Source organism: Dermacentor andersoni, chromosome 2 (assembly GCF_023375885.2).
Source record: "Dermacentor andersoni chromosome 2, qqDerAnde1_hic_scaffold, whole genome shotgun sequence".
Lineage (NCBI taxonomy): Eukaryota > Metazoa > Arthropoda > Arachnida > Ixodida > Ixodidae > Dermacentor > Dermacentor andersoni.
This window is the reverse complement of record NC_092815.1, coordinates 184,472,890-184,617,068: the sequence shown is the minus strand read 5'-3', so window position 1 is coordinate 184,617,068 and position 144,179 is coordinate 184,472,890. Positions and strand designations below refer to the sequence as shown.

Here is a 144,179-nt window from a genome sequence, read left to right as displayed (position 1 = left end):
CTGCGTGCAGCACGTGCGTGACGCGTGGGCGCGATTCACAGCAGCCGCCACAGTCAAATATGGTATCGGTGGACGCGCTCGCCGCATGCCTTATCGATGACGTGATCGGTCAACAAACGACGGCGCGCTACTCTGGGGCTATCTCGTGGTGGTCGTCACCGCAGAACCCGTCATGCGTGGCGGTACGCCTTTCTTCTCATGTTTTCGCCATACCCTCCTCCTCCGCTTTCCTCCTGGTGCTCTCTTCGCTATAGTCTTCTTTCATTCCCCGTTGCGGTCCGCATTCGTTCTTTCTTCCTTCGCTGTGCTCGTTCGCTCGGCTACGCCGATGGATGCCGACGCTCAGCGCAGGGACGGGCTTCAAATTGCTGCGCTCTAAAAATACACCACAAGAGAGACGCTAGAGGCAAACCAATTGCCCGACCCGACCTCCAGACTAACCCAACTTGTTCCAACATCATTATCACCGTCACCACCACGATTGGAGCGGAGTACTGCTATGATTACTGATGACAAGGGTTACGTACCACGAATCATGTTGATCTTCTGAGCTCGCTGCATATCGCTTTCTATAGGTAAGTGGCTCAGACTTTCCAAGCAGAGCCTAGACTTCCATCAGGCAAGGTGGCCGCCCTCTAGCGCCGAACGTTACATTCCACTGTGAGGCGACTGCTGGACAAGCAGTCTAATGAAAAACTACCGATCTTAGAGACAGGAAGAAATCCTTTCCGCACGCACAAAATATGAAACAAGCTTACTCTCACTGCTTGAAATCAGGCTCGGTGACGCCCGTTTTGCGCGCTAACAGGCGGGTATTGCTTTCTGCCCCATCTTGTTCCACACAGTTGCAAACAAAACACGACACTATGAGAGCCGGTCGCCTTCTTGCACTGCTGGCTGCTACCGCCCCAGTTGCTATAGGAGCCCGACAACGAGAAATCAGCTTGCTTTAGTTTGCGTAAGCATCAAAGTTGCACGAAAGTATGGCGCTGTCGCCAGCTCTCTAATCAGTGAAAAAAGAAAGAGCGAGCAATGTAGGGAATAAACGTTAGGACGGGAGGCGAAAGGGATTCAGCTTTAGCTTTGTTATCCGTCTTCTTTTGCTTTTGTTGCCGGCATTTTCTTTTTCTTTCAAACAAACACGCGCATAAGTTACGCGAGTGTCATTTCTCGCATCGCGCATCGACGGCACTACGTTTGCTCAATTCCTCTGTCCCTTCTCGGCAGTTGCGGGCGGCGGGGGGTCCGGTTCACGACCATGCAAAATAATGAACTTACAGTCGGCAGTGCTTTAGGTCAACAAGCCGCCGTCTATTATGAACAGGATGCTTCTCTTTTGTTATTTTTGCCGCTTCGACAGTGGAATTGAAGTTATTTTTTGCTGCTACGTTCAGCTCCAGATTCACTGTACCTCAGTGTAGCTTTTTGCGTATCTATTTGCATCATGTACTCACATCTACTCCGACATGGTCGACATGTTCCTTGTCGCATAGAACGAAATAAGTAAAAGTAAAAACAAAGCAACTAAGGGCTCGAAGCGAATGTAACTTGACACGTATTGCCACCGTCTGTCTATTTCCACGGTCAGTGTAATTAAGTCTACGTAACGGGGAATGCCAGAGAAATATCTTTGCGAGCATTTATCCAAACTAGAGCGGTTGTCTAATGGACTCATGTATTTGGACGTAGTTGGAAATGCCAATGCTTCTATAGTCCGCTGATTTGTAAAGTGCTAGATTTGAGAAATCTAATCTTATTGGAGGCTACTGCTGCGACAATGGGTGCAGTACGTGCCTGCGGGCGCTTGTGTTCCAGGGCCCCAGATGCGGCATTATTTTAATTCAGTAAGAATTACAAACGCCGCCAATTTTAGTTATTTAAATTGTCGTAATTCGCAGACTTCTTGTGACGGCAACATGCCTCATTACAGTTATGACCATAAAGTCAAGAGACATATATTTTAGGCATATTTATAGACTACATGTTTAGGACCTTTTAGAGCCCAATTACATACAAAAATTATCCCACTAACAATTCATCATCATGACCATGGCGTTCCCAGGCCAAATGAAGCCCTACCGGAACTGGAATCTAATAATCATGACCACAGAAACATTATAACGATTATTTATCGCTACTCGAACGATGGCCTAATCGACAGATACATGTTAGTTAAATTAACTTTATTGGTGCAAAAGTGACTTGGGCTTTGCTGCGCCAGGCACAGGGAGCTTAAATTAAAATTAAATTATGGGGTTTTACGCGCCAAAACCACTTTCTGATTATGAGGCACGCCGTAGTGGAGGCCTCCGGAAATTTTGACCACCTGGGGTGCTTTAACGTGCAACTAAATCTAAGTACACGAGTGTTTTCGCAGTTCGCCTTCATCGAAATGCCGCCGCCGTGGCCGGGATTCGATCCCGCGACCTCGTGCTCAGCAGTCCAACACCATAGCCACTGAGCAACCACGACGGGTTCACAGGTTGCTAGCAAGTCAATTGTAGAAACAGTAAAATCGGCATTATTTGAAGTCTGTTCAGAAAGCCTAATTCGTCTAAAACTCACTTCATTACGGAGGAAATAGGCAGAGTTGTCCCTTCCCACAGCGAAAGCTCAACAGGTCGCAAGCTAGCACGCTCCGCATGCTCCATACGGGGTACTACCCCTGTAGGGGCTTCCTGAACATGCTCCACCCCGACACTGATTCACTCTGCCCAGATTGTGGCTGCTGCTCGTAAATACTATCAAGCAGCTATATATACACAGCTTCTCGTAAATATTTTCCTGTGTGTATAATTTTTAGTAGCTAAGTACATTTTCTCAGTGGTCCTGGACAAGTGGCAACTGTTGGTGCTAGGGGCGCCCAGTTACAGAGTCCCTGTGGACACCCAGCGGGTCGGCTGTTTGCCCAGATAGGCAAGTGCTAAGGGAACCCGTTTCTCAATTTCTTTTCAGCAGCATATAATGAGTGCTGGCTTTGCTAGTGTGTGACATGACACTGCTCGGGATGTTTTGTCTCACTACGAAGTTGCTAAATCCTTTTGCAAACGTTACGGTTGTATCATAATTGTAGCATCATTATTGGTCATAATTGGTCATAAATATAATGTTATAATTCAGCAGGACAGCAAAAGGCACTGTTCGTGCGGCACCGGTCGCCAACTAGTGTGCGAAAGACTGAAGTCAGCACTTTTGTCAATATAGTCAATAAGTAGAAATGGATAAACGTCGATAAATGTATTTTCCCGGCTGAAGCGCAGAGTAAATATCAGTGTGGTCGTCATAGGACCAGACTTCCCACTACAGTGGATTAAAGTATAGCGGAAATGTTGAACTTGTGTTTCATCCTCTCTGAACAGTGGACATTGACAATGGGCAGAAAGTCAATTACAGTCAGTCAGGATTTTGCATTTCATGGCAAGACATGAACTGATCTAACTTCATGTGTTGTCTCAACATGAACTTCCATTTTCTATGGATCAGTGCATCTACAATCGTCTCTCCACAATCTGCCCTTTGGTCAGTACTCAACCATAGTTCTCAGACATGTTCTGTATCTGCTCGCGAACCCTCCCAATGGGCTCCAACGAAAAATGATCAAGTTAACACCTGGCAGAAGGCATGCATACGGTGTTCGAGCACCGATTGAGTTAGCCTTATTAATTAGCGCAAAACAATGCGACGTGAAATCATTCGAGCTGTACTGTAATCGAAGATAATTCGTTTGCGCCACGCTGTCTAGTACAAGGCGTGTGAATGGGCTTGTAGCAACGAGGGGCGGTGGGATAGGCGAAAACGTATTCTGTTGCGCTGTTCCCTTCAGGATCGAGTGACTCCGCGTGGCTCCGAAACCGCTGACGCGTTGTGCGGCAGACGTTCGCCCGATAGGAAAACACAGAGGAGGCTATCGCGCAATAATAATAAAGAGTTTCAAGGGTGTACATGCGATTCTATGCGATACGTGAGATACAATAGGGGTGGTGCCACAGAGTGCTACGAAATCATCGAGTTATACGCCTTGCCAACCGCGTGTGTTATGTTTTCCACCAGTTCGCACGCATTCAACTTTCTTTTTTCATCTTCTCCGTTTGAAGCCATTGAGTGCTTCGCGTAGGCGCTCTTTGCATTCACGGAAAGGCAGATTTCATGGCACTCCAGGTCGTAATTTACTGGGATAAAACATTCAAAATAATTTATTTCTTGAAATTGCAGCTTTTCGCACTTCAGTAACTGATTGATTTAACAAAGTTTTAAAATAAGTAAGGGAACGAGATACCTGGCATATCTGGCTTGTCGTCCCACTGTGTTTCGAGGCGGCATGTATACGTTATCGGCAACATAAACATCAATAATTAGCAAAGTTTCTTGTGACCATAGAAGTAGCTAGTTATGTCGAAAAGCTATTTTTGCTTTGAATCTGAGCGCTATAGAGAGAACAGATTGAAAGGGGAGCGCATCGTTGTGAACTAAATGACGACGCTTTGCCACAAGCTTGGAATGACGCTGTCGATAGAGCAGTTCTGTGAAATACTTTCTCTGAGAGTAAGCAAAACTTCAGTAGCATCAGGTAGACGGGGAGTAAAAGAATGTAACACTGTGGTTTTATATCAAGGAGCTGCCTTTAATATGTGGCCATAACAGTTTAGTAGATGCGTGGAAATAATTTTTAAAATAAGTAGAGGAATGTGAAATAAATTATTTGACAAGCTCACACTGCCATTGGCAAGAGCGGTCACACTTTAGTGTATTCAATGACTAGTCATTTGTATCCGTCCATTTATGTCAGCCTAATGGTCCAAGTAGTTCTTTTGATTGTTGTTTTTTCTGCATCGTGGCTTCACGTTTCAATACTGACATCTTTTTTCAGATTCAAAATGCGCTGGGAGACGCCCCAGCTGGAACGCTAAAAGTGAATTCTTTGGCCATGCATTCTGTAGCGTCACCATGATCAAATACAGTGATACCGTGAAAATGTATTACAGGAAGCAGGAAAAAAAGCAACATCGCTGATGCAACTGCAAGACATTACCTCCAGTGATCAATTGGTGCAGAGTGCCTTCATTAGCAGACATGGCACCTTTAAGCACTCAGCTGAAAGGCATTGCAACTCCACCGGGGCTGGGAGTGAATTTCAGTGTCACTTGTGAAAATATTAAACGCAGAGTGTGCCTTTTTAGTGTATATGCCTGATATAAGAGGGGCGTTCAGAAACTTAGTGTGGACATTAGTGGTCTACATGAGTGCACATCTTTCTAGTTTTACCAGAATGAAGGTATTATGACCTATGTGATACAGCAGTCCACTGCTAGGGGTATGAAACCAGAACAGCAGCACCCATTGAGAAAGTTGGCTGAAGAACGAGCAGTGATCGGGTCTTTCTGCATTTAAAGGGTCAAACTCCAAAAAGATTGATGCCGAGCTGGACGGTGTTAAGTGCCAGTCACCACATAATGTAGAAAGCATGGCATGAATCTCCTTGGCATTAAGTCTCTTTAAGATAAAGAAATTACATCACTGCTCATAAAGCAATTGGAAATTCGGAGGTTGAGGGGAGGTGGCAGGGCTCCCCTCTGGAGCAGCCAGTGCATGCCCTTTGCTATACTGATAATCCTACTTTAATGAGAACCAGTGATGCACGTTAACCTATTACGTAGCCAAGTGCACTCCTTGTTTTGTATTAAGGGGACACTAACGACACCCTAAATCAACTTAAAGCAAAGCATCGTTTTAAATATCTACTTCTGTAAATTTCTTGGTAGTTGCTTGATTATTAGAGAAAATAAAGATCAAAGATCAATTTTCTGAGTATCGCCCCAAAATCTTCGTGCTGACACCTCATTGTCACAACGTGGATTCCAAGTATTTTTTTCAAGCTAGGTGTGTATTGGTTCTGTAAACGTTCCTGACGCTTTTTATTTTCGGTTTTTGGAATTCGATGGAGAACATCTTCATTTGTAAGAAAAATTGCTACACCTGAAAACACATCATCAAAATCCGAGGTCACAGCAAGCTGGTGTGGTAACTTCAAGGCAGCACTGCCACCAATCTTTCCTCTCGCTGCTTTTACAGTTTACTCAGCCTCTTGTCACAGTACGAGTGAATCTCTTGAATTGTAGGCAGGTCATTTACAGATACAGCTAAAATAATTTTTCTCTTTAGTGCTTTCATGCCGTAGTTGCTTAGGGGTGTTGGCACAGCGCCGCTAAGCACGAGGTCACAGGATCAAACAACCACATTTTGATGGAGGTGAAATGCAAAAATACTCATGTACCGTGCAGCCTGAGGTGGTCAAAATTAATCCGGACTTACCCACTATGGCGTGCCTCAAGATCAGATTCTCGTTCTGGCACGTAAATCGCCAGAATTTAATTTTTAATGTTTCTTTGGTGCTCCTTTAAGCTGTAGCATTCATTATCTCTGCAAAAACTCATACTCAAAGTATTCTCCATAAATATTTAATAAACAGTAGATGTAAGTGTCTCCTTATATTTTAATTAGTGGTGATACGTGATGACTATTAAAACGGTGGCACGAGACAGACAGAATTGTAATACAATGTGTGAGGGCACGATGATGGACATCGAGGAAATGACAGTCTTCTTAGAGGTCCCTGACGTGGACATCAACTGACTGTCCACGAAATTCTGAGTTCACTCCGTGATGTTGTGCAGCCTATGCTTTGCGAGTCGATTAATTTAATGGACAAGGTGGTGGTTGGCACATACTGTCTTTGCGGCTTATGTAAATTTCATACAGTGGAGTGAAATCTCGCATATTAGAGAGTTTTAGCAAAGCGTTGCTTACGCTCCACTCCGCGCACATTTTGCTGTATAGAATGCATTGACTTCGCTTAACTAACAAGCGCGTCTCCCAGGAACGCCAGCTGGGTGCTCTCTGCTGGACTAAAACGACAAGGAGAGCAATTAGGCGCACCCCGACGCTCCGCAAGATCGGGTTCTTCCCGGAAAGTGGGCAGCGCTCTACGTTCCGCTGCTCCTATGAGCATTGTGCGCAGGCGTGTCAGTGTTCCCGGTAGCATTCTGCTGAGTGGCTATGTGCAAATTGTTCTCAGCGGAGCGGACCGTAAACGCGCTGCTAAAGATCTGTTCTGGAGCACACCAAGCGAACCTGATCTGTAGTGGTAATCTTAGTAACAATCGACAGTCATGTCCCTCTTCGAGCTCCTAATGCTGTTTGCCAACACAAGCAGCATTAGATAGCGTAAAAGAGATTTATTGAAAACTGTCATATGCCCAGGGTCGCATACCCAGTCACCCAAGCTGTTGTGACGGTTGATTATGAACCCACTTCCCTCAACATAGCAGCCCAATCTCTTCCCATTAGACCATGGGCTACCCATTGACACATATGGGTGGGAAAATAGAGACGAAAACCCGTAAATATGAAGTTTCCTAAGAATGGTAATCACAATAAATAATACTAGATATTTGGGATGCTTTGGTTTACTTATTATTTTTCTTGTTTGTGCTGGATTGTTTTTCTGAAACATGTGGCATTCAGACAGCATAAGATGCTAGTAAGCAGTCAAGTTTAGCATTGTAGATTTGCAACAGGTACTTTTGTAATTTATTTGCAGTAGGGCTGTTGTGTAAATGTGCTTGAAAGGCTTAAAACTGCTTTGCTAACATTTACTTGAACATGCAGGTTCACATAGGTTGGAGGAGTGCACATTGAGAAGGTTATCCTGGCACAGCTTACCATGGCCTGCCATGGTGGACCAGGAAAGTTTGCAAGGGCGTTGCTTCACCATATGTTCACAGAGAAGGAGCTCATGGGCCATTTGGGCTTTGGAAATAACGCCAAGGGGCAAAAGAGGCTCTTGACTCCACCAGGGTCAGCGCTCTTATAGGCAAGTACCATCTATCTTTTCCGGTTCCATTTTTACATTCACTTTTTTTTCTAAAATTAGCAACTTGTTATTGGCATAACAAAAGACTTTCAAGTAGCCCATGTGTACAGCTGTGTGCTATAATAACCTACCATTTGGAATGACTGTTCATATGATCTTAAGTGCCTAATGCCACCACACTCAAATGCGTCTAAAATTTAAAAGTTGCCTTCATTGCCAGAAGTCCTTGGCGGCTACACCAGATGAGCTGCATTTGCACATTAGCAGTGCTACTTGGCTGTCATTGCAATGAATAGTTGTCTGTGAAGCACCCTCCAAATCTAGTGGCATGGAGGACATGTTTAAGTAGCCTGAAAGTATTATTCTAATACACGAATTGCGGAGAAGCTATGCTCCAGTGTGGTTACAGCTCAGCTGGAGGAGCAGCACGTTCACCAAATTTCAGCAATTAAAACAGCTCTCCAGGTTCTGAGATGTGAAACAGTAGTTTCATCAATTTTCACAGACCACATTGAATTAAAGTTGCTCCTATCATGAAGGAGGTCCATGTGATGCCAGACAGCAGCCTTTCAGCAAAGGGAACCTGAGTTGCTTGGCAATTTTCTTTTGGTTGTTTCAATCAAAGAAACAACAGGGACAGAGTTGCCAGCATCACTGTCAACAGTACTATGTTTAGTGGACGCTTACTCATTCTAATCACCTAACCTATGACTCGTATTTATTAACATGCACTTTATCACTTTGTATTCTAAGATATGTAAAAAATATATTTATGTGGCTTTTCCCCTTGTACTTCAATAAATTGAGAATAGACGCTTGGGGCCTAATGTATAAAGCTTCTTACAGACCATCGGACATGTCCACTACTCCCATTCTGAAATTGTTGAAATTGTTTCCTGCTTCCTTACTTCACCTGCCTGTTTACAGGGTTATTATGAACCATTGCCAAGTAGGTTATCGGTTTAAATTTATCAAAAATATGGATGGGCTTTCCCATCGCTCTTGTTTAGCCCGTTGAGGATAACATATTGGGGAGAAATATGCCTCTCCAAATTAGCAGTTATATATTTTTGTGGTGTTTAAATACTCAATACTTTTGAATCGAATAGTGTCCTATTCGATTCGGTCTTTGAATGGCCACTATCAGTAAATGCGAGTATTCTAATATTGTGAAACACCAATAAAACATGAAATTTTAGCCAGAGTATGCTAAATTTTCACCTCCAATAACATAGTGTAGACATAAAACGTGAGAACTTGTAAGAATAGCGGACTAGGCTACGTTACTTAAGTAGCTGTACTTTAGAGGCCGTACAGCGATCATTTATGCTTACTGAAGAGTCCTGTGCATGTGAAGAAACTTTTTGCTGTTCCATTTGTGCTTTGATTAAAGAGCTCTTCATAACATAGCATGTAATGACAGAAACTTGCTAACTTTAGGAATACTAGGATGCGAACATCGTTTTACATTAATTCTGATATCAACTGTTCATTATTCAGAAGCTATCCAATATTCGATTTCCTTCTGGCATTATTAGGTTTGGTCTCAAAAATCACTATTCGCGCATCCCTAATATTTTTATTGCAGATTTAGGTTCTTCAGAGTGACTTTCCGAGAAAACAAACTGGTAAATAATTTTTTTTAAATGACAATAAAGTGGCAAAACCCTTTCAGTATTTGCAGTTTTACATGTCTTATTTCTCTATGTAGGATAAAGCAGCATAATCTTTTGTGGAATGAAACTTACAAAAACTTGTTTTATAGTAAACTAGTTGAAGTGGCGACACTCCCAAATTACTGCAATGACAGACACCCAGGAGCTAAGTGAAAAATCAGTTTTCGAGAAACCCAAGGAGTGACAGCACTATAAGAATATTTTCTAGAAGTCTCAGAGGGTTGCAGTTGGATACTAGGCAACACTTTGTTTGAAAAGGCAAATTTTTTCTAAATGTTCCATCGTAGCCACAGATGTACGGCAGTGAACCTCAAAGGGTTAAAGAAGTCAGTCCCCTGTCGTATAGCTCTTAGAAGACTGAGAATTTCTTCGTATCTGTCATATTTTGCATGTGTCATGTCAACCAGCTTCGTGCACAACTACAGGGAGTCCTCATTATAACAGTCATTCAGTCGTTCAGACAGAAAGCACACTTCGATGTAAGAAATATTTTCTTTAATGTAGAAAGTCCTAAGTCATTGAACGCGAGAAGTGCATTCCAATTGCATGTGAACTCATGAAACCGAACTTTAAATAAAGCCACACTCAATTCTAGTGACATGGCAGTATTGTATTTGGAGCATGGAAAAGCACAATGAAGTGCTACAAGTTTTATTTCAATCAATCAATCAAGTTTTATTTTCGCCGCACACAATACATTGTTACTGCGAAAATAGGGGGCCAGAGAAAAAAGCTGCATCTGTGCAGCTTGACTAAGCTCTAGCCACCCGTACAGCAGCAGTGACACGACGATTTGTTATCTGGATTCAGTTATATAAACATATCAGCAAATAAAGAAACGATCAGACAATCCCATCACAAATGACAATTACAAGAACAATTAGAAGCATAAGCAGTTTCAATACAGTCAAACAAGCAGGTCAAATAAGATTTTGTTAGTAAGGGCCAGAACGTCCACATTTTTCCGGTCTAGCTCATTTAGTGTAGTTGCTGGGGCGTAATCAAGTTTTTCTTTCCCATAATGGGTGCGCGAGGAGGGAACGTAGTATGGTGGTTGATATCGGAAAGGGTAGAAAATTCTACTTTTCCTGAGATTTGATAATTCTTGGAATAGTTCCGCCCTACCTAATGTGGCGTTTTTATAGGTTCTTAAGAATTTGTATTTGTATATATTGTGGATTTTTAGAATTTTATGTTTGTGAAAGAGTGGTTCTGTGTGTTCTAAGAACGAGGAATTTTCTATTGATCTAAATGCTTCTTTCTGAGTAAGGAAGAGTATCTGCAAGTTCAAAGCTGACGTGTTTCCCCATATTAGCATGCAGTAATGTAAGTGAGAGTTAGAGTGCAAAATATGATATCTTTTTAATGCTGAGTGGAAAAGTGTGACGGTTCTAACTTAATACACCGGCGGCTCTACTTAATTTTGGTAATAAAGTTTTTACATGTTCATTCCAAGACATGTTTTCTGAGAAAATGACACCTAGAATTTTAACGAACTTTACTATTTTAATTTTGAATGGCCCGAGAGCAATATGGTCGTCTATATTTTCTAAGGTGCCTGGGGTGCGAAACAACACACACTTAGTTTTTGAATCATTAAGAATGAGCCTATTGTTCTGGCACCAAATCTGCAAGTTGTGACAGAACGCACTTCCCTTTTGTCTTACAATATCAACGTTTTTTCCCTTAACGAGCACCGAGCAATCATCGGCATAAATAACATATCTACAATCCTCATATATTTTGACAATATCATTAATATAAAAAAGAAAGAATTGGTCCCAGTATGCTACCCTGTGGAACTCCAAATTCAATAGACCGTAGGTGAGATTTATGCTTATTTAGTTCGACGTATTGATGGCGCGCACTCAAGTAAGATTTAATAAGTTGTAGTGTTGTGCCACGAAACCCATAATGCTCTAATTTATCTAACAATATTGGATAGTTGACTCGATCGAAGGCTTTGCTAAAGTCTAAGAGTATACCCAATGTCATTAACTTATTTTCAAAATTGTTTAATATTTCTTCCTTCTGAGCTAGAAGTGCTGTCTCGGTGCAGCGTCCCTTTCTGAAACCAAATTGGTAGTCCCTTAAGAGGTTATATTTTCTAGCAAATTTCTCAATGAGAGAATTAATCACTTTCTCGAGTCCCTTAGAGAATACAGGCAAGATTGACACAGGGTGATAATTACCTAAACAATTTTTGTCACCATTCTTATAGATTACTGAAACTCTTGCTACCTGCATGTTGTTTGGAAAAATACCCGTCGAAAGAGAGACGTTATATATGTGTGTAAGCGCTGGCGCAATTAAATCTATGACGTATTAGATTGGTTTTTATTTCTAGATCATCTACTACACGGCTACGGCTATTTTTAAGCTTCCGATACAATGTTGTTGCTTCAGCGATGGATGTTGGCATTAAGTACATTGTGCGGAATAATCTCGGAATATGATTAGCAGCTTCATGACAGTATGTACTAGTGCCAATTTCAACAAAGAAATTGTTAAAAAGGTTAGCTAGTTCCTTTCCACCACCCTTTTTGTTACTTATAACAAGGTTGTCAATCGCGGCATCCTTAGTGCTCTTGTTTAATACCTCTTTTATTTTCCTCCACACTTTGCCGCTATCACGCAAGCAATTGTTGTGAAATACACGCTTGTAATATTCGCTTTTTGATCTTTTCATATCTTTATTCAACCTATTTCGAAACATTCTAAATTCTTTTAATTTTTCCATGCTACGTGACTTAAGAAAGTTGTCAAAAAGCTTGTTCTTATGCTTAATAAGCTTGATATGTTCATGTGTGATCCATGGTTTACGCAACCTTTTTTGTTTACGGTATGTGCGTAATGGTAAGGACTCGAAATAATGTTTCTTGAAGATTCTTAAAAATGAGTCATAGCACTTGTTGCTGTTTTCAAAAGTAAATTTTTCCTTCCAGTCTGTTTGAGCGATCTTATCCCTAAAATTTTCTAACGTGATAGATGATATTTCCCGGTACGTGAGTTTAGGCCACTCCCTTTGTTTCAATGCGCTGTTAAGCTGAAGCATACAAAATGTAGGTAAGTGATCACTGATGCCACTGTTTATGACACAAAAGAAAACGTTATTAGGGTTTAAGTTAGTAATGAATAAATCTAGCACAGATGCAGTTAAAAGAGTAACGCGTGTTGGCGTTGCTATAAGATTCTGAAAACCATTACCCTGCATCACAAACAAAAAGTCATTCACCCGGCTGGAGACCTTTTGAACATCGATATTCATATAACCGGCTATTGTTAGTAACCATCCATTTTCATTGGCACAAGAAAGTAAAGAATCAAGGAAGCTTAAGAACGTGACGAGATTGCCGCTTGGCGGTCTGTACAGCACAGCGAACACATTCTTATTTTTCTTAATACAAATTATTTCAATATCACTGGTAACGGTGCTAAATTCGTGTAGCACTTCAAAACCTAGTACAGCAACCTGAATGGAGACTCCGCCGCCTCTGCAATTTTTCCGATTTAAAAAGAAATGATTGTAACACGGTAAAATAAAGTGATCCGAGTTTTCCCCATACAAAGTCTCAGTGAACATGAGTGCATCAAATGTAATACTGCATGATTCTAAAAGGGTGATAATTTCGTCAAAATCATACTGAATGGATCTTACGCTTAAATGAAGAAGCTTAAGAAGCCTGTCTGGATTCTGAGTTGTGATATCGCGTATGTCCTGAGGTAGCACACAATCGGTAGCCATGTTTGCACATGCTGGAAAATCTTAGTGCTCACGCCAAGCATGCGCACTCTTATCCTGTCGCAGTAATCTTGTCCAGATCGCTCTCGCGTCTTATTGCCACAACGGCTGACGCTTCATCGCGACGGCAAAAATGCCACCTTTTTTGACCCAGACAAACTTCCAGCCATGTTCGCGCTTGCGCGCGACTGCCATACCAAGCAATCTCTTCAAAAGTTGGCACAGGTGTTCATTTACAAAGACAGGCAAATTTGCCTCTGTTTCGAAAGCTTCCAGTGACAAACCCAGGTTTCCGTTCGTAAGTTTTGTTTTCTTTGCCTTCTCTAAGACTGTCTCGCTTTTCGCGCTTTATGAACTGTACAACAATGTTCTTCTTTGTTTTGTCTTTGGTTTCCACCCTGTGAATTTCGTCTATATCGCTGGCGGAGACGGGTTCACTGATGGCCGCACCTATTTTAGCGAGGATATCGGTTAAACACTCATTCAGAGTTTCCGCAACGCCCTTAATCTCAAGGTTTCTGTTGCGCGAGTACTGCTCCGATTTCACAAGACTGGTTTGACATTCAGCGAGATCCATCTCCATTGATCGAACTTGCTGCCGGAGCACTTCATTTTCTTTCTTAAGAGAATTATTCTCGGTCAAGGTAGCATCAAGTCGCTGGTTAGCATCGTCAAGGCTTTTACTTATGAAATTCATGCTTTGCTTCATGTCATCAATATCGGCCCGGAGCTCTCTTTCTTCCGCACGCATGTTTCTTTCAAGAGATTCCTTTAAGCTTTTGAATTCATTCCTTAGCTCATCTTTGAATTCTTGTAGCTGTTTTGAAAGATCCCTAGCCATTTCTAATGACTGCAGCAACGAACAAAAGTGTCACACTTTGTGGCAGCGGTGACAGCAAAACTATACTTATTAGACTTCTAGAATATCTGAAAAGTTCGCTAAACTGCAATGTGCAACAGTCAGGAATTATGCCTTCTGCTCCGCCGCTGTCACCGCTGCCAAATGATGCGTCCGCGAAACAGCGGTAGCTTTATAGCCAAGGGGTAGCCATGTGTTCCGTCGTCCAGCCTGCGCTGTCAGGACTCGATGAACGAAGCCTGTGCGCTGCCGCTCTTTGTTGTAGACTTGCGTTGTCTTCTTGCGCAGTCCCACCTGCCCGTCGGATAAAGCTGTTGCAGTGACGCCTTGAAGTAGGTGCAAATCTGCAATGTGCAACAGTCAGGGATTATGCCTTCTGCTCCGCCGCTGTCACCGCTGCCAAATGATGCGTCCGCGAAACAGCGGTAGCTTTATAGCCAGGGGGTAGCCATGTGTTCTGTCGTCCAGCCTGCGCTGTCAGGACTCGATGAACGAAGCCTGTGCGCTGCCGCTCTTTGTTGTAGACTTGCGTTGTCTTCTTGCGCAGTCCCACCTGCCCGTCGGATAAAGCTGTTGCAGTGACGCCTTGAAGTAGGTGCAAATCTGCAATGTGCAACAGTCAGGGATTATGCCTTCTGCTCCGCCGCTGTCACCGCTGCCAAATGATGCGTCCGCGAAACAGCGGTAGCTTTATAGCCAGGGGGTAGCCATGTGTTCCGTCGTCCAGCCTGCGCTGTCAGGACTCGATGAACGAAGCCTGTGCGCTGCCGCTCTTTGTTGTAGACTTGCGTTGTCTTCTTGCGCAGTCCCACCTGCCCGTCGGATAAAGCTGTTGCAGTGACGCCTTGAAGTAGGTGCAAATCTGCAATGTGCAACAGTCAGGGATTATGCCTTCTGCTCCGCCGCTGTCACCGCTGCCAAATGATGCGTCCGCGAAACAGCGGTAGCTTTATAGCCAGGGGGTGGCCACGTGTTCCGTCGTCCAGCCTGCGCAGTCAGGACTCGATGAACGAAGCCTGTGCGCTGCCGCTCTTTGTTGTAGACTTGCGCTGTCTTCCTGCGCAGTCCCACCTGCCCGTCGGATAAAGCTATCGCAGTGATGCCTTGAAGTAGGTGCAAATCTGCAATGTGCAACAGTCAGGGATTATGCCTTCTGCTGCGCCGCTGTCACCGCTGCCAAATGAAATAATTATGAAAGTTACAAGAAATAATTTTAGTTGTCAGTAGTTTAGGTTTTTTTATGAACGACATGAAGTTTTTTTTTTCACCATCTTGTTTCTAAGCAAGCAAACTTCACATCTTCGACATTGAGGATATTCATAAAGTTATTTTGGTACAGTGTTTTGTTTCTCTGACCTTTACTGCATTTGACACTTAGTGGAGTCCTGTGCGACATTGAATAAATTTAAATGGTCATGCTGTGAATCTGTACCCGTGGAAAGTTGGAATAAAGTAAGATAAACACATAAATCAACTTCATTAAAATGAGGGCATATTGCATGCCACGCGTTTGCATGTGGAAGTTGCTTTTTAAAACTTGTTCTGGCTTTTTGTTCTTTTTGCAGGCTTGACGAGTCGCAAATTTCCTGGTACCAACATGCCCTATGTAAAGAACTCGGGCCTCGCTTCTCGCATGGGACCAATAGCCTCTGAAGAGCCCAAGTTGGACAGCTAAAACCAAGAGACGTGTTGTGCTTTTGTAACTCTCGGCATTTTTGTGTTCGTTTATGTTTATGTTATTCTCCGAAGAGCCCTATTCGTATTTCTCAAACGAGCATACAAATGTTGTGCCTTTCTATGCCTTGATATTTTATGTTAATTTTATTTATGTTAATTATGCTACTCTCCTGAGAAGCCCATGTTGGATTGCTCAATCCAGAATAGAAGTGATGTGATTTCTTATATTTCACTACATTTTCATGTTAGTTTTTGATATAGTTCCAGCAGGCATAGTGTTTCCTTATTATATTTTTTAGGTATCTTCAGTCAATTCATCCAAACCACCCAGTTTTGTCAAGAACTGTACCATTATGGCAAACCATTTCAAGTTTGCTTGATTTTGAGTAGGTACAACGAGAAAATTTTTGAGAAAGGTTGCTTTCGTATTACACTTTAGTCATTCCAGGTCAACCGACCAGCGTTTTTTTGATCATCACAGATATAGCTGAAAAAAAAAACGCTTTAGATATGTTTGTTGAAGCTCCCAACACTTCCTCCCCATTTATTTTCCTTCGCAAAAATTTTCTAGAATTTTGGCAAAAGTTTATTGTTCTTGCCCAGCTAAGCTAGAAGGCACTGATACACATTTCTTTTGAAAGGGAAATTGTATGATCCAGATATTCAGATGGTGTTCATGTCAAGAGACTGAAGTGGTGTGACTGCCAAAATGTGCAAAGTTTGAATTTTCTTCGAACGTAACGAGATACAGAAGGCACAAAATATATATAGAACCAGCCTGGTTGACTTGGGATAGCGGCAAAATATTTCAAGCCTTGGAAGTTTAGTTGATCACCTAAAAAACTGTACAGTTCAAATTTTTTGCAAGAAGCAACCTGTTGAAGGTGAATAAATTAGCTTTGGTGGCAGGCGCAAAAGTATATGTCACCCATCTGTACATAGCCGTACATGTCTGCTATGCATGTGACAAGTATCGAAAAGGTGTTATTCTTTAAGTGTGATCAATTATATTTTATTATGTTCAATTGTGAATAACAGATACAGCATAAATATATGAAGCCATGTCATCTAGCAAGGAAAGATTGTTCATATTGTTACGTGTGGAAAGACACAGACAAAAGATGCTATTTACATGCTATCAGAGTCCTTCCATTTTTTTTTTTTTCTGGTCACGAAACTGCCGCCTCAGTTTCATATAGAGCCAGCACCCGCCGCTAGAGGCGCAACCGTGCATAAGAGAGCATACGAACGCCGCTACAGCTGTGGTTGTGTGTGGGGCAGCCTCGGTATTCTAGCTTTCTCAACTTCCTCAACCGTCGCTTTAGTTTCACGTAACTATTTTGAACATTGAATATGCTTAAATTACTGCCTGAGCGCGTCTTCTGCCATAATATGAGCGCAAGGTACGAAAAAAAAAGCCGCTCATAACATGGAGCTTGCGGCGGTCTCAGACCAAAAATTAAAAAAAAATCTGAGATTTTAAGAGCCAGAACCGCGATACGATTATGAGGCACGCCGTAGTGGGGGACTCAGGATTAATTTTGACCGCCTGGGATCCTTTAAAATGCACCTAAATTTAAATAAACGTAAATAAATGTCTGAATGAGATTTAGGTAGGATTAATGCAACACAAACTTCGCTACTAAATATCTTCGGTGCGCCTTTAGCAACGGATTAAGGCGAACGTGAAGTGTTAGGACCTGCACAGTTGAAACTAGCTGTATTGTAATTAGGCAATTGCCTTAGGAAGCAGTCGTTTAGAAGCGTCAGTAAGCCCAGTACTTATTGACGCTGCTCGCGGTTTCGACGCAGAAACGACGAGACTAGGTATTTTGGTTCTTAGTGCGCAACTATTTACAACATGTTAAAAACTTTATAATTCGATTAAGAAAAGAAATAGAACGTGTTGGTGCAAGAACAACATACAAGCACGATAATTTATTCATCATGTAAAATAAGCGGAGCGAAATACAGACAGCACACAGGCGTCCGGGCACGAATGATCCACCATTCACAATGCAAGAAGTTTGTTAAAAGCATGACACTGATATAGTAAGCATAAAGAAATAACATCAAACGTGAGAGATGGGCAGGAAACAAACACCAGCAAACGAATGGCAATAAATACAGAATGCATAATCGATTGTTTCTATAAACAAGAAAGTGTAAAGCATAAGCATTTCATAACACATGGCAAAACAACTCTCAAACGAACACAAGTAGCCACATCACAAATACAGCAATTTCTTTTAAATGGATTGTTAGACACCACCATTCTACTTCTTCAGCTGTTACTTGCAACAGGTGTTCGGCATCGTTGTCCCACCCCGCCACTTCAACTGAACAGCCCAGCACTCGAAAAATAGCGCAGCACATGCACAGAACGCACCCGATCACTCAGCTTGCCTCGCACTGCGCACGCGTTTCGGTACGCGAACGATGCCCTCTGTGGCACAGTGGCGCCGCGTCGCGGCACCTTTGGGCAGCATATGAACCTCTCCCATAGCGTGACGGCGGAGTTTCGTGAGCGGAAAAACATGGAAGGACTCTGACGCTATTAACACTGGAGCCAGCCAGCCAGGCTGATACTCGCTCTTGCCAAGGGCACCGACCAACTTCTTCGTCGTTCACGCGGCGGCTCGTCTCTTGAGCATCGCTCAATTATATCGTAATATTACCCCCCGGCGGCAAAAGCACCGTCACGGTGCTGTTAAATATCCAAGGGATTGTAGGGATTGCGTCGGGCAACGTGGACAATGTCACTGGTTGTCACAGCGGAGGACGTAGTTGGCGTGGCTCGAACGATTTCATGGGTGACATCGGTCACTTAGCGTATCACGCGATATGGGCCTGTGTAACAGGAAAGCAGTTTTTCACAAAGGCCGACATTCCGCGATGGTGACCAAAGCAACACGAGGGCGCCGGGCACAAAATGGACATCACGGTGACGGAGGTCGTAGCGTTGTTTCTGTTTGTCTTGAGGCACTTGTAGACGAGCGCGCGCAAGTTGGCGAGCATGGTCAGCATGGGCGATTGCATCACGGGCATAATCGCTAGTTGAAGCTGTGGCGGACGGAAGCACAGTGTCCAGTGGTAGCGTCGGTTCGCGGCCATACAAGAGGTAAAACGGGCAAAAGCCAGCAGTTTGGAGACGGGAAGAGTTGTATGCAAAGGTAATGTAAGGTAGAACGAGGTCCCAGTCACGGTGGTCGTCTGAAACGTATTTGGATAGCATGTCTGTAAGGGTGCGGTTCAAACGCTCAGTGAGGCCGTTCGTTTGGGGGTGGTAGGAAATGGTAAATTTATGCTGTATTGAGCAGGCACGCATGATGCCGTCAATGACTTTGGCCAAAAAGGCGCGTCCGCGGTCTGTAAGCAATTGACGCGGAGCACCATGCATCAAAATGACATCATGTAGGAGGAAGCCCGCAACACCAGTTGCACAACTGGTCGGAAGAGCACGGGTTACGGCCTAGCGGGTCGCGTAGTCCGCCGCGACTGCAACCCACTTGTTTCCTGATGTAGACTCCGGAAATGGGCCGAGAAGGTCCAAGCCTACACGATGGAAGGGCTCGGCAGGGATGTCGAGCGGCTGCAGGTAACCAGCGAGGAGCTGGGAAGGCTTCTTGCGTCGTTGGCAAAGTTCACAAGCGGCGACGTAGCGTCGTACGGAACGGGCGGGCTCGGCCAGAAAAAACGGCGACGTACACGGTCATAGGTTCGAGATACGCCGAGGTGTCCTGCCGTTGGTGCGTCGTGAAGCTCTTCTAGAACGGTGGAGCGGAGGTGTTTTGGAACTACAAGCAGGAACTCAGAGCCGTCCGGATGAAGGTTACGACGGTACAGAGTACCGTCGCGGAGGACGAGGAGGCGTAGAGCAGCATCGGCCGGAGAGTGTTCAAAACGGTCGATGAGTGCTCTGATGTAGGCGTCACGGCGTTGCTTGTCGGCGAAATGAAGCAGCTGGGATACAGAGAATACGCAAGAAGCACTGGAAATATTGCAGGAGTCAGAGTCGTCAGCAGGGTGACGCGACAAACTGTCAGCGTCTTGGTGCAGGCGGCCAGACTTGTACACCACGGAATATGAAAATTTGAAAACACCCCCTGTAGATTAAACAGGCAAACGCAATAATAAGAAAAGCCTTCAAAGCCGCCCTTGGTCTTCCCGAATGCGCTAGCACAGAGAGATTCGAGGGACTGGGCCTGCACAATACTTTTGACGAGTACGCAGTCGCGACGTTATATGCCCAAAAAGAACGACTTTGTTCTTCAACTCAGGGCAGGGAAGTATTGGCGAGGTTAGGCTTTCCCCTGAGGCCCCAGTATTGCGGAGAGGAAACGGCACAGATAGACCGCAATGTTCGATCGCACATCGCGGTGGCCCCAATTCCCAAAAACATGCACCCCAAGTACCATCCCGGACGACGCATAGCAAGGGCAAAGACCCTTCACAAACGTTTCGGCATGGGACCGGGGGTGTATTATACGGATGCCAGTCGAGCCAGCTCAGACACTTTCACCATAGTCTCTACATGCAACAACAACATAACAACGGCATCCTTCAAAACCGTCTCGGCATGCGTGGCCGAGGCTGCAGCCATCCCCTTGCCCATTCAGGACGCCGAGCGCCAAACCAATTCGGCTGTCATATTATCCGACTCACAAGCGACTTGCCGCCTGTTTTTACGAGGAACGGCACCCAAATCAAAAATCAAAATTTTAGGCACTCAACTAGAGGGGCACCACACTACCGTCTGGTGTCCGGCACACGAGCGACTGGCAGGAAACGCTAGGGCAGACCGTATTGCTCGAGGTTTGAACGTCCGAGCAACGGCATGGCCTAGCGACGCCCTTCCGCCGAATTCTCGTGACATCCTCCTACAGCAAAGACAGGAGCGGAGACATTTTGGACATCCTCACTCCGATTTAAACAGCCAACAGGAGAGGGACTGGCGTCGTATTCAGACGAATACATACCCCAACCTGCACCACCTACACAGAATACACCCCACGAGGTTCACTGACGAGTGCCCGTGGTGCACAGACACACCCACACTAAAACACATCACATGGGAGTGCCCCAGGAGGCCTCAGCACATAGACAGTCCCATATTGCACCAACAACCACTAATGAGGAATAGGCAGTGGGAGGCATGGCTTGCGGACGAGGGTCGGGAGAGCCAGCTGGCTCTTCTGGACCAAGCCCAGCGAGCCGCTCGTGCCAGTGGGGCCCTGGAATAGGGGCTCCAACCGTCGTGCCCTATTTTATTTACATTGAATAAAGTTTTACTCTCTCTCCCCTGGATGCCACCGTACTGGAGCTCATTCCCTGCTCCTCGCCCATACGCCGACGCTCGCTGTTATTCGCCTCGCCGTCTATACCCAACTTCTGATGGCCCTAACAGACTTTCCTCCGTGCGATCGCCGTCGCCTCAACGCCGTCACTCCCCGTCCCCCCAGCCTCGTCAGTTTTTCTCGCCAAACCGACGGACGGAAAACTAGGCCATGCAGCTCTTGGAGGTAGTGCTGCATCACGTTCGTCCTGTTCAAATCCTCCGTTGACACTCCTCACTAACACGAACTTGAAGCAGACGTAGATGGTGTTCCGTTGACGGCAATTATTGATACTGGAGCCCAAAGTCCCTATAACGTAAAACTATTCCAATATGTTTTTACTCCAATCTACTGACGTCAAATTTGCGTAACCGCCGACGCAAGCATCGGGCGGTGACCCGAAGGGTTGTCTGAAACGACCAATCAAACGCTCTCCTCGTTCATAGCAGGTAACTTTTGTTTGCTTGAAAAACGAATGCCATTGCCTCCACTAAGCGGCTTGTCTTATCTAATTAGCTGACAGCAAGCAAGGAGCACGCTCAAGTGGAGAGGGATTCGATGGGATCGAGCCAATGCACTAAAAATCGATAACCGGATGAAGAGGGTCGTGCCGGCGTCTGCGAATGGTCCGCTTTCCCTTAGTTAGCTTGCGGTGGCTGGTCGAAAATCGAGGCGGCATGCACCGGAAGCTTAAGAATGACGCTAAAACGGATCCTTAGCAAACAAGAATTTGTAGAACGAGGTCGTAAACGTGCCCAAAGTGCTCGAAAACGTTAAACGGCCAGGCAGAAAGCTTTATTATACGCAAATAAACCCATGCTCTCCGGCAGGAGCGAGTAGCCAGTGCCCGAGTGCTCGGTAGCAGCCACCTTTTATTCCTTTCGGAACGGGGCAGCCTTCGGCTATTCAGAACAAAATTCAGTTTCGTTTAACGCGTACACGTCGCTTTCTTGCGGTGAGTTTCCGCGGTTTTGTGACGTCACGTGACAGGCAGGCGAAGTGGGTGCAGCCCTAAAACGTTTTACTAGTAGCCGAGGGCGAACGGCGAAAAGGCGTCAAATCAGAATCAACTATTTTTCTTTTGTTCGGTCAAATCATGCATAATCAGTGTGTAAACGTCATATCAGATGGGCAGCTATCGCGGTTTTTGGGACATCGCGTGACAGACAGGCGAAGTGGGGATGGTCAAAAAAGTTTTTTACCAATGGCGGATGGCTGATTGTATAATTGGAATAGAAAAGTTTGGAATAGCTCCTACCGCTGACGCATGCGTCGATGTCAGTCGTCCTGCTCGCTCGCCGTCACCTCAGCGCCGTCGGTCCCCATCGCCCCAGCCATGCCGCTATGGGTCGCCGACCAATTATGGACCATCCCGAACGGAAAACTAGGCCATGCAGCTCCTGCAGGGAGTGCTGCATCACGTTCGTCCTGTCCAAATCCTCCATTGATGCTCTTCACCAACACGAACTTAATTGATGAAGACGTAGATGGCGATCCGTTGACGGCATTAATTGATACTGGAGCCCAAGTGTGCATAATGAGCGCTAACCTATGTCGTCGCCTCGAAAAAGTTCTTACGCCTGCCATCACTCGAGCCGTACGCGTCAATGGCGCCACTGTTGCCGTCAGGGGTATGTGCACTAGTCTCATAGGAATTGCTGGCCGCCAAGTTCCGGTCCTGTTCACCGTGCTGACCAGTTGCCCTCATGAACTAATCTTCGGGGGGCTCGACTTTCTGACGACGCATTCTGCCCTCATCGACTGTGCCACCGGTACGCTTTGCCTCGAGCTGCCTTTTTTTCAGACGTTCGCCCGAACAACCGCACACCTTCTGTACTACAGCGTTTGTTCGCTTGCCTCCAAAAGCCCTAACGTCCGACGAATTGGCCTGAATGGCAACCGATCCTGATGGCGACTATATCGTCGCACCTGTTCGTGATGTTCTCCTCGCGCACGACATCTCTGTGCCACACTCCGTCGTAACCCTTGCAGCTAATCGGATGTGTCTCCCCGTTATCAATTTTGGCTTGACGAAGCAAGTGTTACCTGAAGGCATAGCGGTGGCCACGCTCCGGTCAGTAACTGACTACCACGTCACTGCTTTTGCAGCTGACGCGTCTCCAGATCCTACTGCTTACCCACAGGATACCTTGAACCTCGACGGGCCATTACATCCCATGGCCGCTCCGGACCTCGCATCTGACCAAGCAGTCGCGCTATATCGCCTTTTGCTTTCCTACCCCGACATGTTTGCCACTGACAATCGACCACTTGGTCAGACGCCCCTTGTTAAGCATCGGATAAACGCTGGTGATGCTGTTCGCATTCACCGCCGACCGTATCGCGTGTCAACGGCAGAGCGACAAGTTATTCAGCAGAAAGGAAACAAGACGCTCGCCAGAGGCATTGCTGAGCCCTCGTCGAGTCCTTGGGCGTCGCCGGTCGTGCTCGTCAAAAAGAAAGATGGCACGTGGCGTTTCTTCGTTGATTACCGCCATCTACCGCCAATACCATGAGCGAAACTGTCAGCGACGACAGTATGCCACTAGACACCATATTGAATCACTCTCTTTTCCTGAAACCTACTGATCCTAGTGAAAGTTTAAGTAGAATTGGCAAGCTAAAAAATAATACATCTCCAGGGGTGGATGAACTTCGTTCAAACGAAATAAAATTAATATCGCCTTTAATATGTGAAGTTCTTAGCTACATAATTAACCTCACTCTAACAACAGGCGTATTTCCTAAGCTATTAAAAATCGCCAAAGTCACCGCAATTTTCAAAGGAGGTGATACAAACAACTTATCTAACTACCGACCTATTTCAGTACTTCCTACAATATCTAAAATATTTGAATGCGTCATTCATGAGAGGCTAGTTTCATTTTTAGAAAAGCATCAGGTCATAACTCAATGTCAATATGGCTTTCGCAAGCATCGATCGACAGAACACGCTCTTGTACACATCAAAGACAGGATAATTGAAAACATGGAATGTAGAAAATATACACTAGGTTTGTTTTTAGACATTCAGAAAGCTTTTGATTCCATACAGTTTAATTTATTACTTAACAAATTATCAAGATACGGTGTCCGAGGTATTGTACTAGATCTTCTAGGTGGCTATCTGAATGATCGTTATCAGTTGGTGAAAATTAATGATGCGGTATCAACACTCGCGAAGCTAAAACAAGGAGTACCACAAGGATCAATATTGGGCTCATTACTATTTCTTGTCTATATCAATGACATTGTTAAAATTGATAGTTCTGCTGAAACCATAATGTATGCTGATGATACCAATGTCTTTTTCTCTTCGCATAACCTAATGACACTTGAATCCTCTGTAAATGACTACCTTGTGCATCTTTCGAACTGGTTAAGCAGAAACAAGTTAAGATTAAATGCCTCAAAAACAACATATGTCATATTTCGTCCTCCCAACAAACCTCTACACCACAAACTTAACGTGAAATTTGAAAACACCCTTATAAAACAAGTTCAGACACAAAAATTTCTCGGGGTTTGGTTTCAGGAAGACTTGAGCTGGTCAGTGCAAGTTAGAAACCTAAGTGTAGATCTTGCCCGCACAGTTGGATGTCTATATAGGATATCTGCGCTCATACCGCTCTGGCTAAAAAAGAATATTTATTATTCACTTTTTTATTCCAAATTAACCTATGGCTTAATGGTTTGGGGCACTACTACGCAATACAATTATACTAAACTAATTACTTTGCAGAAGAAAATTCTGCGCTGTTTTGAATCTTATTGTGGTAATCCACAGGACTTAAGAACCGCTCCACTGTTTAAGAAACACGGCATCCTAAAGGCAGACCAGTTATATTATTTAAGAGCGCTGCAAGTAATCCATCAGAAGAAACTATACGGAATTATGGACTCTGAAAATGCTGAATACCTCTTGAGGCACCGAAAACACCGAACACCAAAAATCCGAACAAGAGAGAGAGAGAGAAAGGCAAAGGAAAGACAGGGAGGTTAACCAGAGATTATCTCCGGTTGGCTACCCTGTACTGGGGGAGGGGCAAGGGGATGCAATAGGTGAGAGAGAGAAGGATTAAAAAATAAAAATAAAAAACTACACACACACGCACGTACACACAAACTGTTTCTGTGGGCACTGACACGTAGCCCGCAAAGGCATTCTAGTGCTATGCAGTGCACCGTACAATCCTGCGTCACAAAGTGAAGTCACAATCTGTCAGAAAGTTCAGTGTCCTTTAAATACCGCAGCAGCGCCTTCATAGCCGATCGCGCTGATGTTCGCGTAGGCCAGCATCCAAGGATCTTGTTTTCTGTCAGTGGGCGCTTGTCCAGTTTGTCCAGGGTGGTTGAGAGGACTGCTCTTTGCGGGTTGAAACGAGAGCACTCACAAAGAAGGTGCGCGATTGTTTCATTGCACCCGCAGAAGTCACAAAGTGGGTTGTTGGACATTCCGATAAGAAAGGAGTACGCATTTGAAAATGCTACTCCAAGCCATAGACGAACTAGAAGGGTACAGTCGCGTCGTGGAAGTTCGGGCGGAATACGGAGTTGTAAATTAGGGTCCAGGGTATGAAGTCGTGCACTTGTGAAATCGGATGAATTCCACTGAGCTAATGTCAGGTCGTTTGCCAGTACGGCAAGTTTTTTCGCTGCGTCGGCTCTCGAAAGAGGAATGGCAACACAGCTGACGCCGTCATGGGCAGATCGGGCAGCTGCGTCTGCTCGATCATTGCCGTGTATGCCACAGTGACTAGGCAACCACTGATATATAATATCGTGTCCTTCGTTAACTATGCGATGGTGTACTTCTCTGGTCTCTGCGACGAGCTGTTCATGTGATCCATGGCGCAGTGCTGAGAGTACACTCTGTAGGGCTGCCTTGGAACCGCAGAAGACTGACCATGCATGGGGTGGTTCCTCCTGAATGAAATGAAGAGCCCCACGCAAGGCTACCAGTTCAGCAGCTGTCGTTGATGATACATGCGACGTTTTTAGCTGTATTTCGACGGATCTTGTTGGTATCACCACAGCAGCAGCTGAACTTGCGGATGTAACTGAGCCATCGATGTATACGTGTACGCGGCCACTGTGCACCTCATGTAAAAGTTCTAATGTGGCCTGCTTCAGGGCAAACGACGACATGTTAGCCTTTTTAGTGATTCCTGGGATGGTGAGGCGTACTTCAGGTCTGTGTAGGCACCATAAAGGTGAGGATGGTCTTGCTGCAGGCATGTAGTTCAATGGCAATGAGGTGCGATTGGCAACAATCATACGACTAATAGTTGCGTGTGGCCTTTCTGCGGGTAGAGCGGCAAGGTGGTGAGATGGTAGTCGGGTGACGTGGCGAATATGCGCTCTGAGAGCGTCGGTTGCCAAGTACGTTGATATTGGGTGATCTCAAGCTATGACAATCGTTGCCGCTGTAGACGCACACCTCGGAAGACCGAGACACGTCCTTAGGGCTTGAGCTTGTAGTCCCTGGAGTACACGCAGGTTTGTTTTGCAGGTGTTACCAAGGACAGGGAGGCTGTATCTTGCGAAACCGAGGAACAATGCGTTATAAAGCTGCAGCATTGATCGCACCGATGTGCCCCATGACTTCCCGCCGAGAAATTTGAGGACATGTATTATTGTCAGCAACCTCTTCTTTAGGTACGAAACGTGCGGGCTCCATGATAAGTCGCGGTCGATAATTACCCCTAAAAAGCGGTGTTTACGTGCATTTGCAACTGCTTGTCCATTAACACTTACAGAATAACGCTGCATTGCCTTCCGAGTGAAAGTAACAAGGCAGCATTTCTCTGAAGACACCTCTAAGTTCTGTTTTCGCAAGTACAGTGATGTTACGGTAGCTGCCTTTTGTAGCCGTGCTCGTACCTGCAGTCGTGTAACAGCAGACGCCCAAATGCAGATGTCGTCGGCATAGATTGATACTTGAACTGTGTTGGGCAAGCATCTGACTAGGCCAACGAGCACTAGGTTGAATAGCGTCGGGCTCAACACTACGCCTTGCGGTACTCCACGGAACGTTTGGTGTTGAGTCGTGGCGCCTTCCTCGGTCATGACGAAGAAATGCCTGTCGGTCAAATAACTGCACAGCCACTGAAAAGTGCGGCCACCGATTCCTGCTTTAATCAGAGCCTCTATAATGGCATAATGTGCTATATTATCATAGGCGCCTTTTATGTCAAGGAATAATGCCGCAGTGAGTCGTTTCATCCGTTTTTGATGTTGAACATACGTGACCAAATCAATGACATTATCTATGGATGAGCGCCCACGCCGGAAGCCAGTCATAGCATCTGGGTACACGTTGTAATTTTCCAGGTACCATTCCAGGCGAGTCAAAATCATTCTTTCCATTATTTTTCCTATGCAACTGGCCAGAGCGATGGGGCGGTACGATGACAAATCTAACGGTGATTTGCCAGGTTTGAGAAGCGGAACCAAGCGGCTGCATTTCCATTCACGTGGAGCCATACCATTGCGCCAAGACTCGTTGTAAAGGTTTAGCAGCATGAGTCGTGCTTTCTGCCCAAGATTGGCGAGCGCCGCATAGGTAACGCCGTCCGGCCCAGGTGACAAAGAGCGCCTGCAAGTCGCTAGTGCCGCTTCAAGCTCCTCCACCGAAAACATTACATCCATGCGGGGATCCCGTGGCACAGGAGTGGCACATGGTGTAAGGGCGCGTTGAGGCTGCGAGCTGGCAAGTCTTGAGCAAAATTCTTCGGCAACGTCTATTTCGCTGCGACCTTGTTGCAAAGCGGGGGACTTAAAAGGAACACGCTGTTGCGGTGATACGCGAAGTCCACGCACAGTTCGCCATATCTGAGATAGTCGCTGACGTGGATCCAACGACTCACAGAAACGTTTCCATCTTTGAGATTGAAGTGCATCAATGCGGCGTTGAATCTTCTTTTGCATCCGCCTTGCCTCTCTGAGATCATGGATGGATTTGGTTCTCCTGTATCTTCTTTCAGCCCGCCGGCGAACTGCTCGTAGTCGCTGCAGTATGGCTTCAAATTCTTCGTATTTCGGGAAAGGCTGAAAAGCACGCGTAGTGTCTTGCATGGCTTTTTGAATTTCATTCTCCAGACTTGAATGGTTCCCTTGCTGACATACTTCCTCCATGTGCGACCGAAACGCCGACCAGTCAATTCTCCGGAGTGTCGTGGAGGGGCATTTAGATAGTCGCTTGATCTTCAGGTACGTCGGAATGTGGTCGCTTCCACGGCATTCGATGTCTGGAAACCATTGCACGTTTCTTTCAAGACGCCGAGAAACCAGGGTCAAGTCTAGGCAGCTGCTGTATGTAAGCCCGCGTAAATATGTTGGACTACCATCGTTGAGGCAGTAAAGGTCGTGCTGTGTGGCAAAGGATGCTAGTCTCCTTCCCCTGGAGTCCATCTTCAAACTCCCCCAAAGCGGATGGTGAGCATTGAAATCTCCGGTGAGAATCGTAGGGTCGGGTGTCGCTGATAGCACGTCGTGCAGTCGCTTAGAGTCGAAGCCGCGTGAAGGAGCAAGGTAAACAGCGACGAGTGTGAACGTAAGCTTGTTCGTTTTCACAATTAAACAAACGTACTGGTTGTCGTCGTGAGGTGGGACTGGGTGGAACACGTATGTCAGATCACATCTAATATATACAATTACCTTGCTCACATCACCACAGGTAGAGGACATGAATGCCTCATAGCCAGAAATGCTTATAACATTCTGCACGTTCGGTTCGCAAATCACAAGTATGGGAAATCGGTTTTCCAAAACGTAGTGTCTAAAATCAGAAATTCTCGATTTGAGACCACGGGCATTCCACTGCAATAGAGATGCTTTCTTGACTTCCTTGTGGAAGGGCAGCGAGGGGCGGGCCATGGTGCTATGCGATGCTTTCAAGTACTGGAGTCAGCGCGTCCAGCACTTGCAGTGCACTACGAGCAGCCGGAGTGTCCATGTTTGTCCGTAGTAGACGCATGACATTCGTGAGGGATTTGAGCACAGCAATCACTTGTGAATCCTTGTCTCGCATTTGGTCAACTGAAGTGACATTTGACGTTAAGTGGCGAGTCATGTGCTGTGGCTCTGGCGCGTGGCATGTCTTCGGCAGTGCCGGCCACACCTCACTTGATGAAGCAGGAATAGCAGGGCCGCTTTTATCGTTGACATTCGTGCTCTTACTGGAGACAGATGGAACAGGAGGTGGCGTTGTCGGACGAGACTTTTCCCTTGAACCGAAAGAGGATTTCGTAGACTTTCGTTTCCGGGAGCGGTGTCGCCTTATCGCTGCAGAAGCATCTCTGTGTGATGATCCGCCTCTGGCCATTTTTCGCAAGATTTTCTGCTCTTTCTTTAGGCGTGGACAGTCTTTTGAGGATGCGGCGTGTGGGCCTTGGCAATTAGGGCACTTGAGCTCTGCTGCACGGCAAGCGTCCGTGTCGTGTTGTTCGGAACATCGTGGGCATGTCGCTGTATTTCGGCAGACAGCGCTCACATGTCCAATTCTTTGGCACCTTCTGCACTGAAGTGGTTTGGGTACGAAAGGTCGTACCACATGCCGAAAGTGTCCGACCTTTACATGTGACGGTAGGCAGTCACCTTTAAACACGAGCCTTACACAGGTCGACTTGCCGAGGCGCCGAGCTTGTAGTAAGGCAACACCATCTGTGGCAGGTTTGATTAAAATTGGCAGGTCGCTGTCGCGAATCGATGTGTCAATATCATAAACGACCCCAGCCGTGGTTTCGTTGTCCTGCGGAATGAGGTAGTGGACGTTGATGTTGCCCAGGAGCTTTACTGCCATCAAAGCATTGATTGCGCTTTGGTTGTGGACATCAATAGCCAGGACGTTCTTTCGAGTATTAATTCTAATATCTTTGATTTCTCCTGGGACAAGAGCCTCCAGAGAAACGGAAATCGCTTGTCTATTAAGGCGGTTGAGGTTGTCGGCAGGTGTGTCCGGTACAAAAAGAATTGTATGCGCAGATGGCCTTCGCTGTGGCATGACGGTATACTTACTTGACGAAGACCGTCCGCTGATGTTTCTTCTCTTGGCCTTGCGATGTACCACTCTTTCGAAGCCTTCGTCATCTGAGGCGTCATCGCTTGAGCAGGAGTACAGCGCAGTGTCCTCGCTGTCAGCTTGACTAGGAGGGCAGTTTCTCTTCCTCGGGCCGGTACCTGCCGAAGCAGTCACGTCGCGTCGGCATTCTGCCGACTCCACTTCCATTGCCGTGGCAATGGGAGCGGCGTCACCCAGTAAAACACGGGGAAAAACCGAAAATACTGCAGCGGGAAGGAACAGTGGTCTCTACGAGAATCACTTCGTCTTCGTCTCCCCAATCCGAACAAATTATGGAAGGCAAACAATGGCGTATCAAATACCTGCGATCTTAAACAAATTTGAAGGTAAGCTAAACTTTGAATGCAAATTAAAAGCATTTAAAAGCCAACTTAGGGAGCTATTGTTATCTTGCCAATTTAACTATAGCCAAAATTGAAGTGTTTTTTATATTTTACTGTCTTCTCACAAAGGATACATAAAACTCTATATAACACAAAATGACTTTAGAAATTGCTCTTATCTTATTTTTGTGTCGTTTCAAGCAACATTATTCAGTTTCACTGACAATTATATTTTATTTGTATGTTTTTGTACAACAGCTGTTTGTGCTGATTCATTCAAGTAAATTGCTTAGCGTCCTATTATGTATCATTGTATTGTATCATTGTATCATTATGTATCATTGTATTATCCTATTATGTATCATTGTATGATTTGTTATGTGTCATTTGTGTGCAACAGTATATGCACTACGTTTGTGTACAGGTGTCAAATGCTGCGTTTCTTTTACTTTATTTCCTTTGTTTCTAAGATTTGTGTTGTATCTGTAACCGCTGTAGACTGTTTAGGGTCAGAGGCCTCGTCAGGCTCCATCAGCCTTTAGCTTCTGTCCCTGCATCAGGCTCTGCTTTCGTCCCCAAAGCTGTGCGAAGGGCACCCCTCTCATCTTTGTACATAAATGTTTGGTCGTTTCTTCCACTGCACATCTGCTCCAATTGGAAGAAAACTGAGTGCTACATGCTCATGGTGAAGAGGCTGAAAAAGACATAGAACGTCTTCTTCTACACTGTTAAAATCATGATGCTCCCCGCAAGAACCATTCCGAAAAACTACATGGCTTGGATGGACGGCCACTTTCCTTAGGAAACATTTTAGGTCCATGGCCAACATAAAAGCTTCAAAACATCGCTGCGTGCCCCTTGGTACAATTTTCGGAGGAATCAAAAATATCCCAAAAATACTAAGTCATGCAACAGTTATTGCTCACATTGTTATTATTAACAGGCACCCTTAATTACATGTTCATTGTGTCTTCGTATTCAGTTAGCATTTGTATTTGTTGTGTTTGGAGTAAGGCATTCAAGAAGGACCTATTTCGCATGTGCCTAACAGTTTCTATGTGAACGTCTTGGCTTTTTGAAAACATTTATGCTATGTGGAGTCTTCTATTGCCCGAACATTTATTTATATTGCAGTACTAAGACTTATTACGCGAATGTTCGTCAATGTGTTTATTAGTCCAGTTTTGTGATTGTTGACAACTTTTCGACGATAACTATCGTGTAAGAGGAGTAGCCGGCGCCACACATGGGCACCAGCCTCTTAAATTAAATTAAATTATGGGGTTTTACGTGCCAAAACCACTTTCTGATTATGAGGCACGCCGTAGTGGAGGACTCCGGAAATTTCGACCACCTGGGGTTCTTTAACATGCACCTAAATCTAAGTACCACGGGTGTTTTCGCATTTCGCCCCCATCGAAATGTGGCCGCCGGGGCCGGGATTGGATCTCGCGACCTCGCGCTCAGCAGCCCAACACCATAGCCACTGAGCAAACATGGCGGGTAGGCACCAGCCTCTACTTAAGAGGAAGCTTTAGCTCGGGCCCAACTCCGACGCGGCCTATTCAAATACATGTAAAAACGCAAAAACGTTTTTCTGAGATAACCCTTGGACCGATTTTAATGAAATTTGTTGCTTTTGAGAGAAAGAGTTAAATTCTAGTGACTGTTGGAAGCGGAATTTTGATTTAGGGCTTGTATTTTGTTAAAGAGATTTACAAAATTTCAGAAGTTTGAAAAAAATAGAAGCACGAAGTTTACAAACTAATAGCTCGGCATCAAGAACAGATATCGCGGTTCTGTAAACGGCATCCATTAGATCATTCAAAGCGGACAAATTTCATATGTCATTTTACATCTTACGTGAGTTTGTTACGTTGTTTACGAGGGTTCTGCAAAAGTTGTAATTACATATTAATAAATTTTTGAGATTCATGTATAAGATGTCAAATTTGTCCGCTTTAGATGTGCTATTAAGTACAATTCACAGAATTGCGATATCACCTATTCTTGCTGAGTTACAGAGTTGTAAACTTGATAGTTTCGTTCTCTGAAAATTTGAAATTTTTGCCAATTTTTAATAAAAAATTGACGACTTAAATCGAAAATTCGAAACCAACAGTCACTAGATTTTAAGTTTTTCTTGTAAACGCAACAAACCCCATCAAATTTGGTGCTGTGGTTGCCGAGAAACACGAATTCTCCTTTTACATGTATTTAGATAGGTGCACCCGAGCTAAAGCTTCCTCTTAAATACATTTAATAAAAAAATACTTATTTACAACAATTGCTGCACCACCGGACGAGGCAGTAGTGTTATTAGGGTCTTTTCGAAAGGTGGAATATTCTCTGATTGTGTAGGTTTTAGATTGATTCCCGAACGCACCGCACCGTTGGGTTAAACTTACGTAGGAGTCCGCTGATCTCATCGAGGTTGTGGAGATGTCCCCTGACGTTCGGTTGTAAAATTCGTCCCTCCATATCAGTAATGATGGGGGAGCTCTGTTCTTAAAAGCCGAAATTAGTTCAGGGACCCCTTTCCGGGTGCCATGACGCGAGCTTTCCCCCCTGCCCTTTTCTTTAGAACGCTCCATAGAACAGCAAACTAAATTTTTTCTTCTCGTTAACGTTCCCGCCTTTCAGATGTATTTTGCGTCTCTCTCTTTCTCTTAGGAGAGTGCGAGTTAGTCTTAGAGAAACAAATCAATCATCACATCAGTGCTTTTACATATACCGTATGTACTAGTGTAAGATGCGCAGTTCTTTTCGCAATCTCGGCAAGGTTTGGCTCTTATACGGGGGTGGGCTCAAATTCGGGCTAGTTTGTTTTCGTGATCGTCAAATACTAATGCGTACAAAACAAGGGGCTAACATAGAAGAGACATACATAGCGCTACCATTGCGTTCAAAATTTTCTGGCCGTGTATAATACTCATTTCATTGCGCAAGAAGTGCAAACGCTCTTGCTTTCATAACGCATATTTGTTTTTTTCACGCGAGCTGACAAACAGCTGAGGCTCGTCTCTAGTTATTACTATTGTCGCTTTCACCGCTGCTCATATTCGGTTCAGTAGCGCACACTTGGATACAGTCGTTCCTCAGTGCCATCGATGGAGTTAGATGCGATTATGACGTCAAAGGTTTTCACAACGGTGTCCAAAAAATCCCGCATGCCACGCGTTCTCAATCCCATCTAAACGATTGAGAAAGCTCGGTGCTTGGATTTTCTGCCTTTTTTTTAAAAAATAAGGTAGGCAAGTCATTGTGCAAATAAGAAAAACCGTGGTGGCGCAACCCACTGCCCCGTATTGAAGGGGACGCCCACAGTGTCCATTCACCCATCGATCCGGGCACACGAGCTTCGATGCTTTTCTTCAGTTTTCGAATTCTTTGCTTCAACAACCTTTCGCAATTTTTTGTATGCCAAGTTGGGGGTGTGGCCCTTACATGAGCGTGTCCCTTAGTCAATATATACGGTACATCGAACAGGATGCCCGCAGTAACATTACGCCAGTTACATGCATAGATTCTACATCTAAATTTTGCTTTGTTATTGATGCTGCATAACTCAGCAATATTTTATATATTTCAGCGTGAAACATATCCACCCCTATTGAGCGCCTAATCAATAACGGACGCCCCAACTCTTCTACAGTGGTAGTTACATACCTCAGAGGATTACAGAAGTGCATGGCCGAAACTTGGTGCATGGCTCAGATGTCGCACGGAACAAGATTCTAGAGGGATGCAGCTGACACCTCTTTGCCGGTGCCCGTCGAAAATGGCCGATGTGTCCAGCGTCTTTCTGTCCACTTGCTTCCTTTCCTTGTGTTTCCTTTTTTCGCTGGAAATTATTATAGTGCACTTAACGCGGTCTGTCTCTTTGTGTGCCCTATCGCAGCCCCCCCCCCCCTCCTACATAACTATATTGCTACTACAGCCACGCCAACGATCAAACCCACCGAATATCAATTCGATCGCAGGTGAGACACCGATACCACACGTAAGTCTGGTGCTTACAAGAAATTCTTTCCAGTTCATGGCTGGATACTGCCTTGGATAAAAATACCGAGGAACAGCATGGAAAGTGCCCAGAATACAATAGTGAGGCTAGTGTACATGAGGGAGGTTGTGACAGAACATGGACGGCTTCTCCCTAGAAGGTCGCAGTCTACAAATAAGAGAAGGTTAGAGACGCGAAACTGGCGTCATCTGCCGAACTGTAGGTGGCGGCGAATGATCGAAAGAAGGGTTACGCATATCACGCCTACCACCAAAGAGAGCAGGGAGTAGGCAAGCTGAGGCCACGAATGGACGAAGGCAAATTGAACAGCGCATGCTCGGCTGCTGAGGCGTGCGCCCACACCGGCGAATAGTGGGCGCACGCGCACGTACTCCATATATAATATGCTGCCTCCTACAGGAAGAATGACCTTGTCCACACGCCTGTAATGTAAGTCGCTCCATAAGCGGCCTTTCTTAGCCTTCAGTGTGTCGTTGAGCGTGCTGTATTCATCTATTAAGCTCATCTCTTCGTGCACTTTTTTTGTGTGGCGTTGTTTTTCTCGAGTACCTTGGGTAGGCTGAAACTCCACGTAACTTCTTTGTAGCTATTCTCTTTCGGAAGCCTTCCGTCCAGTCTCGACTCGTTACAGAAAGGCGAGATGTGGAAACTATCAAACGAATCACATTTGCGAAACCGATTTGTCGGGGCGTCGATATGTACGGCTCTGACACTCACGAACTGTCAGAGGACAGCTTTAAAGTCGGCCAACAGCGCGCCATGGAACTGGATTGAAATAACCTACCGATAAATAGACACCATATGCATTAAGTGCTTAATATACAATTAGACATGATTCTGTATATTCGAGAAAAATGGCGGATGGAGGAGTCGTTGTTGGAACCTAAACAGCGGCTTGTTTTCTGAACACATGATTGAATCAGCAGAAAGACCGAAATATTCACCGAGCTCACAGAAAAACTCTGTGGACGAGCTGTTTAGATATTCCCCGGCAATTGGAAGCTTCTTAGCAATTTTGCATAGCTGTTTTATGTAGGACGGAGAGTACATGAGAATCGGACGAATTATTAAAGCTTTCTAAGTCTTCGTGATACTCATCATCCCAAGGCGTAGTTTAGCTGAAGTTGACACAGCAGAAAAGGTAGAATAGAACGTTTCAATTAGCGCAAACTGTTGCCTATCCTGATACGGGAATATACCACGCTGATCAAGCGATAAGGAACAACCTTGAAGATTACAGCCTGCGATAGGATGACAATGTTCCTCGTCGCGTAGTTTTAAGTGTTGCGCTTAAGCAGCCCTCAGTATATCGTCAAATTTGTATTATCTCATTTCAACGCTGCATCAAGTGACAGGACATATCTCTACCATAAAAATAGTAGCGCTGCGTTGTTTTCTGCAGTACATATTTTTTGCAACGTCATAAGCTGCTCACACACAAAAAGAAAGATCGCGAAGGCCGAGAAATTGTGAAACGAATTGTGATGTAAGCAAGTGTGCAAGGGCTTTAAAACGACAAAGACAAGTTATCTCGCCCCATTGTGCACACCCCGAGTGCAGACACAGCGGGCAAACATACTGTGGAATAGGTGAACATTTTTGTAGCACTGCCAAATACCAAGACTAAAAATTTTTCACGACATATTTTTTTCTTAAACGTGCATCAACAGAGGCCGACATTTACTACTACCAAATGATATGTCCCTTTGTACAGGTCATGAGAGAAGTGTTGGAGAAATTAGATACATGTTGGAGAAGTTCTACAACGTTAACAAACAAATAACGAACTCAACGACTTGCGCTTGGCAGGGACAGAAAGGGAGGAGTCAATAAATAAGCTGATGTCCTTGCACCGCCTTTCCCTCCTTCCTCTCCTTTGCGACGCATGCATGACACAACCTACAAAGAGGCATAACTTGCTACCCGTCCTGCTCAACGTACCTGCACTGTACTGTACAACGCACGTAGTCTCTAAGGAGCATTCGTTGTCTTGTGAAATGACTGACTTCGTAAGCGAGCGAGAGAGAGAGATAACATTTATTAAAATACAGGGAAACCGCAGGGTCCTTCGACGAGCCCTGGGCGTGGGTGCAGTCCTCAACCAATGGTAGTAGTTGGCATTTCGTTCCATAAAATATTTATTGTACTGCGTACTTGTGAAATCCGCATAATTTCGTAGCCGCCTTTATTGAATTTGCGTTGCTTAGAAGCGTACATTTACAGCACAACGGGCGTGATCCTGTAAAACAACTCATAAGCACTGCACCTACATCGCACGCAAGCCGTGTTGATTGGTCGCACCCGTGCTTTTGTACGATACGATACGATCTTGTGTAAATAAGCGCACAAGACAGACCACACTTGCAACCGCGTATGCTGCTTGTGATGAGGTGCAAAGCGCTCGCCGAGCAGCACATGATTTAAACAGCCGTAGCGGCTCGTTTCACAGCTTCTCCATTTAGCCTCATTTCATGCCCGCCGGCCATCGTCACCCTCGCTCACTGATTTTCCGACAACGATCCGCACCTCCGCTACCCCAGTGTATGAGGGCGAGGGCATCCTTGCAACCCCTTACCCTCACCAAGGTACTAGTGTCTGGTACATTCCAAGCACTAAAGTGCTGAAGTAAATAGAACGAGCACACAGGTTCCCTAAAATAACACACTTGGTGGCGTATAACACAGAATATTGTTTGCGATTCCCAACGATCGCTGAAGATAAATGCGTAGATGTAGATGCATCGGATCTCGACACTCTTCTTGCGCAGTTCAGAGTAATGAAAAGCACAAATCGCGGCAAGATACGCGCTTGCGGCCTCGATGTGGGAGCGACGTGGCCGGAAAGCGTAACGACATTGAACAATAGACATGCCTGACGTTGTCGCAGACTGATAGAACAGAGGGCGTTGCGAGAAAGCCGACAATAAATTCATAAACAGATTCAGAAGCTATTTCAACGATACGTAAGGAATATGCGCTACACTTGCTCTATGGTAATGAACAATGCTTAATCGTGGATGTTTGTTAAGCAAATTTAACCTGCTGATACAAGGCATTACTGCTGATGCAGCAGTCTTTTCTTCAACGTTACCGACACGTTATATAATTCGTTCTAATGTTACCTTTTACCCTTGCAGCTGCGCAATGAAGCTCACCTTATGTTAGTCTCGTTGATATCTTCGCCTTTTTGCTCGTTTCAGTTGCTTCGCAACATAACTCTGTTTAGTTTCCTACAGAGCCTTTTTCCGCGATGAGACTGCGAAAAGATCTCTCCAGCTAAAATAACTACTGACACCATACAGCCGAAGAAGTAGACTTGGAAGTAAAAAGAAAATTGTTCAGTTCCCTCGGCTGCGTCGGTATTCAGCGGCAGCGACCTCACCCGGTGAGGCACAGCCAGTCCACCTTCCGCGATGGCCATCAGCAAACGGCGATGACGGAACCTGCGTTAAAAGATGTATCATCACTGAACGCTCGCGTAGAAGGATGTCACATGGCTATTTATAACATAGTACAAGGGAAATTCTAAACTCCATTAGCATGGATCGATGTAAGCACTAGACCAAAGCATTCTTTTGCTTCCTACGTGATGTGCAAGGACTGCCAGGCTGACGTACTGAATTTCCATTATAGAACAAGTATTCACGAGAGACAGTAATCACTACAGAAATTACAATCTGCTGGGAGCTTCCTAGGAATGCGTTTACCAAGTGTTCATCTCCATTTACGTTTAGCGAAACAGATAACAGGGCTTCCACACCTTTGCACGGTTAAAGAAGTGCTACAGTTACTCGAAGTCCGGAGTACGCCATTGTAGACTCGTCGGTGGGCTACGAATGTTGCATACAGTTACTATGAAGGTGAGAGGCCCTTCCTTCAATCGTAGTTGGAGAATGAGCTGGAAATACTGCCTGCACTTTTGTAGCCTCACCTTGTTCACATACCATGCCATCGTACTCAGCTCTAGCAGTGACCACGCTTTTACTGGTACACGCCACAGTCAGTTTGTGTTTATAGTTGGTTTGTAATTATTACCCATGCTTTACATCAGTGAAGACGCGTACGTCTATTTAGGCTTGCGACCACGTGGCTCTTAGGACGTTACCGGTGATTCCACAGGAAAATCTCGTTTAAGCCGCTAAATAAATAGTGTGCAACATCGATAGAAAATACACGGCAATCGCAACAGCCCGAAATAGCTAGTATCAACCGGTGACGCCAGGTGGACATTGTGGTCGTCTCATCCCTTTCACACAATCGTGGAACACGTTCCGACGTACGCAATATCGGAAAACGTACGTCCAATCGGAAAATACGAGGTCTGTTAGAAAAGTATCGGAGCTTTGGCCAAAGAAAAAAAACTGGCATAACTGGAGCGTTGGAAATCTAATCACCCTGAAAGTAGTCCCCTTGAGACTCCACACACTTCTGCCAGCGGTGCTGCCATTGTTGGAAGTATTCCTAGAAGGCCACTTTCGGAATGGAGTTTAGCTCAGCTGTCGTTGCAGGCATAATGTCCTCTCTTGTCTGAAATCGCGCTCCTTTCAATGGCCTCTTGATTTTGGGAAACAGCCAGAAGTCGCAGGGGCCATATCAGGAATGTAAAAAGCCTGTTGAACTGCAGGAGTCTGGATTTTCGCTCTAAAAGTCTGAATCAAGTGCAAGGAATGTGCAGGAGCATTGTCGTGATGGATGCGCCAATTTCCTGTTGACCCCAACTACGGTCTCTTGCGCCGCACAGCAACACGTAGGCGACAGAGGACATTCCTGTACTACTCTTTGGAGATTGTTTGACCCTGTGGTGCGTACTTGTGGTGTACCACACCGCGGGAGTCAAAGAAAGCAGTCAGCATCACTTCACGTTGCTGTGCACTTGGTGGGCCTTCTTTGGTCTTGGTGACGTGGAATGCTTCCACTGTGACGACTGGGATTTAGTGTCCGGGTCGTAACCGTACACCCAAGACCCGTCACCAGAAATTATGGTGTTCATGAAGTCGGGGACACTGTTTGTGGAACCCAGCATGTCCCGTACGCCATGAATACACTGGTTATGCGCCGCTCTTTAATGAACCTCTCGCCAACTCGCGTCACTACCTATGCGCCACTGAGTGGGCTTCAAGCATGAGATCAATTCTCAGCGTTCGCAGTCACGGTCACGCCACGCTTCTCATCTCGGAGGCAACGTGCGTACATCTCGGCAGTGCTACTAGATGGCGCAGTGTGTCCAGAAAGAAGTGCTAGAGAGGAGACCGGTTGCTTCAGGACACGTTTTTCAGTGTTCGCACTTACCGGCACGCGATGCGTTTCGGAGACCACGCGCATGTTTCGCAGCGGCGGCGCTATATGACACCGAGTGTTCTGATGGAAGCGCGAAGGGGGACCAAAGGTGGCTTTGGCCCGACTGGGCTGGCTAAGGAGTGGCCGAATATCATCGGTAGAGTTGTGCGCGCCACAGGTATCTGCTTCCACGGCGCAAGCGCCGGCGTTGCCATCTCTCGTTCACTTCGATGCTTACTCCCACCGCGTGAGGAAACTTCAAGGCGCCGTCATGCGTACATTTCTTTCTATAGGGTAAAAAGCCCCCGTTGTCATAACCTGATGAAGGGAGAAGTCATTAATCTTGATTACAATACGAACGCAGCCGAGAAATGTGCAAGAAGTAGCAGAATATTTGTATTGATTAACCAATATCATCTAAACAAGTTTTTTTTTAAATGATGGCCCAAAATACAAATGCCAGCACCACCCGAGAGCCGCGCAAATGCTGTGAGCACATGTTATGAACAAAAGATTTTCATGGCCCCAAACGACATGCAAAATGCGACGATGGACATGCAACTCGGCCGCCATTGCATATGGCCGCTCATTAGCATAATCCGCGCCTCTCGTCAAATCACAAATTATGGCGCAATATATGTGCTATGACAGCCGAGCCCAATGTCATGCAACGTCAAATTAACGTTGAAGAAACGACCATTCCTTTGACGCTTCTCACGGGATATTTGTTCAGCCAATCAGCAAGTTGACATGGTGGTTATCTTGGAGTGCGAAACCATATTCCCGAAATAGCGCACACATTGCATGTGATTCTACACACTACCGTTCACTTTTTCTTGTTTCTTTATTTTTAAGGTCTAACTACAGTACAGCCGCAATAACAAGAAAAAAGTATTAATAAAAAAAATTTGCATCATCAGGGGCCCTATAACGTAAAACTATTCCAATATGTTTTTATTCCAATCTCCTGACGTCAAATTTGCGTAACCACCGACGCAAGCACCAGGCGGTCACCCGCACGGTTGTCTCAACCGACCAATCAAGCGCTCTGCTCGTTCATAGGAGGTCACTTTTGTTTGCTTGAAAAACGAATAACATCGCCTACACTGGGCGGCTTGTCTTATCTAATTGGCTGACAAGAGGCGAAGAGAAGGCTCAAGTGGAGAGGGATTCGATGGGGCAGAGCTAGTGCACTGAAAATCGATAACCGGATGAAGAGGGTTGTGCCGGCGTCTACGATTCGTCCGCTTTCCCTTACTTAGCTTGCGGTGGCTGGTCGAAAATCGCGGCGGCATGCAACGGAAGCTTAAGAATGACGCTAAAACGGATCCTCAGAAAAGAAGAGTATGAGGTCGTAAACTTCTCGAAAGTGCATGAAAACGTTACACGGCCACGCAAGAAGTTTTATTATACGCAAATAAAGCCATGCTCTCCGGCAGGTGCGAGTAGCCAGTGCATGAGCGATCGGCGGCAGCCAGCTTTTATTCCTTTCGGAACGGGGCAGCCTGTGGCTATTCAGAAGAAAATTCAGTTTTCGGCATATTAATGCATCTTTATCGCGTACACGTCACTTTGACGCGGTGAGTTTTTGCGGTTTTGTGACGTCGCGTGACAGGCAGGTGAAGTGGGTGCAGCCCGAAAACTTTTTACCAATAGCCGAGGGCTAATGGCGAAAAGGGGTCGAATCAGAAATAACTGTTTTTCTTTTTTCTGTCAAATCATGCATAATCAGTGTGTACACATCATATCAGATGGAGAGGTATCGCGGTTTTCGTGACGTCGCGTGACAGACAGGTGAAGTGGGGGTGGTCGAAAAATGTTTTTGACCAATCGTGAAGGGCTGATAGCAGAATTGGAATAGAAAAGTTTGTAATAGTTTTACGTTTCAGCGCCCTAGGTTACGTTTCGTCGCCTAAATGAAAACGCAAAATTGCATTTTGCAAACCTTCTTCTTCCAACCCCAAATTTTAAACACGCGACCTCTCAACAACGAAGCCGAGAGTAAGCGTGGAGGATAATGGCGGCCGTGCAGCCACCATTCGTGTAGAGAATAGAGCCCCCGCCAAGTTATCGCAGAAAGTTTTAAATTCTAAATAAGGTCTTGAATACGTTGGCTTTCGAAATTAACTTGCATGAATTGCGCTGGAGTGCATCAGAGAGGTGCAGACGAAGGCGAATTCGAAGTTTTTTTCTCAACGAACGCCCTGAGCCTGGGGGTACACAATACCCTCGAGGAAATTGCGGAAGCGCAACGGACCGCCCAGCTGGAGCGGCTCTCTATGACCGAAGCCGGCAGGCGCATACTTCAATACTTGGCCTTCACGCCCGGAGCGAAAACGGCGAGTAGCGACGTTTCTGTCCCGGACGGTACCCGGCGCCGGATTCGGGTGGACCTCATCCCGAGAAACCTGAACCCGGAGTATAACAAGGAGAGAAGAGCGGCGAGGGCCAAGGCCCTCATCGACTTTCACGCCAAGGACGAGCACGCAAGGTTCGTGGATGCGGCAGAATAGCAGGGAGACTGCGCGGCGTTCGTAGGTACCGTCATCGAGAGGCGCGAGCGCTAACCAACCGCGCCGCTGCAACCGACCGTCCAACGTGGTGTAGTGCCAAGGACCGCATGACGACGTTCAACGAACTTACACAGTTCCACCGCCTGGCTCGAAAGACTTTCCCACCCCCGCACCCGGGGCTGAGCCGAGCGGAGGCGGTACTGTTCAGGCAATTGCAAACTGGTTCTTTACCCACCCCAGTGTTAATGATTCATCTATACCCGAAATTATATGTGTGCCGCGTGTGCCAGCGGGAGAGGGCCACCCTGACGCACATCCTATGGGATTGCACCAAGTTTCCCGATGAAGCTTCGACAAGTACAACGATTCCGCCGCGACTCGCAGCTGCGGCGGAATGCTACGACCACGAAAGCCAAACCTGGGCCGTCCAGCAGGTCTCGGCGGCTCTTGAAAGACAAAGGCCGAGCGAAACCGACGAAACGTTGCCCCTCAGGGCGACCGACCGCGGGAGTAACACGCGCTGGAGTTGAGTAGAGACCACCCGCTGAGAAGACGTCAGGGCCGGCGTCACGGTGCGATTTAGTCATGGTGCCGTTCTGCAAGCGACTACATGAACTTGTTTCTCTCTCTCTCTCTCTCTCAACGAACTAGGCAAATAACAGCGTCTTCAGTTAAAACCAATATTTCAGGCTCTAAAAGGCCATACTTGTGCAAAATTTCAACAAAAATGGAGCTGCTGTAAGTCCAAAAACCTTTTTTCTACGTTTGAATGCGTTCCATTATGGTTGACCAAAGCTTTACCGCAATAAGACATGTATCGCTTCCATATCATTCAGCCCGCACGAAGAGAAAGAATACCGGCAGACGGAGGCCTCGGGAGAGCACTTGAGTTTTTTATAAAGCGGATGACGCAGCATCGCAGGTGCAGTCTGCGTACAAGATCAGCTGTCCGCAATTCTCATTTGTCACAGCACTACACCGTGTACGCTTCCCCGCATTGCACAACGGCGATGCGACAGGCACCTTGCCCCGGCGTCTTCCGTGTTAAGTTCTTGTTTTATTGCAACAGCAATTATATAGACACTCCAGGTGCATTTCCGTCGTCATCGTCGGCGATGTTCCACATAAATCCCAAGTGGTGTAACATCGTGGCCGTGCGACGAATCAGCCCCTCCTAGATAGCACGCCTGTGTACTCTGCTTTATGTCGTCATGCTTCTCGGACCAAAAGTTCGACTGTCAAGCCCGGCTTGACGAAAGCGGTGACGTCAAAATCACCGCGGCTTGCTCGGGAGCGTCCCGATTAGATTCTAAAGCAGTCGGGCAAGGCAGCATAACGTCACGGACATAGGCGTATTTACCGGAGTGGCAAGTGCCCTCCCACCCGCCACTGTAAAAGGCGGGGGGGGGGAGCAAAGTACGCCATTTGCCCCCACCCCTATTGAAAGCCGGCCCTTTCGGCTACACGCGGGTAAATCCAACAAAACTACAGCTGAAGCTACATTTATCTTTCTTAATACAGTGGCCGCGTAAGCAATCCTTTCCTTTACTACCTATCCCATGCTTGCGCAACGACTGGCTTTTGTGCCTCAACGGAACGCCCTGTAGCGGACAACGCACGGGATTAGCCATACACACTCGCGTTGCAAAGTAGGCTTGGCGCTGGGCACTTCTCGCCCTAACAAATAATAGCTTGCGCTACTTGCATCATGACCAGTTTTTTTGGGGGACCAGCTCACTGTACTTGTAAACATAATCAGCTTGCTATATTTAACCTACAGGCGAGGGGAAAGGTCCGGATAAAGTATTATGATCAGCCGCGCCCAACGATTGGTTTGCCTTATGGCATGAAAATCACTGGATTATCAAATGCGGGAACTATTGAATCTCCGTCCAGAGATATCCTACATACCGTTGCAATCACATTATCTTATCACCATCAAAATTCTAACCAAATCTCTTACAAGTCTAACTGTCGAATTTCATTGTGTAATCACGATTTATCGAAGATAAGTTCGTGAAAATGGCCTTGTTCGAACGTGCAGAACCATTTCAATACCAATAAATACTGACCTGCCAGGGGTGCTATAACGTAAAGCTATTACAAACTTTTCTATTCCAATTTTACAATCAGCCCTCCGCGATTGGTCAAAAGCTTTTTAGAAACACCCCCACTTCGCCTGTCTGCCGCGTGACGTCACGAAAACAGCGATAGCTCCATATCTGATATGACGTGTACTCACAAATTATTCATCACTGGACCGAACAAAAGAAAAATACTTATGTCTGATTCGACACCTTTTCGCCATTAGCCCTCGGCTATTGGTCAAAAGATTTTGGGCTGCACCCACTTCACCTGCCTATCACGCGACGTCACAAAATCATGAAAACTCACCGCGTCAAAATGACGCGTCTGCATTAAATATGCATTATTATGCCGAACAAGACAATTTTCTGAGTAGCCACAGGCTGCCCTGTTCCGATAGGAATAAAAGATGACTGCCGCCGATCGCTCAGGCACTGGGTACTCGCACATACCGTAGATCATGGGTTTACTTGCGCACGATAAAACGTCTTGCGTGGCCGTGTAACGTTTTCGAGCACTTTCGGCACGTTTGCGACCCCGCTCTGCCAACTCTCCTTTGCTGAGGTTCCGTTTTAGCAGCATTCTTAACCTTCCGTTGCATGCCGCCGCGATTTTCGACCAGCCACCTCAAGCTAAGTAAGGAAAAGCGGACCAGTCGCAGACGCCCGCACCACCCTCTTCATCTAGTTATCGATTTTCAGTGCACTGGCTGAGCCTTATCGAATCCCTCTTCCCTTGAACGTGCTCCTCTCCTGTTGTCAACTAGTTAGATAAGACAAGCCGCTCAGTGCAGGCAATGTTATTCGTTTTTCAAGCAAACAAAAGCGACCTCCTATGAACAAGGAGAACGTTTGATTGGTCTGTTCAGACAACCCTGCGGGTGAACGCCCGACGCTTGCGTCGGCGGTTACGCAAATGTGATGTCAGGAGATTGGAATAAAAACACATTGCAAGAATAGTTTTACGTTATAGGGCCCATGGCCCCTGAATTTTTTCTAGTGGAATGTGTCACTTGTGATTTTGCCGATTTAATTTTCTGATTATTTTTAAATAAGAGCTACACTAGTACTTCTTTCCTGGCAGAAGCAAAAACAGCAGATGTTTCATATTTTGAAGAAATCAGGGCCACTTTTTAATGACGTGTACAGAAACTTTTAACTCTGTAGGTTGCGTATGTGCTCTGAAAACTGTTACTGAATACTTGATTTCTTCTAATTTTTATACATTATACACGTCATTTACTTGTTTTCCCCCGGTATCCCCGATGAACTATGCAGGCCACGGTGTATACATTTATTCGAGTTACGAAGCAATGTTCTAAGCGACGAGCGATATATGCTTATTCTGTCTAATTTCATTAGAGATATTGTAGAAAGTTGCTCATTGAAGCGTTCCAGGGTGTGATACTGCCGCTGGTCGAACTGTTTGCCATACTCCTAAAACGAATGCACGAGATACGGACTTGAAATTACTTGAAATACGGGAAAGTTCAAACGGAATCCGTTGCGAAACTTTTACTTGCATGCTTTAAGTGCAAGTGTTACAGATAATCACTACAGCCTCCTATTTCGATGTGTTTTCGTACATCATACGAGATCCGTAGTTCCTTCTCCAGTGGCCTCAGTGAGTTAAATAGGGAAGTTGGAATAGAAAAGTTTGGAACACCTTTACGATATAGCACCCTTCTTTATATCTGGGGAAAATGAGGGCATTGTACGGGGAATATGCAGGCAATGTTCCGAACGAGTGGGTGAAATGTGCTTTTTCCAACAGAGTGTGTGTGCAAGTAGTCCATTGCGTTATTAGTCTCTTCTGCGAGGGGTGTAAAACTTCGACGGTTGCGCTGGAACAATTACAAATCAAGTCAAATTTGCCGAACATAGGGGGAACAGTGGGTGTACAGCAGTTGTGTTTTCCTCGAGCCTCTAGATTCGGCGAAGCCGAAGCCTCACTAACTTCATGGGAGTTATCTGTACCTTCCTGAATTTATTTATTTATTTATTCAAAATACCCCCAAAGGCCCTCATTACGAGGGCCTTTGGGGGGGGGGGGGGGCAATCACAAGCACTGGTCATAGTTAGTACATCATAAAAACAAGAGAGTGTAGCAAAAGTAATAATACAGTGAAACATAGGTAATATACAAGATAATTGGGTCACAATTATTACAGAGAAAACATTAGTACATATTAGGAGAACATAAGGCAACTGCAATGAAAAACACCAAAAAACATCGAAAACACTGTAAAAGTCCCAAAAAAGAATAATAATACGATTAGTCGACAAGTCGTGAGCGAATTAAATGTTGAAACTTAGTCAAGTCTGGTTCCGTGGCAATGACTGATGGTAAGGCGTTCCATTCAGTTATTGTGCGTGGTAAGAACGAATATGCATAATGGGATGACTGGCAGTTAATGCGTTTGGCTTTGTATGGATGGTCACGGCGTGGAAAAATAACTGTTGGTGACTGAAAGAAATCATCGTGAAGTGATGGATGATGATAAAGTTTATGGAAAAGTGTTAGGCGAGAAATTTTACGGCGAAGTGCTAAGTTGTCCATGTCAGCTTTATTCTTTAACGAGGTGACGCGGGTGTAACGTGAATAATCTGAAAATATAAATCGCGCAGCACGGTTCTGCAAGGCTTCGATGTTACTGATGTTACTGAATACTCTTAAGTGCGCATATTCAGTGTATTGCTAAATAAATAGCAATTTAGAAATAGACAAATATTATAGGTCTCTCAAAAGGGGGGTGGGAGCGGGTGGCATGCATACGTGCCACACTATTAGGTGGTACACTACAGGACGTAATTCTTTTTACACCGAAGGCACGTTAACCATTTGGAGCAATGAAAGGTTGCCATCATGAAAAATATTTTTAATTGGATTGCAAGCCGCTTTTTATGACACCCTGCTGCGCTATTACGCGAGGCTTCATGGCAGCACGAAACTTTGTAGTCTAGTAGGATCGAGAGGTATACATCAATCTGACAGTTTTTGTTCGCACAAATGTTGTTCTCCGCAGAGAAGGGTATATGTGCGCTTTTCATTAACAAGATTCGCTACAAAATTACATATGCGACGATTATTCTCTCCATTCATGATGATGTATATTACTTCCAAGCATCATGCTTGTTTGGGCAACACACATGATTTTCGCATCAATTGTGGTACGTAACTTTATTTGCCATTTCTGTTTTTTTTTATGTCATCGTATTGACGTCCCGCTTCATTTCACAGACAGGATTGCCGACCGTCGTGCGCATAGGTTAGCTCACGCCGTATGCTACGGGATGAGTAGTACCGTGGGCACAGACATTAAGTCGCTTCGACAAAGTGCTGAATTGAAACTACGAGCAAAGAGAGAGAGAGAGAGGAATATGAGGAAAGCTAGTGTGTTAACTAGTAAAGAGTCCGTTTGGCTACCCTACGTTGGGGAAAGAGAGAAGCATAATAGAGAGAAGCATAATAGAAGGCTGAGACTAACAGCAGGGAAGACGACAGCGATTAGCCCAACAGCAACAAGTTTTTATAATTAGAAACCTTAAGGCATTTTTTTAAAGCGAAGCTTTCTTTGCCTATTTTTTGAACTTTCCCAATGCTACTGCTGCTGTGGCTGCTGTCGCTGCTGCCGTCCAGCACACTGCGTCGGAGGGTAGTTCAGAGCGTCTATATACACGGAAGAAGTGGCAGAGAAGAAAAGAGACGGGCGGGACTCGTTCGGACCGCACCGCGTCGAATGTGCACAATGCCCTCTAGAGCTCCCGGGTCGTCGCCACTTTAGCCTCTCGACAGCTGTAATTATCCGTGAGCCCCTGCAAGCGCTACCTTTCTTCCAACGTGCGATTCCAGAGTAGATAGATAGAATGGGAAACAGGAGGGCGAGAGGGGGCAGGCAATGGATAGAGCCAAGAGGGTGTTGGTAGTACCGACGCAGTCGCGAAATGAGTGAACAACAAGCGTTTGTACATTGGATAACCAACGTGAAAAACAACAGCCTTACCAGTATTAGCTCGCAGTTGCCATGCAAATAAAAGGGGGGGGGGGGATATGGGAAAGGTGACATCAGAACGCAAGAAAATGCTGGATAAACTTAAGTTCAAGGTACGGTATGCTGCGTTTCTGCTACTTCTGAAAAATAAATCCATGCAAATGTGTCTAGCGGACAACTTACGCAGGGCGTGCAGAAGCAGATCCGCATTAATTAATGTGCACCAGAGGGTCGAGGCGACACAACGGAAGCGGTCACACGTCAAATCAAAACTTCGGTGCCCGCTGCGATAGGTTGGCGGCTATATCATTGCGCGAGGTCGTGGATTTGACTGGGCCAGCGGCATTTCGACGGTGGCGAAATAATAAACGCTCCTGTACTTTGATTTAGGAACACGTTACAGAACACCACGGTGCTAAAATTAATCCGGAGTGCGCCACTACGGCCTGCCTCATGATTTGATTGTGGTTTGGCACCTACAGCCCCATAATTCAATTCAAATTTATTGCTTCTCCAACGGTGCGATATGCCATGTCGGGCCATGACAATGCTCAACCCTCTCAGACATCAAGCAAACACCTCTCCCGCTATGTTTTGTGTACTACGCACACAAACAGCAGTGGTGCACGCAAAGTAACGTTTAACGTGAACTCACCGCCATTGTGTTGCACAAAACGCTGAAGAAATTAAATATTCGCCGTGAACATCACCGCTTATTATCGTCAATCAAACCAAAGAGCACAGAAAGCTTCGCCTACATCGATTCCCACAGTACGTGGGGTCTGCATAATTTCTTTCGTTTTTTAATCTCGCGTAAAAAATTATATCCTCAAAAGCGTCTGGAAAAACAATACGCCGCCCCATGAGTGGGGAACGCCCTAATTAGAAAAAGTAAGACCAAGTGCTCAAAACACACCAATGACAAACTTTGCGGTTGACAAGAACGGACACTACGCTTCCACTTGCTACCACCCAATGGGCTCCCTGCAATGGTCAGGCGGCGCTGCGATCGGCTCAGCCGTCAGCGCCACCGGGTCAGTTGCGCGAAACACCGAGGCGGCCACTGCTACGGAGGCATGCTTTTGCAGCGCTCGTTTGAAACCTGTCTGACGTTCTAAATTGCGGTTTTGAGGCAATCGGAAACATCGAGGCCCATTTTTGACCACCGACGCTTGAGAAAGGACGTCACATTTACGACTACAACCATGTATATCGTGTCAAATAAGTAAAGAGCACGGACATCACAACGAGGTGCTTAAGTTAAATTATGGTGTTTTAGGTGCGAAAACCACGATCTGATTAGGAGGCACACCGTGGGGGGGGGGGGGGGGGACGCCGGAATAATTTGGACCACCTGGGGTTCTTTAACCTGGACCTAATTCTACTTACACAGGTGTTTTGGTATTTCGACCCCATCAAAATTCGGCCGCCGTGGCCGGGATTTAATCCCGCCACCTCGTGCTTAGCAGCCCAACACATAGCCACTAAGCAACCACCGCACGTCGCCAAGTAATTGTCACAACAAAGCAAGCATGCTTACGACGTCGAACTCAAAGTGAGTGAACAAAGCATTATTTTATGCCACCTAAGTGAGCAAATGCGGCCGTGGACGTCTTTGAACTGCCATTTGTCGCTTCATAATTGGAGCGTGCCTTGCACCTCACAATTGTAGATGTTTTGGCGAATTGGCAGGTAAGTGCTTTTTTCTCCGTTGACAAAGCGCCTCGAGCATATTCTGGTCTTGTCGTTCGGGCTCGAATTCGAGAGGGCATTATCGCTGAAGCATCATAGAGAGCAATCAGCTGAGACTAAACAACGTGAAAACAACGCGCTAGAGAAATTCCAATTTTCCCATACTCGACGTGTGCTACAGTGTACTCCGACCTTAGTTCTGTTGTTCTAAGGGCGAGAAAACATCGTCACGAATGAGCTCGGTTCCAGCATTCGCGTCTTGATCGTGGCGCAGGAAGAAGCACAGAGCGTACAAAGCTTCAGCACGGAGCGCTTACGAAGCTAGATTTGACACGTAACAACCAGTGCGCGTTTGTTTTGGAGCAGGACGAGCTAAACAACTACCTAAACTGAATTACAAGAGCGAGAATCAGTTCACGTGTTTTTATGCAGTTGACGCTTTATTGTGTGTTTTTACGGATGCCGCTGCTGGTTCTTTTTTATTTATTTTTTCTAGTTTTTGCATTTACGTCTTAGTTTGTTTAACAGAAATCGCAAGATCGGCGCGAACCGCGACGATCAACTTCACCCAGGTTGTTCCCCCGGTATCGAAGGGACGCCGTACAATTTGATACCGACATCTCTTCGCGGTTGTGACAATCCTTAACGCAGGAGTGTCTGCGCAGTATCTGCGTATCTGCGCTTAACGCAGCAGTATTTGCAGGTCGCCATTGGAATCTGAACCTGGCAACGTTTAACGTTAGAACGTTATCTAGTGAGGCGAATCTAGCAGTGTTATTGGAGGAATTAGGGGGTAGTAAATGGGATATAATAGGGCTCAGTGAGGTTAGGAGGACAAAAGAAGCATATACAGTGCTAAAAAGCGGGCACGTACTGTGCTACCGGGGCTTAGCGGAGAGACGAGAACTAGGAGTCGGATTCCTGATTAATAAGGATATAGCTGGTAACATACAGGAATTCTATAGCATTAACGAGAGGGTGGCAGGTCTTGTTGTGAAACTTAATAAGAGGTATAAATTGAAGGTAGTACAGGTCTACGCCCCTACATCCAGTCATGATGACCAGGAAGTCGAAAGCTTTTATGAAGACGAGGTATTGGCGATGGGTAAAGTCAAAACAAAATACACTATACTGATGGGTGACTTCAATGCCAAGGTAGGCAAGAATCAGGCTGGAGACAAGTCAGTGGGGGAATATGGCATAGGCTCTAGGAATAGCAGAGCAGAGTTATTAGCAGAATTTGCAGAACAGAATAATATGCGGATAATGAATACCTTCTTCCGCAAGCGGGTCAGTCGAAAGTGGACGTGAAGGAGACCAAATGGCGAGACTAGAAATGAAATAGACTTCATACTCTGCGCTAACCCTGGCATAATACAAGATGTGGACGTGCTCGGCAAGGTGCACTGCAGTGACCATAGGATGGTAAGAACTCGAATTAGCCTAGACTTGAGGAGGGAACGGAATAAACTGGTACATAAAGAGCCAATCAATGAGTTAGGGGTAAGAGGGAAATTAGAGGAATTGCGGATCAAGCTTCCGAACAGGTATTCGGCTTTAACTCAGGAAGAGGACCTTAGTGTTGAAGCAATGAACGACAATCTCATGGGCAGCATTAAGGAGTGTGCAAGAAGTCGGTGGTAACTCCGTTAGAAAGGATACCAGTAAGCTATCGCAGGAGACGAAAGATATGATCAAGAAACGCCAATGTATTCTAGAAAACAACTGGCAGAACTTTCGAAGTTAATCAACAAGCGTAAGACAGCTCACAAAAGGAAGTATAATATGGAAGTCTAATACGGAGCAAGCCTAAAAGCAGTGGAGAATAAACTAGGAATAGGCAAGAATCAGATGTATGCGTTAAGAGACAAAGCCGGCAATATCGTTACTAATTTGGATGAGATAGTTCAACTGGCTGAGGAGTTCTATAGAGATTTATACAGTACCAGTAGCAGCCACGACGATAATATGAGAGAGAATAGTCTAGAGAAATTTAAAATCCCACAAGTAACGCCGGAAGAAGCAAAGAACGCCTTGGGAGCTATGCAAAGGGGGAAGGCAGCTGGGAGGATCAGGTAACAGCAGATTTGTTAAAAGATGGTGGGAACATTGTTCTAGAAAGACTGGCCACCCTACATACACAATGCCTCATGACCTCGAGCGTACCGGAATCTTGGAAGAACGCTACATAATCCTAATCCATAAGAAAGGGGACGCCAAAGACTTGAAAAATTATAGACCGATCAGCTTATTGTCTGTTGCCTACAAAGTACTTACGAAAGTAATCGCAAATAGAATCAGGAACATCTTAGACTTCTGTCAACCAAAGGACCAGGCAGGATTCCGTAAGGGCTACTCAACAATAGACCATATACACACTATCAATCAGGTGATAGAGAAATGTGCGGAATATAACCAACCCTTATGTATAGCTTTCATTGATTATGAGAAAGCGTTTGATTCAGTCGAAACATCAGCAGTCATGGAGGCATTACGGAATCAGGGTGTAGATGAGCCATTTGTAAATATACTGAAAAATATCTATAGCGGCTCCACAGCCACCGTAGTCCTCCATAAAGAAAGCAACAAAATTCCAATAAAGAAAGGTGTCAGACAGGGAGATACGACCTCTCCAATGCTATTCACAGCGTGTTTACAGGAGGTATTCAGAGACCTGGAGTGGGAAGAATTGGGGATAAAAGTTGGTGCAGAATACCTTAGCAACTTTCGATTCGCTGATGATATTGCCTTGCTTAGTTACTCAGGAGACCAATTGCAATGCATGCTCGCTGACCTGGAGAGGCAAAGCAGAGGGGTGGGTCTGAAAATTAATCTGCAGAAAACTAAAATAGTGTTTAACAGTCTCGGAAGAGAATAGCAGTTTACGATAGGTAGCGAGGCACTGGAAGTGGTAAGGGAATACATCTACTTAGGGCAGGTAGTGACCACGGATCCGGATCATGAGACTGAAATAACCAGAAGAATAAGAATGGGCTGGGGGGCGTTTGTCAGGCATTCTCAAATCATGAACAGCAGGTTGCCACTATCCCTCAAGAGAAAAGTGTATAACAGCTGTGTCTTACCAGTACTCACGTATGGGGCAGAAACCTGGAGGCTTACGAAAAGGGTTCTGCTTAAATTGAGGACGACGCAACGAGCTATGGAAAGAAGAATGATCGGTGTAACGTTAAGGGATATGAAAAGAACAGATTGGGTGAGGGAAGAAACGCGGGTTAATTACATCTTAGTTGAAATCAAGAAGAAGAAATGGTGATGGGCAGGACATGTAATGAGGAGGGAAGATAACCGATGGTCATTAAGGGTTACGGACTGGATTCCTAGGGAAGGGAAGTGTAGCAGGGGGTGGCAGAAAGTTAGGTGGGAGGATGACATTAAGAAGTTTGCAGGGACAACATGGCCTCAATTAGTACATGACCGGGGTTGCTGGAAAAGTAGGGGAGAGGCCTTTGCCCTGCAGTGGGCGTAACCAGGCTGATGATCATGATGATCTGCGCTTGTTTTTTTGTTCACGCTTTTCACAAAGGAGCTGCCAAGAGGCCGCGGTGAATCCACTGGAAAATTTGAGAAAGCAGGCTTTCAGGCGGGCCTGAGCGCATCACGGGCAATGGTGAAAAGATGGTGAGGGCCTACCCGCGGGTGCTCGCCGCCGCTGCTAGGTGGCGCGACATGTACAACAAAGTTCATTGCAGTTTGCCCATAGAGCGTTATGAGAGCAATGGCAAGTCAGGCTATTGCGCTCATACAGAAACACAGCTTCCCAGACTTATCAGTTTATTGCAGCACAGCATTAATGCTACGGTCTTCCATAGCAGCGCTCCCACAATGCACTTATGCTCTATATCTGCTCCATGCACTTTGAGGTGATAAATCAGAGCGCGCCACAAAGGCATAAGCACGCGCCATCCTCGGCTATCAGTTGTGGCCTCTGGCCAATCCACCGCAGCAGGGGGCCTTCCAACGCTTACCCGCGCCAGCTAGAGCGGCGAATATAAGCATAATTATGTTCGTAAGACTGCTAACCCCCACCCCCATCTTAGAAATTCTCTCCTATGTCGGCCGCTGCGATGGCTGTTTCAGTGTTGTGAATCGACTTAGGCTCACTATCGGCTCACGTACTCAAGTTCACAACTGTGCTGCCATTACATACACCCGTTTTTCCGACTACAGCGCTCGTCTTTGCAGAGGCGGCTTGAGCTTTGAGAATTCTGCCCCCGAATGATTAAAACGAAGCGGTTGTATTCAATCACACATTGTGTCTATAGGATCACCAAAAGCTATGACATCGGGGTTTCGAATAGCGTAGAAGGCTTTAGGCCCGTTACAAGCAAACGAATTGTATGTAACATTGCCATTTTGGTTACGCTGCATAAATAAATGCTATTATTTCTAATCAATGTGAGGGAGGCACTCCGTTTTATGTCCGGCGACTAATCAGTCTTCGACAGAAGAAATTGCTTACCTCAAAGGATTCCACACGTGCATGGCAGGTACTTGGGGCAATGTCCAAAGGCGGTCCATCGGAACGAGACTCCAGCGCGAGGCAGCAGATAGCTCTTCGTCAGCGCATGTCGCAAACGCAACGTGGGTCTCCTTCTGTGCCTTCACGTAGCACTCAGTCATCTCAGTCCTATAAATGCAGCTCGTGCATAACATGAGCACCTTCCGCATCAACTCGAGCGCAGGCGATAAATCGTGGCTTAACTGCGTGGTTGCATAAAATTCCTTCCACTCCATACTGATGCAAGGCAACATAAGTCCTTTCCCAATAAGGGACATGAGTTCTGCGAACGATTTCATGCTCCCTGATGCAATCGGCACACTGCGAACAGAGGTGATGCTGCTTTGGATGAAATTGCCGAGGAACATCATCGCCAGAGCCCAGAATGCGGTCGAGAGGCTGCTATATTCGAGGGAGTTTGCTACAGAACTGGGAGGGCTCCTTCCGAGGAATGCGCAGGCTACAACTAAGAGAACCTTAGACGTGCGAACCTGGCGGCGTCTGCCGAAGAGTAGGCGGCAGCGAACGCACAGGAAGATGTTCACACATGCCGCGGCTGCTACGAAAAGCAGCAAGAAATATACAAGGTGAAGCCACGAGTCGATGAATGTGACTTTAACAGCAATTTTTCTGTGGGTGAAGGCACACAGCGTCACCGGTGAATAGTGGGCGTGTGAAAACACGTATTCCCTCCGCAAGACGCTAATACCTACGGGATGAACGACCATGTCCACATCTTTGTTTCTGAGAAAACGCCATATCCCTTCTTCCTTAATCTTCAGAGTGTTATTCAACGTCATATATGCATCGATTAAGGCCAATGCTTCAGGCGTCTTTTTTGTAGGAAGAATTTGTTTATTTCTCTTAAGTACGCTGAAAGCATTCATAACGACTTTATAGCTATTTCCCTTTGGGAACTTGCCTTCTTCCCTTGCCTCGACAGAAAAAAGACGGTGTGCAGAAACTGTCAACCGAAGCTGACATTTCCTAAAGCGATCTACCGGCACATTGATATCTTCGGCATTGACACTCACGACCTGACAAAGCACGCCTTCAAAATAGTCCAGCAATGTATCATGACATTCGGTTGCAATTACCCATCGATAAAGTGGAACCATATTCATTAGATTCTCGATACGAAGTTGGATATCGTGTGGCATTTTTGAGAAAAAAGGAACAAAGACTAATCGTTGTTTCAGTTGAAAGAGTAGCTTGTTTTCTGGTGCCACATCGAAATTACCCTCAGGATGTCTGAAGTAATCGGGAAATTCGTAGTACAGTTCTCGTGGTGAACTAAGGAATTTCACGGCAATCGGTAGCTCCTTAGCAATTTTAGCGAGCCGTTCCGTTTCGGAAAGAGAATAAACGAGAACCGGACGAATGTACGAAGCTCTCGAAGCGGCCATGATGCTCAACATTCCAGGGTACATTTGAGCAGAAGTCAGAACGAACATCAAGGAGACGCACACGATTTCAATCAGTCGTAACATGTTGCTTTTCATGATGCGAGAAAACATCGCTCACAATCGGCGCACACCACAAACCCTGAAAGGAAAACTAGTGTTACAAGTGATATTTGACCGCAGTACTTTCAACTGTATGGCTCCAACAACGTATTTTGCGCTGTAAAACTGAATTATATCGTGTGTGTTCGATTATGAAGTAGCTGATATAAATACACAAGTTCCCTTCCTCCTTTACTATCATCGTTCTTTCAGAAACAGCGGTGGTCTGTCTTTTTCTGAGTAGCTGTCAATCGTACCATCCTTTTGGTGCCCTAAACTACTCCAGACGCGAATAGAAAGCTGGTTCCTCTCGATCAGAAGGACACGAAATGTGAAGCAGTTCGGATTAATTCCCAAATACACACACAAACACTACAACGACAGCCACCATTCCCAAGGCGACATGTCTCCTCCGAAGATTTACCTACGGGCAGGGCACTAAATAAACTGAATAGGGCTAAGACACGCTTCCGAGATTTACGCAAATGGTACAATGGAAATGCAAATCACAAAGTGCAGTACGTAGGACCTATTACTGGGAGGTGTCTTCCGAATTCAGTTGCCACATAGGCGCTGGCTGAAAGCAAACACGCCAATTCTGATAGAATTTTGTGCACTTAGCGTTGCGCCACTCCAGTGACTTTTGCGAAATACTTTAAAAAAAAACACAGAAGGCGAAACTTAGGTGCGCGACAATGGCTCGCAGCTGTCACATACGTGCAACGTGCGTATATTCAGGCTATACTCTATACATACGCTGTTCAGAAGGCACTGTCGAGACGTTCCACTCTGATAACGCTGCTGCCACATCTCAATCGCACACGTGCGGAACAATCGTGTGACTGCTGGACTCCGTATACCTATGTCAAATGCAATCACAAGCACTGTCACTTGTATGAGTTTTGCAAAACGGTACGCGTCACCTTGAGCAATCTGCTATTTCAATCTCCGACTGTGCTTTCCTTTTCGTCGAGCGAGGACACACCCAACTCGGAACAGAACAAGAGCTTTCACTTATTTCGTAAATATCGACTGGCTTTTTCATAGCGTCAAGTGGAAAGAAGACGTCATTCATATTTTTGTATATATGTGTCAGCCATTTTCAACACCGAAGCATCACTTTATTTTTTACTGCATCTTTTACGCTAGAATACATCCTCCAACTTCTCAAGTAGGCATGAACCCGCGAATTTCCCAATGAAGTTGCTTTATTTCATCCTTTGTTCAAACATGATATTATTGAAAGGGTTGTTCTGTATATAGAAGGCTTCCTGTAGAGGATCAGAACAATATGCAATAAGGAAGCATCTACGCGAAGTGCCAACTCACACAACGAAAGCACGAGAAGTTGCTGATTGATGGATGGCTCGTGCATGAATATTTTGACGCTGAAGTAGTTCAGATTTTGACCATTTCACTGCTGCGCCTCGTCAGTCATTTGTTTTGGCCTCACAATGGAAGATTGTTTGCGGTGTGCTAATGTTTGCTTGAGAAGTAAATATAGATCGAACTTTGGAGTGTTCAACCGAGAAGTTGTTTATCATTCTCGAAACAAAATTGTGCTTTTTCAATCTCGCCGCCCTAATATAAAAGATGAACAGACGACAACAACATCAATACTGTAATACATACGACGGAAATAAAGCATTTGTTGACCCGGAGTATCAGGATCCCTGAAAAGGCCACTTGGCCGAAATAACTGCGTAATCCCAGGATTTTCAAGCCAGAGATGGCCAAATGACACAGTTTTCTTCACCCCATGGAAAAGTAAACCGCTAGCATTTGCCACTCCTCACTACCCTACTACAACGTATGTATAATATTAGTGGCTTAGATAGTATCACTTCGACCTGCCCGATGTAAAATGGCTCTCAGTGAGTCCGGGTTATCTGCACAGCGATATTGTAATATACTTCTTTACACTTAATCTCGCCCAATTTGTTGTTCAAACTACTCGGGCGCAAGGAGCTTCCTCTGCTGTGTTAGACGTAGTATTGGCGAGTGATTTTTTTTTCAGCTGACAGCGCATGTGTTCAAACAGTAGATGGAATATCTGATCACAACATTGTTTTGTGCACCTTGCCTTTATCAGCTCCTCTTCGCCAACAAGGCTCGGTAAATCTCGTACTCTCTTTCAGTAAAGCAGATGATGCCGCAACAATCAACTAACTTTCAGATCCTTATTCTGACTTCCCAGATCTTTGTTCAGACAGTTGCGCAAGCATACATGAAGGGTGGACACAGTTTAAAAACCATGTCATGTATTTTATAGCAAACTTAATTCCCACACGGAAAAAGACTACAAGAAAGCACTATCTGTGGTTTAGTCGCGAAACAATCCACTTAAAGCGCCAAATCAAACCACTAAGAAACTTCAGGAAAATACAAGGAAGCACAAGCTCTCAGATAGCATCCCTTATGCCAGTCTTGCGCCACTCCTTCGGACACACATTACAATTCTTTATAAAAAAACTCGACCGAAAAATTTTGCGTTACATACGCAGCTCAACCAGCCGCGGAAGGGAAGGTAAATACTTTCAATTCTTACTTCCATTCGGTTTTAAGCACTGACAATAGCGTGATGATGCAAGCGCGCCCTGATTACCGAGACCAAGCAAGAACACTACGGGCTTTCAATATCACAGAATTTGGCATTCTTTCTCTGCTCTTGAGCCTTGATGAAAATAAAAGTAGTGGCCTGGACGAAATACCAAACAGCTTCTTAAAACGTTATTCTGATCCGGTTAGCAGATACCTCCATTTCATATTCATGTAATCAATGCACGATTGCCGCCTTCCCGAGTACTGGAAAATTGCCACGGTAATACCGGTACACAAGTTGTCAGACATGTCAGCACCGTGAAAGTACAGATCAATTTCTCTCACCTGTACTGGCAAAATTCATGAGCACACAACCCTAAAATTACTACCAAAATATGTTGAAGAACCTGATTTCCCTTTGTCAGCATAATTTCAGAGGTGGGTTATCTACTGTTACCCAACTTGTCGAGGTGGCGCATCACATTGCGCTGGCCACTCACAAATTGAAATAATTGTTTTAGACTTCCCGAAAGGCCTTTGATGTGTCTCATTTGCTAAACTCATCTCTAAACTTATAAACTTGAAGATGGCTCAACAGTGGCTTGGATTAGAAATTACCTTTCAGATCGCTGCCAGTTCGTACAATACAATAAAGATTGCTCTGACACCGTTAAGGTCATTTCGGGTGTCCGGGGGGATCTGTTTTGACTCCACTCTTGTTTCTGTTATTTATAGACGATATCGTAGAAACAGTTGACGGTAAAATTAGCTTATTCACACAGGATTGCGTGCTTCGCAGTAAAATTAAAGACCGGAAAAATCTAGTGGCCAGTAATAATTACCTGACCAAAGTAGCCCACTGGTGTCGTAGCTGGCAGATAATATCTAATACTAAAAAAAAAAAGGTCACAATGGCTATAACAAAGCCGAAATATAAAATTTCATTCACATACTCCTTTAACGGCGTAACCCTTGAAGCGGTAACTCAGTACGAATACTTAGGGGTTTCAATAACATCTCACCTTGGCTGGACTGCGCAAGTGCAACACGTGTAGAAAAAATTAATGAATCAGTTATTTTTTTCCCTCAAACAAACCCTCCGCTATGCAACTCGAGAAATGAAGCACTAGTCTTAGGTCACGTTTATCAGATCATTGGTGGAGTATGCTAACATAGTGTGGTTTCCGTTCACAAATAATAGCACTTCTGCACTTGAGAGTGTACAGCGCAAGGCGATAAGACTCATGTAAAAGCGCTACAAACGAACCGGTTGACTTACCCAAGAGCTAGGTTCACAGCGTGACAAAGCAGAGATACAATGTCTGAAGCTTTTTATATCAATTACTGATTGTCCCTTCAAGGTCACTTGAAAACTAGCAGCGTAGATTTTGTTAACGCAAAGAGGGAAGCTACCCTAGACAAACGACTCAATGAACAAAAAATATTTTTGTAATAACAATACGTTTCGATTTTCCTTTTTCCCTCAAGCAATCGGAGAATTGAACGTGCTTGACCAATATCATGTAGGGGAGCCAATACGAGAAAAGTTTGTAGAGGCACTTGAGAAATGTACACCGCTTGTGCTCCCGCAAAGTAAAAAAACTTTTTGTGTGCCGTTAATTTTAGAGCGTTTTTCGTTTTTTTTCTTTTTGTATTGAGGACGTTGATTGTGCCTGTATTTGGTCTGTATTGCACACCCACGCTTGTAGAGATACCGTCTGTGGGATTGACAACATTGCGAAATAAATATTGATGCCTCCGAGTCACGTTACCACGTTGCACGAGTAGTGAGGCCAGTTCAAGGCAAGAGTCGAGCACGCTCAGAATACGTGACACCCTCGCCACGATTACGTCAACACGATTATGTAGATACTTGCCATGATTTCCAAGTGAGAAAACTAAAATATTGGCCTAAATAAAAAGAGATTACCATACCCGTGTGCCCCAATGTGCCATGTGAAGTTGTGCACCTAGACTTTGCCCAGCTTAAAGAGAAAGGGGAAAGAGTGCGTAAGACGCAAGCACGTGTTCTCCTGAAAAACTCACTTTCTGTAAAATTGATCTTCAGCTTTGCTTTTGCCAAATCATCCAAACTTGCAATAAATGCAGCTCATGTTCTTCGGGTCGGCACAAGTTGTTTTATTTGTAGCGCACGTGCCTTTCATTTCTCGACTAACACCACAGCTGCAAGTACGTACGGTTGTTTGCAGGAATTAAACATTAAAGAGAAGCAGGTACACTATCCAACGTTACCAAGTTTTGTTTTTTCAAGAATTCCGCCCTGCCAAAATAAGATAATCCTGGTAAGCAAACCTATTACGGGAAATACTGACGTCTACGCCCTTCTATGCACCGCTCCTGCCAGTATGTGCGATAATACTCTCGGAGCTCTCGTCACTGGCGCTGCCTGGCATCCTTCCACCCACCGTGCGGCCATTGTAATCCAACATCCCTATCACAATGCGACCCACGGCCAGCTACTTCAGTGCGAGAACAAGGAGCACCAATGCGCATGTGAGCTCCACTTGCGAGCAATCAACCCGCCAGAAATGCTATACACGGACTCTCTTGAAAGAGTGCGCAAGTTGCACCAGACTTCTCGACTAATGCCTCTAATCGACAATGGTAAAACAAAACGGCCAAAACAGCGCACCGGTGCCTCTCTACTTTCGTTTCGCTCGGCACACGACGCGAGTGTAAAATTTCTACAGGCTCAGCGCCCAACAACCACAACGGCTTGAGGCATCTTTAAACAACCAGAGTGGTAAGTGACGTTGTCCAGCTGCCAGTCGTAAAGGTGCCGACGGAAATTCGTCAAAGCCCGGTATTTATGCATTCGTTCTGGGTGACGAAATATATATATCAGACTTTCCAAAGGTTTCGACTGGCTTAAGAAGCAGCATATTCCACGCAGTCCGGTTTTCGTTGCGCAAGTGCTGCAGCCAGCCCGATGCCGTTGGCGCTCGTAGGGATCCTCAGAGATGACTAATACAGTGGAGTGAGGTGTTGCACAACTCTGCGTCCCAATTTGGTATGATTGACCAACAAACCCACATCGCGGCCCTCATATGTGCATTGGAGAAAAATTGATGTAGTATTGACGAAAGAGCTATAAGTGACCAAAAAGGTCACGAAACGTGGACATGTTACGTGCTCTCAAATTGATCAGAGGCGGGACGATAGAAGCAAGTCGCTCACAAAGCGAAGGTAATAAGAGCAGCCTAATAAAACTTTGCAAGGTCTTCATATAGGATTAAACTTGAGAGATTTGGCAACGGCAAAATGTTTCCTGGGTATCTGGAGAACGCCATTCTTGCATTCGACGTTACCGAGTATTGTCAGCTGCAGCGCATTCTACGTGAGTGGCAGCGAATGTGAGTGGATCTGAACGTGAGCAAAGGTCGAAAAGTCCGAGTGGAAGTAATTAGGGACGCGAACGAGAACCGATAGATGTGAGGCCACATGAGTGCGAGTGAGCGCTGAACCTCAAAAAATATTTATGACAATGTAAATTGGTGAGCCCTTATTCTGTCGATCTGCCGAAAACCAAGTGAAAACGATCATTCACATTTCACAGTGGCGTTCAATCGAAAGCTTATCTTCAGCATTTCCTCTCTTAACATTAGTCAGGCCGTGTAACTTTCCTTAGTACTCGATTTAGGGGCACGTTAAAGAACCCCAGGAGGTCAAAATTTCCGGAGTCCTCCACTACGGCGTGCCTCATAATCAGAAAGTAGTTTTGGCACTTAAAACGCTATTATCTTTTTTTAATGTTTTCCGGCCATCCCTAGTCCGTCTGTCTGTCACGCGACGCCACAAAAACAGCGGAATTTCACCACTTCAGAGTGACGTGTAAACACTAAAGATGCCTTAGTACGCCAAACATATCTGAACTTTTTTTACAGCGAAACTGTATATGGCTAAGGTTTCGTGCATTTTCGTTCTTCGTGAACAAAAACTATCATCATCAATGGCTCATACGTCCGTAAGCATTCATGCTCCCGTAAGCAAGAAAAAAATGTAATGACTCATGGCGCCGTAAGGCAGCTCATCATCATCATTTATTTTTCCTTATCATTTATTTTCCTGATATATTTTTCCTGCTACAAGCACTCAGCAAAGTGAAGCTAACAGTGCTTAAATCATTTCTAGTTACGCATACAACATACAGAACGGCCTGTCGAAAACTGTCATCGTCAATGGCTCATACCCCCGTGAGCGATTGCCCATACCCCCGTGAGCAATGGCTCATACCCCGGTAAGAGAGAGATCAAGGACAGGAAAGGCTGGGAGGTCAACAAGCCGAGCACCCGGTTTGGTACTCTACACTGGGGGTGGGAGAAAGCGGAATATAAAGAGGAAGAGAGGGAGGGAGGGAGCACCAAGTACGTGTGGGAGGACTATAAACAGCCTCTTGAGACCCCGTACGCAAGCCAAAAATGCAATGACCTATAGTCCCGTAATGTTTATGGCTACTCGCTCTGCGTGAATTAGCTGTGATGACAGTACCCCTGTTGTCGTTGTCGGTGAGTTCAGCACCGTCACGGTGCTGTTAAATATCCAAGGTGCATGGAGAGTTGTAGGGCTTGAGTCAGGCAACGTGGACAATGTCACTGGTTGTCACAGCGGAGGACGTAGTGGGCGTGTCTAGAACGATTTCATAGGTGACATCGGTCACTTTGCGTATCACGCGATATGGGCCTGTGTAACAGGAAAGCAGTTTTTCACAAAGGCCGACTTTACGCGATGGTGACCAAAGCAACACGAGGGCGCCGGGCACAAAATGGACATCACGGTGACGTAGGTCGTAGCATTGTTTCTGCTTTAAACATCTGTTTCTGCTTTAAAACATCTGAATGTTGAGTTTAGAAAGATTAAAAAATTTTTAAGGAGCCACAAGCTGGCTAAACATGAAGTACTTTGAAATGCCTGACATCACACTCTCGTATCGGCTCTGCGGTTAAGGCGGTAAATGTAAAAAGTGAAACATTGATCTATCACTTTGTGCAGTGATATTCAATCTATTACCTCGAATTGAGCGAAATTCAGTTTTGAAGTGATGCCTTTTGATGCTAAACGGATTTCGTGTTTGTCTTTGGGTTCCCGTTAACGAAAAAATTGTCCGTATCAGTTGTTGCTGAGCGGAAGGTGCCAGAAGTGATGCCACGTTTAGGTTGTACATCGCTAGTGGATAACGAAGTTATAGATACCAGTATGACCTTCAAATGTAAGGACAATGCGCTGAATCGCCAGGTCACCTCTCGCCTCCCTAAAAGAAGAGAAGCGACAATTATCTCAAACAAAAATTGCAGCAGAACCCATCGCGCGATGACTGTCGACGCTGATGTGTTAGCATTTAATCAATACAGCGACTCAAGGTACTGCTACCGTCGAAAAGAGTTATTCATGAGGCGTGTACTGCAGCGGGGTTCCTCTACCGCGCTTCGCTAAGAATACTAGGTGTCACCTAGCACCGCCGCGGCGAACACTGCGCGTGACCTCCGAAATGCCTGGCGTGCCGGCGCGTGCGAAAGCTGGGAAACGCGTCACGTGACAACCGCGATGCTCTCTCGTGCTCCTGTGCGGAATGCTGCGCCACCTAGTGGCGCTGTCCAGAAGTCCGAGAGTGGCCTCAGAGACGAGAAGCGTGGTGCGCCGATGCCCGCGAAAGGAGAGAGTTGTTGCCTCGCTTGCCGCACACTCAGTTGCGCATACTCAGCGACCTGAGTGGCAAAACGTTCATTGAAGAACGGCGCACACATAGTACACTCATTGTGCAGCTTGCTCAAGCCTTAGTGTGAAGGGCATTCGTTGGAAAGCGGCACACAGGCAGTGAAACTGTGGCGCTGCCTGCAAATGCGTCGGGCTGGTGACCCTGATGAGCCCGTGTGACGTGCGTTCGATTCCGCTCAGCATCGAAGAACTTTAAGGGATCTTTTTATTCATTGTACGGTTGCACAGTCCTAGTGGTACGTACCTAGTTACCAAGTTTGGCGTCAAAGTCGCTCAATAAACTGAGGGCCACAACTACTGGCACGTACCGAGTGCTCCAAGTTGGCGTCAACGAGTTTCTTCGAATAGCGGCACCTACCCACTTATGCGTATACAGTGGCCTATGTCGGTGTGCAAGAGGTTGGTTGAGTTGAATAGCGATACGTCACTCAGCACAGCAGCCCGATGTGCTACCCATCCTACCATGAACTACCGGCAGGCGAGAAAACGATTAGACCGATAAGATAGCCCCGAACGCATTAACAATACAATGTCGATCGCATTGTTAAATCAAGAAGCTTGGTCCACAGTGAATATCTCCCTCACAAACAGTAAAGCGCTACATTTGCATAAAGCGTTTGCGCCAAGGAATTGGGAGGGGCCCTCCTCACTACCTCCATATTTGCGAGCTCCATCTGCTAACAGCACTCATTCAAAAAGTTATTCAAAGGCCTCCCTATCCGCTCTTTAGCAATTCAGCCTTTCATCCAACATCATGCATCAACACACCTGAAGAACATTTCATTATTGCAAGGTCACGTACGATACTAATTATGGTCTGCAGATGTGGCCGTATCGTCTTGTATGCGTACAAAATAAGTTTAAAATAAAAGAAATCCTGCACGTCTCCACTAATAATATTGTGTTGGAAATTCCTTGCCAATGGTTCTGTGTAAGCGATCATTTAAGGCGAAGCTTTCGATACCTCTACCCCGGAATTCGGCATGTGTCGTAACTTCTTAGTCGGATGTATTTTTGGATGTACCATGGAACAACTTAGGACACTGGGCATGTGCTGGCTGCGCTCCTGCCGATGAGAAAACTTTGCTCACTGCGGATGTGCCTAAACGGACAATTTGCTGCAGGGTGCTGTCTGGTCTAGTTAATAAGCCGGATCCCTCGATTTGAACCGCTGGGTATGTGAATGAATGGAGCTCTTCGGCTCTGTGTATGTGCAGTTTGGGATTTGCCACTTAATCAATCAATCAATCAATTCTTTATTCAACATCAACATGAGGATGTCATGAATGGTCTGAATCGAACTCGCTAATCATAAACACGAAAAAAAGTAAAGCTGTATTTTTTAGGTCTCGTAAAAAGATTGCTTCTACTCCACGGATCTGCTTAAAGATGGGTTCGTCGTCCATTCAAATAGTTCCCGCGGTCAAAAGTCTGGGTGTTTTCTTTAACGAAAATTTATCGTGGGACGATCACGTTGAAATGGTCAGGGGCAAGTTGTCAAAGGTTGTTGGTTTCGTGTCCCGACTGCGATATTTCCTACCGAAGCGTGTTAAGCAAATGCTGTACAATGCACTGTTTTCTTCAGTCGTTAATTACTGTATCTTGGTCTGGGGCACGACGTCATTTACCAATATGAGACGGCTGCACATGCTTCAGAAGAGAATTGTTCGAAATATTGTTAATGCCTCGAGATGTGAACATACCGCACCGATCTTTGCGTCACTTGGCATCACCCCCCTTCCCAACTGCATGAAAATTTAATGTTAAGGCGGTATAAAACAACTATAAGACAGAATAATACATTTATGTTAGACCTGGCGATTTTGAAATCCAAGGAACTTAAGTATGCTACCCGCACTGGCTTCACGTGGTTTGTGCCTAAAACGCGAACGAATTATGGTCGTCAAATGCTTAGCTACATTCTTCCACAGACGTGAAATAACGCGCTGTGAATTGATGTAAATTTATGTACTGCTGAAACTCTTGTCATAGTGCTTTGTGCTTGCTTTGTGCTTGCTTTTGGTTTTGCCTGTAATGTTCAAATACCGTTTGATTTGTGTCAATGTTACTATTGCGAATGCTTTACACATGCTGTATGATACACTGCGATACTGTTGCCAAGTCATTGTGGGGTGCGTCGACCTCTGTCAAGCCTTTCTTCTAGCTTTTTGTCGACGCTCCCAACATCCTCATGTTGATGTTGAATAAAGAATTGATTGATTGAAAACGTCTGCGCTCTGCCGTGTCCCCCCCCACCACCACCTCCATTCAATTGCACTCTCGTGGGCCAATATCCCCCAGCACCGGTCATCCCAGCCGATCAGCGCCACGGCAGCCATCTCACACCCTTTCGCTTCACCCCCCCTTTCCCATCTGTGATGTGTCTCCCCACCTTCCGTGCTCTCCCCTCCTTTTTTACAAAAGTCCCTTTAAAAGCTGCACACCACAACCCCCAAAGAATATCCCTTGAAGAAGGAGCCGAATAGGCTCCGAAGCGTCGGGCTGATTCACTTATTTGGTTGGAGTCAGTCTGAAAGTCTGTACAGTACGTTGCTGCTATTTGATTTTTCTTTCAGCAATTACTTCTCTCCACTTTGCGGGTTTCCGCAGAACTATTACGTCAAACTCTTGCCTTTGCTTCGTTTTGTTGACAAATTCGACTTCATCCTACCATCTGCTAGTCGCCTGGTCAGCTGAGAAAGTAGAGCGGCTGCTCCGGAAAGGCGGTGTTCCCAGGTTTAAGTCCCGGACCAGTACGAATTTTTCTTTAACTGCGAGGCTTTTCTTTCGATGAACCCGTATGGGTTTCCTTTGCAGCAATTGCTACGAATGGGTGGATGCCTGACTTTCCTTTCAAAAATAAACGCCATGCACATATGTTAAGCGGGCAAACCCCTATGGGCGTGCAAAAGCAGAGCCTCATTATCAAAGCACACACCAGGGTCCCGGCGACACTACGGAAGCGGTCGACCGTGAAATCAACACGTCTGTGCCCGCCCTAGTAGCTATGTGACTATGGCATTGCTAGAAGTCACGGACTTGATCGCGACCGCAGCAGCCGCATTTCGATGGGGGCGAAATAGAAATCACACATGCACTTCCATATTGGGACACATTAACGAACATCACGGTGTCAAAATGAATCCGGAGACTGCCACTATGGCGTGCCTCCCAATCCGATTGTGGTTTTGGCACGTACAGTCCTATAATCCAACTCAAGTTTAATACTTCTGCCACAATGCGATGTGCCATGTGAGGAATTGACTATGCTCAAACCTCTGTGAGGTTATGAAATATGGCGCACAACAACGCCTCAAGCGAACGCCTCTCGCTGTGAGTTCTGTGTACTGCACAGACAAACCGCCGTGCATCACGCAAGGTCGCGTTTAACATCAACTCGCCGCCCTCGTGTTAGGCTAAACATCAAGAAATTAGGCTTTACCCGTCAACATCACCGCTAATTACCGTCACTCAAAGCTTCCAGCTCGGAAAGCTATCCTTACATCGATTCCCACAGTCCCTGGGATCTGCATAACTTTTTTCTACAAATCCCGTTCTGCTAACATATGCGTAGCGACATAATCACTCCCCAATCACAAGAACTTGTTGACCGCGTTCTTACTCGCTTGAATCTGCTTCTTACTATATCAAGTTTAGGGTAGCAAACAAAACAACTTCGTTAACCACCTCGCTGCCCATTGTAGTATAGCCGTTTCTCTCTTCCACATAGCAGAGGATTATATAGTGGCAAGTAAATGCGACTCAACGCAGGCGTCTTCCATCTGAAACAAAGTTTTTATTATCGAAAGGACTTATCAATACGGTAGGACAAGTGAGACCCAAGCAATTGTGGATTACAGTGTTCACAAAAATTAACAGCAAAATATTCTGCAGAGTGAAAGATACTTGTACGCAATAATGTATTCGATATATCAAACACTGGAGCAGTAAAACCGAACAACAGGCATGAACAATGGTGTTAGTGCCTCGTGAAAATTTGGTTATTAATGGCTGATGCAATGTCAGCAGGAAGGCGGTTCCACTCGTTTGAAGGTTTGAAGGAATTAGTACGCGCCAAACAGATTACCCGTAAAATAGTGGTCTTTTATAGGCCTCGTTGCCTATGTCTGCAAGTAGTTAATTCGGTTACATTTAAAAGCTCTATTTAGCAAGTTTAATTCGAAGGATTGAATTTATCATAATTCTTGTTTCAGGTTATTCCCAGCGAGATTCTCACGATGGTATGTCATTTCCTTTCATAAACTCAATTAGAGAATTTGAAAGGAATATCAGTGATGTAGATATCAACTACATGTTGCTAAAGTATTTGTAGGTTCCCAATGCCACTTTTTGTTTATGTTTTGGTTAAAAGTACGTTATAGTAAAACCGATATCATAAAGCAGAGTGCAAAGGCCAGCTAGCTCGGAGCCACTGGTTTAGCCCGGTGGCTAACACTGAGCTTCTGAGTGTGGGGCGGTAGGTTCGAAACTCACCACCACGAAGAATGTTTCTTTCGCCTGTAGTTTCTTTACAGCCATTAGTGAGGCGAAGGTGGAAGGCAATGAAGGATCGCTCGGATAAAACATCCTTTCGAGCGCAATATCGAAGGTGACGTGGCGTCGCGGCCATGCCCTCTCCTCTCACGCAACACCTTGCGCGCCAGCCCAGCAGGAGGCGTTCCATTTTCCCCACTCTGCCCCGCCAAGGCCCACACGGGACGTGGCACCGCAGGCACTGGAACTTCGGCGCCATTTTGCTGCTGCAGAAGCCAGCCTTTTTCGCTAGGTTGGCCATTTGATGCTTTCGCGTCAATGAAAACAGTGCCGCTGTCAATTGCGGTTGGTAAGCCGGTTCCAGCGGCTTGCTGGCGTGGCCTGGAAGTATTAGCTTCTCCGCAGCGCAGAGGAACCGGTTTTGACCATGCTATAGCGCTCGGCGGATAGCGGCACTGGAATCGCTGAAGGCGTTATGCGGGAAACACTTGTGAAACTCTGGCGACCTAAAGACAGACTATACAACGCCACCTAGATAGCACAAGGCCTGTTCACTACGTCCTGCTACTGGGCCAGATTTTTCATTACCAAGGCTGGCGTGACGAAGGCGATGACGTCAAAATCACTGTTGCCTACTCGGGAGCAGCCCCGTTAGATTCTATGGCAGCCGGCCACTAGCATGGCGTCAAGGATCGGAGTGAAACGGCCTCGTGCTATCTAGGTGGTGTTTGCCTATACAGTAAATCTGAGAAGATTATGTATTGACAGAATTTCGCATATTTAAGGCTAGATGGCCCTGCGGGCGGTTCGGTACGGAAAAGGGAAGGACGAACGAAACGGAGGAGAAAATGATCCGGGCACCGAGCGAAAGAATGCTACGCATTAAAAAGATAGAGCCCATCGCGACTGGGCAGCTAATTGCCTAAAAGTTAGTTTATGAAACATTAGCTCCGTCTAATTTAGTGAATTATGGGTAACAGCATCAGCATTTCTCACGGAGCCGTGTACAGAAGTAATTCCATGTATTGGTCTTTCTTTTCAGATGGAACAGTGGTACAACTTTCTTCAAAGACGTTTTTGAAACGATGAAGGTAGGTCATTTGTCTCTGATATGAAAAAATAAGACTAAGCTCTACTTTAAACAGCGAACATCATGTAGTACTTCAAGCGAAATGGAGCAGTGTTTATTTTTTATGACAATTTTTGTAAGCGTTTCTGATAATTTTTGTATTTGGCACTGCATTTGCAGGTTGTTTCTGAAGAACTGCAGAGTGTTTTGAAAACTATAGGAGACAGCGCAGCTCTATTTCTTTCTCCAAGACTTCGCAAAATACTCACAGGAGCATAGCAATATCGCTCCGCGAAGCAGTTATGGGCTGTAAATGAATACCACATTCTTACAAAGATAAAAAATAAGAAGCAGGGAAAATGTTCTAGTTACAATGCGCTCCATAGAATATGTATCATAAGGGTGATTAAATGTACTATACCTGAACAAGGTATGTCCCTTTCTTTTTCTATGTCATTCCCGAATGGAATGGAATGTTTATCTTCGTGCATCTCACCAATTACAAGCTAGAAGGAAATGCAAACTCCGTTACATTTCAACTAACAGCACAGCAAAGAGTTGACGTTTTTGGCTATTTGAAGGCTTACCTTGTAACTTACCCAGTTATTCCTTATGGGGCATGGGTCTTTCCGACCTCTTTAGTTGGCCGGTCTCTGCTATAGATAGCTTAAATTAGACTTGTACCTAACAAACTACACGTAACGGATTACTTGTAATCAATTACGTTATTTTTGTTAAATTTGTAATTTAACAGTAATTTTTTTTACAAGGTAACTTCCGCTGTTTTTTCCGTTACTTTCTTTTTCAGCCATCAATTACATGTACCAAGTTATATTTTGTGACAATGCAAGCTTAACAGGCGACGCAGCTTTTAGCTTTTGCATATGGCGGGAGCTCCTGTGTCCAAATGGATGAAATCATGAGTATTCCTAAAATCAGCACTTGGTAGCTTTTTTACCTTCGATTTTATTTCTCTTTCCCTGCAGATACGCCTGAAGCATCTGATCGTGGCAGGGCTGCGGATGTACTAACCTCTTTCGTAAGTCCGACCTCAGCTTTTCTAACTCAGTAAATTTCTCTGTCTCCTGGAAACGCTTTCAAACGGCCTTCATAAGCCTTAATTCCTTACCGCTTAAAGTATTCTATGATTACTCTGATATAGAGGGAATCCTTTAGCCTTTAAACGCATATGTTACATTCTGTCTGATACATGCATGACAGATATACACGTATTTCTGCGATCTTATCATACCACCAGTATTTTAGGGCTGAATATTATCCTTTTCTTTTAAATAACTTACATCACAGATTTGCCCATCTTTTATAGTAACGTGAACTTTTGCTGGTGTGTGTTACAAGTTGTCGTTCAATTCTAAGTAACTGGACGACAAATTCAAACGACGCTCCTACATAGCGATGGCCACTTCGGATGCTGATCCCAGGAAATTACCTACGGGCGATTTTGCCTTTTCTAACTGCGATGTCGGGAACGCCTTGTCCTAACCCGGGAAACAATGAAACACTGCGTTTCATACATGATCCATATTTGAGAATCGTGCACATTGAGTAACCGCAATCTTGTAAGCAAGGTGTTCGTGCTTTCCAACGGAGCCCTTCACTCCTTCGCTCTTATGGAGTGAGATTTTAGTGTCGCTGCAAAAAGAAAGAGACGGCAGATTATCTAGAACAATTTGAAAGCAATTTATATTCAAAATAAACGAGCTGTCAAGAGTTCCAGAAGGCGCATTGTAAAAGCCAGGACAGGTCCTTTTATTATTCTAATTGAGCAATGAGGGAGGAGAACAGATGGTACAAAATAACATTAAAATAACATTAAAATAATTGATTACTTTTCCGCAATTGATTAGTTATTTTTGCGGGGCAAGTATTGGTAACAGTAATCGATAACAACTTTAAGAAGTAATTCTGATGGTGTACATTATTTGCACATTATTTCTGTAACGCCTCAAGGCTGGTGACCAGATCCATTCGAAAAATGCGAGCCAGAGACATGCATTATATACCTATAATAATCTTCTTCGCACACTTTTAGGAAGCACAGTTCACTTGTTCTATAGAGCAGGCGTAGATTGGGACTTTAACATGTGATCACTCATTTAGGATAAGTATAGTTTCCCCGCAGGGAATTGCACCGATACCAATACTAAAGCTGTGGGCAGGTGAACGATGCGGTTGTTGCACGCTGCTTTATTAAAGGGGTCACAGCCTGTGGCCCGTTTCGGATGAGAGGCAAACAGTGCATCTCGGGAGTTTTTAATGAATCATCCTAACAATACACTCTAAAAAAAATCCATGCTTATTTAAGCGCGCATTTGCAGTGTTTCTTGCACGCTTAACATCCGCGTGACATTTCTCCGCGCTTACCGGTCACGCCTACTAGCAGGGATCAGCAACGCCTCTTCATACTTAGCACGCGTGATAGGGACCCCTGCTGCCACGCTGATTATGGCATGACCGTTATTCGCGCTTCGAGACGGCACCTGAGGTGGAAGGGGGATGGAGTGAGAATTCCCTCCTCCCCCCCTTCCCCCCCCTACATCGTCTATTCTCATTATACGTGGGAGGCAACGAAGAAGCACCAGCTCTTGTCGGCTTGGGTCGCTTCTCAGAATAAAGCGAGCTTTGCTCACCAAGCTCTTCGCGGTCCTCATCTTTAAGTTCTTCGCCGCCGCAGGCTGTGACGGACCAGGACGCTGCAGCAGTGGCAGCCGACCGACTAAGTAGAAGCTGAATATGTTGGAGTAGAACTGCGCAAGACACTCCCGCCGGTGACACTGAAACTAATCCACTAACGGGATTTAAGCCCTCGTACATTTCATCAATGCTAAGGAATGTAAAACTTAAAGCGCATCGGTATCCTTGCAAAAAAGGACGAACACCCTCTCAACCGCGCTCTGCGGCGCCACGCGTCCGAAGATAGTGAGCCGTGTGCAGGATAGGGACGACAGGACAGAATTTCTCAATAAAATCTTCATGTCATCGCACGTTTTCTCTAATCGCTGTCCCAAAATACCTGATCAAATTCTTTTTTCACTGGCCTCTTTCTCTAAGAAAGGCGAATATTCTAAGCAGCGAAACATATATTACACGTATTTCTTCCTGAAGTAAGCCGTTTTATTCAAAGTATTCATTCCCAGAAAATGGGATACGATGAAACGTTGATGTATAAAAACAAAACTTACATAGGTAAAGCATTTTCACATCGCCTTTGTCTTTATATGAGCTTCATTTAAATGCGAAACCCAGTGAATAAACCTTTTATTCTTATTTTCACCCATGCATAAGAATTTGCCCTATGCTGCCGGATATGTTTTACATTTCATATAATAAAGGCATAGCCACTTCACTAGCGCATTATCTAGAGGTGTGTCATCACTGATTTTAATGCATTCCTGCTCACAACCGCAGACGAGGAGCCTTGTTTCCCCCTAAACAATGCAAAGCCCTATAAGGTCATTTGGCGCTGTCTCAAAAAAATAAAACGTCTTTATAAACAGAGTGTAATGCTGTAGACGTCAAAACATGTTTCTTTTAGACTAAGAATGGTAACTAATGACCGCCTGCTTTTTCACTGCTTTAACACTGACTGCAGGCTTTTCTGACGTTGAAATGCTGCAGTTTGGGAGTATATACAAGTAGGTGATACGTGAAAGAGGGTCAACCCACGGCAGTAATGGGAGCATGCTTTGCGAGCCTGGGTGGCAAGCCCGTTTCTCAAGCGAAGTGTGACGGCTCAGAAAATTTCCGTATATTCGATTTTATCAAAAGAAACTTAATTGACCTCCTCACTTTTTCTTCGTTTTCATCAATCCTACCTCCAAACCTTATTTTGCTTACAAATGTGAACTGAAAAAACAAAGGAACATTGTGCCAAACGTATTTAAATGAGGCACATAGCTGAAACTGATTTCAGTTCGTATGCTGTCTATAAATCTTTTCTTTTTTAATTAGAACACAAATGGCCTCGCATTCGATGGAACCTTTGAATGCCTAAGCAAAAATTAGCCGAAAAGACGTATTTATGTATAATTTCTAACACCATGGATATGGGCATTTCGGCAGTAATGACATTCTACGTGCACTTTTCACTCGTGAACTTTCACTGCAGGCGTATATCGGTTTGCAGCTAGAAATCAAGAGCTGTATATGTACGCTTACAACAGACAGAGTACATTCATGTTCATTGACCACAGTCACATTCCTGGCTCTAATGCACAAAATGCAAAATATGCGAAAATACACATGGATATATATCGTAATTCAGAGTGCAATTCTGGTTGGAAATTAAGGAGCACGTGCGCGTGCAACCTCGAAATTCAACGCTTCGGTTACCGTCAGTCGACAAATGGCTGACAAAATTATGAATTTTCAGTTCATCGGCAGCGGCATACCATGAGGGGCATACCTGACAACCAGACCGATCAGCCGAGAGACGTCAGCGACGTTGAGTGGAGAACTACCTCGCTCGTGCAATTTACAGAAATTCCACCGCCAGCAGGCGTGCGGCTTGTCGGGAAGCTTGCATTGTGTTTGTATCTTAATTTCCGTTAACGCGTTATAATGCAGCCATTGGTACGGGTTATAATGCATTGGTTATAATGCAGCCATTGGTACTTTTTGTAACGCTTCATGACTATGTCAATTCATATTATTTCATGTTGACCCTTCGTGGTGAACAACACACGAGATTAGTTGTGTCAGATGTCGCTTCTCGCACCAACCCTGCCCGAAGCCCAAGCTCGCCAGAGCCAATATCATACAGGATAGGCTGGCAGCATGAAGTTATTTACTTCGATAAATAACTTTTTTAACCGCCAATATGTCTGCAGTGCATATAGGTACACAATGCGCAGCGTACGCAACGACATCACCATTAGGCTCTAAATGCCACCACAGTCACATCGGTACAATATGCCAGACTTGGATTCTCTCACTGACGAAAGCAAATAGTAATTATCAGTGTGCGGAGAGAAGGTAAGCTGTATGAATGTTTGTGACTGAGGTGTGAAAAAATAGTTATCAACATCATGTGCTTGAAAACCACGCGAAAGTTATTTTTCTTTCTGAGTTTGTCTACCGTACTTGCACGTAAATAACGCTGCCACAAATATAATGGGAAGAGGGACTTTTGGACTATGAGGAAAAGAAAAGAAATTATATTGCGCTTATAACCCGAACTCGTTCCGCGGAGGACGGGCAACGCCGCCTAAAAGCGGATGCCTGCAGCGCTTCATTCGTCGTTGCTACGAACTACCATAGCAAAATAAAGTGAAAGGACGAGAGCTGAGGCCTTTGTCACTGTCAGCGAGAACAGCGTCCTTCTCCGTGACCCCCAACAAGGTTATTGCACAAACGTCATTCGGAAGGGCACGCGATACAATCGAACACGGCAAAACCTTTCAGGGATCGCGTTGCGGTGCGCCACGCGGCCTCGAAGACAGCTCACTTTCCGCCCCTGCACAACAGGGCCGATAATTTTGCTCAATATTGCGATTAATACGCCGTAACCACATTGATGCGCCAATAAGAGCGTTCGAAATCTTGACTAGAGAGACGGTACAAACTGCACAATGGAAGCTCCCAGCGCACCACTCTTGCCTGAGGTGAATTGCCAACAGGCAGGGTGCACGGGGAGCTGTCGAGTATAAAATTAATACATACACACGTTATGTTCGCGTTCAGACTTCACAAATTTCTAAAATGACCTCGCTATACAATCGAGGGGATTTTGTATTTGTGGACGATAAACATTACAATTCATAGTAATTCACCAGTCCGACCTTAACGCAGTTAAAAATCCTCCGGCTGACCACTTTTTATTTCGATCAATACTGTTGTTCTCGCAGACAGTTCTGGCTTTTCACTAAAATGCACTATTAAGGCAATTTTTGCACCACACATGGTGCAAGCAGACACAGGAAATCATGACAAATAACCAGTGTTACGTTTCGCCTACGACGCGCGGTATGGCCGGCGCGGATGCAACGGACGCCGCGGCTTCGTTCAAAGCGGCGGACATTTTGGCCCGTTCAGCGCCGCCGATACGCCTCCCCGCCAAGCGCGTCCAGGCATGTTTCAATGCCGCGTGTCTTCAAGTGTGCGTGTGTGTGTGTGTGTGCATGTTGGTGCCCACGCTTGTCAAAGCGCGGCAGCCGGGGAGAGGAGCTCCCCAAGTGTGAAGCGAGGAGGTCTGACCGGCGCCGGCTCGGCGGATGCGTCACTACACTCGTCTCAACATGTCTCTCAGCCTGTCCGTGCCCAGTCACGTGCGCCTCTATCGAGGCGTTCCCTCTTGCCCTCAACTCGGAGAGTATAAGAGCAGCTGCCCCCGGACGCCAAGGGAGAGGCTCCGATTTCTTCCGTTGAGTTACGTGCTCTCCCGTCTCTCCACTTCGGTCGACCTGACCGGCCGCTCTTTTGCGATGCTAGAATAAACAAGTTGTTCTGTTACCAGTCGACTCATGCTTTGCCGGGACCTTCGGATGCTTCCAGTTGTGCCCCAGGCCGCCAGGCCAACGCTACCCTTGGGGCTTGCGACCCATTTGCAACAACGGGCGTCAGCGCTGAGATTCCAACACCAGTCAGCCACTGTTTTACAAGAACGAACCATGACTTACGTTCTTACTTATATATTCCAATCTTCTCTTAGCGGCAGGTGAGGGGCTGCAATATGTGCGCCATGTATATGAAAATGCTGTCCCTGACCCGTCATGCCTCGGTGGATTTTCTCTCGTATAGTCGGCAAAGTCGCACTCTGTATGCATGCACCATCCGCATTGTACGCCAAGGTTCTCTGCAGATGTGAACACGGCGACGCTCATCAACTCTGACAATTAGACGAAAAGCTCTGTGCTGCTGTGAAGGAACCTCGGGACAGTCTACCGGAGAATCCATGCCATAAATGGCCAAGAGCAGTTACCAAAACACCACAGTCTTGATCAGCGTCCCCCAGAAAATTTCGTATTCTCCGCAGGGCGGTGAGAAGGTGCTGAGCGCTCTCCCTCGCCCACGCTCCGTGCAGATTGCGTGATATATACTGGTTCCCGTACTTCGATTTATAGATGCGTGATTGATTGTTCCTTGCCAAACGTTCCAGCGTGAACGCTTCTAGAGACGTTGGGCGTGTAGTTTCGGTTTGTCACGCTCGCGCAAGACCGAACCATGGCATGCAGTCTTGTCCTCACGCTTTCATGAAGGAGTGTCACGCTTATTTTCGGTCACGTGGTGCTTCAAACGTCATCCACGCCTCATTTAAATGCGCATCACGCCTAAACTTCGTTTAGAGCGAGATTAAGCGTGAATTTTTTTAGAGTGCACGTATAAATGCACCCATGTACGCAGATTTGCCAAGGGAAGCGCCGGTGCGTACGACTGACAGCCTTCTAGAACAACAATGCACCGATGTTTATAGTGGTACGTGCCGCTGTTTCTCGATTTTTGGGTGTGCGCTCTACGAAATGAAGAATGGTTCATTTCAAATCCGTATACTCAAAACTAAGCTATATAAAACTCATCTTTTTTCAGAAATCCTCGTGGTTTATGCTACGAGTCAGGTCTGCCAGTAGCAGGCGCACACTCTAAGGAACTATAATAGGCCTAACCTCATCAGATCAGTGCCATGGACATTGGATCAAACTGTGTTTGCGGCTCCTGAAGGCTAAAGCTTCTGCACCCAACAGTGCATCGCCAATTTCGAACCATGTCTCGCCCGTTCACAGGGAACGCAACTTCTCGCGTACGAAACATATGACGCATAAGTAACCCTGCATCACGGTTGTCCACTTGTGAAAGCTGTCGTCTGCCATTAATTCCCAGCATGCTCTACTTAGACCGCTATTTACCTCATAACTGAATGTTCCAATAGCCCAGGTAGCACTACAGAGACACATAACGTTTTTATATCGTTTGTCGGAGACGAAAGAAACGGTTTAAAGATGACACGCGTAAGACAACTTCGTTGGTCAAACGTCGTATATACCTGCCAATGTCCGGCTTAATTACTTTTTTCAGACGATCTAGAACAGCTCTTGAAAACGCATTCGAAAAGCTGGCCTTGCAATAGAATCGGGAAAGACAAATAATCCCTTTGCCAGGGCTCTTCATATATGATTTCGAAACGCTTTTAAGAAATTATCTAAAATCTGGTCTAGAAGTAGCCTTGCAAGGTTTACGATAATCTGAAGCTGGTTTTCTCGGTTTCCAAATGAGTCGAAGCGTCGGTGTCTAGTGCTACTGAGCTCCTGGTGCAGTGCCAAGCATTGTTACCTATAGAGGGCGACACATCCTAGACGAAGTTACCTGGAAAGGCACATGTCCATTAAAATGAATTTGCAATGCCGCCTTTGGTATGCAGCAACGGTTTGAATAACAAAAATGGAAATGACATCCCGCTAAGAAATGGGCGCGTCTTGACAATCGGCCAGGCCAGGGCTTATGTGCCAAGAGCGCATGAAATGCGCATATCACAAAACAACACTTCATAGCAAAAATAATGCTTATGAAAAGTTTGAGCAAAATATATGAGACATTCAAAGTATATCGAATGAAAAGCACATCAATAATGAATAAAGCTACAAGAAAGAATTCTTTATGAATTAGAAATTGATCATCAATGAGTAGAACATCTATAAGCGAAATTCGTAAGTACGCATACAGTGGCGAACAGCAAGAACGCGAAATGTGCTAAAGTTTCTCATTTTTGCACAGTAAAGAGCACATGCTATCAGATGGACAGACTAGAGTTATTTAGAAATTGATATCACAGAAACTGCAAGAAGAACTAAAATACGACATTTACACACATGGTATGTGCCTCAATCTATGATACCAATAATATAGAAGCTTGAAAAGAACACAAAGAGGAATAACACACCATCAAAAATCAATCCTTTGATAAAAACCAAACAATAACATGTTAAGCTCGAAAATATTGCGTGTATGGTGCATCAAATATAGTAATGGTGAAAGAAATAAAAGAACCATAAAACTAAAAAACCTATCTAGTGAATGATCCTAAAGAATACCCAAACAAGGAAATCTGCGAAACAAGTGAGCACCACTGAAATGCAGAGTACGATGAGACTGAGTAACGCTATACGTAAGTAAAACAACCTTAGACAATTTTAGTACCCTAGTACGGGAGAAATGAATGTGCAAGCCTCATTATTAGAAAATTGTATAAACCTGGAAATTTGCCGGCCACGGCGGCCGCATTTCGATGGGGGCTAAATTCGAAAATACCCGTGCATTTAGATTTAGGTGTACGTTAAGGAAGTCCATGTGGTCCGAATTACCGATTTCCCCACAACGGCATGCCTCATAATCAGATAGTGGTTTTGGCACGTAAAACCCCATAATTAAATTTTTCACCCTAGAACTTTCTTTCCTTCCTTCTTTCTTTCTTTCTTTCTTTCTTTCTTTCTTTCGTTCTTTCTTTCCTTCCTTTCTTTCTTTCTTTCTTTATTGCTTCGTCAGACACAGTCTAAGACTTAACTGGAACGCACAGGAAGCTGCGATTCAGTAACCAAGGGAGCAATGGTCATAATAAATAGGAATTCGTAGATATAAACAGCATTGTACAAAAGGCACATATGTACAATTCTCGCAAAAACGGCATAAGCTTGCAATGAATCATTTGCAAACCCATGAATACATTAGTACACCTTGCACACATCTCCAGTCTCCTAAAGTAAATAAAACAAATTGGCTCGCCATCCCGGCTTTGCAAAAGTGGATGTCCAGCGAAGCTGTTTAATGCCACCACTACCACTGCTGCGGGGGTATACAGTGCTTTACTGCTTTAGAGCGATGGTAATTTTGACAGCACGCCGCCGCCCGTACCGGAGCTGCAACAGCACTAAAATCAGGTGTTAGGGTGGTTATTCCATAAACGCAAGGCAGGGAACTTCATTTCCCAGGTCGCAAGCTGCCATTGCCGCGGCAGCTTGCGTAGCAGTAATCGTTATCGGGAAACGTATGCGGGGAGTGCTACGTGCTTCGCATTGTTACCAGGCGCACATTATCAATTATGTCGCTCGGATAGCTGTTTTGCGCTTGTTCTTTATTGAGAGGTACGCTGTTCTATATGGTACACTCGTGCTTCCAAAGAATGTATGCTCTGTGCGATTTATTTTGCTGAAGCCTCTGTTTTACGGGGATACGTGCCATTGCTTCAGGCCCTGCGCTGCCCCAGCAATCGGCCCTCATTTTCGGTAACGAAAACGGACACGAAAAAAAAAAATGCCGACCAATTAGTGGCTAGCAGCTTCGCCGTAAAAATCAATCTGAATGACAAAAATCTTTCACACATGTAGCCCCGAGCCAATGCTTTACCACTTCACCCTCACTTTCACATCCAAAAATATTTGGCACAGAGTCCAGACAGAGTTCCATTGGTCAACAGCTTGGGAGCACACCACCTTGTGCTCTACAGTTTCGCTGGCAATGGCGCTGCCGTACATGCTGGTACTTGAAATGTTTTCAGTTTGGACACACTTGCTGTCCTAGACTGGTATGCCCAGATATTTGCACTGGTGCTCCAATTCGTCGAGCTGGACACATTGTGCACTACGCTGGTAGGTGAATTGTTTTGAATGCAGATGCAGTGGCCTTACCAGAACGACTTGCCCACATACCATCGCTGACACATGTGTGCGCTCGCGCTTCACTTGGTAGCACTAAACTTTGAGTATTCCCACTCGGTGTGCTTGCCAGACAAATGGGCAGACCTCAGACTCAAATTCTTGCAGCTTCTAATGAAACACATAGCAGCACACTTCAGCTACGGTGTGAAAGATATGCTAAAGTTTGACTTATGAAAGTAGCATGAGCACAAAATATGGAACTACAGCACTGTATCCAGATCATAAAAATGAACATAATCTATGCTGACTATAAAAATGTATTGAAATTGTTTTGAGCAGGCTGTTCAATAAAATGGGTAAATAATACGTAGATTCCACATTAAGTATACTAAGCATTTCAACTATTTAATAACAAAGTAAACTGAGTTCACTCGCCCTTCCTGTGCTAGCTATCTGATTGCCTTAATTTCTTAAACGATTTGGAGGACGTCCTTAAAAGCAGATGAGGGAAGATGCCCCGATGTATATCCACGCATTCTCCCGCCCTTTGACCGGGGCCACTGTGTTGGTGCCAGTGGTCTGAATGAGAACGATCAGTTGATACGTTGCGATCGAGCAAGAATTAAAGCCACTATATACTGAAGATATTATCACGGCTTATGTCACTTCTCGTCTGCTTACAACCATTCATGACACCACGCTAAGATACCAAGCGTTAGTCCGATATTGCTGCATTTATTGGCACAATGTCGCCTAGTAATCACATTTCAACTAAGACCTCCAGGTAGGGACAAATATATGCAATTAATTGTGCAGGAATTCATTCCGCAATACAAGGCTCAACTTGCTGTGCAAATAACCCATATTACGAAGACAGCTCTCCACATGGACAAGGGCCCAAGCAAAGGGTGCAGATGCGGTTAACCTGGCTCGACTTTTTCGCGCAGGTTTTTGCTGCATGCCGCGAACCGGCGCCCCTTCAAGAATGCAACATCGGCAAAACCACGACCATTCGCAGGCTCCACTCGCAAGTGGAAGTTCTGCCGCTTGACAACCTTGATTTCTTGCGGAATGAAAGAATTGCCCTGAATTTCGCCCCTTTTCATGTTCTGCAGAGAAACATTGGAGCGACATCGTCACCACCCGATCCGACCGGCATCGCCCTGAAGCTTTCTTCAGTGGGCAAGGGACCAAGCAAACTATGCAGACGCGGCTAAGCTGGCTCGCCTTTTTCGCTCAGGTTAGTAGAAAATCGAGTAGTCACGATTTTAGGAGCGATTCCGTGTGGCTGGTTGTGGTCCCTTGCCCAGGGGTGTTGTGTGAATGTGTCGCGAGCTGTTTTGAATCTTTGTGCTTTATTGTTCTTCTTTAAGTGGGGACCTAGAAATGAACCCTGGCCCTACGGTTCCTGAGCAACTGGCTGCGATTCTAGATAATCAAAAGGCATCTTCAAATGAACTTAAGTCTATCCGGGAAAGCTTAGAATGTCACTTTGTTGAAACTAATAGAAGTCTGGCTTCAATTGAGCAGAAATTGCTGTCATTGCCAGAGACTGTACTAAGGGTTGAAGAGTGTGAACGTCTTGTTTCACACTTAAGTGGCCAAACTGATTTCCTCCTAAGAAACTGATTACCTTGAAAACAGACACCGACGAAATAAGGTGATTATATATGGAGTGGAGGAGTTACAAACCAAGACACAGGATTCACTCAGGGATGCTGTTTTGGCAGAAATATTTCAAGGGAAATCGGGAATAAAAGTAAGTAGCCTTGAGCGCATACACCACTTGAGCAGAAAGCGAACAAATCTAACGCGCCCAGTGATAAGGCGCTTTTTTGATTTCAACGAAAAATGCAAAGAAACTAATGAACACTGAGTACTCGCTATCGGAGGGCTATTAACTCAGAATCCAGAAAATAAGGAAGCAGCTATGGTGGTCTGTTAAAGAGTGCCGCATGTTTAAGATAAAGTGTATCTGAAATACGATAAGCTATCTTTCAACAAAGTGACGTACGTGTGGGATGAGGACAAGAATGAAAGACGCAGGCTTGGGAGGTCCAGCACAGATTTAAGCGGTGGCACAACAAAGAAAAATGGAAGTCAGGCTGCACTCGGCGATGATCGAATGATAACACGGCGAAGGGCCGCAAATGGCGCATTGAAGTGACAGGAAAATAAAATTTGTCATTTGCGGTTGCTATCTTTTAATGTGCAAAGCATCGTGAATAAGATGAATAGTATGACCTCACCCACACGTTACGTTGCTGTCATAGACCTGGTTACAAGCTGGAGTGTTTGATAATGAAATTGTTCCCCCGGCATACAAAATATTTAGGCGTGGCAGACAATTCCAAGGGGGAGGAGTTGCAATTTTAGTTCAGGAGAGCATAAACCTGACAACTTTGCCGGCTATTACGGAACACGAAAGCCTCTTCTGTAAAATTGATTTTTATCGTAATTCTATTGTTATCGGTGCTGTCTACCGTCCTCCGAGGGCAGATTCTGGGTTTCTTGAGGAACTCCACGATTATGTACAGCGTTTCCGATGTAAGAACGTAAGATTTGTCTTAGCCAGTGATATTAATTTGCCATATATTGATTGGTCGACCATGACGACAATGCGCATGAATGCTAGGCACTCCGAGATTCTTGTGAACATTGAATTTTCATGTGGTCTAGCTCAAATTGTTACTGCCCCTACTAGAATCACTGCTACTGCAAGACATATTCTTGATTTATTGCTTGCAAGTTGTACTATTACATGTGGCTCTCTTGATGTCATGCATGGGCTGTCTGATCACGAGTTTATATTTGCCACCTGTTCCTTTCAAAAGTGTTCTGGCAAAAGCAATACCGATATTGTTGTAAGAGAATTGAACAGGGCGGAAAATGAGAGTATATTAGACTACTTGGAAAAGAATCTGGCCGGTTTCAATGTTTCTCAAGAAAGCACCGGCGAAATTTGAGAGGTATACAGGTGGCAACAAATTCAGTAGTACATCATTAATGATCAACGGCTCACCATTCTCGGATGCAAAAGCAATAGCAGATGAATTTAATAGATACTTTCAATCCGTATACACCTGTAAAGATACTGATCTTGTAGCCGAGCCAGAAGGGTTTCTTTCTTCTATGCCCGACGTCATTGTGAGTCGCGAAAGTATTCTAATATACTCCATAACCTTGATCCCAAAAAGGTCGGTGGCTCTGATAAAATTACTACAGTTTTCTTGCACCGTTACACAGAATGGATTTCGCACTGTGTTTGTCATTTATAATGCGTCCCTAGCTCAGTGTTCTCTACCGTCAGACTGAAGAGGTGCTCCTATCACTCCCATATTCAAGTCAACTGATCGCTTGTGCGCATGAAATTACTGCCAGATTTCCCTGACCACAACAAGCTGCAAAATATTAGAGCATGTAATCTGCCGACACCTAACCGTATTTCTCGAAGGTTACAAGCTGTTATCAGATGAACAGCACGGGTTTAGGCGCGGTTTGTCGACGGTGACGCAGCTGCTTGGCACGTTTCGTGAGTTTGTCCTCGCGATTAATAATAAAGAACAGATCGATGCTATATCTTTAGACTATGCGAAAGCATTTGACAAAGTGCTCCATAATTAATTATTAAAGAAACTGTACGTCATTCGATTAAATAACAGGCTTATCAAATTCATTAGGGCTTATCTAGAAAATAGGTATGAGTATGTCCAAGTTGACAAGTACTGCTCGGAGACTGTGCAGGTGACATCAGGGGTACCGCAAGGGTCAGTTCTGGGAACGATCTTATTCCTTATTTATGTTAACGACATTGTGAAAGTCATACACAGTGGTATTAAGATAAAGCTTTTCGCTGACGACTGCGTTATTTATACCTCGGTTAAATCTGCAGACAAACCAATTACGCTTAATAACACGCTCGCAGAAGTTTCAGGCTGGTGCAAGAAATGGAACATGTTCTTAAACGCTCACAAGTGCTTAGTCCTCCGTGTATGCAGGAATAAAAATCTTTTACAACACTTTTATTCTGTGGTTGGCATTGTGCTTAAGGAATCACCTGCTCTTACGTATCTCGGTATCACTATTACAGAAAATCTCAGTTGGGACCTTCATATTTATACAGTCTGCACCAAAGCTTTTAAATCTCTCGGGTTCATTCGACGAAAGCTTGCAAAAGCCCCTATGAACGTGAAATTAGCAACATACAAAGCGTTGGTCCGGCCTTGTGTTGAGTATGCGTCCTGTATATGGCACCCTTATACAAAGAAAAACATTGCCAAATTAGGAAGAGCTCAGAGAACCAGCGGCTAGATTCATTTTCAAACGATATAAGCACACCGACAGCGGGACAGAAATGATTGCTCATATATCTTGGTATCAATACACTTAAAGCTACACGTACCAAATGCAGATTAAAATACTTGTACTTAATGTATTTCTAGAAAAACTGGCCACCCTGTATACGCAATGCCTCATTACTTCGAGCGTACCGGAATCTTGGAAGAACGTTAGTATAATCCTAATCCATAAGAAAGGGAATGCCAAAAATGGAAAAATTAGAAGACCGATCAGCTAACTGTCCGTTGCCTACAAAGTATTTACTAAGGTAATCGCAAATAGAATCCGGAACACATTAGACTTCTATCAACCAAAAGACCAGGCAGGATTCCGTAAAGGCTACTCAACAATAGACCGTATTCACACTATCAATCACGTGATAGAGAAATGTGCGGAATATAACCAGCCCTTATATAAAGCTTTCATTGATTACGAGAAAGCGTTTGATTCAGTCGAAACCTGAGCAGATATGGAGGCATTAAGAAATCAGGGTGTAGACGAGACGTATGTAATAATGCTGAAAGAAATCTATAGCGGCTCCACGGCCACCGTAGTCCTCCATAAAGAAAGCAACAAAATCCCTATAAGGAAAGGCGTCAGGCAGGGAGATACGATCTCTCCAATAATATTCACAGCGTGTTTACAGGAGGTATTCAGAGACCTGGATTGCGAAGAATTGGGGGTAAGAGTTAATGGAGAATACCTTAATAGCTTGCCATTCGCTGATGATATTACCTTGCTTAGTAACTCAGGGTACCAATTGCAATGCATGCTCACTGACCTGGAGAGGCAAAGCCGAACGGTGGGTCTAAAAATTAATCTGAAGAAAACTAAACTAATGGTTAACAGTCTCGGAAGAGAACAGCTGTTTACAATAGTTAGCGAGGCACTGGAAGTGGTAAGGGAATACATCTACTGAGGACAGGTAGTGACCGCGGATCCGTATCATGAGACTGAAATAAGCAGAAGAATAAGCATGGGCTGGGGTGCGTTTGGCAGGCATTCCCAGATCATGAACAGCAGGCTGCCATTATCCCTCAAGAGGAAAGTGTTTAACAGATGTGTCTTACCAGTACTCGCGTACGGGGCAGAAACCTGGCGGCTTACGAAAAGGGTTCTGCTGAAATTGAGGACGACGCAACGAGCTATGGAAAGAAGATTGATGGGTGTAACGTTAAGAGATGAGAAAAGAGCAGATTGGTTGAGGGAACAAACGCGAGGTATTGACATCTTAGTTGAAATCGAGAAAAAGAAATGGGCATGGGCACGACATTTAATGAGGAGGGAAGATAACCGATGGTCATTAAGGGTTACGGACTGGATTCCAAGGGAAGGGAATCGTAGCAGGGGGCGGCAGAAAGTTAGGTGGGTGGATGAGATTAAGAAGTTTGCAATGACAACATGGCCATAATTGGTACATTACCGGGGTAGTTGGAGAAGTATGGGAGAGGCCTTTGCCCTGCAGTGGGCGTAACCAGGCTGATGATGATGATGATGATGATGATGATCTAAAGAATGGCTAGCTAAAAATTTTATAAACAGCCATTGGGTCTCTTTTAAAAAATGTACGCAATGAGCCTTACACATTTTAAACATTTCAAGATTTCTCATCATATTAGGAATATTTTTATGCTCACACAAACGAGAGGTAAGCAACTATTTGGCGCTATAGCGTTTGCATTTTTTTGACGCAGTGTTGCTGTAATGGGTGTAGCGGTAAAATTTTTGCGCTGTCAAACCTTGTGCTCTATCAAGCTACGTAGCACTTCCGCAAATATATGTTCCAAAAAGAAAAAGAGGGCTAGCATTTTTAATAGTAGGAAAGAACGTTTCTTCATACAGACGAACGTTGCGGATATTTTCTCCAAATATTTTTTCACTATCGTTTCCATTTACTCAGAGTGCTATGAGAATTCAAGGGATGTATGTATAGAAATGCCCGGCCACCAATGGAGATTCTGCAGCATAGCATGAGTACGCTTTTCGTTACACTTCCGGCTTTATGTGCAACCGGTTACCAGCGTATTGTTTGATTCATTTATCGTACGCGAAACTTGTACGGAAAAATTGAGCGAATAGGGGCATCATCGCTTTACGCAATAAAACTTTGAGTGCGTGCTTTTTCACTGAAGAAAGCCGAAATTATTGCCGGCTCGTTGTCCCGACCGAGCTCAAGTACCACATTGCAATAAAGCCTGCAGACAAAGGCGGCAGTATCGTAATCTTACATATAGAAAAGTACAAAAATGAGGCCTTCATACAAGTGAGCAATGACACCGAGACCAGAAAACTTGACTATAACCCAACTGCACACTACAGTAATCCTTTGCGAAGTACAATAGCGGCGCTCGTATCCAAGGGCCTAATCACGCCGTCTGAATATCGCTGCTTCATGATGCCCAAGAACAATGGAGCGGACCGCCTGTAGCTTATTCCTAAAATACTTAAGTTTACCGCAGCGGAAATATTTACAGCAACATCCCACGTGAGCCTATAGTGTCTAAAAACAACACACCTACCAATTCAGTATTTAAATCCTTAATCACCACTTGTAAAAATTCCCACCACGCTTCCATCTTTTGTTCAAGATGCGCCCCACTTCCTTGATATTGTTGACGGCACTAACGCCAACCAAATCCTATGCGACCGCGCTATTCTAGTCACTTTAGATGTTTCTGCCCTTCACACTAAAATAATCGTGAGTGCTGGAATCGAAGTCGAATCGAAATCCCTCGCAGTCCCCAGGCACACGCTCCTGAAGTTTACCTGTGACGCCTTAGGTTAGTTATCTCGCTAAACTATTTCGATTTTGATTCTATTCACTTGCTGCAAACTTCGAGCACCAGCAAGGGAACACCATTCGCTCCCACTTATGCCAACATTTTCATAGGACAGCTTTATTCAAACGTGACAAAATCTTAGCCTATGATATTGCACACGTATCTGCGTTACATTGACGACGAAATTATAATATGAGAACACGGCACAAGCATGTTAACCAACCCAATAAGCCATTTCAGCCGCTTTCGTGCGAGTTTTAATTTCACTTCTCACCAGTCTCATAGTGAAACCAAATTCATCGGAACAACGGTGTATATATAGAATAGAAAACCCAGAACGACATTTTGCCGGAAGTGTCTGGATAGCCAGCAACACTTAGGCTACAACAAACAGTCATCGCCGGCGACACAGCAAGCAAGGAATTTTTCTTGGACGAGCGAAAGGACTAATTAAGAAGAATCTGCAGCGAAGACAAAGATTACATCCACTGCCTAAATGACCATGAAGTAGCGCCAGCAGAAATAAACTATCCAAAAGTTCCTCTCGATTGAGCTCATGAGGTCTGGTCAAGATTGGAGAGGCAGTCGAAGTTAGCTAAGAAACAGCCTACACCATAATCTTAGACCACCATGCTTTAGAACAAAATATTCTGATGCCCGCCCAAAAATAAACAACATCCTACGAAAATACTACCCAATATTGTAAAGTAACGATCATCTCAGAAAAGCGTTCCCACTAGTAACAAGGGTTAGCTATCCCCACAGCAGATACTTTAAAGACAAGTTAATGCACCCAAAAGTCAGCCAACATCATTACCCCATAATAAAAGAATGTTGTCGCCCCAGATGCAAAACCTGCAGGCACCTTCAATGTGACTTCAAAAGTAAAAGCAGCGCAACTAGTTATACACATGAAGTGAAAACTAGCTTTACTTGCACTAGTTCCGGTGTGATTTATGTTTGTCTGTTTCTTTTGTAAGAAACAATATATTGATGAAGCGGGGCAGTCAATGAATGTCCGATTAAACGGACATCTCGCGGATACAGAAACAAAGCTTCCCAAAGCCGTCGCCGAGCATTTCTAACCCCCAGGTCATAACCTTGATAAACTTAAACTCTACATCCGACAGTCAAATTTCCGTTCTGCTCGACATAGAAAATACTTAAAATCATACCTCATCCATGAGTTCAAGATATTTATAAATTTTAAAATTTATTTCAATACCCTAAAGCATAGAGGGTATTACATAGGGCGGGATTATTACACAATGATAGGGCAGAGCAAGGTTACAGATAGATTACAAAACATAATCGGTACAATAGATATACAGATCCAGATACCAGAACCAGAACCTCCAGAGATGGAGCATTTACAAAACAAAGCAGAAGAGCACATCAGATGTCATCTCACGATCAAGAAATATACCATACAAAATAATAATTTCATGCATCTTGACGGGATTAGGGTTAGCGAATGTTGACTCGATCCAGATGCATCAGCAATTTCTTTCTTAATGAATGACACGTTAGTAAGGTTACCTGTTTGTTACGGCAGATGATTTCACTCTTTTACAAGGCAAATGGCGAGCTAGGATATTTCAATGTTCTTGCAAGAATTGGCTGCACTTTCAGGTGATGATCTCTGCGGGAACAGATATGATGCACCGGCAGAATATTCCTTGTTGCAAAATCAATTTTACTGTTGCACATCGAGCGAGACAATGACAAACGAGATGTCGTGCATCGTGTGTCAAGATAAGAGAGTTAAGCCTTCGCTTCAACCCCGTTACACTTTGATAAGATTGAATATGTTGATAGAACAAACCTGGCTGTCCTGTTCTGCACAGAATCAAGCTTGCTTGAAAGATCAGAGCTATTTCGAGTCCATACTATGGAACCGTATTCTAATGCAGACCTAATTAGAGTTGAGTAAGCATGTAGCTTCGTTTCAGCATTGGCTCACGAGAAACGACGCTTTAATATACCTAATTTCTTAAAATCATTATTTGTTATGTGCTATATGTGAACGTTACACGTTACATTAGACTAGACGTGCACACGCATATACTTAAATGACTGAGTTTTTCAATGATGCCGGTATTCGCGGGAGTACTAGTGAGCATGGAAAGCGCCATCTACTTGGTCTAGTCGATGTTTATCTCCATTTCACACAATTTGCACACCCTCATATAAGCAGGTTATATCACCTTGCAGGAGCATTACTTCAAGCGGATTAGTTATTTCTCTTTATATCACGCAGCTGTTATGACTTTTGCAAGCGATATGCATACACGTTTCAAAGGAAGTTTTAGGATCTATTCGCTATGCTAAATTTCAAGCTATAGGCAACAGCCCTTAGTTTTGTTTTCATTGGGTTGCTTAGTGTTTTGTTTTTGTCTTTTCTTTCCATGCTTTTTTTTATTGGTATAATTATTTAAGTTTTTTTTTCACGATCACCATTTTTGCCGCTTTTTTATTCTCTGTTCCAAAAAGAAGATAGCTCACTGGCCTCCCGCGGAGCAAAGGCCAGCTCACTGGCCTCTGCTCCTCATCCCCCCCCCCCCCCCCCCCCCCGATCCTCATCCAGGCCCCTTCGACGAAAAAACACACGGCTGGCGGACACACAGCCGTGTCACACACACTCTCGACCGTTCTCTAGCCCGCCCGCCTTGCCCCATCTCGTCTTTAGAAGAACCCTGCCTATAGAGCGCTTCTTCATGTACGCCACCATACTGTGTACGCAATGCCGCCATTTATAGGCATTCGACATGGTGGCTTGGGCGAGCGCTTCGTCTTGTACTTCTGGTGCTTGTTTTCACGCTCGCGTGGCCTGTTTAGTGTGACGTGGCCGCACACTCTTCATGGAAATGGAATACGATTCTTCGCGAAGTACTCAAGTGCTTTAAGTAGGCATGGCCGTACTTTCTGCTGGCGTTGAGGCGGACGGAGGACGCATCGCGATGTGTGTGTGCGTGTTTGAGCGTACAGTCAGCCTCAGAGATCAATTGTATATTTCCGAAAATACCGTTCACTAATGTGAACTTATGAAAGTATTCTTTAGTTCTAAGCTGCGGTTTAAGAGATATGAGCCATACGCTGCGATCGTAACAGCGTGGGTACCATTCTGCTGCGGCAGAAGTTGTGCTGTTCTACTTTGAGAAATGTTCAAACGGTTAGCTGTAGATTGCATTGCTCGACTACTTGGTTCCCACTCATGAATATAATAGTTTTCGTTAGTATTAACAGCGTACCCTACAGTATGAATTACCCTTGTCCAGCAAAGCACCTGTTAATAAACTGCGCGAGCATTCAAAGCAGTGGTAGACGCAGTATAGATAACTGCTCTATGTAATGCACGGTCGATGCATGCGACATCAACATTTATAGATCTATAAAGGCTCTGCGGCGTGACCATGCGAGGTCTCATTGCGGCGTTAGCACGTTCTCTCTCTCTCTCTCTGTCTTTTGAGAAAGAGCATGACAACCGAATTTTCTTCTCCGTTTTGTTTGTCGGCATCCTAAAGGTTTTGTATCGTTTTATTTTATCTCTCTCTTCCTGCAGGTGCTCCTCGATCACCGGAGCCTTGAAGGGTTGCAGATTTCTTTCTTGCAAGTCCGACCTCAGCTTTTCTCATACAACAAATTTCACATTCTCTCTCTTGGATGCGCTTTCAAGCGGCCTTCATTTATGCTAAAAGCTGCTACTCAGCCGCTCTGTTAGGGCAGTCTATAACAACTCTGGCATAGAGAGATACTCTTAGCCTTTACATGCATTTTTGATATCTGTTTACATGTACGGGTAACATAAACGCCTATTGTGGCCATTGTAACATACAAACAGTATTTTAGGGTTTAATATAATACAGTTTTATAATGAATTATATTGCGGGTTGGCCCACCTTTTCTCGTAACGCGAACGTCTCTTGGCGTCTGTTACAACTACTCGTTTAAGTCGGAATGGTTAAACGGGTAAAGGGAACCGGCAGGTCGTCCATCAGATGTAACCCGATAAATTCAAACTTCGCTTCTACATACCGATGACCACCTCTGACGCTAATGCCAGGGAAACACGCATGGGCAAATTTTCAGTTTCTGTCTTAAATCACCATTAACAAAGAAATACTTCGTTTTACAGAAGACCGATATCTAGTCGTGACAGGATTGAGTAACCACTACCTTGTAAGCAAGGTGCTCGTGTTTTAAAACACAGCCCTTCACTCTAGCGCGCAACTTGAGTGAGTTTTAAGTGTCGCTGCAGATGCATTTACGAAAAAAAAGCGAGGCAAGGTTCTCGTAGAAAGCTCCGCAGAAATTTAAGATAAAGGTAAACAACGTGGCAAGGGCGGCAGAGGCCGCATTGAAAAAGTCAGTCCAGCTGGTTAAACATACTGTGTTTGTGCAATGATGGAGAAGAAAAGAGGTTAGGAACTAACGTTAAATTAATTTATTATTCTATAGCAGTTGCTTAATTATTCTCGTGCGGCAGTGATTCATCGATTGATAACTGTAATAAAAATCTTTTTAATAAAGGTCGTTCGGATGGGTCGCATTATTTTTGTAATGTGTACGACTCTGGAGACCGGACACCTTCATAAACAGGAAGCAGGAAACCATTCATACAGCAGCAGATATCTCCTTCGTCGTGGAATTTCAATGCGCACAGCTCTCTTACACCACGGAAGATTTTTATTCGGTCAAGACTTTTGGAATATGCTGTCTCATTTATGGAACGCATAGTTTCCCCGCAAGAACGCGCGCCGGTACCAAAACTGAAGCAGTTGACAGCTGAACGATGTGGTTGTTGCACGTTTCTGCATTGGGGGATCACTGCTTGTTCTTTACAGCGTTGTTAAAGTTACACCTATGTTTACAGCGCGCTGTGTCGCCTCTTGTCACTATTTGATTGTGTTCTCTAGGCATTGAAGACTGGTAGATTTCACCTCCCTATGATCAAAGCAACTACATGAAAGCAATCTTCTTTCAACCGCATGGCTTATGGTTCAGGTCAGGTCTGCCAATAGCAGGTGCAGAAACTCGGGCACTGTGCGAGGCCTAACCAATTAGCATCAATGCGATCAACGTTGACTCAAACTGTGCTTGCGACTCACGAAGACTGGATCTTGTGTATGCAACAATGAACCACCATTTTTCAACCATCACTCGCCGTTCACAGGGAACGTAACTTGTCGCGACAGCAGTGTCTCATTTGAAACTCTACTTCACGATTATTGACTTCTAGTCGTTGTCTTCTACCATTATTTGCCACCATGATCTGCCTTTACAACTTATTAATCTTAAACCAGAACGTTCCCTAAAACTGAAGAGAAGGCAAGTTATGTGGTTTTGATGAAATTAATTTGTAAAAAATCTGCACAACTCTCAACGCAGCTGTTTTACAGACATGGCTGACGTGCATGTGAAGAGGAACATCTGCACTTTTATTCAAACATCCGTGCAACTCGAAAAATTTCCGGAGTTTTCATTTCAAGGTCTGTGGTTCAGTCAAGACGAATCAGTGAAGTTCAATATTGAGCAGTGGGGGTTTCCTTAACACATAGCAACTATAGCATAATGATGTTTTTCTTTTTCTTCGTTAAAGCCTTGCATCAGCTATTTCAAAATGCACTGCAGATACAGAACGGACAAAGTTCGATTTGAGAGAGGTAAACAGCCTGAAGCATTGCACGTCATTTCTTCTATTACATATACACGCTAAAAACGTTTACACCCTTAAGGGTGTCTTCTTGTCGAGTGGGGAACACACCTACCACTAGTGTATAACAAAAATTTATAGAGGACGACAACAGATATTTAACTAGACGTGCTATAACAAAAGCCATACTTGGAAACAATGTAATTGTTCTGACAGCCTTCGGCACACAGAAATATCCGACAGGAGACTTTCACACGGATGGATATGGAACTCTTCTTTAGAATGTTTCTGTGCGCCCAAGGCTAGCACAAATATTACAGAATTTTCAACTATGCTTTTGTCATCACACGCCTAGTTAGAGCTCCGTTTTTGTCCTCTGAATTTTGTTAAGGTCCTAAAGTACTGGTGCTACGCGTGTGATAAGAAAACACCCTTAAGGGTGTAAACGTTTTTGCAGTGTACGTAAAGACATGCAGGTGCCTTGTATAGCAAATATGAATGAGTGTGTGGTAAGCATTGAATAATTTATTAGGCATCTCTGTCAAATAACTTCTTCATCAAACAATTACGGCACTTGTCCCGACATAAAGTTCAACCAGTGACTAGCCGCATTTACGCGGTATTCTACACCAAACCTTGCTGGGAAATAACTGCACTTAACAATGCTCGAAGAAGCCTGCGTCGAGCAATGCAGAGAGAAGTTGAACACCTGTGTAGTTTTTGATAGATTTTTGAGGACGAATACACCATAACTATCGCTAATCTCACAATTCCTGCTAAGGGGACCTGCATTGGCGGTGACCGTATTATTTTCTGCAATTCAGGCACGAGCAAAAAGCGAATAAGCCAGAACCAATTACTGCGTATTCGTGTTTTTCTGTAGCAAATAGGAAATTACTAATAGTACATTTGTGGGAGAAAAGCTGTTATTCACTTATGGCAGAAACAATGCATTGATAACTGCAAACTTCAGCAACAGTGGTCCTTTATGAGAGTGAAAGAACAGACGTCATTACATTCGTGTTGTTACGATAGGCTTTGCGAACAATGATCACTAGAAAACTCAAGAATGTATTCGCGTAGGTCGATTTTAGTGGGTGTACACACGCGCATATCTTTGAAGAAGGTTTCCTTTGTGTCTACTAAGTGTGGGAAAAAATGATGCGCTGTGCGACCTAACGCTTTTTCCTTATAAAAGAAACTACAGATCAGGGCGGATTAGGTGCTAGGAGACAGCCAGAGCACACATAGTTCACCTATTTTTAATTTACGAATAGTTTTGGGGCACCCAATCTGTAATTGAATGATTTTCTTTTGTAAGTAGTGCAAGTAGGAGCATCTGGCCTTTCGTCCTGCAAACGTCATCTCGGTCAATCACTTTCGCTGATACCCTTGGTTTTGCGTGAAGGAGTGCCCAACGAGCCAATCGGATCATCCCGTTTTGCTCATGCGGTCCAATTTGCGCGCACTGAATGTCATAAGGCGAAAGCGATTACGTCCCCTGTGTCGAGTTTTTTTGTTTTATTTTCACGCTAGATGGACACGGAACGGTGCAGTGTGCCTGCGAATGGAGTCGACAGCCTAATGAAAAGAGCACTCTTGCTACGTTACACAGACTCTATGGGTGCCCTGGAACCTTAGGTAAGTTTCTCTTCATACCCCGAGTGGTACTAGGCAAATGCAAAGGCTGATCAAACAATACTTACTTGAAATAGCTGCAACCTGCATCTTTATACTGAATATTTTCTTTACTCCTATTGAAAGAATGCTGGTCGTCTTTTTTCTTTGCAAAGTGGATTTCCTTCCTACTAGTTCTAGCTTTATACCACACTAAGTTATGACATCATAAAAATTTTAAATCTGAAGACACAAGAGAAAAGATTGGCTGGGGCTTAACTAAGGTTAAGCCTGGATATCTCGAAGCGAAAAGGTTCGGTGATGCTTATGGTTTGGCTTATGGTTATGCTTTATTATTTAGCCTATGGATATGCTTACAGTTTAACTTATCGATATGCTTATGGTTTAAGTTATGGATATGCTTACGGTTTAGCGTATGGTTAAGCTTTATGATTTAGCCTATGGTTATGCTTACAGTTTAACTTATGGACATGCTTTGGTTAGCTTATGGTTAGGCAATACGTATGCCTTGTGTACTTATGCAAATCGCTTATCACTGATACATGCCATAAGTTATGCAGGATTATTAAACTTCTTTATTCATCATTGTTGGGCACATTGTCGTGCGATTTCTGTACAGCCATAAACACAGCTCTCTGTATCGGTTGTATCACTCTCCTGTCCTTCCATGTTGAATGCGCACGCCTATTCTCTGGCAAGCTGCTATATAGTCGGCCTCCGCGATAAACACGCGCTTGCGGCGAACGTCAAACGATGACGCCTAGCGCGCGGCAGCGGCGAAAGGTCAGCCGACGGAGCAGGCGGCGGCCACCTGCGCCGACTCCGAACACGCTTACGGAGCAAATTCCGACACACGCCGGCTCGCGCGAAGCGCGGTGTTGACTGGCGTAGTGACGCTTTTCGCTTGAAAAATCTTTGCTAGAAAACGGGCAACTCTCAAGGCACTGCCATATGTTACTCAAATTTGCAACACTAACCCCCGTATTCAGAAATGCAAATTAAGTTGAAGCCCACGCTTGACTTGATCTAAGTGGCGCCTATCGCGAACGCGCCGAAGGAAACGCACGGAGCACCTTTGGGCACGTCAACGCCAGGCGTCATCTAAATAAAGTCAAGCATAGGCTTCGACTTAAGTTGCATTTCTGAATACGGGGGTAAATATTCCCAGGTGTCCTTAGCTATGCTCTAAGAGAGGTGAAGACAAAAGCCTTGTACAGCCTACTGTCATAAGCCTTAATCCACGTTGGTCCTCTTTCTTCCACCGTAATAGACCTGAATCCACATTATTTCAGAATAAAACACCCTAATTCACCTTCATATCATCCTCATCCACCCAAATCTACGTTAACCCTCCTTCATCCACCTTAATCCCCAATACTTGACTTTAATCTACCCTAATTCACCTTTACCCCGTTAATACATCTTAATCTACTTCAATCCATCATAATCCACCTCAATACATCCGCTAATCAATCCTTAATTAACTCTAATAATCGTTAATTTGTACATGACTGGACATTGGTTCACATCTGGCCTTCCTTGAGTCACGTCGTACTTTCTTAACTTCATCACGCGTCCTTGAAACAGATTTGATGCTTTCGCCTTAAAAATATGGTTCAAAAACAATCCTTTACGAGTTGCACTTACGTACGGACAATGTCAAAGCTAGGTAGGGCTATTGACGAGATATCGGTAGAGTCCCATGTAGTAGAAAATCTAGCGTCACCGTCACGCGTTCCTCATCCGCCATATTTTCGGCAAAAATCACTCCGAACCATGCAAACCCAATCACGCATACCCTACTACGCACACCTTCCGTCTAGCGCTAAAGTACTGAAGTAATTGAATTTCTCAATGTAAAATATGGTAGAAAAATTGTAAAGTATAACTTACACATAAGCTACGGACATGATAGCGTCGAATTGTAAATCGAATGTATGAGAAAACAATTTTCCTACGCAAAAAATATAACGCAATCCCCTCTTCCAGCATTTCTACCATAGATAGACCGGCAACGGCGTCCAAAATTTCCGCGCGCCGCGCGCGCAAATCTCTGAGGACACGGAGTGGCGCGCCTGTTTCCTTGCAACACCTCCAGATGGCGCTCCACTCAACCGCATCGCGGCCCACGCAAGAGGCCGCGTTTCTACAGAAATCTCGCCTTCGCGCATAGCATTCGGCTTCAGCGTTTGCCGGTAAACATTAGGGTTACATATGCTGCAGCTGACGGCAAGCGTGAGAAGCAGTCGGATATTTTTCAATGCTACCGCGTTCCACACTTAAAGCCAAAGTTTAGGCGACTTACAATTTCTTTCTTCTTTTTCAGGAACGTTACAAGGCGTTTAAAATACATTTTTTAAGCTAATTTTTCTAGTGCGTTAAAGGATGCGATTACAAGCGCCTGAACTGGATCGCGCCACCGTACTGAAGGAGGCTCCGTATCACGTTGATTACGCGTCTCGTCTGAATTGTATCTCGTCGCCGGTGCCTGTGCACCGGAGCAACGTAGCAATATGGCGGCGGCCTTGAAGCTGCTGATTTCAATGCATTCGTGCTATGAGAAGCTTTTCTCCTGTAGGGTTGGTAATAGTAAATCTATGACTAATTGTTGCAAACTTTGTAGCGTGATACACGCCGCGGTAGCGTAGTGCCTAAGGCGCTCCTTTCCGGCGCTAAAGCCGAACAGAAGCCATTGGTGTCGCAGGCTGCATCCGTTCGTGGTTTCAGAAAAGCTGGTCAACTGGTCACAGAACGAGTAACTTAAAGAAATTACTTGAAAGAATTATTTAAGCGCAGCAGCAGTGCGTTGGCTAATATTGGAGGTATTGAGAAGGTGTTGGGGGCAATAAATGGGGTAGCTGGTCTTTCATGGGACGTTAGCCTTAGTATAATAGTTCAGCGTAGGCATCGTCACGCCGGTATACAGAAATGGCGACAGCCTGTGTGGTCGAGTCGCCGAAAAAGGTATTGTGGCAGGTTGGACTTTGCAATGTGTCGGTGAGTATTTAATAAAAAAGGAAAGAAGAAAAAAGTGAAAATGAGAAAACAAGAACGAAGGAAAAAAATAATAAAAGGGTGACGGCGGAAATATCTGGCAGGGGGCAGGTGCACATGGGAAAGGAGCTCGTATGGTTGATATCCGAGCAATAGCTTGGAAGAGAACATGAAATCGAGTGGTACGGGAGAAGCAAAGAAGAATTGGAAACGGATGAATAGCTGACATTACGAATCGAGGCTAGCTGGTCGAAAAATTTGTTATATGCATTTAGTGACTTGAGGCTTGCAGGTTTGCGTTAGAGCTTCTAGCGATTCTAACTTGCCACGCACAAAATTGACTCCTATCGAGTGTAGACATTTAAACTTGTGTATGACGTACAATTCCATTTATTTACTCTCACGAGGGGAACAGAAATTAGTTTACGATTCATATAGCCTTGCTATCTGGAATGTATGGACATGTTTACTTAAGTGGTTGGCTACTGCTTTATGTAAATTGTGATTTGTAGGTGCGCGATGGCCGTGGAGACTGGTATAAGTTTGTTGTCCTGAGTCACATATTTATTTCATAATTTGTTTCACAATAACCCTAAGGGCCCTCTAGGGAATGTATTACATAGCGTAAGGGTTACATCGGTGAGGCAAACAGTGCGTAAATGTAAATACCACACCAAAACAAAACTGCAACAAATATAATTACAGTGCATCAACGTGAAAGCACAGAAAAAAAATAGTTATCAGTACAGCAACTTTAAATGATTTGCGCAAAATATGACAACGGTACGGAGACTGTTTATCCACGTTTGAATAAAAATTCAGTTTACACATCGGAGAGTGAAACGTTATATATTAGGTATGCAATGGTAGTGCGTAGAGCGCCTGGAAATTTCGAGGCATTTGTTTCCGTGACAATGTGCGATAGCAGATGATGCCACTATCGCGATGTGAGGTATAAGTGACTGACTAAATGCCAGGGAACGACACATGATGCATTTGGGTTTGCAAGAATGATCGTGACGCGAAAAAATGGCTGAGGCCTGGTTCAAACATTATTCGTTATGAAGAGATACGTGATAGTAAAGCTTAAGGAATAGTGTTAAACGCGATATATTACGATGAACGGACAAGGCTTCAAGCTCGGCACGAATTTTTAATGCTGATAGCCTGGTTCGCAGTGAATAATCTGTAAAGATGACGCATACAGCACCGTTTTACCGGGATTCTAAGTCAGTTATCAGGTATGTCTGATACCTGACCCATATAGCTGACGGTTACTGTACTTTAGGGCGTATTAGTGTTGTGTATATTAATTTGCTTAAGTGTATGGGAGCATGTTTGAGGTTACGTTTCAAAACCAAGCGAACGGTTTGCAGATGTGAGGCTATGGTCAATGTGATTATTCCACGTAAATTTAGGGGTTAGGTGTACGCCAAGATATTTGTATATGCATTGTGTGTTAGAATTGGTACATTCAAGACAGTAGTCTACGTTGCTTGATTCGGAGGTGAAACTCAAAGCTAGCTTGTTAAGGTAATCCAACGCTGTATTTTTTTACTATAGTATTAGATTGAATATGTTTGCCTACTGAGCACCTGATGTGGCCACAGGCATCGGATGTTGGCTTCGTCGTTGTCCTTAATTTGGCACGTACAAGGATGTCTTTGAAGTTAGTGTTGCGTCCTTAGGATACATTTTGCGGGTCGGGAAAGATCTTCACTTTCTTGTTGCTAGTTAGAAGTGGGCTTGTAAGGTGTATTCACGGCTCTTGCAGGGTGTATCCGGTCACAACGAAGCAACTCTAAAAGATATGTTGTAATGGTGATCACCACAGCAGCAAGAACATTGAGTAACGAAATCATCTTTATTGGGTGTAACTGAACTCGCAAAACAAGTTATGCTAGAGGAGAAAGATAATGTCGGGCACATGCGTCCATCACCCAGAAAGTTGTTTATTTCAAGGTACATCACAGGCTTTGGTCGGAGCATTGAGTGATGGGGGATTATAGAATAAAATACGTGATGAGCATGAACAAGTACAAAGAAAAGTAACAGTAAGCAAAACAAAAGAATGCATCATAATACAGTCTCAGTTTGTAAAATGTGTGTATAAGCGCTCATAGAAATGTTCGCGGTTAGTGATTGAAGCAATGGCATCTGGAAGATCGTTCCAAAGTGCAATGGCTGGTGGGAAAGAGGAGGAATTGAAAGCTTTAGTTTTACCAAATATGCGTTTGATGCTGAGGTGATTATGAAGGCGCCTGGATGTACCTAATGGTTTTTCAAGTGGCAGTGGGGATGGCGTTACGCTGTGAATATATTTGTGTATTAAGCATAAACGAGCAGCAGAACGACGAATACTTAATGTCTGGAGTGGAATGCCTAGCTAAATTTTTGTTATACTGGAATGGCGGTTACAGTTACATGAAATGAATCGAGCGGCTATATTTTGTACTGCTCCTAGCATTGAGATTAGATACTCTTGATGAGGTGACCAGATGGATGAAGCAAATTCAAGCTGTGGGTGGACGAAGGTTAAATATGCCAATTTGCGTGCATGAGCTGAGCAATGAGGCAAATTTCGACGTAAGTAACCCCGCGTTTGTGACGCTTTAGCACATATGTTGGTGATATGAAATTTAGATTGTGCCTAATGGGCGTCGGGCATTCCCGCATGATTTGTTGAAGATTCCATCGTCATCGCTGCGTCTCGCTCGCGTTTAAGAATGCACATCTCTGTTCGCGTCGTCCGTGCACGTTGATTACAAAAGGTTTAAATACAACGTAGACGAGATATATAACGGGCGAGAAAGTTCTAGGATGTTCGGATACATGCATGCGCGTCATGCGCTGAGCAGTAACTTCACATTTGCTAACGGTTGAAAGACGTTCAAAGTAAAGAGATATAGAAGTACCCGCGTCAATATGCATAAAACGTGTATCTTTCTTGTCATGTCATTGCTCGCACGAATGCGTTTGTCACATCACACTAAGATTTTACAGCTATGACTAGATAGCAAGCTGAGTCAAAACACGCGACTTCGTAGGGTATGAAAACGACTTTTCAAAACAAACAGAGGTTCTCCCACATTAAGCAAGAAAAACTAAAATTTTGTAGAGGGAGAACATATATAGTAAAGCACCAAATCATTTGAACTTGAACTTAACAGTCTTATTACTGTCATCACTTAGTTTATGGTGTCGAAGAAAGGTATTCCGTGAGAATACAAGAGCCAACGAGATAACCAGAATATTCAATGCTTTGAACAAAATTTAAATGAAATAAATTTTATTATACCTAAGATGTGCCTATTTTTTTTGTAGAATACCTACAATGATTTTCTGCCGAAAACAACAGGGCTGGAGAACCTCAAATAATGGCAGAGATTACTTTTCAGTTGACAAAGAAACAGTCCTTGGTTTTTAAACGGATGCCAATTAAAAGGGTTTTGTTCTGCTCACAGCAGAAACATTAAAAGTATGGGCAATTAAAGCTTGTCTTCTAGTACACCGTCAAAACGCTTGCACAAAACACTTCTCTAACCAAACGTGGTGTCAAGGAACTTCTGCGGACATTTAAGCATTCTAGTCGCACGAAACACATACTTATCAGCCCATTGGGGATTGTCTTGACATGAGTTTGCTGAAGCTTCGTTCGCGAACAATGTAGTCCTACATACAGTGAGCGCTGGCGAGGGCCTGCAGTGTACTTTGGCATTCAAGATCGACAAGTACTTCAGGCGAGAACGTCTTGTCTCGTAATTTCTTAAACCAACATTTTACTCAGCCGTCTAAATGTCAAAAGAAGTCGGTCTCTGCACACGATGCATTTAGTTGCTAACTCCTGTGAAAAATGTCAGTGATGTTTTCCTGGACGGCGTCACTCACTTTAAAACGGGTACCAGCGAAACACAAAGGACGCGCACACAAGGAAAAGGCGTTAGATGCGGACGGACGCTAGACTTTCAACTGTACTTTATTGGAATCTACATCGCCGCACATAACCTCCGAGGCATGCGCATCTTCAACTCCTTCCAAGACACGTGTAAAGATAACATTTCGAAAATACGTTACCGTGTGAAAACAGCCGACGCATGCGCCACTTCTAGTCCTCCCAAGACCTGCACATGAATGTCAGTTTTTGATTAATCATATTTTACTTACTCGATAGGTAAGCGCCTATCGAGGCTTATATAGGCTTACCTATTGAGTAGGTAAAACATGATTGATCAAAAACTGACATTCATACACAGGACTTGGGGGAGTAGAAGTACAAATGCGTCGGCTGTTTTCACACGGTAACGTATCTGCGAAATGTTACCTTTGCACATGTCTTGGAAGGAGTTGAAGATGCGCATGCGTCGGAGGTTGTGTGCGGCGATGTAGATTTCAATAAAGTACAGCTGAAAGTCCAGCGTCCGTCCGTGTCTAACGCCTTTTCCGTGTGTGCGCGTACTTTGTGTTTCGCTGGTACCCTTTTTCAAGTTCATCATGCAGCAACTGGCCCAAGAGCTTGCGCTAATTCACTCTCACGTTGTTATGCAAATGCCGAGGGCGATTTATCTAACTCGCGCACTAGACAGAATATCGCGGCTGCACATCCCTATGTGTCACGAGGTGTGTAAGCAGTTGAACTTCGTCACCAAATGAATCTCCACATAAGTAGCACGTATTACTTTGCCACAGATGCTCATCGAGCGTTTCTTTCTCTGCGAAAAGAAATCCACCCTGCGTACACTCATACGGCGTTTTATCTCCGTGCTTCCTTTGTCGGTGACATATGTCGCAAACGAAAGCTTTATCACTACTGTACCAGTAGAGTTTGAATGGTTTCCAGCATGTTTGACAGACATGGGGTTTTCGGTCTGTGTGAGTCTGCTGGTGTCTACGGAGACTCGCCAACCGCGTGAATGATTTACGACATGTTTTGCAAATGTAGGGTTTCTCGCCTGTATGCGTGCGCATATGTTTACCTAGGTGGACAGACTGCCGGAACGATTTATCACATATTTTGCAAATGTAGGGTTTCTCGCCTGTATGCGTGCGCATGTGGTTATCTAGATGACTAGACTGCCGGAACGATTGATCACAGACTTTGCAAACGTAGGGTTTCTCACCTGTATGCGTGCGCATATGGTTACCTAGGTGGACAGACTGCCGGAACGATTTATCACATATTTTGCAAACGTAGGGTTTCTCGCCTGTATGTGTGCGCATATGGTTATCTAGGTGCACAGACTGCCGGAACGATTTATCACATATATTGCAAACGTAGGGTTTCTCGCCTGTATGCGTACACATATGATTATCTAGGTGGACAGACTGCCGGAACGATTGATCACATATAATGAAAATGTAGGGTTTCTTGCATGTATGTGCGCGGCAATGTGCAGCGAGATTAGCAGCCTGGCCGGACGATTTGCCACAGGATTCGCATTTGTGTGGTTTGCCTGTTGTATTCCGGCAGTGTTCTATGAACTTCGAATCCTTCACAAACGTTGCATCGCATGTTTTGCAAGTGTGGGCTGTATCGCCCGTGTGTTCGTTGGCGTGCCCATGTAAGGCGTCCTGTCCGCTCGAAACATTGCCACAGACACCGGACAACTCTTGTTCTTCCTTTCCTCCGCTTCCTGTAGAATTCCTGCAGGCAGACGGTCAATGGAGTTCAATATGGACGACTCTCGTTACGGTACGACAAAAATACATTTTTGCCAATTGAGAGTTCGACAAACTAAATCGCGCCTTCATACCAAGGCCATTTGCACAATCTAACCCCGAACTTGCAGGCAAAGGTCCAGAAACGTGCCCTCGGAAGTGAGACGTTTGGCACTGAAACAGGTCGTATTGCCTGAGATAAAACACATTGGCTATTAGGACCGTTTGTACGTGAGGAGGAGTAACATAATTGGAAATGCTTCAAAGGTATACTATACTACTCACGTTATCTCTGTCAAATACAGGGGGGGGGGGGGGGGGGGTGACTCCTCGTCGGACATATGTCAATACACAAATATCAAATAGATATCGAAAAATATGAAATATTTCAGAGTTTTCAAGCACAATGGCTACAATCTGCTGCAGGAGGGTTTTTTTAAAGATTCTATTGCAGAAATATAAAACAACGCTTATGGCAATGTTCGTCAATGTAACATAATACACCTGTATTTTTTTTCTCTTGATTTCTTATCACAATATTTTCTTTTGTGTTAATTTCATGAAGTTCACGTGCGAGGGGTTTCGGCATTGTTGGCGCGCCCTCGTTCCTACCGTTTAGGGCCAGAAATGCAAAAACAAACAAGTATAGACAGAATAGGACACATGCACAAGTGCCTCGTGTATGTGTTCTTACCTGCCTGTTTTTTTTTTTTTTTTTTTCAAATTACTGCCCTATATGCACTGGATGAACAATGTTTGGTATATTGCTGTTGATATGCGATTTGTTTGCTTTTGTATATGCTAGTGATTGTTCACGTGACTAATGGAATGTGATGGAGTGCTTGGCCCGTATCTAGACCAGTTTACGTACTTAATTGTTACCTTGTAAAAATTTATATATTAGGTAAGTAAATAATCAGAGGAACAGGAATAACTGGCCACAGCAGCATTTTTGGAGAACCGGTATAGGCTGAAGAAAAGAGGTATACGATGCCTTCCGTATGAATTCAAAAGAATTGATGGTATTTGATTCAAGCATTCAAATTCCAGCAGCTGTATCAATCACAATTTTCATCTGGGTCGTCAACTTGGAAAAAGTTTGAAATCGCTAAGTTACGAAAAAGGAAACAAAATGTACTAACTTAACTATACTAAAAAAATATACCGCAGTTATATTCGCAGCATCTCTTACAGGATCCTAAGCGGACTGTTCTTGGTATCCATTTCCAGTTTGCGTGAAGTGTACGTTTGCCTGGATATCCAAAGGATCTGCTCATAAGATTTCAGAGCGCTGTGTAAGACATCAATTTTGTGCACTTCATATTTGTTACTAGGTGCAGTTTAGAGAATCGTGGTTCTGTATTCTCGGCTGAATTCTTTCTGTATTTTTCTTAGGAATATGTCACACGTCGAAAACGCAGCTCCTTCCATTACAATATATTCACATTTTTTTTAAATGCCAGGAACTTCAATGTTGGCGCAGTGTGTTGTCGAGCAATTTGATTTCTCATTTCCCATGCACTTCGGTCCTGAGCTAAAGCTTCCTGTTTACGCCAGCGCCATATTGTTTGAACTGCCGATGACGTTTCGCATTTCAGACAACAACGCTTCGCTCCATCGCACAAGTTCGTCAGTTCAAGTCTAATTTAACCATAACCAGGTTTCCGTGTCGTCTGAGTGAGTTGATCCATCGAAAGGAATTCATACAAAAGTATGGCTCACCAAGCGTCGTTTCCAAAAATGCCGGATGGTTCCTCCATGCGCACATAGCTTGTGCTGGCCACTGCATTGTAGACGCCGCCACTGCTGCTGTAAACCAGAAGTGTGGAATTTGTGCTTCCGGTTTCTGTGCTGTGTGTATTCCCTGAAAGCAGAGGTCCCGATTTACCATTGTGCGGCAACGAGGCTGGAGCATTGCTTGATAGGAACACGCAGGAAGCAAGAGGAAACCCTGACACCACTGCAGCCGTCTGAAGTGATGCTCTAAGTTCAAACAACAAAAGTGGGAAGCCACAACGTGATGCTACTAAAAAGACCCACATGTGTTTCGGGAGTTGCTCATTCCTAAATTCCTTCGTCTTTTCTACCTAGAGCGGAACTTGGTTGACTTTGAAATGTCTGATTTTCGTTCTCTCGCTTCTTGTCATGCTTTGGTAATGCTTGGGCTCTGTGGTAAGTGACTCAGCGCCAGACGCCGGTGCTGCATGTCGTACAAGAAAATGGAATAAGCAAATGCATGTACTGAAGGATGAGTGCAAACTAGTTTGCTGCTGTTATTGAAAAATAAAGTATACTTTCCATCTTTTACCTTCAAAATCGATAGAACAAAATGGCTTACGAAAAAATCTGTTAACCCTGTAAAGCGGTGAATGATTCACGAAAGAGAAAATTGTCATTTGTTACGATGAAACCTGGAACCGTATGCTATAGCGAAACCTGAGCATCTTGACAAATTTATGGGTGATTCTCATGTCAGCGGTGAGGCAAAGGTAATACATTAACTTCACATAGCGAGCTTTTGTTCTTCGATTAGATTTACATTTACTTTAGGAGAGCAAGGTGATTAACGCGCGAGCGGATTCCAGGTGGCTTGGTTTTCAGAGGGTAAGGGCAGTTACACTCCGGGCTTGCTGGTGGAGCTTCGACTCAACTCTTATGTCGTCACAGTATATTGAATGAGCCAAATAATATTTAGCAATAAAATGACTTAGAGGAAGCAAGAAAAGCCAGCGGCGATGCTGTTTAGCTTTGGTGGCACGTTAAAAGTCCTCTGGTGGTCAAAATAAATTGAGAGTCCTCCGCTACGGTGTGCCTCATAATCAGACCGTGGTTTTGACACGTAACAGACCACAATTCATTTAATCATGCTGTTTAAATGTGTCGTGTGCGATAGCAACCGTGAGCTTCCTCAATCTCCTTGAAGGGGAGTTCTGGTATACTAACGGCGGAAAACCTTCCCGCACCTACCGGAGAAAGTCGATGCCGCACCAGCCGGGTGGTACTGCGTGTTCCATTTGTCAACACCGGTGGTCTCAGGAATTCTGCAACACAACACATATTCTCATGAACACCGATGCAACAGTGGTTAGACAAAGATTGTAGCTGAAGCCAATGTTTCGACTAGGGGATGCATCAGGAGAAGCTCCCTCGTGGAAACGTTTGCCTCCAAAATCCTTCAGGCACGCAGGCATATTGCACTGAAACTTGGAATAAAAGATTTCTTGTGCCAATATACACGCAGTCTTCGCGGAGGGGCGAAGCTATTACGTCTATAGTATATTAGAACAATAACAAAAGTAAGGCTAGTTGTATTTAGACAGTGTATACTCCTATAAAGGCTCGCTTATTGACTGAACACAAGTTGTACCACGTGTCCAATCACACGCAGAAAACGTAACCTAATGACCTCTTACATGCGCGGCCGAAAGATCGTGTGATGGGGAGGACGGGCAAAAGAGACTATAAGTGCTCTTCCCAAGGCGAACGCTCCCAGATGCCGCTCCCCTTAACACCTGGTTTCCAAAGCAGTGTACAGGGTAGCAGGACGCTATTGGGTATTAATGCACAAGACTGTTCTGCCCGCCGTCTCGTGGCCACCCCTCCCCCCCACGCGCGGAAGCTCACGTGACTTCCAAAAGTCTGCTTGGGCCGCATATGTGCCGTGACACTTAGGATAGAACGCTGGTGGCGATGATGCAAGCAGGCTCGAGAGTTCCTGTCATAATGTTTCCCCCAATATCCCCTAGAAAGAAATCTGGCACCACCGTCTATCCCAGTTTCCTGACAGGCATCATGCTGCCATGGTAATGCCGAGATATGGGTGTCCGAGGCATGGTCTCTAAAGTGGCATGGCTCGAAACATGATGGTGACTTTGTAGGCACAAACTTATTAAAACGAAATATTCGTGAAATGTTTTCATTGACTGGCGCAACATCTTCTGCTCAAGTTTACTCGCCTACAGTAGATTAGCATACGCTAGCAAAATGTTGAATTGCTTACGCAAATCAAGTCCGTTCTCCAACTTCAGTGGCTTGCAGGCACCATATGCATTTCATATAATTGTATTCGAAGCAGAAGCCCTCATGACTGAATATAAAAACAATTGTAACAAGAAAGAAAAAACTGTTCATTACGTACAATAGCAGTGCTGGCCACTAGCGCCTTCGAGGTTTCCTGGCTCTGTGAGAGCGATGCCGGTCCTAAGTCTCCATATCCAGCTTTCCCATGCATGCAACACTAAGGGGCAGTGAAAGAGATTTTCTACGTAATGTAGCAAAAACCGACGTAGCTCCTGTATTTGCAAGCAATAGAGAACGCTATGTTATAAGCGCCTACTGCGAATTGTATCCCGCTAAGATAGTCCATTTACACAACACACGCATACGGGAGCACTTGCCTACGCAGGTGCTCTTAATTAAGGCTATACATATTCCGTGGATGTGTGCCCGAAGGTATAAACTGTATGATTTATATCGGAGAGCCGCGTCAAGACAGCCGCTTTTGCTGAAGGTGCACGGGAACCCTCTTTCCATTCGGTGAGCGAACCGCAGCAATGCGTACTGATTGAAGTTTGCAGCAGGGAAGCCAGATAATATTCCTCGGCACGCAGCAATTAGCCAAGAATGTAACACTGGATATAGATCCCTCACCTGCAACTTGAGAGGCTATTTGCAATGTTCCACCGATGATCTCATAACCTCTCGAAACAACGCAGTGGCGCTTGCTATTTAGCGATTGTTCATGCCGGAATCATGCGCACCTATCTATAGCAATCTTGGAAACAGAAGCTTCGTTTGTCAACGCGTCCCGACGGACCTGCCAAGGCTAGTTCTGCCGCTCTATGGGAGGCTTATTTTTTTTATTGCGATAGCAAGTATGGGGACTCTCCAGACGCAGTTGTCCTGCTGACGTCACCGTGATGTTCCGTATAAACTCCAAGGTGTATAACGCCATCTCCAGTCCACCAACACTGTATTGTGCGAGTGAAAGCGTGGGTGCATTTTACGGGCCACGCACGTCTTTGAAATCAGACCAACGCCTTCAATGCCAGAATAATGGACGCGTAAGCCTTTAAAGAATTCTGGTGCAGGGCACACTTGCACAGTTTTATAATATTCGGCGAACGTCCCCCGGAGTGCTCATGAGCGCTGTTTGACTGAGTGAATAAGTGAAACAATCGAGAACGCACTGGCGCAAGGGATTGCCCAAAGCAAGTGTCCTCCGTCAGGCTGTCCTTTGACTATTTATTTCTTGCCCTCTCAGTGGAAAGAATGAAGAAAGCGCGAAATGGGATCAAAGTGGGTGGTCTGAAATAGCCAGTGTGCTGCCTCTTTTTCACATATGCATTGCAACTTGCCGTCTTATAGGTACAAGAGTCGCATGTGCAGTGGGCCTAGCGTTTGACATACCACAGTTACATACCAAGCAAAGTGAGAACCACCTCAATGACGCGCGGAAGTACGAGAGGGTACATTTGAATGAAATTGCACGACGAGATCATCAACTATAGGGAAGGGCTATTTACCACAGAAGAAATGTAGGATTACGCAACACATTCCTTCACATTCTGATGTATTTCATGTTGTCTATTGATTATGTATGCTGTAGTGTAGGAGTACGGCTTAATTTCGACGGCTTGGCTTTCTACCTCCGTACCCACGCTACATTGCCTCGGTAAACTGAGACATCCTGTGTTTTATTTTATGCGCATTCTTTTAAATGAGCATCTTGCTCCTCATTATCTAGATGTATTCCATAAGGGGGAGTGAGTAACCATGTAACCAACATTAAAGTTTGCCTTGACGGGTCACAGAAGCGCAACACGCTGCCTAACCTTTTTTTACTCTGTCCGTGTCGAGTCGCCGTCTTGCAACTGTTAGGTATGCCAACCCAAACGCCACCGGCGGAATGCTCCAAAGTGCTGATGCAGTCCTAGTTCCAGGCATCAATGCTAGCACGCCACCGAAAAATGAGTACAAGCATAATTTTTCCTCGGGTAGCGTTCCCTGTCGTCTTCGGTAGTGAGTTCGAGTGCTTGAATTACCTCTGTATTGATTACCTGTGATTTTTATGGCATGATTAGCGGCAGCGATGTGGGAGCGACGTAGAATAAGACGACGCATTCTGTACAATCACAACGCGACCTAAAAACAGATCTAATGCTTTCGCCTTAAAGTGTCCGATGCCAGATGCAATGCACAGCATGAGTGTAGCTGAAACGTGACGTGCTACTGCGATTTTTCACAAATAATAATAATAATAATAATAATAATAATAATACTATGACATTCCACTTCTTTATCGCTGTAGTGTAAAGTCACCCAAGCTTGCTCTATATGAAACGATTTCGAGCCCTGCAATCTAAATTTCCGTGGTAAAAGAACACTCACAAAAAACCAGAAGTGGGCTCATCGACCAAACTACTCCGAGTGGTGAATGGATCAGCTTGCGCATCAGCGCGTATTTCTTTAATACGTATTGTTGGCGCTTAGGCAACACAGGCAAGCGGACAAGCAATCCTTTTGAAGGAACCTATGCCTTTTCCTCCCCCGGGCTTATGTTTCTTAAAAATAGTGTTTTGCGGGAACTACCCACTTCGTGAGGCTTCAATATTATGTGGCAAATTACAGTATTTTTGTGCACTTTGACGTGTCGTCAAGAAAGCACTATCGTGAGCAATATTAGCGGGAACAGAGGAGCGCGTGTCAGATAGCCTCGAACCGTGCTATGGGCGATACGTGACCGCCGTGGTCGGAAACAAAGTGGAGGGAAGGAAGCGGTTATAACTGTTGGCACTACCACCATGCGTTTCTTTATACAAAGTGCAGAACTTCACACGTCGCCAACGCACATTGAGGAAGCTGTTTCATATTGTGGTCACTGATAACTTTGTGCAGTGAAGCGTGGCCAATGGCAGCACTTTTCTGACGCGTAAACATTCTAGAGCTACTTCCCTGGGAAATAAGCCTGTGTCTGTAACTCGTCACACGATGCGCTTCATAATATATGCATCAGGTCCTAGGGGGCATATCCGAAAGTACGTTACGCAAAACACACGAACGAGAGTCTAAGAGCTGCGCTCTAAAAATCGCAAAAGCATGAAGAAAAATATGACCAGCTGTAAGTGAGTTCGACACATAACCGTCTTAACGGCTGACGGCGGCCCAGTGAAGTGCCGTCTGCTACCGTTTTCGAAAAAAAAAAAAAATCAGGCGCAGCGGGAGTACCAACAGAGCAGGAGCGTCCTCCTGTCTCCCCTGTTTGGGACAGCGCCATCCTTGTATCGCTGTAGCTTGATTTCGAGGCTATTCGGCACCCGTGCTTCTGTTCCCGCCCATATTGCTCGCGATAGTACGCACCAATTAGGCATATCTAGTGAGGCAGTGCGCTTAAATCTAATAAATTCTTACATTTGTGCGCCGGGAGCTCATAAAACGCATGTTACGGTGGAAATCGCATTTAGACTTCCACCACCGGGGCTTCTGCAACGAGAATCTATATGCAGGTAAGCACGAGTCTCTATACAATGCGCTTTCATCGAAATACAGCGGTCACCTCCGGAATGGCACCCGGGACTTCGAGCTACAGCACCCAGTGCCCGGTGTGACGTGCAATAATCATACATAAGCGAAAAATATTACCTTCGTTAAGTAAATTCGTTTTTCGTTGTGATAAGTTTTAACCCGAGCGCTAAACATCTGCGCTGAACATGACAATACTTCCTCACCGCCCTTGCATCGACGCGTCTAAAAGAAAGTCCCCGATTTATAAGCTCAAGTTGGCCGTGAACAAAGACTCGGTATAGGTGGGAACATCTGTACAGATGTAAAAGCCTATCGCCTGGTTCATGTCTCAGGATAAGAGTATTCAATGAAATATTGACAAGCGGTAAAAGCTCACGTTTGGTAGGCGCCCAAAGAAGACGAAGTGCCCTGGCTGTTTTCACTGCTTGAACTTATGGAAGTTTCATACGTGAAGCTGAACACAGGAGGCGTGTATTCGTTGCTTCTTTCTTCAGCCATGCCTGATGTTTCGATGGGAACGAACTGCCGTCTACTCAGGATTGCGCGATGTTTAATCTGCGCGCATGCGCACTCAATGTCCAATACAAACGGAAGCAATTACAGCTTTTCGAACTTCGGGATGTAGAATAAATTGAGAGTGCATATCTGGGAAAAACGAGACGATAGAGTGCGCCGCTAGCTTGACTCTAAAGTGGAATTTTTTTTTAATGCTAACGGAGGCACCGCTATAAAACTTGCTATCGTTCTGCCAAATCACCTAACCGAACTAACCCTCATTTTAAAAGAAGCGTTCATGTGACGACATAATTGCTCCTTTTCATGCTCTTATGAAAGTCAAATGCACAGGTGGCAGAGGAGAAATAGTTGCTCGTGTAAGGACTCATGAAATTGTAGGAGGTATACAAGTTTAGTTACCCCAACAAGCTTATGGTTACTAGAAGCGACAATTCTGCTGACTCTCTGGCTCTGTTCTAATGAAGCAGATGGCTCTTGTCGCCTGATGAGGGCAACTCCCTTGGTTCTGTTATCCACAAATTCCAGTGCTGCCTTCCCGCCCCCCCTCAAGTATAGAACTGCATATGCTTCGCACTTTCCGCGCTTCTTCTGTGACGAACGCTCATGCGTTGTGAGTAGCCGTAGCTCAGTCAGACCTCAAACACTAGGGACAGTTTCCCGTCCCGGCCAGTGTTTAGGCCACAGTCAAATATTGCGTTTAATGCCCACCACGATGAGCGCTGTGGTCGTTAGATTAAATATGCTGCAGCCCACTCCGAACCTCATAGATTTGTGTCGCACATTAAGCCAAATATGAGATGCACCGAACCAAGCGTGAGCGTTTTATCACGTTCCGAATATGATGCGGCATGATGACGGAGCCGCCACCATAAACAAGCCGAGGCGTCAGCCGAATCATTTTTAGCTGCGCTCTCACCGTGCGCGCGTTCAAACCTACTGCTCACGCCGTCATTTGAACCACAAGTGGGACAGGCTTCACTTACTCCAACTTTCAGAGCAATATGAAAAGGGTGGCGGTATAAAAGAATTGCCACCGAATAAAGCATGAATGAATTATGAGAACAAATTGAGGTAAGAAGATACTTTGATAATTTCAAAGTTGTTCTACACCATTTAGCGTGCCATTTCTATTGGTAGCAGCTACCCGATCCTCTATTACAAATGCAGTATAGTTAGCATCAATACGCGATTTGAAAATGCTTACAGCTCTGGCAATGCTTATGTATTTGCATCATGTGCATGCGCTGAAAAGCTAACGAATTAAAGTTTTTAATTTATTGATCATTTTATGTCGGCAATCGTGTCTGTTTTTATTGCTTAAGGAAGGGTAAAAGGTATACATCCGGCACGACATGTTACGATCCCAAAAATCGTGTTCCCAAACTGGCGGCGCTCCGCCTACTTCCGGCGCCGTATGAAAAGTCACGCTCGTGACATCACGAGCGAAAAGCAAGCAGACTTTCAGTTATATCTTGTAGGTGTGGCTTTGTACACGAGAATGGTTAGGCACAAGACAGTAAACACTGCGCTACACTCTACAAGAATGATTAGCATTAGAATGCAGGTGCGCCATGGCGTCCCTGATTCCTTTCTCACGTTGCTGTAAGTGCTGCAGGAACTGTTGACGAACGAACTCTTGCATGCATTAATCTTGACGTAACCGCATATTTATTTTGTGCTCAGAAAGATGCGCACTAGGAGCATGATTATGAAGAAAAGCAGCAGCACAGTAAACATAGTTACGACGCTTTAAATGGGAATGTCTGGCTATAGGCTATTTTTCCACCACGAAAAAGAGGCGCGCTCCCGGCACTAATATAGCCTCTAACCTATATGCAGGCTTAAGGCTTCAAACATTCTTCGCAAGCGTCAGACGCTGTTGCGGTATGTGCGATGATTGTCATCGCACGCGAGGCGAACGGTCCATCGCATTGCTCGCATACGCAAGTCCAAAGGCGAAGCACGCGACAAGATGTATTTGCAAGTCCGAGGAACAAAAGCAAACCCTGCTCCACAGGTTGCAGGCCCATTACTGGTCTCCTTGGCATTCCCTTGTTACTGCAACCCTCCTAGAAGTAAATTGAAAGCGAGGTCCTAACACACAGACAGGCTACAGGATGACCGGAACCGAGTTTACTGCCATGAGAAAGTTCGGTGTAGCCATTGCCACATTAATGTGAAAGCAATTCGCGGCCTATTACCCAGGTGCATAATTTGGGCAAACAAGAGAAATTAGAATTACAGTTTTTCAAACTAGCATTTCTTGTTATACAAAAGCTGGATCGTAACTTTTCAGAGTAATACTGATGCGGATCGTCCTTCTTGCACTGGAAGCTGCATTGTCTTGTGTTGAGCTTCGTGTTGATTCACGAGATTCGACAGTGGGTGACGAGGGAAGAATTTTTCAAAATTGCGCTTGCATGCGTTCTGTCGCATAATGAAACAAGCTGGGTTTATTCAATACAGTCTCCTACAATGTACTAGAGGGAACTCGGCCGCGGTAATGGTTGAGTCACAGTGGGAAGGACGGGATGTACATAGATTTGTCTGTTCATGGTGCTTTGGGATTCAGACTATCTTGAGAATTCATTTATTATGCTTCGTATGCCTTCATTATCATAAATTTCAGAGCAATCTATACTTCTCTACGTGGAGAAGATGCTGCGAAGACGGACAATCGCTACTGATTGCAATGGTTAAGCTTGTCGAGATGGCCGAATCGAAACGCGCCATAAAATATTAAGGCACTAGCTTGTCCCCTATAAATTCATGTTGATGCGTGCGTGGGTGACGTAATCGTTTGAATGTCGGGCGTCTGTGCTAGAGGTCCTATGTTCGAATCAAGTGGTTGGACAATTTTGATAATGTTGATTTAATTATTTATCATGCAGCACATTATTGAAACTGACGAGCTTACAAAGTCACGGAGTCGTTTGAAGGCAGAAGGACGAAGTCTAGTCAAACCCATGCACTTCGCACAATTTCCATGGTGGCTAAACCACCCCGATTGCAGCCAGCGTAGACGCTGGCACCCTAGTAATTATTGTAATAAGCTTTACTGTTTGCTGGATACTTGGTATGTACAGCTTACTAGGAAATTTCTGGCATTGTATGTGTGTCTTTGAAGGCAAATTTCTTGCACGAAATTGACAACCAAGGAACACTCAGAAATAAAGTGAATGTTTGGGAAAAAGTTGCTTTAAAGTTGACGTGCTGTAACCGTAGCTTAGATTATGGAACAAGGGGGTCAGGGTATTCTGTAGTCCCATTTTTCTACAGGAAAGCAACGTTTCAGACTCAAGACGCAGTGTTGTTCTATTCAGGCAGTGTTCACAGGAATGGATACTACGTAGAGAAAGCCTTGCCACCGTTTAAGTAGGAGGACTTCGCCAAAGCGGCTTTGTTATTCTTGGCAGGTTTGGTATTAACAGGTTATTAGAGTAATGTCATCTGTGGTTGTTGGTGGTAGCGGGCTGTAAAGGCAGAAACTGAAGAAAATGAGCGCTGTCACTTGGCGCCTGTAGGCGTGATATCTAAGAGGGGAGAAGAGCAGGAGACTGGGAAGGCAGGAGCGAAAAAAAAGGAGAATACGACGACAAAGAAAAAGAAGGACATAGAAGGGCTTTTCGGGGATGGAGAGATTACGCAACATTCAGAAAACCGAACAGAAGCCATGGTTGTCGCAGGGTGCATCCGTTCGTTGTTTTAGAAAAGCCGGTCAACCCGTCATAGAGCGAGTAACTAAATGAAATTACTTGAAAGAATGGTTTAAGCGTAGCAGCAGTGTGTCGGGTGATTTCGAAGGTGTTGGGAGCAATGGATGGGGTAGCTAGAAGGCAGTGGCTTGGTCTATCATGGGAGATTAGCTTTAATATAGAAGTTCAGCGTAGGCATCGTCACCGCAGTATACAGAAATGGCGACAGCCTGTGTGTTCCAGGCGCCGAAAAAGGTATTGTGGCATATGGGGCTTTGGAATCTGTCGGCGAGTATTTCATAAAAAAAAGTAATGAAGGAAGAACAGAGTGAAAATGAGAAAACAAAAACAACAACGGAGGATGAAATAAAAAGGTCTCTGCAGAAATATCTGGCAGGGTGCAGGTCTCTGATGACTGAAGGAGTTTGTGATACATTAAGAGAAATTATCATTGATGAGGAAGGTGTAACAGCATAGGGAGCAGACAAAAACACATAATTTTGAAAATGGGATATGTTGTTGGGAAAGTGAGCAAGGAACGAAGAATCCACAGTCCAAGTGTGAACGCTGAACTAACAAATATAGTTGCAATAGTCGAGGAAAACTTGCGAAATGGCCAAGCAATGAGTATGAATATAGTTAGCTCTGAAGTATAATGACCAGAAAAATGAGGATAGATAGGCAACATGCTTGCTGGAAAGGAATTCGTACATGCGTGTATGTGTAATGTTGCGCTTTCGTGGTTGTTTGAGTGAAATTTTCTTTCAACCGTGCAGTACTGCAGGAGTAGCGCTACGACGGCAACGCCGTGGCTGGTGCTTCTGATCGCACAGACGGGGACAGCTTTCGTATGTCCTCCGAACATCTGCGAAAGCACCAAGTGCCCCAATGTCTCTGTGGAGACCTGCCATGGTCGACTCAGCACTGAAGGCCGCCTCTGCGGGTGCTGCGAGGTCTGCATGCACGAATTAGATGATTATATTTGGTAAATAATGGAGGGGAAGGTGTAGAGTGAGAAGGGCAGATTATCATTCCGTGTTATCTATTTTACGCTTCAGGCCTTTAGACATTACGGAGGAAGACAGAGACGAAAGCCAGAGGACATAAATACACATATATGTACAGACCTTTTTTCCGTTAGCATCACAGTGCCCTACATGACAAATTAGCACACAGTATATAACTGTGTACTTATATTCTTTTTATACATAAATGTCGAACTGCTGCGAGGTTATATATATATATATATATATATATATATATATATATATATATATATATATATATATATATCCACCAACTTGTCTAATTTATTTATTCTGGTGCAATGAGCCTGGCTAACTCATCCGCGGTACTCGAAATAAAAAGTGGCACCTGCTTCCATTCATTATAATTTTTCAAGGGAAATGAATTCGAAAAGGTAGCAGTCTTGCATGAGAGATCCAATACCTTACGTGCGTGGTCAAGGCGACGTGATGCCAAATGAGGGTTCGTATACCAGATTATATCTACTCTTATTGCGGAGTATTGAGGCACACAGTACAGACAGATGATGACAACAAAAAAAGGCAAGGACGGAGCAGGCACTGAGACCCTGACCTGCAACTTTATGAAAGCACCACAATATTTATACGCACAACTAGTCACGTGCGCTCTCACAACGCGAAAAAAGAAAAAAAAAGGGAATATAATGCAGCCGGAATCAGTGTTGTGAAATCAGAACTACCATAACACCCTACGTAGACGCGTACTCAGGCTAACGGACGTTAAAAACAAACGCCCAATTTAGGATTAGGCGTTATTACAAACGTGACCATGTTTACGCGCAAAGGTTGTGATGCCCCGACGATGTCCCGACTCCCAACTCAGAACGTCATGCGGCCCATCATCAGGAGCGGTTTCTTCCTCGAAAGCCAAGCGGTACACGCCTACTGACACTATTCGATTCTTGATGGCTTTGACTAGGTTTTGGGATAATCGAGGTGTCGTTGTTTGCCGATTGGAATGGTTGTTCAGTAGCCGATGCTACATGATGATGTTACATTGATGGCCATAGCTGACGGATCCAGTGATGTCTTGCGCATCTGGGAGCAAGTGCTCCCAAGGGCGCTCCTATTCGGGGCACAGTCACGTTTCGTCGTATTGTCAAAATTCAGTAATGGCGGTGTTTTGAGCAAAATCACGAGAGGCTGTAGCATCCCTCTGGACCAATCAGAGCTGACGAGACGGCAACAGCGAAAACAGAACGGAATTTGACAATGTTCCTAACAGGAGACCAAGTCTACTAAAGGTAAAGCAAGGAAATCTCCACTATACATGGCCCATCGCAGCCCGCTCATGTGCCTGATGTCGTGTGACCCGCATGGAGCTCAGGTTAATCGGTTAGTTATCAGCCACAACTGCAGAAGAGCGCGGACAAGTTTCTCGAGTAGTGTTAAATTCGTTTGCTATGCCGCGCAGTCCGTGCTAGCTGATTTGTAACAAAGTCGAGGTTTTTAAATACCGTGTTTTTGACGCCAGATATACTGCTGCCTCTTTCTGGTGAGGTCTACGTGGGGCCCTTCGAAGAACCCAAGTCGCTTCAATCCTTACCCAATCCAGAATACAGGGTACGCATATGTGTGCTTGTGTCAGTGACGCCTGTAAGCTATTAAGAGTAAACAAACGCACCTACACAATTAGTTCAGTTTCGTGCAGAGCCTTCTTTTATTTTTACTTAGCGGGTTTGTGGTACAGACCTTCCATTGCCATTCTACGGCTGAGCATGAGCTCGAAGGTTTGATGGGAGTGAAGTACAAAAGCGCTTGTGTATATAGATACTGGGGCAGGTTTAAGAGGAGGCTTTCCCTGTGCGCAAACGCCAGCTTTCTGTATCCCTTAAACGTGACGACACAGAATAGAAGCGCTTATAATGATTGTCAATTTTTGTTCGTCGTCAGGATGGCGCGCGAGAGGGCTGTATAAGTACGGCGACCACAGAAACCGTTAACATCAGTTCGTATACGTGCAAAAATAGTCGCACGCATATTTTTGTCCTATACGATGTTGCAGCCGACAGTAACAAAGGGGCAGTAGTAGCGTGGCTAGCACAGCTGTCAATACGTTCACAGAGGTACGCTGTGAACGGTTAGAGCCTACAACACAGCTGGAACCACGAAAAAAGTGAAACCACCTTTATGTAACTCATGATGACCCAACAGAAGACAAAACCAGACAACGTGCAACATAGCTGTAAGGCATTATTAAAAGGAATTTTTTTTTTCAGTAGCAGGAAAAGTTAAAATCTAGAAATTTGTCCGTCACCGACTGTGTCAAGCCAGGACTCGGGATGCATACTCAAACGTCGGCAATGTCCCGCTAAATTCGGGATGGCCGGTGATGTGTGCTCAAATAAACAAAAAAACGTGTCGCTGGAGTCCCGTTTGTCTCAGAAATAATAAAATTATCCCCAAAAAAGCAATATGGAGCCCCAGGTAGCTGTACATTTTAAATTGTATGGTGCAATTGATGAGGAATCAAACACGTATACGGGCAATGATCTGGCTGAGATCAAGTGCTTCGAAACGGAGTCGGACATGTCATTCAGTGACCTGTCCGAAGTGTTGGCATACAGTGGAAACACTTTGTAACGAAGTGCTTGGAGCCTCCGAACTCATTTATCATGCAGGTCACTTCGTTGTAAAGATCGCGCACAGAACAGCTCACAATAGAACCGGGACATAATTATTCCTTCGTTGTACATGTGACTACGTTGTAGCGGTGTTTGTTGCACAGGCGCTCAATGTACATTGCACGTTAAAGCAGCATGTTTCAAGTCAAAGGACACGCAGCCAACTATGGCAGAAGACGAGGAAACGCCATTGTCTAGTACACGTCCTACAACGACAAAGAAAAATTACGGGGGAAAGCTGCCGAGGCTGCTCGATTGGTCATCCCTCGCACCAGTCGATGGTCGTGGGTTTGGCTCCGAGTGACGGCTGAAAATTGCCCTTTTTATTTGCCGTTTCCTTATTATTTTGTTGTTACAATTAAAGACGCCTAATTTCTCATGTGCCTTCCCTGTCTTGCTTTTAGTAACAAGCGGCCGAGCTTTCTGGTCCTCCTCATTAATCGCGCTCATAGGCGAAGGCTTTTCCCTTACAGGACGCATAAGGATGACGCAGCAGAGGGGTAAATGAAGATGATTTGGAGAGGTCTTCGTGTTGAGCGGAACTAGCTATTACAGGGATGACGATTGAGTATCTGTTTTTGCATTAATACAAAACTCGAACTAAGCGAGGGTGTCGCAACGCTGTGGGTACGTGCTAATAAAACACGTGAACAACCAATAAAAGGAAGCCAAAACTACGTCTCTAAAATGACAAAACGTAATTAGAAGATGAGCATTCGTTTTCTCCTTGTATAGACTCGTCGGAGGGCATGGTTTCTTTTCTATAAACTATTGATATCGTTGAATACCAAGAATATCTCGAAAATCACAGCTGAATCTGTAATCGTTTCAAACCATATGCGTTGCTCTTACATTGTATGTAATGTTGCGAAAAGTACTGTTGAGATTAACTCACTCGTGCGGCATTATGAATACGCATGTACGTCTTAAGGTGCGCAAACATTCTCTGCGATGTGGTTTTGTAGTTAACTTTAATGCGCGATAGCCGCGAGTCCTCATTAAGAGTAGAATCGGGCTTGTACGTCCTGTCATATTTATTTATTTATTTATTTATTTATTTATTTATTTTGTTTATTTATTTGTACATACTGCAGTCTATACAAACCAAGCAGGTCGCCAAGGCATCGCGATCTCGCCATTATTTTGCAATTTACTTGTTCACTTCGCCACGCGCCACAAACCCTACTGCCATGACGCACATGGCAACGCACGGGTCATCCACGAAATGTTGCTCGCGCAAGCAGAGGTAATGTAGCCTTATCGCCTTCACTTATTCCTCGCCATAGTAGCAGACTGGAACGGCCTTTTCTATCGCAACGCTACCCTCGCCAAATTATCTGTATTCATGCATTAAGTATTATTTTGCAAATAACAATGTGGGTGACCACTCCTTCAATGTTTCGTTTTACCACCCCTTGTGTAATATAACCCGAAAGGTGTTTTTTTTTAAGGAAACAAGGTGAAAATGAAACTGCGTGGCGCCCTATGTAACTACTTGGTCTGTTAGCTTTTCTCGTAACTCAGACCTGCATGTTACGGGAAAGAGTGTGGTCACATAAAGTGAACCAGCTCAGCCTTTAGACAGTCGTGATCTCCAGTAAGATGTTCGAGATATTTAGGCAGCATTTCATTTATTATAAAGGTATGCGTCGCATGATTGGACTGTTGTTGTCATGGGCATCGATTAAGTCAACCCAGTGGCGGAGGTGACTCAAGATGTATAAATGCCCGAATTCACAAAATAAAACAAGGCTTCTGATCCAGAGGAGAAATGTTCTTTGTGTTCAAGTATTTTTTTTTCTGCAAGATTTTGTCCCAGCATATGAGTGACGTTTTTTCTCGTTTTCATTTCACAGCTTGTAGAACCATGCGTGTTCTTTCCATTGCTCGGTGTGCCTGCAACAGACAGATGTGCGAAGAGTCTCATCTGCTATTCTGATACCAAAGTCTGCAGTCGACCTCAGTGGCACATTACTACTAAAGATAGTCACAGAAAAGTTTAGATATTCGTTTCACAATTTTCATAAATAATGCAACCCTGGTATCACAAGAGCTGGGACTTCAACTTCTCAATTCCAACATTTACTTGGTGTGAAGAAAAAAATGCTGCTGCAAATAACATCATTCTTGGAAGCCTGCCTCTACGGCAATAATGAGCTTTCAGATTATCGCCCCTGTCTACTTCTCACAAGTGTACAAAAGGTGACATGGGGAAGGTGTTTAATGGCGCGCTGACTATTCACACTCGACGGTCAAGTGTTTTGTAAAGTTAGGGCTCAGTGACGTCTTGGTGTCATGATATAATGGTACATCATGTAAAAGTTCGAATGTAAGCAGTGTCATTAAGACATAAGCTTTATTTCGGTAAGTGTAATTCACTTCTTGTATTTTCTTCGGGCGCGGAATCTTTCAGAAGTTTAAGTTTTTAATGGTTCAAGCGCCATTGAGAGAATGTATCATTTTTTTAGATATATGCCAATATTTTGCCTGCTTTTCTACATTCAGTTCAGCGTGATGCCAAGAGTCACCTGCCGTACAAATTAGGCGACACGTAAAAAAACGTCATGTGCCAACATTTTATTTTTGCAACACGGATCCCGGTTTAACAGTAACCAGAACGTAAGCGCAACCTGCTTTCTTTTGATCTTTCTTGGTTTAAGGCTTTTGCTCTACTATCGCACACATGATAAGTACCGACTTCACTGAGACCCTGCAGACGCTAGCCTGGCTCCCAAGTATATTAGAGCTACGAAGCACCAAAGTAATCTCACAGATACACAAGAATATGAAAGTAGGAAGTTTTGTTTCTGCTTTCTTTTCCGCCACTATATGCGACCTTTCAGTTGACAGTTGACGTTCGTGTTGTCCACTTGCCTCTTCCTGTCTGCACGCCTACCTTTCTTCCTAAAATGAAACCGTATCAACCAGCCCAAATTTCCGTAGTATTAAAAAATATAAAAGCAGCGTAGCAACAAGAGCCAGTCAACTTGTCTATGCGTATGCGCATGTGTTTTTTATTCGCTCATTGACTCGTGTCGCGTCTGTATGGTCATTTAACAATAACATGCTGTGCAGAAGCCGGGGATGAAAGTAGGCCACATTTCCGATGTTGTCAAGTAAATGACTAAATGAAATAATTTAACTTCCGAACTGTACAGCGAGGCGGATGCGCAACTAATGCATGCGCGCGTTATCTATGTTTTCAATATTATGGACTTTTATTATTTCGCGGGCTATCATGTTCCTTATTTCGCACGATATCCGCGATTCCTCAAGCCGTTGCTCGCAGGAACAGAAATTTTCACACTGGAGACCGTATCACGTGACGCCTGCGTCATCACAGCGTGCTGCCCTCGCAGAGTCCATGCAGCTCTCTGAGCTTGCAGGGCGTGTACAGAACGCGGAGGGATATATCTTGCGCCGGTTTGTTCGGCGGCGCTCTTCTAGTTTAATGAGCGTCAGGTCTATCAACGCGGATTGGATTGGTCTGACTAGCTATCCGCGGTGTTACTAGACTTCGGGATCGCAAAGGCGAGATCGCGTATACACAATCGTCCCTAATTCTTGAGTTTATTTCCTGCCTATCAACACAGGTGCGAAAGACGGATTGCGCAGCCCTTTCGAACTCGTCGATATCTGAAATAGAGAGGACAACGCTCACACTTTCGGCACTTCGGCAACGCGCGTAATAGCTGGAGTCGAGAGTAAGCACGTTGATTCCACGAGCGCGCACCCGCCGTGGAGCACTGCGTGAAGTGATCACGTGTCTGCGTGACCCGCAGGGCAGGCTCTAACTCCACCTCCCCTCCCCCCCCCCCCCGCCCGCGTGTGAATCCAGACTAAGAAAAGCTACAGACAACCACGGTCTACAGTGTTTCGAGTGCGTGGCGCTTCTCTTTGCCGAAAGTTCCTTCATGCTTCAGAACTCTTGTCTGCTGGCGTCATTCAATTACCAGCTTTCAAAGTAGCGTGTATACGTGCGTATGTCTCGAAACGGAAACTTCAACGACGCAGTTGTTAGAACTGTCCCTAACGCAGTTAGAAACAGAAACAGCACATGATAACCCGGACATGTGCCACGTCCTCGAACAACTACGCTTTTCGAATGCTACACCATCGCTTACCACGCCTGTTAAACGCACTCATGCGCGATAATATCGACGTCACATCCTGCCCTGTTTCGCGTTTGTGTGACTTTTTCAAGGAAATTTGACCATGACCGTATATACTGTTTTAGGCTGCTTATCGGAATTTCTTCGCTTCTCTCTTATGTGTAAACTGCGCATTGCTCGATCTTTTGCAGGGTTTCTTCCTAAATTTAAATTTTCTTTTTTTGCCGGCTCAAGTTGATGCCAACATTGTGTAGTATTGTAATGTATTGTTTGTGCTGTCGGTCCTGAAACAGTGCCTGCCACTGCTGCCCTCAGACAGGGTCTTAAGGCCGTCAAGTTCTTGTGTACAACTTTTTCCTTAAATTCCCCACAGGTTGTACGTATATAAAAATAAAGGCAATTGAATTCGTTTCAATTCAATTCAATCAGTTGATAGACGCGCAGTTACGCCACACCCGCTGCTGCGGTTTTCATCACACTGGCAACGCTTAAGCCATTCGAAGCAAGGTTTGTAGCGTGTCTGCACCGAATCTGCGTCATATTATGAACCTCGAGCTGTCTGTTAATAGCATTGTGCACTTATGCCACCTTGCATGCTGTAGGTTGCACATAATTTTATTTGGCAATTGATTTCATGCCAGCAGGGAGTAGTCTTTAATGAGAGAAAAGAGGAGAGGTCGGCGCGGAAAGCGTGTCCCTAGCCTGCAACTCGTCACTGGTGAAAAGGAAAGTGGGAAATACAGGGAAAGGTAGGTGGCTTTCATGCCAGTATGGCAAATTAAGTAAGGATACAGTGACAGAGCCACTTATAGGATACGATGCGAATAAGTTTTAAAGAACATATATTTTTTCACTAAGTGTACGCAAGAAGATGTTGGCGCCCTTTGCAAACGCTGGCTGCTCCTGTACTCCTACGTGCGACAAAAAAAAAAAAAAAACTCAGTGCCCTTCCACTCTTTGAAGAAGGATGACCAGCGAAGCTCTGTATGTGGGCCCCTTAATGGCAAACTGCACTTCCGCCGCGGGTGGGTCGCGAATTGCACCATCTTCGGGATTTCAGTGTTTTTTTTCTACACGCGGACACGATAGTGGGGAAAGCAGCCCTTAACAGCTTCGCTGTAAAAAATAAGCGACACATTCAGCGAAGAATAAGGGGACATGCAAAAACCATGTTGAGAAAGTTGATCTGATTAGTTTTCAAACCTTCCACTTCCCAATTTATCAAAAGCGGGGCCCTTGTTTTGGCAAATTATTCCGTTCTAGCAAAGATACGGTCACCTTACCTGCTGGATCGCGTTCGTTTTCTCTACTCTGCTGACTCTAAAAATTTGCTGAAGTTCAGAAGACTTCCATTCAACATTTGCAAGCGCTGCGTCACGTAATCTGGGTGAAAGTCGCATGCAGAAACTTCTGTCGACTGGTCAAAGGAAAAGCCGAAGTCCGAACCGTGCATACCAAACACTCTTCTACCACCAATGTTGCTAATATCTTGTCTTTCATTCTTTACATTGTTATTTCTCGGAATTTCGAGAGCCGCAGGCCACAAACAAATGTAATGAAAAAGGAACGCCCACAGTGCATCCTTTATGTTAGATCTCCTCAGACTTCAATATTAAAAGTGCGAAACAATAACAGGAGATCGGCCAATGCAGGAGGCCGCGTTTCAACCAGAAAGTTCCGCTATGTGCATAGCGTTCGCAGCCAGCGTTTCTCCGCAAACGATACGGTTACATAAGCTGCAGTTGCCGGGAAGACTTGAAAAGCAGTAGGTCTTCGAAGGCTACCGCGTTCCACTCTTAAAGACGAAGCTAAGGCGTCCTCCAAAGCTTTTTGTTTCTTTTTGCACATAAATGAAGTAAGTTTTATTTAAAAATTCTGAATGACCTTCAGCAGTCCTCGAAACGGTTTCTTCGTGCACACATAACAGCGAAACGAGAAGTCGTACATTGAGACATTGATTTCGTTTCTCCGTTTTTAACGCGACAGCGTTAAGGAGCTCTTGTCGCGGAAAAGCCGGTGTCGTCGGCGTCGGTGTCAGCGTAAACGGCGTTGGCCGTGAGCGATAAGTCCCAGTAGGCACTTCATAAATAAAAAACATCTTGCAAGATGGGCTGGTGGGAATCGAACCAGGGTCTCTGGAGTGTGAGACGGAGACGCTACCACTCAGCCACGAGCTTTTTTTTTTTTTTTTTTTTCTTTATTGCCGACTTCAACACGTCAGTGTACAAAATCAGTCCGCGCGAAGAACACAACACGTATGCTAAAAATACGTCACCCTCACTTGGGGTTACGTGATGAGATTAAAATTCACGCATGTGTAGCAAAGCTTCCATTCTTGGAAGCCACTCAGGCACTGGGTCTTGTATCTTGTATCCTTCAATAGCTCTGCTAACAGATTCACAAAAATACTGTCTTATCGGCCTGGCATCAATGTCTGCGTGGCTGACCGCCATCCTGGATCGCCAAATACTGTGCAGGCCCAATATCATAATCATGTCAAAAGGAACCCCGTCTTCACTCTCGACGGGTAGAAATCTAATTCCGAAAGCATCAACCGGTAAGTCTTTTTTAATCGTGCGTTGGAGAATGTCCCAAAAGAAGAGGGCTTCCCAACAATCTAAGAAAACATGTTCGATAGTTTCCGGCTTCCGGCATATGAAACAATGATTTCCCCAAGGCACAAAGAAACCCTTCGCTTCCAAATACGTCTTGACTTCAAGAGTGTTCGTATGGAGCTTAAAGAAGAAACTTTTAACTCCGCCTGGTACAGTCATTCTTTTCACACGTTTAAGAACTGACTGCCATGGACCTGCACAGTACAACGACCTGTACAACGGTACCGGAAGAAAGACCTCACACAGATCCTTATAAAGTTTCTTTCGCGACACCACTGACAAATATTCAAACGAAAATCGCACTTGCAAGACGCGACATGCCATGTACACCTCTTTAAGGAAGCCAAAAATGCTCCCTTGCATACTCTCCGAACTAACAACAAAATTTGGCAAAACCCTGCCCAACCTAACCTGACACACAGTTCGCAAAAAGGGGTCATTCGTGTCACGAAAAAACATAAATCGGTTAACCAACTGGCGCAGATATAGATGGGCCAAACCTAGTCCTCCAGAGCGGACGCGGTGAAACAGATTGGTGCGTCGTGTCCGCTCCCAAGTGCTTCCCCACACAAAAACCGCAAATACACGGTGCAGCTTCTGCACATTGACGCGAGAACAATGAATTGCTTGCAAGACATACCACAGCTTGGTTACAAAAAAAAGGTTACAAATTGTGGCACGCGCGAAAATAGACCAGCTGAAGCCTTTGAGCCTGTCGGCCTTCTCACGCATTTCAGCAACTTGGCATTTCCAATATGGCTCACTGTCGCGATAATTCTCCAGCGGCACTCCTAAATATTTTACTGGGGTTGCTGTCCAAGTCATGTTTGCGAAATTCGTTGGGGTTAAGGGCCAGTCGCCGTGCCAGAACCCCAAACACTTAGCCCAGTTCACAGCACTCCCGCTCACAGAACAAAAGTCTTTCACGATTTGAACCACAACACGAACGCTTTCGTAGTCAGCACAGAATACGGCAATGTCATCAGCATACGCGAGAATGCGGACCTCCGCCGCATGCAAACGAAAACCATGAACGCTGTTGCTTTCAATAACGCTCAAACAAAAAGGTTCAATATACAAACAAAAAAGCAATGGTGACAGGGGGCAACCCTGACGCACAGAGCGTTGCACTTGGATGCGCGCTCCCACCCCCTTATTTACTAACAACCGCGTCGTGCATCCTCTGTACGCCATGGCTACGCCTTGGCAGATGACTGATCCGACATTAACGTGCTCTAAAACAGAGAACAAGAGGTCATGCGGCACCCTGTCGAAGGCTTTCTCTAGATCGAGCTGGAGCATTGCGATGCTTTCATGCAAAGCGTCGCAACACTCGAGCACGGACCGGGCTGTGTGTATGTTGGTATATATGGTGCGACCTTTGATACCACAGGTCTGATGTGGTCCCACTAATTCTTGCATCACGGCTTGGAGTCTTTTAGCCAGAATTTTCATGAAGATCTTGTAGTCTACATTAGTCAGGGATATGGGTCGGTAAGCGGTAACCTGTCGCAGTCTAGCTTCATCTTCGCTTTTTGGTATTAAAATTGTATGGGATGTTAAAAATGAAGGAGGAAGCATATCCTTGTCATAAGCCTCATTAAACAGTGTAGCCAAAACCGGTGCTAAATCATCTTTGAATGCCTTATAAAGCGGTGCTACTAGCCCGTCTGGTCCTGGGGACTTTCCCGGGTTGAGGTCTTCTATGGCTTTCCGCACTTCTTCTGTTGAAATGGGCAGTTCTAGCCGCTCTTTCGTATCATCACTAAGCCGCGGCATTAAAGAGAGGAAACGGGTCTTGAAGTCTTCGGTTCTTACTTTGGTGTAACCAAAGAGCCCGCTGTAGTATTCATAAAAGGCCCTTTCTATATTTCCTTTGTCTACGAAGATTACACCGTTCCACTCTATTTTTGGTATGTCATTCTTGCGGGCGTGCCTTTTTTCAAAGCCGAAAGCACGTTTTGTGGGCATTTCGCCCGCTAACAGCCGCTGTGCCCTCGCCCTCACGATCGCTCCTCGATATCGCTCCGTATCTATTGCCTCTAGTTTCTGCTTGACGGTGCGCATTTCTTCGGTACAAGTGCCTGGCTGCTTTCCTTCTTGCATTATCAAAAACTTTAGGTCATCTCTCAGCGTGTTTTCCTGCAGCCTTTGCTTTTGCTTTATAGCGCACGATCGTTCAATTGCCATCATTTTCATTGCCTGCTTAAATCTTTCCCACTTCGCTCCCAGAAGTTCGTTGTCCGCCATTGGCAGTTCGTGTATCGCCGACGTAACGCGATCCACGAAGATATCATCGTTTAGAAGCTTCTCATTAAGTTTCCAGTTTTCCCACACAAATTTGCTTTTCGTTCCTTTTCTTTTACCTACATGGAAGACAACAAGACAATGGTCACTGAACGGCACTGGTTGTACGCTGTATTCACCGCAGTACGGTATCAGTTCAACAGATACGTACGCCCGATCCAGACGCGCGTGACTCGTTCCTTGGAAATGGGTAAACCGAACGCCAGAGCCACATCCGAGACAATCACCAACATCCTCTAGATGACAGCGATCAATTATGTCACTTAAACAGGCAGTACTCGCATCTCGGTAGGGCGTCGCACTGGTTTTATCTCGTGCCATGCTTACGCAGTTGAAATCGCCAAGTAAGACAAGCAGACGGTCTGTGTCACAATGGTTGCCGACTATCTCAAAAAGGTTTCGCCTCTCTTCCGTGTTAGTGTGTGCGTAGATACAGATAATACGCAATTCCAAACCAGCAAGTGTGATGTCACAGACAATCCATCGACCGAAACCGCAAGTCACAACTCTTTCCACAATCGCTCCCAGAGACTGGCGAATCAACAGCATGCAACCTGCCGAGGTACCCACGGCATGAGACACGCAAACATCATGCCGACTACTGAACGAGAGCACCATTCTGTCGGTCTGGTCTTGACTCTCGATTTTGGTCTCTTGTATCGCTACAATATCCAATTCCTGCTCAGTCACGAGTCTCAGCAGCTGATTTTGCCTCCTCCTGGATGAAAGACCCCTGACATTAAGCGTGGCTACTACGAGGTGTCTTTCAAATGCCGCCATCGTTAAGCAAGACCAGGCCGCCAGTACGGCGCTTACCTTCATGCGCACAACGCCGCGCCGTGTAGTGCCGTCCCTCCATTATTAGGTCTTCGGGTTGTCGTCGCGAGGAAGCGACGACGATCGTAGCCCGCTGGTGACACGCTGCTTTTTCCCTTCGCCTACGCCCCGCTGGCGTTCTAGGAGACGCAGTCGTTGCTCCTGGCTCATTGCACTGACATCGTCGTGGCGTCGTTTCGCAGCCGCAGGGTCAGACTCCATGGGTTCCTCGTTGCTTTTTTCAGAAGGGCGTGGAATATCTTGCGGTGAATTGGTATCCATGCTCGTGGTTGCCGACTTGGGGGTGCTGGGCGCTGACTCACGAGTCCCTGGCATGGCGCCTTCCTTTTCATCGCTCAGCGCTGCGGCCGTTGGGCTCTCGACCACTGGGTTGGAGGCAGCTTGCTCAGCTTCATCCTCGTCCATGTGCAGCTCACTATTATCGCCGAATGTTCCTCGAGTCGCGGCGCGGGCGTATGACTTCGTGCATTCAGCCTCTTCATGCCCGAAGGCGTGGCACTCGCTGCACTTGGGCACCTTGCAGTCCCGCCTAATGTGGCCTGTGTTGCGGCAGCGGAGACATATCGGCGCACGCCCGGGCACGACGACTAATACTGTACCGTTCCCGATACGCAGCTGATGGGGTATGCGCTCGAGGCTTACACCTTCTCGAAGAACCAGCCGCACAACACGAGTAGTCGAGTCGGCGTTTTCAAACCCGCCGGTCTTCCATCTATCGCTCGAAACTTCTTTCACTTCGCCGTACTCGGCGAACGCCCGCCTCAGAGTTTCGTTGCTGACGTTGAAGGCACACCAATGCACCTTCAGCCGCACTTCCTGCCTTTCAGGGTCAAAGACAACGCAAGTCTTCCCTTTAACAACAATATGCCCGATGTCGAGCAACTTTTTCTTGGCTTCTTCACTACGGAAGTTGACTAACCAGACGTGCGACATCTGGTACGCTCCAATGCCGCCCACCTGTTCAATGACGCCGGCTTCTTTCATCGGCTGGCGGAAATCTTCTATCCTGTAAGGCCTTCCAGCGGTGTCGCAGTGAAGAACAACCATTGTTTTCAGTCCTTCTCCGGTTGGCAGCGGCGGCAGTACAATCCTGTAATCTTTCAGGCCGTAGAAAGTTATACTGCGGTGTATATCGGTAATTATGGCCATGTAACTTATAAAAGTCGCCGTTTCACGAGTAGCGAAGTACGTTTCCGCTAGATTTCTTCTGCGCTCTGCGCACACGCTGAGCCATCTTGCGGCAAACACAGAAGACCCCATCCTCGCAATGTACGGCGCTGCCCCGACACGTGGCGCGCCACTCGCCCCATGATCGCGTCCGCCTTATGGCGCGTCGGGGCCCGGCTATCTGTGCCGATCGCGACGTTTGGCTGGCGTAGCGCGCTTGAGTAGGCGGTGCGAACGGGGTGCGATAACGCTATCGCGTTCCACTCTTGAAGGCGAAGCTTAAGCGTCCTTCAATTTTTATTTCTTTCTGCCATAATTTACTGAACTATTTCTCTCCCCGTTCCGGCCTCCCACTGTTTAAATGAATAAGGGCTAAATAACATTGGCTTATATCGCGGCGTTTATTCAAAAAAATGCGCAGCCATGCTCTTTTACTTCTGTGATGTTGCTGGAAAGGGCGCCTCGGTCCTTCTATCAGACATGCGCTTATTAGCGCTAACTAATTCTGGCCATTAGTGAGACAGCCTCAACAGGCACTAAATATGGTCGGCTGTTGCAGTTGACAAAAACGTTGGAGCATCTTGCGCACGTCTGTATATGTCGTAAACACATCAGCACGGACCTGCGCGTCTGTAAGTGTCGGGTGTACAGTAGCTGCGCTGGATCCACGCGTGCGTGAATGTGCGTTAGTACGACACACGGTCGAGGCGCCGTTATCGGGCAGGGAACGAGCTTTATAAATAGGCAAGTATGGCTGCCGTCTCGTCTTCGTCGTCGTCGTCATCGAAGGGCAGATTGCGAGATCTCTCGCACTTGGAAATCGCCCTGTTGCACTTTAAGCCCCTCTTGCACTCACCCCACTTTCGGAGACCGTACACGGTTCAATCGAAGCACACATCGCCTTCATCTGAAAGAATAAAAAAAAAAACGAAATGAAGAGAAGCCGTCCGGGGGGGGGGGGGAGGGGACGCTGCCTCGTTCCGAGCCCAAGTTAACCCTGCACTGGGAAGGCGCTGAACTACACTTCCCTTGACGAACCCGGAAGGACCGCGGAAATTCGTTCGTCTCGTGAAAAGTTCGTCTTGAGAAAATCGATCTACGGCAACTCAGAATTTCATATTCTTGATGCGTTCAAATATCCGCGGCGTAAAGAAAGGAATGAAACAGCATTGAAACCAGAAGGCACGCAGAATCACGCATATTTCATTGCTTGAGACAAGGTACGAGTAGTCATTTATGCTCTCACGGGCTATTCACTAATCGTTCCATATCGGCGGTGTGCTATTCTTTGCGCCTTCAGAAAAGCTGCTATGTTGCGCAGCTGGTTGAAAATTCCTCAGTTTTCTCAAGCTTTTTGGGAAAACGCAACAAGGCGTCATGTGAAAACGTTTTCCTTTTTCTTCTTTTTCTTCTTTAAAGGGGAGAGGGGCTCCTTGGCAGTGTCCTCGCATGATTGTCTGCAAAGACGTATCGCAGGTCCCTTCAATTATTTTGCTATGGCAGTAGCAACAATATTTGAGGAGGTCGGATGTATCTTCACTGAAATATTAAGAACAGGTCAATTGCGGCAAATAGTTTTTAATGCGATTATCATGATGAGGATTCTCCCCGCCCCGTCAGCGGACTATCTCTCTCGAACAGTTCTGCCGCCAACTTGGATCACTGTGTAGTCCACTGTCCAATGCACAGCGTATCGGGCTGCAGTGCTAAGGAAACGGGGTTCGAAACAAATGGTCGGATCAGCTTGCATCCTTGGTCATAGGACACTGGCTGCGTACCGTTCTTCTATTAACAACTTTGAATACTACTTGAGCCCTTGGGCATGTGCTCCCCTTCAATCAATCTCTTTGTGCGGCTCATGAACGAACATGATGTCAGTTTATCGTAACTGCTTATATATGCGCACCACCGCTTTATTGGATGCTTTATTATTATCTGCGGCAGCTTTGGCGGAGTGGCTATCTACTCAACCACGACATGTCAACCTGGACATTCGTGTGCTGAATGTCTAACGCCGGAAAATAGGATAAAAAAGCAGAGCGGTGAGAAAATAGATGCGAAGGAAAAAGGTGTGCCTGCCCCGCCGGTCGGTCGCTTTTGAACGTATGCTCGCCTTCAGCCAGAGATTCCACTTGATGAGCGCGCTCGCCAAACGCACCTTTTAAACAAATGTATGGGGCGCGCTCGAGCACTGCCACCGGAGCTCTAGCCGTGGACTCAGGACTCTAACGACACAGTTTCGCTACACACGCTTTGACCGTCGCGTCGGATGTACAACCTACGGCAACCGGTAGCTTCCGGGGTTCTGTTTACCCTGCGCAGTAGCACATGCCTGGTGTGTTTCCTATCGCCGTCACTATTTTTCCCTTCACGAGCAAAACTGTAATTAATAAAGGATTGTGTGTATTTACGAACTTGTATTTATGAATGTTCAAGAAAGCTGCCACTGATTTAATACGCGTTTCACCTTCGTGTTATGAGCGATTTGTTTGAAGGAAGCGTCAACCAATTTTTATAAACGTCTCGGAAAACACATGGGGATTGCTTTGACGGACATCCAAATGACGAGGGTGGTGATAGAATAACGGATGTCACTGTAATAAGAAAAGGTAGTGTGCATTCTGTCAAAACACCCACCAGAGTGGAAATGTAAAATTAAAGAAATCAATCTCGCTTATAGGTATATTAGTTCACTCAAACACATGCTAGTAAGGATGTAAGGGCGGGAGGTATAGTCACAAGAAAACGTCATTATATAGCGCCCCCCACCAGGTTTGGACATTTTAAACAAACAAGCGCAATGTATACAATGAGCGCTGACGATCGTATCTGCAAAGTACACTACACCGCTGCGCGCCGCGAAAGCAGCTGACATTTCAACCCAAACGCCACGCGCTCTTCATCTAAGAGAGCTGCCCTCCCACTCGGAGAGTTGACTTCCAGCTATCGCACCAGTGCGCTTACGTAATTCGCTTTGCTGAAACAACACTCCCCGCGACACATCGAGAAATATTCAAGGCTGCACCAGTTATTTGTTTCAATTATTGCTCCACTAGACAATACGATGTTTAGGGAGATAACGCAGCCTACATACCGAATGCTTTACTTTGTGCAGTAGCAAAGAGGGACGTTACATCCGTTTCGTCTGCTTGTTCCCCACGCCGTGCAGTCGCGCGCGCTGAAAACGAAACTATCAGCCGTTTTCTAGCGGGTTTCAGCGCGCGATTATGCCTTTTTGATCCACTTCCGCCTGCCTCAGTGCTCGTTTGACACTGACTTATTGCGTCTGAGAGAATCACAGCGCAACGGTGGAGCGAAAATAGTACGGCTTTATTTGGCCATCAACTTAAAAGTGGTGGGCGGAGTGCCCGGTTCTATGTTACAAGAATAAATGCCCGCGCCAGGTTGAATGTCGGCGGTTCTTGAGCACAACCGAAGGGTGAGAACGCTTGCGCCGCTGCCGAGGTGCATGCCTAGCTAGAATGCCTTATCGCCTAGACCCGCGTCGTATCACTCATACCGCTTGTCAGGTGTCAGGCGAGATCGTTCGCTGCGAGACAGCTCGCGTGCGGGACCGTCACCGGAAGTGCGCCACGCAGCCAAAATGCAAGGGTAAAAAAAATTGGCAGTGGCTTAGCTCGGCTATGCCAGTATATACCTAGCGAAACCTAAAGCATTGCATGGTTAGCCTTGGTTAATCTTCATTGCAAGTCCAGGTTAGTCTGGTTGTCTGGCTATGTTGCGGCATTTAGCCAGTCGTTCGGCGTGCTGTTCGTCTGTTTCCTGGGCGATTCGATTCCTCTTCATCTCGTTCCGATGTCGATTCCTGGACACCTCCTGCTTATCAAAATTGTCGCCGTCTACACTGCCGCCTCAACTGTGGTTGCGGCGCACGCGAGCTCTCCTTTTCAATCCTCCGACATGTTATCGGTCATGCGACGCAGCTGGCGAAGCGAGCGGAGGCGAGCACACCGACGAGGAACGTGGTGTGAGGTCATACCAAATGGTGACGGCGGAAAGGCGCGGCGCTGCTACGCAGTGACGCAACACCTGTGGCTCGGTGCTACTAGTGGCGCATGCGCAGTAGTGACTAGGGAGCGAGAGAGAGAGAAATATCCGCGACGAGGCGCGCGTTGTCACGTCATGTGCCTTCTCGGAGCACCGCCACGACGAAATCGCAAGTTCGCGGCCAGTAAATCTTTCGCTTTAAAAAAAGAAAAAAAGGCTGGGCCCATGACGTATGGGTCACGCGAACTTCTGGCTCCGGTAGGGGAGAACACAGGGAAGGAATTTCGCTTGCAGAGGTTAGATGGGTTCAAGTGGAGAGAGTATGTCTGTTGGCCGTGAAGTTCTCCTCCTGAAATCGTGCATTCACGGCGGTTAAACTATTTCTATCGATGCTATTAACGAACCAAGGAGAAAAAGTCTTGTGGTCGAATGTTCATTAGAGGGCTCGTAACAACTTCCAGCGTGTAACCACAATTTATGATGCCTGGTGAAGGGCCCCTTAAGGGTGCTACTTTATTTAGTGCGTAAATTCAGGCTCAGCTATCTCAAGTAAGCAATGTTTGCACTATATTGTCACGTGGTAGTGACGTTGAATAACACAGTAGCAATACTGTGAACGAGAAAACTAACTTTTATTGGGCGAACCTGTGCCCACAAAACAGGCTACACTTATAGCACAACGATAGCGGCGAACACGGTCGGCGATCGTCGAAAACCTGATGAGCGGGTCAAGCGCGTCGGCTTTTATACATCTGTCGTCGAATGTTCCAGAGCAATCGCTGGGACCCGCGTGCCTTCCACAAAGTTCCACATTATTCGCGTCACGCACACATGCAATCAGACAACACAAGTTGCGGTGAAAGACAGTGGACGGAGCCATGGATAACATTCCAGAAACTTATTTTACATGCAGGCGCGTCCTGCGCTATGCGATAACATTTGTTAGGCGGCAAAACGTGTCGCCCGATAAAGACAAGTACACGTGTCAATATGAACAAATGTCATCACAATAAATCCCTGTATAAATATGGCGTTGCTGGGGGAATATTATACGGCAAATTATTCTACTCGTGCACTGTCTTAAGAAAGAAAGGGTGTTTATATTATTATACTGCATTTGTGCTCTTGTGCTTTCAGTGAGTGACCTATCTTGTGTCAAATATGGGGTGTTTCACTTAACTTGAACTGTAGGCGTATTCATCTGGGGATCGTAGGGCGGTGGGGCAAGTCTCATCCCCCCCCCCCCCCCCCGCGCACTTGGCAGATACGACTATGGTTAAAGTTACGTGAAACACCCTGTATAACTCGAATTCTTTATGTACATAGTTCTATTTTGCAATGGGACAGCAAAATTGCAAAAGAAATACAAAAATGGGCTGGCTATATGCCGTTGTTTACTGTATCTTTATTGTTCGTCGTTTATTCTATGCTCCAACACAAGCCAGTCGCTTTATTTTAATGTTATTGCCTGTGGCATATCGCACTAATCTTATGATTGAGTTGGACTACCCAAAGAGACTGAACTTGGTTACACTAAAAATTAAAATGCCTATATGGCTAATTAACAATATTTCCCTAATCAAATTTTTGCTTAATTGCCTGAGCCTGCATATTGCAATACACGAACTGAAGCCAGAGATTTCACAGGGCACATCCACTTGGAAAGAATGTTGAAACTAGGATCAGTTTTAAGATAAGCGCAGCTAAATTTGCGGTAGAAACGCATGCTCTTCCACTTCACTTTTTAACAAAACGCGTTTTCATTCATTAACTCTCGAAAATTAGTGCAACGCCAATGCTTTTCATCGCAATATTATGGAACGCATGTCTCGAAACTACTGTCATCCTCGGAATTCATTTAAAATGGATATGCCTTTTGAAGTCGCCGACTGCAATTCGTAAACTGATATATCTGTCGTAACGTAATTCGTTTGAGAAATAGCGAATAATCGTTAATTAGTCAAATATTCATTATAATTGTTACGCCAAATAATATCCACTTCTGAGAGTAATCTTGCTCAAGAAGTAGAATTGTGCTACATGCCACGGGAAATATTTAGAAATTTTGTTAGCGATAAAGAACAACAACCCGTAAACAGCCGTAGTCAGAGGGGGAAATTCGGCATACTTATTCCCAAGACTCGAACGATAAACATCACTCGATAGTGAACGTTCTGTCCTTGTTTTACCTGTTTAATCCTGCTCCCCTCCCCCGCTCCCCTCCCTGCCTCCACCTTCTCGTCGCCGCACTGGAAAATAGCGGCACCACATCCTATCCCCCCCCCCCCCCCCCACCCCCAACTTACTGAGCTGCTTGACGCACTGCTCGCAGCAGCCGCGGTCGCTGGCTCTGACCTCCACCTTTCCGTCACACTCGCTGGACTTGATCGGCGTGCACGTGACGTTGGCGCAGTAATTCGGGGGGCACAGAGTCCCTGCTGCGCGAGGCGGTGCCGCGAACATCCAGGCAGCGTGAACGAAAACAATGAGCAGGTTGGTCCCGTCCATATTCTGCAATGTGGAACATTCATAGCGCATCAGGAGTTGTTAAAAAAATGCTAGGTCACTGATGGTTCCTTGATTTTTATGAAAACTGATAAGTTCTGCAGATGTCGAGAACTGTGGCAATTGATATTACGCGAAGCATTTTGCAGGTGTAGCCAGCTACTTCGCACCGTTTATAGATCTGCACAGCGTCACCACATCGAACAACAGCCTTTTTAAAGTGAAACTTTCTTTGTTAACGCTGCGGGACATTTTCTCACCGTGGCTACGGCTGGGGCTGCTGATGCTGTCTCGTCGAATAACTCACACATCACAGCTCTTGTTTATTGAATCGGTTTATACGCAGTACCATTTATACTACCTATACACATGTTCCTATAGGGCCATTTTTACTTTTTACGGAATTACGCGGTGAAACTACATACGATAGCTAAATATGCTCAGTGCAACAAACTTACCTTCTTCATGGCTATAATTCTTTTATTCTAAGCGAATCCTACTATGGGGGGGGGGGGGGGGGGGGAGGGCATTCCTCCCCGGGTTTTGGTGTGTATACTCGGAGTCGGTTTGTCGCCAAGTAAAGAGGGCCGGTTGTGGAGATAGTGCAATAGTAAAGTAGGTTGACCCTGGAGACAAGGGTCATCGTAGGTGTCATAGCTATGTTGGCCCGATCCGGGAGGTAGTGCGATCCGCGGGCCCGTAATAGATGACACGGCATGTTGCTGTGCAATTACGTATGCGTACATTGCAAAATGCTGTGCCCGAGGTTAACACATGTATGGAATTTAATGAACCGCTTTACTATAGCTTCGCTTCACATAAATTAGGATATATTCCTAGCGCATGTGCACCAAGTCCACTGGAAGCCGTCATCTCCTCGTCGCATTGCGCTATTAAAAGCCGCTGACAGGCCGGCCAGTCGCCGCTCGCGTGGTACTGTGAAATAGTTGATGTGTGTGTGTACATACGATCATCTGCATACACTAAGCAAGTGTGTGTGTGTGCGTGCGTGCGTGAGCGTGTGTGTGTATGTGTGCGTGACGCGAGCGTGAGCGTGACGACACCAACAAGACGGCGACGACTCAAGTGCCACGGCGATCGCATGAACACTCACCTTTTACCGAGAAGCTGTTCATGCGAACCCTGTCCCTTCGTTGTCGGACTTCGCTAAAAAGGGGCCGCAGGACCTAGCGGGAGAGTAAAAGAAGAGCTGAACAGGGGGGACCAGGTTGGCATGACTCCTTTCACCCTGTGAGAATAATGCTATCTACGGGAATCTTATGTGGTTGCCACACGCTGCATTTTCGGCGATCGAGGCAGATCGACATCGAATTTATCGACGATTGATTCCACCCTGCCGCGAAAGAAACAAATGTTATGCTGGAGATTTGCAGGCCAACGAACAGTGCCCAGCGATTGAAATAATTGAAACGCGATACTACGAGCGCGTGGACGCTGGCACTTCTTTCTCGCTCAAGAAGTGCCGGCAGACACATCATTCGTCAAATAAATCCAACGAATCGTCAAATCGACTGCTGCGCTGCTACGATCGGCCTGCAGGGGTACTGACCTGCAAAATTTTTTCGTCCCGCTGCGACGATCCGCTTTTTAAAGACAACAATGCGCCGCCTCAACAGCCCCACAGCGCCGTCATGTCTAACTGCGTTCAGCGGACCATGAATTGTTGGTCGATTAGCTGCCGCCTTCACGGTTTGCTTGGAGCAAGATAACTCCTGTAACAGGGTGTTTTCCGGTGCCTTCTCACGGGCCCCAAAAGTCCTCACTGTCAATGGACAGACGTGGCAGCTACTGACTGCGGGGTGAGCGCTGGGATCAAAAGGCGCCTGCTCGTGTCAGTACGTCTGTCTACGAGAACCCTCTCACATCGGTGTGTTCAGTGAAACCAAAGTCCGGAAGTAAGTGTGCGACCCCTCTCCCTCAAAGAGTCTGATGATTTTGGACACTCCCATTGGTCGAAGGTTAAACGGCAGTTTTCCCTCACCTAGAGATCTATGGAGGACAGAGTGTTTTTAAGCAGCCATTGGCTGCTGCTCAGTGTAGATGCTCTTTCAGTCATGCTAGACTGATGAACTGTAACGTTTTGTACCCTTCATATAAAAATTGCGATCCCATATTCCCATATCCCATATATGTGAAATCCCATGTTCCTCGTTCTCGATGTGAACAAGTCCCTCCAAGCTTCAACAACGTCCTTAGCGTGGATGAGTTGATCGACAGCATGGGCCAGCTACCATCTATTTCATGCCCGACCCAAACCCTTGCAGCACCCGCATCTCGAGTGGTGTGCCTTGCGCCCAATATTCAGAGCTCTAGATTAGTTATTCCGCACATTCCATCCCAGCTACAACTACGAGATGACCACGTGTAGTGCGTACTCCTGAGGAAGAAGCTGCCTACCGCGAGCGTCAGCGAGAGTTGGCTCGTGAACTTGCTCGTAATCGTAGGGCCGACCCCGAGCTGCGCGCCAGAGTTGCCGAGTTTCAATGGCAGCGCCGAGAGGCCGAGCCCTATAGTATGCTCACCACGCGAAGGAGGAGGATTAAATAAAGAGAGAAGGCAGGGTTGTCAACCAGAAATGCGTCTGGTTGGCTACCCTACTGGGGGGGGGGGGACGGGAAACAGGGAATTGAAAGACAAGATAGAGAGAGAGAGAGGGGAAGGGGAGCAAAACCGCGGTGAGCTTGCGCATGCATGCGGATGGCCTGAGGAACTCAGAGACGTTCACATAGGCCAGTCGCCCTCAAGAAAGACAAAAGTGCCTTCATAGCGTTGTGGGCCGGCGAGCGATGGGGACGGTCTTCAAGTAGCACCTGCACAGACAGCGGCTGATCGTCCAGTCGTCGCCATGCGATAGCTAATGTTTGTCTTTCCGACTGAAATCGACGACAATGGCACAATAATTGTTCGATGTTCGATGTCGCATGCAGCACTGTCGGTTACTCCAATAAAAGTAGTGTACGCCTTCGTAAAAGCCACTCCCAACCACAGCCGGTACAGAAGCGATACTTCACGTCGGTTAAACCCGGTGGAGGTCGGAGTTGTAGCGCAGGGTTCAGTTCGTACAGCCTGGTGTGCTTTATATTTGGGGTGTTCCAGCTAAACACGCAAAAGTGAAAATGGGGTGAAATAATGGTGAAAAAAGAGATTTCCAATGTAGACTGTCTGCGAAGTTTGACTTGCATGGTGTAACACTCGGTGTAATTATAACACAGATTCGTTGTTGGACCATCTTCACGGAGTTGAAGGGGTGGTGATGTTTGTACTCATGACACCTCGCTCACAAAAGAACGCAGAGCGAGCACAATAGAGTGCGAAGGGGCCACGATGGAGTGTGCGTTCCTCACCGCTTGAGGGCTGCTTGCGTCTGCTGATCTGATGGTATCTTCGACTGGTCGCCTCCATCTTGACAGTCAGAGTCGGACAGATCCGGCATTCCTCAAACTATGAGGCCCAGGTCAAGCAGGCAAGCCGAACGGGTGACTCGCCTTCTCGGTGGAATGCATCATGTAACCGCACTGAAAAGCAAGGGACAAGGAAGGAACACACAAGACAGGCGCGGAACTTCAACTAAGTCTTAGTTGAAGTTCCGCGCCTGTCTTGTGTGTTCCTTCCTTGTCCCTTGTTTTTCAGTGCGGTTACATGATGCATTCCATTAACGACCACCAACTAGCCCGCTTATCCCTGTTAAATATGCTTCTCGGTGGAAGAAGTGGCACATCCGAAACAACGGGACTACAACTAATGCGTCTGATTGTGCCTTGCCAAAGCTTCCGGTGGTGTCGGGAAAAACGCCGGACGAGCCTTGGGTTGCACACTGGTTCAGACGGCAGCATGCAAGGTGGCCCAGGCTTCCTAAGTGACGGTGCACCGTCGCCGACAGTTACGGCGTCGTGTTGGGATGACAGGCCGGGAGACGCTCTACATCTCGACGACTGCTCTGACGACAGGGCTCGGAGCGGCATTAGCTCGAAGCGCCTGAGAGAGCTCGATGCGGGAGAAGAGCAATCGAAAAGAACGAAACGGGCGCGCTCTTTTTCGGACCAGTAGAAGATATATGCTGCTTTCGAGAGCGGTCTAAAGTGCTGCGAAACGACCAGCCAAAGATGCGATGAAACCATATTTAATTGCGTGCATCAAAAGAAGCAGTTGTAGTGGAGACGGTGGTGCCTGCGGTCAGACCACGCTACGGTTTGAGTCTCGCTAGAATAGCAGCTTGGGCTTGTTGGTTTTCCATCCTGCTAGTAACAGCTCAATATGTAGACAAGAGACGAGACAAGAAGACACCACAAGCGCTCACTTTCAACGACGTTTATTACGAAAGAAACACGGCTTCTTATAGCCATTGCCCACACGTGTCGCAGTCACGTGATCGCACATCATGTGAAACATGCACTTTTTCTTTTTTGCACTCAAGATAGTGGTTGTACATGCAAGAGCTCAAGTTCTTTTTTTGTCAGTAACAAGGACAGCGTGCTAACGCATTGGTCACAAAGTCTGGTAATCTCGGCTGCCTCAATTATCTCCCGGACCAGCTGGTCATTGTGTTTCTTCAGCACTTTACAGCGTCTCAATTCTGCGGCGCAATCTTTTGAGGGGCAATCCCTGATATGGATGCCCAGATTCCTGTTAGCCTGCTCGACGCTAAGTTTGTGTTCCTTTAGTCTTTCATTTGCGCATCTCGAAGTTTGCCCTATATACCTTTTTCCACATTTCAGAGGTAGTGAATACACCACGGCTTCTGTGCACTGCACAAAACGATTCTGGTGATTTATCGTGCACCCTTCCTGGTTTTTCGGCTCTTCAGCATTGACGCGTCGGCAGAGGCTTTTTAGTTTTTTGGGGGCAGTAAGCACTACATTAACTCCAGCTTTGCGCCCAATCTTATTCAAGCGGTGAGATAAGTCGTGCACGTATGGCAGGGCCACGGTCCGTCGCTTTTCTTTCATTTTTGGCTTCTCGCCACCTGGCTCGCCATGGGCACGCTCGAGTTTTAGGTCCTTGCTCATTTTTTCTGCAACGGACACAAGAAGGTGCGACGGGTAACCAGCCCTAACAAGTCGGTCAACCTGCCGACGAAAACTTTGTCCCATTGCGTGGATGCACGATTTTTTTTTTTTTTTTGAGCGCATTTGTTAGACAAAGGTTTGCAATTGCTCTCTTCACCAGTTTTGAATGCGCTGATTTCAATGGTAGTGGCGCCTTGTCGCCCCTGGGTTCATAGGCCCAGCAGACCTTCCCTTTGGAGAGCTCGGGTCTGAGATCAAGGAATCTCAAAGACCCTTGCGTGGGGACCTCGTGGGTAACAGTAAGCGGCTGAAGCGCATGACTAAAGCATGTTATTGCCTCCGAAACTGCGTCATCTGAATTCGTGCCAGAGCCATCACATAGAACCAAGTAATCGTCACTCGATCCTGGAGGTTCTACGTCATGGACCGAAATTTGCCGTCGAGCCGAGGACTTCTACACCGGAACTACTGGCAATGGCGCGACGAGTTGCGCGCGCGGGGCCAGAGTCTGTAAGTGCCAGGTGCCCGTCCGACGGAGTCGACGTGGTCGCCCGTTGCAAAATGGGCACGAAGAGCCTACCTGTGTGACAAGTGGTGACGTATTTGCAAGAACATTCCCTGTCGTTGCTTACTTCTGACAAGGAGGGGGGCTTCGCTGTGATTCCGAAAGACGTGTACCAATATTAGGCATTAGAGGCCATAAGTTCTGTTTTTAACAGTCATGAAAAGTCTGTTCTGCGAAAAGCAAAGTCAGCTGCAAAGAAGCTATGCGGAAATCTCAAGCTCGACCGCCTTGTGCGTAGCATCGAAACTAGCAAAAAATCATCCCTTGACATGTTTTTCACTGTAAAAACGCATAAACCTGAGTGGCCCCTGCGGGTTATAGTATCTGAGAAGGGCACGTGGCAGAAAACGATTGCCCTGTTTTTGCAAGAAAAACTAAAACTACTAACTGTTGAGGATCCTTTCCAGGTGAAATCCTCAGACGATGTAATAAGGTTTTTAAAAGACAATTCTAGCACTGACTTTGCAGCATGCTCTGTAGACGTTAAAGATTTATCATATTCGATCCCCCAACATGAAATTTTGGAGTGCGTGGAAGAATGTATAGATGCACACGGTGCTGTAGCTTTTCAGAATGCCTCCGGGGTTTCAACTGGTGGGTTCCTGGAACTCCTTTCTGTATATTTGAAGTCGACTTATGTTACGTGGGAAGGGAATGTGTACCTCCAGAAACGCGGTGTCTGCATAGGGTCATGTATTGCGCCAGCACTTAGCGATTTGTTTCTTGCCCAGAAAGATAGATTACTTCAGAACGCCCTAACCCGAACAAGCGTCCGGAGAGTCTTTCGGTATGTTGGCGATTACTTGGTTCTATGTGATGGCTCTGGCACGAATTCAGATGACGCAGTTTCGGAGGCAATAACATGCTTTAGTCATGCGCTTCAGCCGCTTACTGTTACCCACGAGGTCCCCACGCAAGGGTCTTTGAGATTCCTTGATCTCAGACTCGAGCTCTCCAAAGGGAAGGTCTGCTGGGTTTATGAACCCAGAGGCGACAAGGCGCCACTACCATTCAAATCAGGGCATTCAAAACTGGTGAAGAGAGCAATTGCAAACCTTTGTCTAACAAATGCGCTCAAAAAAACAAAAATCGTGCATCCACACAATGGAACAAAGTTTTCGTCGGCAGGTTGACCGGCTTGCTAGGGCTGGTTACCCGTCGCACCTTCTTGTGTCCGTTGCTGAAAAAATGAGCAAGGACCTAAAACTCGAGCGTGCCCATGGCGTGCCAGGTGGCGAGAAGCCAAAAATGAAAGAAAAGCGACGGACCGTGGCCCTGCCATACGTGCACAACTTATCTCACCGCTTGAAAAAGATTGGGCGCAAAGCTGGAGTTAATGTAGTGCTTACTGCCCCCAAAAAACTAAGAAGCCTCTGCCAACGCGTCAATGCTGAAGAGCCAAAAAACCAGCAAGGGTGCACGATAAATCACCAGAATCGTTTTGTGCAGTGCACAGAAGCCGTGGTGTATTCAATACCTCTGAAATGTGGAAAAAGGTATATAGGGCAAACTTCGAGATGCGCAAATGAAAGACTAAAGGAACACAAACTTAGCGTCGAGCAGGCTCACAGGAATCTGGGCATCCATATCAGGGAGTGCCCCTCAAAAGATTGCGCCGCAGAATTCAGACGCTGTAAAGTGGTGAAGAAACACAATGACCAGCTGGTCCGGGAGGTAACTGAGGCAGCCGAGATTACCAGACTTCGTGACCAATGCGTTAGCACGCCGTCCTTGTTACTGACAAAAAAAGAACTTGAGCTTTTGCATGTACAACCACTATCTTGAGTGCAAAAAAGAAAAAGTGCATGTTTCACATGATGTGCGATCACGTGACTGCGACTCGTGTGGGCAATGGCTATAAGAAGCCGTGTTTCTTTCGTAATAAACGTTGTTGAAAGTCAGCGCTTGTGGTGTCTTCTTGTCTCGTCTACATTTTGCGCTGTTACTAGCAGGGTACGGTTT

The 144,179-nt window shown here is 45.4% G+C and overlaps 2 protein-coding genes and 1 long non-coding RNA gene across 5 annotated transcripts; all 3 read right to left on the bottom strand.

Moving 5' to 3' along the window:
• Positions 1-36,647: 36,647 nt before the first annotated feature.
• On the bottom strand, positions 36,648-111,710 carry LOC129387399 (uncharacterized). Of its 2 annotated transcripts, none has more exons than XM_072286294.1 (4): positions 111,570-111,710; positions 106,637-106,710; positions 105,392-105,533; positions 36,648-38,031 (listed from the first exon to the last, which is right to left on the bottom strand). In XM_072286294.1, exons 1-4 carry the CDS (start codon positions 111,689-111,691, stop codon positions 37,785-37,787), a joined length of 585 nt encoding a protein of 194 aa, XP_072142395.1. In that variant the 5' UTR covers positions 111,692-111,710; the 3' UTR covers positions 36,648-37,784. The 2 variants fall into 2 exon arrangements, with proteins under 2 accessions (XP_072142395.1, XP_054932300.2); XM_055076325.2 differs by lacking the exon at positions 36,648-38,031 and adding an exon at positions 102,396-103,655.
• An 8,990-nt stretch (positions 111,711-120,700) lies between these two features.
• LOC140215982 (uncharacterized) lies at positions 120,701-137,815 on the bottom strand. Of its 2 annotated transcripts, none has more exons than XR_011892612.1 (3): positions 137,740-137,815; positions 136,427-136,631; positions 120,701-120,970 (listed from the first exon to the last, which is right to left on the bottom strand). It is a non-coding gene; the product is annotated as an uncharacterized lncRNA (long non-coding RNA). The 2 variants fall into 2 exon arrangements; XR_011892611.1 differs by lacking the exon at positions 120,701-120,970 and adding an exon at positions 130,783-131,019.
• Positions 126,190-130,040, bottom strand: LOC126539987 (uncharacterized). The gene has a single exon (XM_050186816.3). The coding sequence runs from the start codon at positions 129,990-129,992 to the stop codon at positions 128,970-128,972; it is 1,023 nt and encodes a 340-aa protein (XP_050042773.2). The 5' UTR covers positions 129,993-130,040; the 3' UTR covers positions 126,190-128,969.
• Positions 137,816-144,179: the final 6,364 nt, after the last annotated feature.

Excerpts from the sequence above, each read along its gene's own strand:
- LOC129387399 (XM_055076325.2), bottom strand. The coding sequence starts at position 111,691 with ATGGCTGAAGAAAGAAGCAACGAATACACGCCTCCTGTGTTCAGCTTC. Across the intron at positions 106,711-111,569 it reads TCTTTGGGCGCCTACCAAAC|AATTCCTGAGACCACCGGTG; the intron begins GTGAGCTTTTAC and ends GTTGTGTTGCAG. Across the intron at positions 103,656-105,391 it reads ATTTTTGGAAACGACGCTTG|GAATTCTACAGGAAGCGGAG; the intron begins GTGAGCCATACT and ends GTCTGCCTGCAG.
- LOC126539987 (XM_050186816.3), bottom strand. The coding sequence starts at position 129,992 with ATGGTTGTTCTTCACTGCGACACCGCTGGAAGGCCTTACAGGATAGAA.